This window comes from Salmo salar, chromosome 24 (genome assembly GCF_965601325.2).
Source record: "Salmo salar chromosome 24, fSalSal1, whole genome shotgun sequence".
NCBI lineage: Eukaryota > Metazoa > Chordata > Actinopteri > Salmoniformes > Salmonidae > Salmo > Salmo salar.
The window spans coordinates 8,243,611-8,363,937 of record NC_138314.1 but is presented as its reverse complement, the minus strand read 5'-3'; the positions used below and the strand labels follow the sequence as shown (position 1 = coordinate 8,363,937).

The window sequence follows — 120,327 nt, the reverse complement described above, 5'->3', positions numbered from 1 at the left end:
TGGAGACCCATTTTGTGAAGGTCAGACGAACAGTTCTTGTGCTGACATTGCTTCCAGAGGCAGTTTAGAACTCGGTAGTGAGTGTTGCAACCGAGGACAGATGATTTTTACGCGCTACGTGCCTCAGCACTCGGCGGTCCCATTCTGTGAGCTTGTGTGGTCTACCACTTCGCAGCTGAGCCGTTGTTGCTTCTAGACGTTTCCACTTCACAATAACAGCACTTGTTGACCGGGGCAGCTCTAGCAGGCAATTTAACGAGCTGACTTGTTGGAAAGGTGGCATACTATAACGGTGCCACATTGAAAGTCACTGAGCTCTTCAGATAGGCCATTCTACTGCCAGTGTTTGTGTATGGAGATTGCATGGCTGTGTGCTCGGTTCTATACACCTGTCAGCAACTGGTGTGGCTGAAAGGGGTGTCCACATACTTTTGTATATATAGTATACAACTTCAGTGTGATATAACAGTTAATGTTCTTTAATCAGCACGTCCTCTCAAGCGTTAGGAACCAGGGAGTACTGCAGAGCCTCTCCGGTGCTGGGAGACTAGAAGGAGAGGAATTATAATCATATCTCATCTCCCGATAGTCGAATAGCCATACAGATACTGGATTACCAGAAGGACTGGAGTGAAAAGAGAGCAGCAGCAGTTGTTTGACCACAGACAGGGCTAGTGTACAGTATGTGAATATGGGGAAGTGTTTTTAAGTTCAATCCCAACATATTTTGATTTCCTTTTTCCAAATGTCAAAATGTTCTTATTAACCAATCAAATGAGGATACCCTGTTTCTGTCCACAACTGTGTTTGGCTTTGACCTAAGGGTAGATGACCCTCCCCCCGTGGGACAGTTGAGCTAACGTAGGCTAATGTGATTAGCATGAGGTTGTAAGTAACAAGAACATTTCCCAGGACATAGACATATCTGATATGGGCAGCACATTTGGGCAGACTTGATACAATATTTTAAACATATATGCAATGGTTCATTGGATCAGTCTAAAACTTTGCACATACACTGCTGCCATCTAGTGGCCAAAATCTAAATTGCGCCTGGGCTGGAATAATATATTATGGTCTTTCTCTTGCATTTCAAAGATGATGGTACAAAAAATACTAAAAAACACGCTTTTTTCTTTGTATTATCTTTTACCAGATCTAATGTGTTATATTATCCTACATTCACTTCACATTTCCACAAACTTCAAAGTATTTCCTTTCAAATGGTATCAAGAATATGCATATCCTTGCTTCAGGTCCTGAGCTACAGGCAGTTAGATTTGGGTATGTAATTTTTGGCGAAAATTGAAAAAAAGGGTCCCATCCTTGATTTAGATGACCTCAGCAGAACTCTCCCACTCACTCCCCTCCCACCAGGGAGGCCCAGTTCCCGGAACTTCACGCTGATCCAGCTGAACAAGGAGTTATCTCGTCGGCGGGGCTTTGAGTTGGGCATGTGGGGCTGGAGGCGGAGCCACAATGTGCTGCTCTTCTTCTGTGACGTCGACATCCATTTTACCCTGGACTTCTTTACTTCCTGCAGACTCAATGCTGATCCCGGTGAGGAATGGTGCCTCCTACACTCTTTGAAGAAAGGGTTCTAAAACGGTTCTTCAGTTGTCCCCATTGGAGAACCCTTTTTGTTTCCAGGTAGATGCCTTTTTTGCTTCCAGGTAGAACCCTCTGTGGAAAGGGTTCTACATGAAACCCAAAAGGATTCTAGCTGGAACCAAAAAGGGTTATTCGAAGGGTTCTCCTATGGGGACAGCCCAAAAAACTGTTTAGGTTCTAGATAGCACCTTTTTTTCTAAAAGTGTAACGATCTATCAATCTGTCTGTCAGTATTTCTGTCAATGGAAGTTCTAATGGATTCCGATCTTGTCTCATTGCTGCAACTCCAACGGGCTCGGGAGAGGCGAAGGTCGACTCATGCGTACTCTGAAATATGACCTGCCAAACCGTGTTTCTTAACACCCGCTCACTTAACCTGGAAGCCAGCTGCACCAAGAAGGAAACACCATTCAACTGACGACCAAAGTCGAGCCTGCAGGCACCCGGCCAACCACAAGGAGTCGCTAGAGCACGATGAGCCAAGTAAAGCCCCCCCGGCCAAACCCTCCCCTGACCCGGACAACGCTGGGCCAATTGTGCGCCGCCCTATGGGACTCCCGGTCACGGCCGGTAATGACACAGCCTGTAGTAACACCACAACACTGTGATGCAGTCCCTAACTTTGTTTTTCTAACTTTAGGTGATAAAGTGTTCCACCCATTGTTCTTCAGCCAGTACAATCCATCTCTTATCTACAATAATCACAGCCCCTCTCTTCTATTCAACAACAACTGGTCAGTCTCCTTACGACATCTGGGTGTGGAAATCTCTTCAAAAGCTGTGTTCACACAGGATACCTGTGTAAATGCAGCCAAAAAGGCATAATACATTACATTGGGTTCTTTATATGATACTTATACATTGTGTCTTTCTGCAACAGGTGATAAGGAAGGATGCTGGATTCTGGAGAGATCTTGGGTTTGGAAAGTATAGGTCTGATTTCATCAACATAGGTAATATAACAATATGTTTTTTTCATTGACTGACTGACTGACTGACTGACTGACTTATTTATTTATTTTGTCAATTTGTATCTGTGATCTGCACAGGTGGGTTTGACCGGAACACCAAAGGCTGAGGTTTGGAGGATGTTCACCTGTACAGAAAGTACCTGCACAGCAAGCTGATGGTGATTCGCTCTCCCTCCCGAGGCCTCTTCCACTTGTGGTATGAGAAGCAGTGTGCAGACGAGCTGCCGCCAGACAAGTATAAGATGTGTATGCAGACCAAGGCAATGAGCGAGGTCTCTCACAGCCACCTGGGGAGCTGTTCTTCACACAGGAGATCCAGGGGCATCTGGAGAGGTAAAAACTAGAAACTGCCCCACAACCACATATCTAAGATCAGACTTCCCTACCGCTTATCCTAACCTTAACCATTAGGGGGTTACACAATATCTGACCCTGGACCAGTGGTTAGGGTAATGAAATCAAAACACCTGGAGAGGAGAGACATCGTCTGGGTTATGTTGAGAGAACAATGTCTTTCTCCTTCTACAGACTAATCACAGGGCCTGACGAGGGAGAGTATAGGGATGAGACATGAACTTTGTCATGACATGACAGAAACTTGATTGAAATTTTTCAAAATGGTGATGTTATGTAGCCATACTAACTCATTGTATGTCCGCTATTGCCATCTTCCTTCCTGTACTGAGTCTGAAAGCAGGGAGGTCCGAATAATATTTTACTGTCTTTGTTGTATTGAGACTGTCAGCTTCAGATTATGTCTGCTATGGACTCTCAACTCAATGAAAGTAATATTTTTGGCTTTATAACTGTGTCTGAATATGTAATACAAGGTCATAATGCTTTAAACGTTTTAGTTATATGAATTGAAATAGGAATTTAGAGAAACAGACTGTCTAAGCATATTCATATTTAGGCCTACGGTACTTCCCTCTTCTTAAAACTGGTGGACACTGAATAAAATATCCTGGAAAACAAATGATCACATTTGGATACTTAAGCACAGTGGGTTCCCAAACATTCTGTGTTACCCATCTAATAGAGAAAACCATGTTTGTAGCCACAACCCAAGCTTTACCCACAAACCAAGAGGAACTGGCTGGGACCCAACCAACCAACCGACCTGGAGCCCATAACTTGGATAGAAGGATCAAGTAGTTAAAAAAATGCTGATTGCATACAACATCCTATGCCTTGGGCATAGATGAGCAATTGCATGTCAGTATTTGTGGTGTTTCTGGTCTTGCATTAATAAATTGGGAGAGTCAATATTTCAAAACCATCTCTGTCTCTTCCTGTGTGTGTCAGTGTGTGAGTGTGTTTTGTTTCTTGTTGTGTTTTTTTTCTACAGGATGCACAGACATAACTGGTGTGTACTCACCACTGCCAGTAATCCATGGTCAGACATGTTTCGACACAGGATAGAAGAAACACCTTGGCTTGGTAGAACTTGTATAAAAATGTATACCACATAGGCTATAGATAGATTGTTTCATCTCTATTGTCACCTTTATTTTCATCATCCTTCTAAGGGTCAATATAATCATAGTAAATTTATTGATAATAGTTGGTTTTGTTCCATTGAACACTTTCCCCACAATTAAGCAGTGGAGTTTCCTGCAGTGACGTAACCTCAACTTTGCATAGCTAGAGGGAAGGGTGGAGCGAGTCGAACATCGGGCGACGGCTGTCGTATTTCCTAGCAAGCACGCGATAGGCTCTTCACCTGATCCCACCTCCCTATCATAATCACAGCCAGAGGCTGTGTTCTTACCGGTGTATTTTACTGGAAGGGCCAGAAGATTATGAGCGTCTTTTTTTTTGTTGCTTAAGAATCCGTTATATTATGAAGTTGGGTTGTGAAATGAAAACGTAGTGGTTTTAGAAATAGGGCTGGTTTGTTGATTAGACAGTAGCCCCCTTGATAAAAAACAACAACATTTTGTTTGACCTGTTTTTGGTTAGGTTTAGTAAGCCCTACAATATTGATTTTCTTTTGTATATTTGTTTTATTGTTTTGAACAAACAGCGAGGCATGTTCCACCGATAGGCTGTCTCATCTCGCTGAAAAAAGCAGACAGACGCCGGACGCTCCGGAGTCTACGGCTTTGTCAAAGACAGAAGTCCAGAGACTTAAGATGTTTGAGACTGGTAGAATCCCTCTCGTCCTTCTCGACGTAACCTGCTTTATCCTCGGTATGTAACCTACGTACTTACCATGTTGTTGGCAGTGTCAAGCCTTATAGAGTTCCTATTCTGTGAGAAGTTATTCTGCACTAGTCTACTGTAACCAGTTCTATTGGAGGTATCTCTTTATTACGACTATTGTAGTTAGGCTACATTATGCCTATAGGTGCATGGATTACTTTTATGTAACAGGAAGTGTCTTAAGTCTTTGAACGAATGGGTGTTATATTCCACTTCTGACCTATTCCACTGCTCACCCACTATTAGAGATGTTGTGGTCAATAACACTGTTATAATAACGCAATGGGGGAGGGGGGGGGGGGCAATATAGTACGGCTACGGGCTGTTCTTAAACACGACGCAGCGCTGAATGCCTGGATACAGCCCTTAGCCGTGGTATATTGGCAATATACCACAAACCCATCGAAGTGCCATGTTGCTATTATAAACTGGTTACCAACGTAAATAGAACAGACAGTAAAAATGACTTTTTTGGTTACCAAGGCTTTCAGCCAGTTAGCATTCAGGGCTCTAACCACCCGGTTTATAATAGCATACAACACACAGTATGGATGTATATTATAAGAACTAGGGCCACGAGTTTTTCCTGACCATGTCTTGACCAGGAAATAACTTTGTGTTCTAGTTTTAGCTATAACTTAGCTTATAACCTATAGCCTATATTGTATTCGTTCATTCAGGCCCATAAGGTGTATTTGTTGATTTGAATATAGCCTTCTGGTTGCATATTAAACAACAGCGTCGGAGGGGTAGATCTTGGGTTCAGTGCGGTTCGTTTATTACATATTGACCACAACATGATTATGGGATTTGGCGAAAGGGACATCACACCAAACCACCGGGTTTTTGAGTTTTGGGTCGTTTTTGCAACATATTTTAGTGTAACTAAAATTGGTGCAGGATTTTGTGATTTTGTGTGATGAAAGACAGTATAACACTACTATTATGAGAAACACAAGTTTGTTTATGCCACAAGCAGGTTATAGTCGAGCAGAGATGGAATCAAAACCGGAACTCTGTGGAAAAAAACAAGACCCAGACCAGACCCAAGCCAACCATCTTCAAACATCATAAAAATAATGTTGTCCCTCCGGTTTGCACTTTCGTGTTATCTCACCCCTACTAAGTCAGATAACTCCGACAAGTCTTGTCAAGATATGGTACTAACCACGTGAGTTGAGAGACTACAAAAATGATGGTCTTGTTCAGACCATGAGCCAGACCCTGGCCTCGATCAGGGTTTTAAGACTATGGCTAAACTGATCCTAAATCTGTGCCTGAGTGCAACTTGGAGTAAGTGTCTAGTGTAGCACTTTAAAAAAATATCTGAATTTCGCCCCACCTTTTGTGATCAATTAAAAGCAGTCAGAATGTTCAACGAAGGATGATGGCAGATTGTGTCCATACTTCCCAACAGGACAGGCTCTAATCAAAGACCTGTGACTGCTACACTCTTAGAAAAAAGGGTTCCACAAGGGTTCTTCGGATTTCACGATACGATTAACATTTTTGGTTCCAGGTAGAAACCTTTTTGGTTTTAGGAAGAACCCTTTTAGGTTCCATGTAGAACCCACTGTAGAAAATAGTTCTACATGGATGCCAAAAGGGTTCTAGTATGGGGACAGCCAAAGAACCCTTTAAGGTTCAAGAGAGCACCTTTTTTTCTAAGAGTGTAGTTAACTAATTTAGGCTGGAATCTGCCGACAGGGGTTGAATGTGCTTTACTGGCCAGAATCAAGATAGAGCAAGTCTGGTCATGTAACCTGCGTGATTGAAATAGCAAATTAAGTTACTTCAGCTGTGAAGAGAGGAAGTGGGTTGAATGGAAGGGTATTTTAAGAAACAACAAACCTAGTTCGAACTTACAACAAACTTAGTTGAACTTTGAAGCTGATTCACTGACACTGTGAATTGGGAATAGTGGGTCGTAGTATATGTATCCTTCTGCTAGGTACAAATAAATGATGCAAGAGAGATGGCTTACCTTGAGAGTCTGAACGAGATATCAGGACATGGATTTCTTCATTGGTATCCTATTGTATAGTTAGACCTGGATTTTCCATATTTCTCTTGGTGAAGGCCTAATTGTTGTGAACATGTTGTGGAGTGTGAGAAATCAGATGAGAGCAGTGTAGCGTAAGAGAGTAATCCACTCTGTTACAGGTGAATTGGACTGTGTGCCCGAGTGAGTCTGACTGAGTGTCAGAAGCATTTAGACATCCATGCCAGTGTAGCACATGGGGATGTGTGAAACTTACTCCTCAGCTTGAAGTGTCCCCCCGCTTTTCGCCAGCCACCGATTGGTAAGACGCTTCAGGAACGCGGTCACATGTGCAAGCAAGGTAGAGCGCCTGGGTTCGATCCTCGGTGTGAGCTGAATCAGGAGGTAGTGGTACTCACTAAGCAAGCAACGTGACATCTTTTACACCAGCATCTCCATCAAATCATGTTATCGTTAGTTAGGTCAGCTAACCTTAACTGAAACATCCTGCGCTGACTCATCGACTAGCTAGCCCTGGTTGCCAGTCTGTTTCAGAGTAGTAAGGCTCATTCATTTTAGAAACAGGTGTTCTCTGATTTTCCTATTGTTTTTGGCCACTTATGGGGGTTGATGTGCTTTCTGGACTCTATTATTTAAGAAAGTGTTGTGTCCCTCCTTTATTGAATTGTCTTTTACCTTTATTTGTTACCTTGGCAATGAGTGGGCTATTTGGTAAGGTGAGAGGGAGGTCAGAGCAGGAGAGAATGGTATAATCAAATCAAGTGAAAGCATGAACAAGCACGCCTTATTTGCATATTGATTTTCATCAGGTTTTGCCTACCAAGTTCCTTTCTCCTGTGAAGGTTTGGTCAACAGAGTGTTTTAAAGAATTACAGCAGAGCCTTAAAAGTATGTTTACAAAGGCTAGTTTGAGCCAAGTGACTATTTCTGAATATCCCTATCTTTATTTGTCTCTCTCTCTCCAGTTGGGCTTCCCTTTGTGATCCTCACCCCTCAGCACAATCCCTTCAACAGGGGTTTCTTCTGTAATGATGAGTCCATCAGATACCCCCTGAAAGAGGACACCATATCCTACCAGTTACTGGGGGGAGTCATGATCCCTTTCACACTGATTGTGGTAAGTCATTACCTTCGCTCTGTTCTCAGATGTTCTCTTCAAAATATCAAAAATATCAGGTATTTGTGTTTTAAATGTTTATGGTAAAAGTACAATAATTTGAGACAATATGTCAATATATTCGATTCACCTCAGTTAAAGATGACTTCTCTTGCTTTTACAGGTAGTCAGTGGTGAGTGCCTTGGCGTCTATATGACTCATATAAAGACCAAATCATCCTTGGGGACTAACTACGTGGCGCGCATCTACAAAGCAGTGGGCAGCTTCCTGTTCGGGGCTGCTGCTAGCCAATCACTGACGGACATTGCCAAGTACTCGATTGGTCGTCTGCGTCCCCACTTCCTGGCTGTGTGTAAGCCTATGTGGGACCGTATCAACTGCATTGCTGGAGGCTACGTCGAGAACTTCACCTGTACCGGGGACAAAAACATGGTGGATGAGGCCAGGTACAGTAGAGGTTTCCTAGGGTTACATCCCAAGAGAAGATATTGCTGGGAAATCGAGACCGAAAAACTTTGAACTCTACTGGCAAATGAAAGCTCGAAAGATGTTTGCGATGCTGTAAACCCAGTTTCCCCTAATCTTTTTGTTGTCTTCTGTTTTACAGACTTTCCTTTTTTTCTGGTCACTCATCCTTCTCTATGTACTGTATGCTGTTCCTAGCAGTAAGTATAGCAGTGGGCATACTGTGCTCATTGTTACATACAGTTATGCTACAACAGTTCAGTTCTTTCCCTGTCCCTAAGCAATAGCTCCCTTTCATGATGTTGATGGTGTCCTTCTTCCCGCTCTCCTTTAGCTGTACGTCCAGGCCAGACTGCAGACAGAGTGGGCCAGGCTCCTCAGACCCACCATCCAGTTCTTCCTGATCGCAACGTCCATCTACGTGGGGCTGTCACGCGTCTCAGACTACAAACACCACTGGAATGACGTACTTACTGGCCTCCTGCTGGGGGCGATAGTTGCAATACTCACGGTGGGTAGCTAGCTATAGGCCAACGGTTCCCAACCAGTTTGCCTTGAGGAACTCTCATATGTGCCGCAAAACTTTTTAACACTCACTTATAAACGTGACCTGTGGAATACACATGGAATCTTGATTTAGGAGCACTACTGCCTGTCAGACAATACATTAAATGGCACATGGTTACGTCTGTATTGTTGTTTCAAGTCCAGTGCGCTCTGGCTGGTGTTACATTTGTATAATTTTACTTTGTCTGTGAAAACTAGCACAGGCAAGTCTGATTAGACTTAGCCAGAATCATTTATTTCTTAATATATGGCTCTGGGCTTAGCTATACTGCCATAGAAACAAACAGAACGTGGCTGCACCTTTACCGTGCAAAGAAACGCTTGTCTGTAGCCCAAACCATTCAAATCTGAAGAACTATTTTACTATTCTCTAGCGCAGATTCGCTATTTAATCTATAAAAAATGTTTGTCATATAAAATAGATGATTTGCAGTATGGATCAGAGGAGATGGCAGTGATTACCACTAAATACATTAATAGGAACATTTTAGGTGTGCCGCCGAATTGTATATCCCATCAAGATGTTCCACGGTTCAAAAAATGTTGGGAACCACTGCTATAGGTTATAGACGCGGGTGGGCCTGGGCACTGGCCCAGCCAGATTGACAACAGACCCAGCCGATTAGGTTAAACACGTAAAGTAAGTTGATAGCCACTGTTGTAGTTCATTATTCACATTGACACAGGTAGCTAGTTAATTGCATAATAGTGGGCACCTTATGTTTCTGCATGGAATTATATATGAACAAACCATGTATTACCATTCCTTTAGAGACAACATCATTCATGTTTATACTGTATCACTGCAAGTAGTTTCCTCAGTTTCAGTCTCCATTGTATAAGAAATGCTCTCCTCTCCCGACACAGGTGTTCTGTGTGTCCGATTTCTTCAAGACGCCTGTTGATCCAGTAGAGATACAAGCGGAGACGTCCCACCCCAGTCTACAGGACAACCCTGTAAATGGGATCCACTACGGAAGCACAGAATGAAGCTCTGACTACAACATGGACAATGCATTGAGGACAAGTAGCATGTTAAGCTAGCTACAACTACTTGCCATCCGCTACAGAGGACTATGGTTATTTATTTCCATGCATTTCAGGTCATTGGCATTGACTGTCGTGGAAATATCATGTTGCCTGAGCCCTGTAGACAGATGTTAAGTCCTCTCAGAGCCAATGATCTTGCCTATGTTTGTTGAGCTAACGGTCCGTGTATTCAATTCCTGGTCTTTGTGTGCAATTGCGGTGCGATGTCTGCGCTTGTTGGAACGGTTGTGATTGCATTGGTTTGAGGATTGTGTTTGAAATGAATGAAATTGAAGTTTGTTACAGTGAGTAATGAGTGTCCATGTGTGTAGTCTGACCAATAATAAGTCTTACACCTGTGAATGAAATACCACGACTGTCCCAAAGCTTAAATGAAAGTCAGGAGACTTACTGAGCTCTGAAATGATGTACTATGTACTGTATATATTTTTTTAATACTGCCTTCGCCAGATTGTTGCTGACACTTGCTCAAAGCTCCCTGGAAACTCCTTACAAATGTGTCCAAGTGTAGAAATCATGGTGACAAATACACAAATTAACTTTTTGCCATTTGTATGCAGATGTACTATTGTAAAAACAGTGTTTTGAGCTTTTCGGAAAACAAAATGCTAGCTATGTGACAAATAAAGATGGAATTCCATTTTGGTACTTTGGTACAGTGAATAGTACTGTGTCTGAGACACATTTTGTGAATTGTATAAGTGTGTGCGTTGTTTAGTGAGATCGTGAGAAACTACCCATACAGAAAGTCCAAAACCATAACTGTCAAATAGCCTTTTTTTTTAACCAGGATGTCCCATTGACGTAAAGGATCTCTTTTTGAAGTAAGAGTTAGGTGGGGCCCAGATGCCCAGGAGGTAAGGCAGGGTGGGGTCTAAACACAAGGACCATGTTCCTTTCCTAATGTTCCTCAAGAGCCAAAGTACAGACTTCAAACGAAAATATAGAGGCGTACTCACCACAAGTCTGGAACTACATATTTGTGTTCTGTCTCACCCTCAGCTGTTGTGGGTGTGTCCTCAACTTTCAGCCACACCCATAGACATTATGGACATGCAAATGGTAAATAAATCATCTTCAAATTAAACACATTCTTATGTAACATGCACCATAGTCCTTTCACTAACAACTGCTGTCATTGCTTAGTTGCTGGCGAGCAACTGCTCAAACAGTGATGTACTACCTTTTATACTACAGTTGAAGTCGGAAGTTTACATACACCTTAGCCAAATACATTTAAACTCCGATTTCACAATTCCTGACATTTAATCCTAGTAAAAATTCCCTGTCTTAGGTCAGTTAGGATCAGCACTTTATTTTAAGAATGTGAAATGTCAGAATAATAGTAGAGAGTGATTTATTTCAGGTTTTATTTTTTTCATCACATTCCCAGTGGGTCAGGAGTTTACATGCACTCAATTAGTATTTGGTAGCATTGCCATTAAATTGTTTAACTTGGGTCAAAAGTTTCGGGTAGCCTTCCACAAGCTTCCCACAATAAGTTGGGTGAAGTTTGGCCCATTCCTCCTGACCTTGCTCGCACGCGCTTTTTCAGTTCTACCCACAAATTGTCCATAGGATTGAGGTCAGGGCTTTGTGATGGCCACTCCAATACCTTGACTTAAGCCATTTTGCCACAACTTTGGAAGTATGTCCATTTGGACATTGTCCATTTGGAAGACCCATTTGTGACCAAGCTTTAACTTCCTGACTGTCTTGAGATGTTGCTTCAATATATCCACATAATTGTCCTTCCTCATGATGCCGTCTATTTTGTGAAGTGCACCAGTCCCTCCTGCAGCAAAGCACCCCCACAACATGATGCTGCCACCCCTGTGCTTCACGGTTGGGATGGTGTTCTTTGGCTTGCAAGCCTCCCCTTTTTTCCTTCAACATAACGATGGTCATTATGGCCAAACAGTTCTATTTTTGTTTCATCAGACCAGAGGACATTTCTCCAAAAAGTACAATCTTTGTCCCCATGTGCAGTTGCAAACCGTAGTCTGGCTTTTTTTATGGCGGTTTTGGAGCAGTGGCTTCTTCCTTGCTGAGCGGCCTTTCAGGTTATGTCGATATAGGACTCGTTTTACTGTGGATATAGATACTTTTGTACCTGTTTCCTCCAGCATCTTCACAAGGTCCTTTGCTGTTGTTCTGGGATTGATTTGCACTTTTCGCACCAAAGTACGTTCATCTCTAGGAGACAGTCTCCTTCCTGAGCGGGATGACGGCTGCGTGGTCCCATGGTGTTTATACTTGCCTACTATTATTTGTACAGATGAACGTGGTACCTTCAGGCGATTGGAAATTGCTCCCAAGGATGAACCAGACTTGTGGAGGTCTACAATTTATTTTCTGGGGTCTTGGCTGATTTCTTTAGATTTTCCCATGATGTCAAGCAAAGAGGCACTGCGTTTGAAGGTAGGCCTTGAAATACATCCACAGGTACACCTCCAATTGACTCAAATTATGTCAATTAGCCTATCAGAAGCTTCTAAAGCCATGACACCATTTTCTGTAATTTTCCAAGCTGTTCAAATCAACTTAGTGTATGTAAACTTCTGACCCACTGGAATTGTGATACAGTGAATTATAAGTGAAATAATCAGTCTGTAAACAATTGTTGGAAAAAAGACTTGTGTCATGTACAAAGTAGATGTCCTAACCAACTTGCCAAAACTATAGTTTGTTAACAAGACATTTGTGCAGTGGTTGAGAAACGAGTTTTAATGACTCCAACATAAGTGTATGTAAACTTCCGACTTCAACTGTATCTGTGTAAGCTAAAGGCTTTCAATATGCCGGCCTGCTCTCTCCAACTATTACCTGTTGAGTGCTCATAGAAGAATGTTATAGCATGGATTGGATACCAGCCTGATCCCCTGCTGAGGATCTATTTCCACCAGAGAGAGTTAATCTCTCAATGTCATGTCTAATTACAGAGTTATAAGGTTAAGAGGGATTTCTCCTTTAGGGCTCTCCTCTACCCGGTACATGACTTTCAAGTCCCATTACTGGGGCCAGGAGTTTTTCCCGACCGTGTGATCTCACTAGGAAAAGTCTGGGCCCTAGTTGTGGGACATAATTGAGGCCCAGATTTTCTCCATTGTGATTCTCCATCACTTCTATTTTGTGAGAAGGAAGGGGCCATTTCGTTCCTTTCAATCATTTTCTATTCCTCTATGAATCAGTATCTGATGTTCTAGAGGACAGCATCTCTTACAAAGCTACAGGTCTATACTAAATACTAATGGGTGAACTATCGGAGAATGACAAAGAGATGATATTCTTCATATTCAAAGGAAAGGGGCAATCCGCAGTTGTTTCAATAATTTTTGTACTTATAAATGAATGATATATACCCATTTATTCTTGAAGAATATAACTTATAAAAGCCTCATGAGCTAGGTTTAACTGTCGTTCCCCATCAGAACCCCAAATATTAAGTTGTTTTACTCCAATGTTTGTAAGCACCATACATTTAAACAAACACTGAACAGCCTCAAAACATGGTTAAAACTATAATTTTAATATCATGGATGGTCAGTCCTTCCAGTATCCATAGCTCGTTCTATGAATTTGAGAGTGGTAACATTTCTCCAGCCCTCTTGATCAGCTTTTTACCAAAACAGTCATGGGATCGCCGCTCTGCAGATTGGTCCTTTAATTTCTGTTTCAAAGTTCTCATGAGACTACAAAGGGTAAGATACATAAAAAAATCTAGTGAATGGAAGGAAATGTAATGTTCACCATGATGTTCATGTGAAATAAATTTATGTTCATGTGACTTTTGAATTTGTAAACTAAGTGACTATACAAGCTGGTATTATTTATTGGATTTAATAAAAAGGGTCCAAACAGCTGATCACTGAGCTTGTTCTGATCCTAGCCCTTCTCACCAGGCTACGAAAGAGACTTTTGACCCAGACATGTCTTCATTGACAGAAGCCCCATTAATACTTTGACCCACTGCTCTCACGCTTGCCAAGCAATGCACTGTGTTTAAATGAATCAGCTGGGAAAATGCTGTTAAATACACCAATTATATCAGTTTAGTGAGAAGAAAAAAAATACTAGAAATATCTCATGTAATTCAGATGACATTGTCTGCTTGCATGTGGTGAACCAGATCAACTACCACCCTCTAGTGGAAAAACTAACATCACAGTGGGGAGGTAAATGGATGACCTTAAAGGATTTGACAAGTGTAAAACTAACTCCAAAATGTATAACCTATAATTTTCAGAGCTCGGTCTTACATGGAAACCAAGACCAAATTGTATTACTAAGAGTAATAACATTTTGACGATCATGTGCAGACTTACTGGGGTTGTCATTGTTTCAATACAAATTGATCCAGATTTATGGGTGAGAAGCTGTATTAGATAAAACTCTCATAATCATGTCTGTTTTACAATAAGTGTAGATAGCTTTATTTCCATCATATCAAATGAGTTACACCCACCATTCCAGCTTTACAGAAACTGGACACTCATGAGCGCTGCCAACGACAGGCATTTCCCAACAGACATTGCAACAGTTGCTAAACAATCAATGCCATACATTCCTTTCCAACAATGAAATGCTTTATGGTTGACTGAGTGTGCTACGTTTCCTGTGATGCAAAAGTGACGATTTTGATATCCTGTAATTTTGAGACCACCCAAAGTTGTTTATTTTAACTCATGAAATTCATGAACAAAGACAAGATATTTAGAGTAGTTTGAGTATATAAAGACCCAGTGGGAGAAACAGTTACTGCATTAGAACGGAGCGCAGGAATTATTTTTCACATGACATTTAATTTCCTTCAACTGGATAATCTGCTGGACCGGCACAGTCTACCACAAACAGTCAAATTTTACCACAGCTCTCTAGGGTTGTAAAATTTTATTTCTTCTTAGGAGAAATCTGTACATGGAGGTTCTGGCCTTCAGTGTTTCACATATAATATTAGGACAATGCGACAGACAGTAAAGCACACTGAAGGATCAAGAGCAGTTTCACTCATTACTCAAAGCTGGACAGGAAGGTCAACACAATCTCCTTCAGTTTGGCGTCAGCTGTCGGTGAGATCATACCATCAGTCCTGGAATAAAAACAAGAGTCTCATTACTTCAAATTAAATTCATATCAACGTTCATAATGATTATCATCAACCATCGATTTTTACTGATTACTCAAGACGGTCCTGTTACCTGATGGTGGTGAGCAGGTCCTGGTGCTGGCTGAGGATGTGTACAAGGAAGGCCTTCTCAAACCTGGTGATCTTGGAAGGGTCCATCTTGTCCAAGTGACCTCTGACACCGGCATAGATGACTGTCACCTGCTCCTCAATGGCCATTGGGCCTGGGGGAGGGAGAGAAAGTTAAATAAAAATTACATGTCATTACCCCAAACTAAGGAGTGGCCCTGGTTGACAACATACAAAATGTTCAACTTTATTAGCACGCTGGGTGGTGACACTCACAGTACTGTCCCTGTTTGAGCAACTCAGTGAGGCGGACACCCCTGTTGAGCAGCTGCTGGGTGGCAGCGTCCAGGTCAGAGCCGAACTGGGCAAAGGCAGCCACCTCACGGTATTGGGCCAACTCTAGCTTCATGGTACCAGCCACCTACACACAGTAAAGGACCACAATCGTATTATGGATTTAGGTGACTGATTCCAAGTGAGAAAATACTCTGGGGTAAACTGGTGAACTGCAAAGAAATAAGTTTATCTGCATTTATCTGATGTATAATATCAGTCCCCTATAGAGCCCCAGGTCAAACCTGCTTCATGGCCTTGGTCTGGGCAGCTGATCCAACTCTGGACACAGACAGACCCACGTTGATGGCTGGGCGGATACCTTTGTAGAACAACTCAGTCTCCAAGAAGATCTGCAGGGGAGAGAGCACACTTCTGTTTAGGGATTACATTAAACTTTGACAAGTCGACTGGAGGAAAAGGCAAGTGGGGCCAATAATGAAATTACATCTCTCCACACCGCACCCACCTGTCCATCAGTAATGGAGATGACGTTGGTAGGGATGTAGGCAGACACGTCTCCGGCCTGGGTCTCAATGACGGGCAGAGCGGTCAGGGAGCCGCCGCCGAAGTTGTCGTGCATCTTGGCAGCTCTTTCCAGCAGACGGGAGTGTAGGTAGAACACGTCACCGGGGTAGGCCTCGCGACCAGGGGGACGACGCAGCAGCAGGGACATCTGACGGTAGGCTACAGCCTGGAGGGATTTAGGAGGGATGCAAATACAGCTGTTAAACATGGGTAGATTAACAGAGCCTGGTTCCTTTATTTTTACTTCATGAAGCATCACACTCAAGACTCTACTCAACCCCAACTTCCCCCTTCTCACCTGCTTGGACAAATCATCATAGATGATGAGGCCGTGCTTGCCGTTGTCTCTGAAGAACTCTCCCATGGAGCAGCCAGAGTATGGGGCCAGGTACTGCAGGGGAGCAGCATCAGAGGCTGTAGCAGACACCACAATGGTGTATTTCATAGCATCAGCGTCAGTCAGCCTCTTCACCAGCTGGGCCACAGTGGATCTCTTCTGGCCAATGGCAACGTAGATACAGTACAGCTTCTTCTTCTCATCTTTGCCTTCGTTAAAACGCTTCTGGTTGATAATGGTGTCAATGGCAATAGCAGTTTTGCTGTTAGAATAGAAGAGGGAATTTGTATTAGATTACAGTTCTAGTGTCAGAGTAAGCAAATAATTACTACAAATATAACTGCATGACTTTAAAGTTGAATGAGAGGCAATAGAAAATGGTTGAAGCGTTGTCTACTACCCTCCAGGTAAAGGCAAATTAAGTTTGCATAGTAGAACATTAACACATTCACAATTGTTTATGTCACATTGAACATGCAGATTCGTAATCCCCAAATAGCCCGACTGAAGGATAGATGGCACCTGGCCATTTGTTTACCCAGTTTGCCGGTCACCGATGATCAGCTCACGCTGACCACGGCCAATGGGCACCAGGCTGTCCACGGCCTTGATACCCGTCTGCATGGGCTCCTTCACAGAGATACGGGGGATGATGCCAGGGGCCTTCAGGCCCACACGCCTACGGATGCTCGACCCAAGAGGACCCTGAGGGACAAAGAAGGGTTAACGCTATTCTGATCAGACCCGACATGCCCAGACCGTAGTCGCAACCCAAGGACCCTAGATCTGAAAGGATCAGGTGGGAGATCCTTTTTATTGTGTGGCATCCAAGAAGTTCGGGTATAAAAATACATCTCCATGAATTCTTAAGATGAACAATCGTTATGTTATTAACTATGAATGTTTTCAAGAGTGCGCTGACAGATATGGTCTTCCTGTTCCTACCTCATCCTATACAACTACTTCTGTACACCTTTCCTATTGATATACTGTCCATACACATAGTGCCTTCAGAATGTATTCATATCCCTCTATTGCACATTTTGTTGCATTACTGCCCGAATTCAAAATTGATTTTTCACCATCACTCATCCACACAAAAAGAGAGAAGGAGAGAAGGAGAAGAAGAGAGAAGGAGAGAAGGAGAAGAAGAGAGAAGGAGAGAAGGAGAAGAAGAGAGAAGGAGAGAAGAGAGAAGGAGAAGAAGAGAGAAGAAGAGAGAAGAAGAGAGAAGAAGAGAGAAGAAGAGAGAAGGAGAGAGAAGGAGAGAGAAGGAGAGAAGGAGAGAGAAGGAGAGAAAGAGAGAGAAAGAGAGAGAAAGAGAGAGAAAGAGAGAGAAAGAGAGAGAAAGAGAGAGAAAGAGAGAGAAAGAGAGAGAAATTGTTCAAAATAATAAAGGGAACACTTAAACACAATGTAACTCCAAGTCAATCACACTTCTGTGAAATGAAACTGTCCACTTAGGAAGCAACACTGATTGACAATACATTTCACATGCTGTTGTGCAAATGGAATAGACAACAGGTGGAAATTATAGGCAATTAGCAAGACACCCCCAATAAAGGAGTGGTTCTGCAGGTGGTGACCACTAACCACTTCTCAGTTCCTATGCTTCCTGGCTGATGTTTTGGTCACTTTTGAATGCTGGCGGTGCCTTCACTCTAGTGGTAGCATGAGACGGCGTGTACAACCCACACAAGTGGCTCAGGTAGTGCAGCTCATCCAGGATGGCACATCAATGCGAGCTGTGGCAAGGTTTGCTGTGTCTGTCAGCGTAGTGTCCAGAGCATGGAGGCGCTACCAGGAGACAGGCCAGTACATCAGGAGACGTGGAGGAGGCCAACAACCCAGCAGCAGGACCGCTACCTCCGCCTTTGTGCAAGGAGGAGCAGGATGAGCACTGCCAGAGCCCCGCAAAATGACCTCCAGCAGGCCACAAATGTGCATGTGTCTGCTCAAACGGTCAGAAACAGACTCCATGAAGGTGGTATGAGGGCCCGACGTCCACAGGTGGGGGTTGTGCTTACAGCCCTACACCGTGCAGGACGTTTGGCATTTGCCAGAGAACACCAAGATTGGCAAATTCGCCACTGGCGCCCTGTGCTCTTCACAGATGAAAGCAGGTTCACACTGAGCACGTGACAGACGTAACAGAGTATGGAGACGCCGTGGAAAATGTTCTGCTGCCTGCAACATCCTCCAGCATGACCGGTTTGGCGGTGGGTCAGTCATGGTGTGGAGTGGCATTTCTTTGGGGGGCCGCACAGCCCTCCATGTGCTCGCCAGAGGTAGCCTGACTGCCATTAGGTACCGAGTTGAGATCCTCAGACCCCTTGTGAGACCATATGCTGGTGCGGTAGGCCCTGGGTTCCTCCTAATGCAAGACAATGCTAGACCTCATGTGGCTGGAGTGTGTCAGCAGTTCCTGCAAGAGGAAGGCATTGATGCTATGGACTGGCCTGCCCGTTCCCCAGACCTGAATCCAATTGAGCACATCTGGGACATCATGTCTCGCTCCATCCACCAACGCCACGTTGCACCACAGACTGTCCAGGAGTTGGCAGATGCTTTAGTCCAGGTCTGGGAGTAGATCCCTCAGGAGACCATCCGCCACCTCATCAGGTGCATGCCCAGGCGTTGTAGGGAGGTCATACAGGCACGTGGAGGACACACACACACTACTGAGCCTCATTTTGACTTGTTTTAAGGACATTACATCAAAGTTGGATCAGCCTGTAGTGTGGTTTTCCACTAATTTTGAGTGTGACTCCAAATCCAGACCTCCATGGGTTGATAAATTGGATTTCCATTGATTATTTGTGTGATTTTGTTGTCAGCACATTCAACTATGTAAAGAAAAAAGTATTTAATAACATTATTTCATTCAGATCTAGGGTGTGTTATTTTAGTGTTCCCTTTATTTTTTTGAGCAGTGTATATAAATAAAACTCCCTAGACAAGCATACCCATAACATGATGCAACCACAACCATGCTTGAAAATATGAAGAGTGGTAATCAGTGCTGTGTTATATTTACCCCAAACATAACGCTTTGTTTTCAGGACAAAGTTAATTTAGTTGGGGCCTCCCAAGTGGTGCAGCAGTCTAAGGCACTGGTCAGTGTTAGAGCTGGCACTACAGATCTGGGTTCGATCCAGGGATGTGTAGCAGTCGGCCGAGACCAGGAGACATAAGGACAATTGGCCCAGCATCGTCCGAGTTAGGGTTTAGCCAGCTGGGATGTCCTTGTCCCATCACGCTCTAGTGACTCATTGTGGCGTCCGGGCGCATGAACGCTGGCTTTGGTTGCCAGCTGTACGGTGTTTCCTCAGACACATTGGTGGGGCTGGCTTTCATGGTAAACGAGCAGTGCGGCTTGGCGGGGTCATGTTTCAGAGGGCGCATAGTTCTCAACTGTCACCCCTCCCGAGTACGCACGGGAGTTGCAGTGATGGGACAAAACTAACTACCAATTAGACATAACAAAATTGGGGAGAATTAAAAAATATATATATATAAAGTTAATTTGCCACATTTGTCAGTTTTATTTAGCATGTTTTGTAATATTTTTATTCTGTACAGGTTTCCTTCTCACTGTCATTGAGGTTAGTATTGTGGAGTAACTACAATGTTGATCCATCCACAGTTCTATCACAGCTATTAAACTGTAACTGCTTTAAAAACTCACTATTGGCCTCATTGTGAAATCCCTGAGTGGTTTCCTTCCTCTCTGGCAACTGAGTTTGGAAGGACAGCTGTATATTTGTTGTGACTGGGTGTATTAATACACCATCCAAAGTAATTAATACATTCATCATGCTCAAAGGGATATTCAATGTCCACTTATTTTTTTACCAAATCGACCAAGAGGTGTCCTTTGCGAGGCATTGGAAAACCTCCCTGGTCTTTGTGGTTGAACCTGTGTTTGAAATTTACTGCTCGACTGAGTGAATGTACAGATATTTGTACGTGTTGGGTACAGAGAGAGTAAAAAATAATGTGAAACACTATTGCACACAGAGTGAGTCAATACAACTAAAGTTTTTTTTTTTTTTTTTACTACTGAACTTATTGCGGCTTGCCATAACGGGGTTGAATACTCATTTACTCAAGACATTACAGCTTTTCATTTTTAATTGATTTGTAAAACATATGACATTATGGGGCATTGTCTGTAGGCCAGTGACCATTTAAAAAAAAATAATAATAAAAAATTCAGGCTGTAACAAAATGTGGAAAAAGTAATGGGGTGTGAATACTTTCTGAAGGCACTAAATCCATCTATTCTATACTGACATTGTTCTTTCTGATCTTTTAATTTTAGGGATTTGTGTGTATTGTTAGGTATTACTGCACTGTTGGAGCTAGAAACATAAGCATGTCGTGGCACCTGCAATACGTGTACATGACCAACAATATTTGATGAATAAAAACTACATAAATCTGCCCTCACCTTTCCGTCGATGGCATTGCCCAGAGCGTCCACCACACGACCCAGCAGCTCCTCACCCACTGGCACGTCCACGATGGCGCCAGTCCTCTTCACAATGTCACCCTCTTTGATCAGCTTGTCATTACCGAACACCACAACACCAACATTGTCAGGCTCCAAGTTCAGAGACATACCCTATAAAAGAGGATAGATGTTTTGTTAAAATATACTGATTGACGACAGTAGTAGAATGGAAAAGCTTAATCTGTTAAGTTTAAAAATGGCTCAGTTAGGATTCATAAACTAAATTTCTCCTAGATCTGCACCTTGAGCCCAGAGGAGAACTCCACCATCTCCTCAGCCTGAACATTCCTGAGACCATACACTCTGGCGATACCGTCACCAATGGACAGCACACGACCAGTCTCTTCCAGATCAGCACTGGTGTCAGCACCCAAAATCTTCTCCTCCAAGATGGAAGACACTTCAGCAGTGCCTAAAATTAAAAAAGAAACACATAAAACATAAGTTTACATTAAAACTGGTCGAGCTGCCCTGTGACACAAGCCTACCAGACAAGCTAAATGATTACTATGTGCGCTTTGAGGCAAGCAACACTGAAGCATGCATGGGAGCAGCAGCTGTTCCGGACGCTGTGTGATCACGCTCGCCGTAGCCTATGTGAGAAAGACCTTTAACCTGTTAGGGCTAGGGGGCAGTATTTGCACGGCTGGATAAAAAAAATGTACCCGATTTAATCTGGTTACTAATCCTACCCAGTAACTAGAATATGCATATACTTATTATATATGGATAGAAAACACTCTAAAGTTTCTAAAACTGTTTGAATGGTGTCTGTGAGTATAACAGAACTCATTTGGCAGGCAAAACCCTGAGACATTTTCTGACAGGAAGTGGATACCTGATGTGTTGTATTACCTTTAAACCTATGCCATTGAAAAACAGGGGCTGAGGAATATTTTGGCACTTCCTATTGCTTCCACTAGATGTCACCAGCCTTTACAAAGTGTTTTGAGTCTTCTGGAGGGAGATCTGACCGAACAAGAGCCATGGAACGATGATGGCCCATTAGACACCTGGCGCGCGAGTTCATGTTGGGTACCCTCGTTCCAATACGTTATAAAAGAGAATGCATTCGTCCACCTTGAATATTATTCATGTTCTGGTTAAAAAAGGCCCTAATGATTTATGCTATACAACGTTTGACATGTTTGAACGAACGGAAATATATTTTTTCCCCTCGTTCATGAAGTGAAGTCTGGCGGGCTTAGATCATGTGCTAACAAGACGGAGATTTTTGGACATAAATTAGCTTTTTTGAACAAAACTACATTCGTTATGGACCTGTGATACCTGGAAGTGACATCTGATGAAGAGAATCAAAGGTAATGGATTATTTACATAGTATTTTCGATTTTAGATCTCCCCAACATGACGGCTTGTCTGTATCGCAACGCGTATTTTTCTGGGCGCAGTGCTCAGATTATTGCAAAGTGTGATTTCCCAGTAAGGTTATTTTTAAATCTGGCAAGTTGATTGCGTTCAAGAGATGTAAATCTATAATTCTTTAAATGACAATATAATATTTTACCAATGTTTTCTAATTTTAATTATTTAATTTGTGTTGCTGACTTGACTGCCGGTTATTGGAGGGAAACGATTTCCTCAACATCAATGCCATAGTAAAACGCTGTTTTTGGATATAAATATGAACTTGATAGAACTAAAAATGCATGCATTGTCTAACATAATGTCCTAGGAGTGTCATCTGATGGAGATTGTAAAAGGTTAGTGCATCATTTTAGCTGGTTTTATGGTTTTGGTGACCCTGTCTTTGAATTGACAAAACATTACACACAACTCTTGTAAATGTACTGTCCTAACATACTCTAAATTTATGCTTTCGCCGTAAAACCTTTTTGAAATCGTAAAACGTGGTTAGATTAAGGAGATGTTTATCTTTCAAAGGGTGTAAAATAGTTGTATGTTTGAAAAATTTTGACATTTATTTGGATTCAAATTTGCCGCTCTTGAAATGCACCTGCTGTTGATGGAGTGCACCACGGGTGGGACGCTTGCGTCCCACCTAGCCCATAGAGGTTAAACAGCACTAGACCCACTCCAATTTGCATACCGCCCAAACAGACCCACAGATGACGCAGTCTCTATTGCACTCAACACTGCCCTTTCTCACATTGAACGCTGAGCTTTAGTCAACACCATAGCACCCTCAAAGCTCATCATTAAGCTAAGTACCCTGGGACTAAACACCTCCCTCTGCAACAGGATCCTGGACTTTGACGGGTCACCCCCAGGTGGTAAGGATACGCAACACCACATCTGCCACGCTGATCCTCAACACGGAGGACCCTCAGGGGTGCATGCTTGGTCCCCTCCTGTACTCCGTTCACCCATGACTGCGAGGCCAAGCACTACTCCAACACCATCAAGTTTGCTGACGACACAGCAGTGGTAGGCCTGATCACCGACAACGATGAGACAGCCTATAGGGAGGAGGTCAGAGACCTGGAAGTGTGGTGCCAGGACAACAACCTCTCCCTCAATGTGATCAAGACAAAAGGAGATGATCATGGACTACAGGTAAATGAGGGCCAAGCACGCCCCCATTATCATCGATGAGGCTGTAGTGGAGCAGGTTGAGAGCATCAAGTTACTTGGCGTCCACAAACTCATGGTCCAAGCACACCAAAACAGTCGTAAAGAGGGCACGACAACACCTATTCCCTCTCAGGAGACTGAAAAGATTGGGCATGGGTCCTCAGATCCTCAAAAAGCCATACAGCTGCACCGTCGAGAGAGCATCCTGACCGGTTGCATCACCACCCGGTATGGCAACTGCTCAGCCACCGACCGCATGGTGCAACTGAGGGTAGTGCACACTACTCGCTGGTTTATCATCTATGCGTAGTCACTTACTCCACCTACATGTAGATATTATAGACTAACCTGTAGCGCCGCACATTTTTTTATTTCACCTTTATTAAACCAGGTAGGCAAGTTGAGAACAAGTTCTCATTTACAATTGTGACCTGGCCAAGATAAAGCAAAGCAGTTTGACACATACAATACAGAGTTACACATGGAGTAAAACAAACATACAGTCAATAACAGTAGAAAAATAAGTCTATATACAATGTGAGCAAATGAGGTGAGATAAGGGAGGTAAAGGCAAAAAAAAGGCCATGTCACAAAGTACATACAATATAGCAAGTAAAACACTGGAATGGTAGATTTGCAGTGGAAGAAAGTGCAAAGTAGAAATAATGGGGTGCAAAAAAGCAAAATAAATAAATACAGTAGGGGAAGAGGTAGTTGTTAGGGGTAAATTATAGATGGGCTATGTACAGGTGCAGTAATCTGCGAGATGCTCTGACAGCTGGTGCTTAAAGCTAGTGAGGGAGATAAGTGTTTCCAGCTTCAGAGATTTTTGTAGTTTGTTCCAGTCATTGGCAGCAGAGAACTGGAAGGAGAGGCGGCCGAAGGAGGAATTGGCTTTGGGGGTGACCAGAGAGATATACCTGCTGGAGCGGGTGCTACAGGTGGGTGCTGCTATGGTGACCAGCGAGCTGAGGTAAGGCGGGGCTTTACCTAGCAGGGTCTTGTAGATGACCTGGAGCCAGTGGGTTTGGCGACGAGTATGAAGCGAGGGCCAGCCAACTAGTGCGTACAGGTCGCAGTGGTGGGTAGTATATGGGGCTTTAGTGACAAAACAGATGGCACTGTGATAGACTGCATCCAGTTTATTGAGCAGGGTATTGGAGGCTATTTTGTAAATGACATCACCGAAGTCGAGGATCGGTCGGATGGTTAGTTTTACGAGGGTGTGTTTGGCAGCATGAGTGAAGGATGATTTGTGGCGAAATAGGAAGCCAATTCTAGATTTAACTTTGGAATGGAGATGTTTGATGTTAGTCTGGAAGGAGAGTTTCCAGTCTAACCGAACACCTAGGTATTTGTAGTTGTCCACATATTCTAAGTCAGAACCGTCCAGAGTAGTGATGCTGGATGGGCGGGCAGGTGCAGGCAGCGATCGGTTGAAGAGCATGCATTTAGTTTTACTTGTATTTAAAAGCAGTTGGAGGCCACGGAAGGAGAGCAGTATGGCATTGAAGCTCATCTGGAGGGTTGTTAAGTGTCCAAAGGGCCAGAAGTATACAGAACGGTGTCGTCTGCGTAGAGGTGAATCAGAGACTCACCAGCAGCAAGAGCAACATCATTGATGTATACAGAGAAGAGAGTCGGCCCAAGAATTTAACCCTGTGCCACCCCCATAGAGACTGCCAGAGGCCCAGACAACAGGCCCTCCAATTTCACACACTGAACTCTATCTGAGAAGTAGTTGGTGAACCAGGCGAGGCAATCATTTGAGAAACCAAGACTATTGAGTCTGCCGATGAGGATGTGGTGATTGACAGAGTCGAAAGCCTTGGCCAGGTCAATGAATACGGCTGCAAAGTATTGTTTCTTATCGATGGCAGTTAAGATATCATTTAGGACCTTGAGCGTGGCAGAGGTGCACCCATGCACCAGCTCTGAAACCAGATTGCATAGCAGAGAAGGTGCGGTGGGATTCAAAATGGTCGGTAATCTGTTTGACTTGGCTTTCGAAGACTTTAGAAAGGCAGGGTAGGATAGATATAGGTCTGTAGCAGTTTGGGTCAAGAGTGTTCCCCCCTTTGAAGAGGGGGATGACCGCAGCTGCTTTCCAATCTTTGGGAATCTCAGACGACATGAAAGAGAGGTTGAACAGGCTAGTATTAGGGGTTGCAACAATTTCGGCAGATAATTTTAGAAAGGGTCCAGATTGTCTAGCCCGGCTTATTTCTAGGGGTCCAGATTTTGCAGCTCTTTCAGAACATCAGCTCACTGGATTTGGGAGAAGGAGAAATGGGGAAGGCTTGGGCGAGTTGCTGTGGGGGGTGCAGTGATGTTTACCGGGGTAGGGGTAGCCAGGTGGAAAGCATGGCCAGCCCTAGAAAAATGCTTATTGAAATTCTCAATTATAGTGGATTTATCAGTGGTGTCAGAGTTTCCTATCACATTGAGTCAGTACTGGTACCCCCTGTATATAGCCTCGTTATTGTTGTTCTTTTACGCTTTACTTTATTTTGTAAATAGTTTTCTTCAAACTGCATTTTTGGTTAAGGGCTTGTAAGTAATAATTTCATGGTACGGTCTACACCTGCTGTACTCAGCACATGTGACAAATAAGAACGATTCTCATTTTTGTTCATATAATATCACCATAGAGTAATCTCAGTTTATACAGGGGCAAATTAAGAGAACATTATGTTATTGTTTTCAAATGTCATCTAAACCTAATGTGCCCTGCTCATAACAAGTGGAACTTGTGGCAAAACAGGATTTCTGATCCAAGAACAGAAGGTCATTCCTTGAGTCCCCATTCGCTCTCTACTTACCGGTCTTCGCAGCAAGACATGGTTTGTGTGTGTGGAGGTGATTCACTCCTACGCAGGCGGCGGCAACATTCTTGGACACCTACAATTAATGAAAGCATGATCGGTTATTGTTAAAAACATGGGTAATTTAACGGCAAAGAAGTCACACAATAAACTGGAATACGTTACAATCAAAACATGGCTTAAGCGCTAGGCGTCAGCCCAAGTAACGTTAGCTAAAAGCTAGCTAGGTTGTGCGCAAGTAGTCATCCTTTGACAGCTGGCCTATGAAAAAAATAAATCAACTAAGCAACCAATAAAAAATAAAATCGACCTTTTCAAAGCATAGGCTAGACACTACAGCTAAATAGACTTACAGAAGCTTGTAATGTGTGCGCGAAGGGAGTATTCTGCATGTAAAGCAATCCTGACCTTCAGAAATTAGCTAACTAGCTGATAGCATGCTAAACTAGTCAGCTTGCTAGCACAGCCATTTTATATGGGGCCGTAACGTTAGTTCAAGTGCGCATAAGCACATTGAACGTGCAAATCTAAAAGAAATGTGAAATTAACGAGTTATAAAAGCAGTAAAACTAGCGAATTAACGTTATCAAATAAATATCAAGACGGTACGTCGAGTGGCACGGGTGTCCTTTCTTGGACATGTCGTTCTTGGACGAGCGCGTGAAGGTGGCGGCCTGTATGTACCCTTCACATACCCACTGCATTCACATTGACATTTTAAATCGTGCAATACTAAATGTCTTCTATTCAACATCCAAATCAATGCAATACTCACAAATCCAGCCCGTCTGGGCAGGCTCCTGGCCAGAGCCGCTGCAACTCGCACAGATAACATTTCGAATGTGACTTGTCCTCCACCACCTGCAAAGACCAGCTAGCTGTACTTGGAGGGTGTGCGAATGGCCGAAAACGAACCCCTTCTTCTTCTTTTTATGTCATCCGTGATGACAGGCTGTCATTTCAAAGCATTACTGCCATCTACTGCAGGGGAGTCCACTTATCTATGAATTACTCTGGCTGAAAAAAACATTCTACAGGGGTTATGGCGCAACCTAGTGGCTATTTGTGGTACTTTACATTTCCTAAATGTTCCTTCAGAAAACACCGAGCCATCGACGCTTTGTCACCGAAGCAGCTGCCTGCCAGCACAGTGCTTGCTAGATCCGCTTGAATGTAGAAAGATTGAAACGGATCATCCGCATGGGCTATTTGTCTCTCAAAAACCCAGCGGCAAGAAAAGGATCCAAGGATGGTTTTAGTGCATGTCGGATATCTGGTTCTTCCTGTATTTGGCTCAGTGAGAAATAGAGGTATTTATATTTATTAATCTTTAACACTTACATGTCATGTGCTATGTTCATCTTAATACCACTGGAGCTGCTCGCAAATCTCTTTAGAATCCATTCCAACGTGTTGTTGACCAGCGTTACATTTTATTAACAATTTCAAGACCATACAATACATCTTGGTAGTATGGGTCTGTTCCTATTTGCCTATATATATTTTGTTTCTTCTCAAATTGAGATGTAGATAACGCTAGCTGTTGACAGCTAACTACTGTAGCTAGTTAGCGCATTGACCAATGCTATTTAGCTAATGCTAGCTAAACGTTTCGCTATTTTTGGACATTATATATTGTAGCTAGCTAGTCAGTTCCATTTTAAGAAATACTTGACCAATTAACATTAATGGCAGTGGTGTAATGTCAGACCACAGAGAGTAATGCGTGAAACATGTTTGAAGGTTAGCTAGCTAGCGCGTTCTCTGCAGGTTAGGTTACTGGATAACCTATTTAATCCCAGGATGATGTCATTTGGAGATCATCTTTACTGCTTGCCGAGAGGGTTTTGCGACAAATTCAATTAGCTACGGTAATCTATACAATTGTATATCACAACTATAGTAGTTTACAAACAGGCAAAATTGACATATTTCAAATTTAAGGAAGCTCTTTAAACACGTCGTAGCTAGGTAGGTTGTTTTTCCAATATTTAAAACAAGCTATCCACCAGGTGATTTTTGCATAAGTCATTTCCCGTTTATTCAATAACAAAACATACCGTTTCATAAACCATTTAGGCTACAGTGTAGCGTATAAACTAAATTCATACACTGGCATCAATGATTTCACATTGTGCTTTTATTTCTGTTCTTATTTCCTGTTTCATAGTATCGAGGCTGGCTCTACATTCTGCATTTATCAGATCTTTGTCGTCCCCCCCATTCTGTAGCTAATGATCATCTGCTGCTGTGTGGTGTGGCGTGGCCTGTTCTCTGTATTTAGCTGTATTGTGAATCCCCTCTTCATTTCCTATTTCCATCAGAAGACATTGCTATTATTTTTGTTTAAACGCCCCCAAGAATGTACCATTCACCCACAATTCATTGTTGTGAAAAAAAAAAAAATTGCTAACACCTGTTGTCTTTTTCTGTGAAGTAGCTGTATTGTTAACCCATTTTTAGCTCTTTTAGAGAATCAAATAAATGTAATTGTGTACCGCCCATCCAGTCTTGATATACAACATGCTGTAAATTCCTGTAAAGTGGATACATTTTGCAATTGTTTCGATTTCTGCACTGCTTTACTGAAGACCAGAATTTGGCAAATTTTCTCCATGGAAAGTGCATTGTACAAATGTGGCTAAGTAATGGTAGCAAATACTCCTTTTGGCATTCTTACATGACATGTGAAACCTATACTTTTTGATATTATGACACACACACAATTAGGATTATCCCTAGTGTGGTCATCTGAGTGATTGAAAAAAATGGACAACACATCAAAATTGATGAAATACTGGTACACTGTACCTGTTCCCAACAACCTGTCATATCCGTCTCGATTTGTGTAACACTTTGTTCTTCTTGAGAAGGAGCAAAAAACAAATTCTATAAGTAGTAGATACTCACTGGTGGTTAATCACTTCCTAATGATCCACAAAAAAAAAAAGTGCAAAATGCTATCCATTTCACAGGGATGCCTATCCTGCACTGCTACAATAAATCCTCTAGTAGAGTAATAACGTCTTTTATTGTTTGGTTGTGGTCGCTCTTTACCCTTTGTTCTGGTAATAGTACTTTCAATGCATGGTCATGTTATGATTCATATGATTTAGTTTTTTTTTACATTGAATAGTAAATTCCAATGTAATATTTCTGTGGTAAAGATGTACCTTGCTGTAGCCAACCACGTCTGCTCATTGGATGCTGCTTTTGTTCTTTTTAACCCTTTCATGGAGCATGGTGAGCCTTGCCTTCAGTCTGTTGTTTATTTTTGTTGCATGGTATTTATATTATTATTACAACAACCAAAACACAAATTCCACATATACTAATATTTTCCAATAAAGAATATAGTATTTTTCCTAACCTTCAGTGTGCTTCTTGCTGATTTCCATTTTGTTGTCTTTATCCCTCCCCTCGTCCCTACCTGCCCACCTCCACCCCACCCACCTCCTCTCCCGCTGTGACAAAGATAGACGATTTCCTTGCATTTCTCATCACAAGGCCTGAATGAGTCTATCCCCTGTCATTCATGGTGATTCTACTACTGAGACAATTGAAAGTGCAGTGCGCCTCTGATCCTTGGATCAAATGCTAATTTAATAGGCCTAACTCATTCTCATTAATTAGTGACTGGTTATGAACTGAATGTGATATTTTAAAAACACACCACCACAATCAGATGTTTCTGAAAGTTGCCAAGATTAGACTCATGACTATTTTCCTAGGCATTTTGTAGCACTGCACCTTCAAATCTACTCCAACTTAATGATCCAAATGCAATGTAGACATTTGCCTATTTCTCAATTGTAGGGGTTTCACCAGTTTTCATCTGAATGTGTTATCCACTCTTCCACAAACACTTTAGTATGTTCATATTAGAAAAGAGCCTAGCAACTAAAGGTGACACAAAGGACTAGATTTAGGTTAGCCCTAAAATGTTGGTGCTAGGCTGCATATATCTCAGTGGAAAGATTTAGTTTGATGGTCTTTCTCCATGACTTCTCTTGCTGCTCGAGTCCAAACTAAATTTTGCCGCCATGGAAAACATATCACAGACTATGAAGTCTTGTCCTATGAATTGTGGTCTCCCCTTTCAAATATAATAGTTTGTCATATTGGCATCAATGTCACAATATAGCCTAGGCCTACTTCACGTAAATTGAAAGCCATTCCTTTTCACAATCAATGTTATTTCCATTAGAATTGTCAGCTCTATCTATCTATCTATCTATCTATCTATCTATCTATCTATCTATCTATCTATCTATCTATCTATCTATCTATCTATCTATCTATCTATCTATCTATCTATCTATCTATCTATCTATCTATCTATCTATCTATCTATCTATCTATCTATCTATCTATCTATCTATCTATCTATCTATCTATCTATCTATCTATCTATCTATCTATCTATCTATCTATCTATCTATCTATCTATCTATCTATCTATCTATCTATCTATCTATCTATCTATCTATCTATCTATCTATCTATCTATCTATCTATCTATCTATCTATCTATCTATCTATCTATCTATCTATCTATCTATCTATCTATCTATCTATCTATCTATCTATCTATCTATCTATCTATCTATCTATCTATCTATCTATCTATCTATCTATCTATCTATCTATCTATCTATCTATCTATCTATCTATCTATCTATCTATCTATCTATCTATCTATCTATCTATCTATCTATCTATCTATCTATCTATCTATCTATCTATCTATCTATCTATCTATCTATCTATCTATCTATCTATCTATCTATCTATCTATCTATCTATCTCACAGTATTAAAACTGAGACAGTGCACTGTAGTTCAGGGGTAGCATCTGGTTCTCCCTCTCGAGCCTCAACAGCAGCCTGTTCTCTTCAGCTGCCAAATAGCTGTGGTTAAGAAGAGGGAAAAAGTACTGAGATGGCATGCAATGCATTCAAGCTATTTCCCCCGAACCAAGGAATCTAAATATGGGAAAGCTTTGGGTAGCACTGTGTGTCTCACTGATACAAAAAGATATACGCAATATGTAAATCAATACTGATTTCTGGTTGGAGATAGACAAATACGTTGTAGGCTTTATGTAGCCTAGGCCTATAAAGCCTTAACATTTTGCTGATAGAGACATGGGTAGTGATACACTTATTTTCATTTAACCTTTATTTAACTGGGCAAGTCAGTTAAGAACATATTCTTATTTACAATGACGGCCTACCCTGGCCAAACCCTAACGACGCTGGGCCAATTGTGCGCCGCCCTACGGGACTCCCAATCACAGCAGGTTGTGTTATAGCCTGGAATCAAACCAGGGTCTGTAGTGACGCCTCTAGCACTGAGATGAAGTGCTTTAGACCGCTGTGCCAGTCGGGAGCTCAACATAAACATTCACAGTGTTGTTGTACTATATAATATAGTCTTGTGTTACCCACAGTTCAACAGGTGAGAACGTTCTCAGAAAAAGGACTCACTCACAGCAATGTCATCACATTGGTAAAATCCTCAGTGATTTATAACGGAGAAACAGTTATATTACAATAAAAAAACTATTTGGAACAGATGTTCTGTTTTTTTTGTGGTTGATCAGCAGAATGTCACACAGTAGATCTAGAAACACTTCTGACAGCAGTTGTGCACTTCTATCAAATGGATTCAAGGTCGTTCTCATATATTACACACAGCCTAATTTGGAATCCACTTGAATACACAATTTAAATGCACAGTCCTGGCTGCGCCCATTGCCGAAGAGTCAGATGCCCAGAGGTGAGAATCCAAACAGAGGGTCAAATGTGACATGATGCCATAAAAGACCATTCATGTTTGGAAAAATTAACATTTTCCATGCAGACTGAATGTGTTGCTTCACCATATCTCCCTATCCCCACCTCTTCACCATAGGTAAGATTTAGGGCTTTTGTAAAGATCATCCTACAGAAACACAATTACATCACACAAACACACTCCATGTCTCATACACAATTAATTCTAACCTACCGTTTCTCTCTCAGGTGTCTAACTCCCTCTTGATGTTTCCACAGGATCCCTCTTTAACCGGCAGCAGCATAGCCATGCTACCTCTTGCCGGCACTTCCAGCTAGGCCCCCATGCCCCGCTGCCCATTGACTTCCCCATGCCCCACCCAGGTCAGCCCCAGTCGGGCATAAACCCCCACCTGGCTCCCTCTGGCCACCAGCATCCTCCCCAGCTCCACTCGCCCCTCAACCCCTTACCCCCCACACCCCAGTTCCAGGACCTCTTGGTCCCCCCTTTCCTACCTCAGGCCTTACACCAGCAATACCTCCTCCAACAGCAGATCCTAGAAGCCCAGAACCGCCGCATCATGCCACCTTCAAGGTATGGGGACTTGGTTTCTGGCTATGCACGCCACTCCCGTAATAACTAGGGTACCTCCACAAGCTTTAGAAATGTCATGTTTTGTACGAACAGCTATATTTTGATGCAACCCCCGAAATCTGTACAGTTTAATAATGTGCCCCTGGTAAAGGAGTAGTTAACCCCCAAGTTTGGCATGTGTTTTCATACTTCAAAAGTGCTTTTAAGTCGAGTCCACATTTCCATGGCATCTGTGGAACCACACAACAGATTACAGGGAATTTTAATGTGTACAGAAACTTTTGGTTGTCCTGTGTCAGCAGACGCACCCCAGAGAGAATGCCCCACCAGCCCCACAGACTGCGGCTGGGGTACGAGTTTGTTCCTGCCCTCCATGTCCCCCCACAGCCTGTTGGCCAGCAGCCTCGCTACCTGGCCGAAGGCACAGACTGGTAAATAACACACCAGCTTGCGCTCATACAATAGTGTGGCTTCATAGTTAAGTCTAATACATTACTCCTGAACTATGGATAATCTCCATTTCAAATTTGAGTCCCCTCCCACGGGCATGATGTAATCCAATGACAATCAATGTTGAATTGTTGATGGGTCTGTGAAATGGACCCAGTGTTTAATTGGTTCTTCTCTCTTCTTTCCTCCTGTCCTGTGTGGTTGGTCAGGGACCTGAGTGTGGACACGGGGCTGCCCCCCCACCAGTACCACGTCCGCCCACTGCCCCAGCACTTTCAACACTACCTGACCTCTCCCAGGATGCATCACTTCCCCAGGAACAGCACCACCACCCAAGTGGTGAGGACATCACAACTATATTTGTCATGGAATTTAAATGATCCGAATGGACAGTCCCATTTAAAGTGACATTTCATGATCTCCACTGCTGGTGTCCATATTGGCTGAACCACCTGGAGTGTTTGATTTGGTATTCACACCATAGATCATTGGATAGACAGGATTCAGGGATGGCAGGCAGGAAGCAGAATGAAATGCAAAGATGTTTTCTCAGAGATGAGTTGGAGGAGAATGTATCCAGATTACTCCTTTACTATCTCTCTGTATGTTCTCTCCAGGTTGTCCATGAGATCAGAAACTACCCGTATCCTCAGTTACACCTGCTGGCCCTGCAGGGCCTCAACCCCTCCCGCCATGCATCCGCTGTGAGAGAGAGCTACGAGGTACAGTCATCCCAGTCACACGGCCAAGTCCCATGTGACGTCACACTATCACCCCGTCACACATACACTCTCACCTCTCACGCATCCGTCCCTGCCTCTGTGTGACCAATGCTGTGAACAGCCTCATGTGGGACTGATCTTCTAATTTCCGCTAGTTCTGTGCTCCAGATGCTTCCAAAAAAAAACCAACATTGTTTTATTTTGTTTTGTTCTTTTTATCGTACTGAAAGAAGATAGTTAATGGTCTTTCCCCATATGTTGCTTGTAGGAGCTACTGCAGCTGGAGGACAGGTTGGGCAGTGTGAACCGAGGGGCTATCCAGACCACTATTGAAAGGTTCACCTTCCCTCACAAATACAAGAAGGTAAGACTATGCCCTCATAAGTTGTGCTGGTAACGGATGTACTGTGGTAGTAACTATAATAGAGTACCATAGAGTAGAAGGACACAGATGAACATTGCCATCTCATTTTAGGTTATTGTTAGCCACATTATCTCTCCAAAGAATACTGTCTGCTTCCACTCCAAACTGACTTATTCAGACTGTCTGGTCTGGAGTGTACCCAATTTAAGACCAAGGATGACTCATCTTGTAGGTGAAAGGACCAATTATTATAAAGCTGTGCAAGTCTCATGAGTATGATTTGAATCTACTGTACAGTATGTGAAAGAATCATAAGCATTATATTTTAATGATCCAATGAGACAGGAACCCGAAAGACACTTTTGAAATGGTGTCTTCTGCACCGTACTGTATGCTGTGTTAGGACCATGGTTCAAAACAGGGTTTTTCAGGACAGCCGTTAGTCATATATCAGAACTACATTATGAGGACTTCAACCATAAGTATTTTCTTGTGAACTATCAATACTTTGCGAATGAAAATGAGAGATACATTGCTAATGGTAATTGTTGCATATTCTTCTATTTTCCAGAGAATACCCCAGGACCTGAAGCTAGGGCTGGAGGACGAGGAACTGGATACAGATGAGAAGTGTACTATCTGTCTATCAATGCTGGAGGATGGAGAGGATGTCAGGTGGGTCTAGTCAAAATGCTAATGAACGTTTGGTGTCATGGAAGGTTTGGTGCCAACACATAGTACAGTTTTCAGATCTCTGTGTATCTATAGCCATTTATGTTAACACTCTTCGACATCTTCCTCCACCAACAGGAGATTACCCTGCATGCACCTCTTCCACCAGGCGTGTGTAGACCAATGGCTGGCCACCAGTAGGAAATGCCCCATATGCCGGGTGGACATTGAGACCCAGTTGACACCAGACAGCTGATGCCTCCTCTCCCTGCCCCTTCCTATAATACCCCATAGCATCCCTAGGAGGAGCGCTGCCAAACGTCCCCCTTCCCACCCGCATCACTTATGAGCCTGCCTTCTGAGCCAGTCAAAGAAGACAATGAATGGAAGGGGACGAGGGAGGGAGGGATTAAGAAACCACACTGATCAAACAATAGAGAAACAAAACAGGCCGATGGATGGAGAGAGGCAGAAGGGTGGCAGAATATATAGACAGGTGCTGGGGCTTGATGAGTCTCCATCGGGTTGTGCACAGTAGCATTCGCTTCTCCATACACCTACTCAAAGATGGTTCTCTATCAAACCCCCTAGCATGTGTGTGTATTGTGTTGCTAAGGGTTTATATATAGGTCTATGTTCGACCGCTGATGTGTATTGGTCTTCCTCCGTGTGATGAAACCCAAATGCTGAGCTCTAACTACAGCACATCTGTGCAAAACATGGCAAGATATGAAATCCATAAGGGGATGTTTCTTGAAATGAGCTTCTGTGGCCTAATGCTTATGGTGTAATGGAGTGTAGTAGTCTTGTAATTGATCGCCAGTATTTACAACAGAGTGACCGTGTTGTGTAGCAAGCAAAAATCCCACTTTGAGAAATAAAGTGGGGAAAATACCCCTATTTAACAAAGGGTAATAGGCGTACAGGCAATGAGGAAGTGCTAGCTATGTACAAAGGCCAAACATTCTGTGGGTTTCCAGTACAGTAGATCTCTGCCATCACAGTGGATGCTAGAGATGCTAACCAGGCATGGCTTCAGTGGTCTGTATTGTGCTGTAGTGGGGCCTCTATAGTCTAGAACAGAGGCCCCAGATATGCATGCTCTATGGCAGGCTTGGGCTGTCTTGTGATTGTGGAGCAGTAGAAAGTCTGCAGTCTCTCTGCATGTGAACCATAAACAGTATGACTCTCTTACTCATCCATGGAGCAGGATGAAGTTTCCCCTAGACGCTGATCTTTGGTCACTGCTGCTTCTCCCCTCCTAATGATTAAGATTAGGATTGGGGGAGGGGTAAACTGATTTCAAGAACTGCGCTTATGGGCAATTTCTACTCACAGCCTCATCCATAGCACGATCTTAAAGGCTGGGGATGCAGTGTCTGTGTCTTGTCTTTAGAGTGAATACAATGTAATCCTTTTCTAACATATACCAGTACCTTATTGCCTACAGAACAAGCACATGTGAGTTATACAGTGCATAGCAAACAACCTCTGTTTCGGTTCCGTTAATTTCAATCTCAGTTGCTCCCGTTGTTTGATACAGGAATACAGCTGGTGTTCCTGGGATATATCCAACTAGTAGGCCTTTGTTCTGTGTCCTAGAATGTGTAAGATGGTCCCCCATGATGGTAGTTGTGTATGGTATTGCTAGAACCACTGTAAACTGTTCAGTGATGGAAGCTGTTTTCTCTATATCGTGCATGAATCATGTTGGTGTAGTTCACTTGAACGAGGGTTAAAGGGAGAAAAAGCCATTCGTTTGAAAATACCAAACAATTATTCTTACTATTTACATTTCTTTGATTTGTTAGATTTTTTCTTTCTTCATTTTGGTTTTCTTACTATCAATTTGTTTTGAGCGCTCATGCCAATTTGGACATTGGACCAAGTAAAGCCAAGTCCTTGTCCATTTTTTTTACTATTTCGAAGACATGGCTCCAATGCTGCAAAAACAACAACATATATTTATTAATGTAGCTTGTGTTTTGTAAATGCACTAAAATATGGGGTTGCCTGAAGTAGATTTGGTGGTGTGGGGTCTCCTTGTTCTAGCTTACGCGTCTGTGTTCGGTTACACGTATCTTCATGCTTCCTTGTGTACTTTTGGAGGTTGACTTGACTGTGTTGCGTTTTTTTATTTACCTTTGTCCAAACCCTCCATCCAAAAAAACTAGACAGACAAACAAGGAGGGTTGCTACTTCACATAGGATGCTGTGAGTTGAAATGCCTTAAGTATTTAACAATCATAATTTATTACTAATCGTAGCTATTGTGGTGGCATATTTCATGTATTTTCTCTCTTGATTTTGCAATTGAATCAATCTATTTATTTAGAAATAACACAATGTACAAAAAATAAATAATACCTCATTATGCATTGGTCGGTGGGGATGCTTTGCATGCAAGTTGCGTTTTTCATAAGGAGAACATGTAATTCGGAAGGGTGTAATGTGAGCTCTGTCTAGCCAACGTGGTGCTGTTGATCTTGATTTACATTCCATTCAATGTCATATCGAAGATCCCCCCCGCTTTGATCGAGTGGACAGACTGTGACTAGGTGCAAATGTTTTAGCATGTAAACCTCCTAGCATGGCTATACCCCCTTGCTGGCATAGAGGAAATATGATACTATTTTATTTTTCATATTTATCCCTGATCATTACCAGTTTCTCAGTTTGTTTTCATTTTGTTTTACCTCGTTTGTATATTTCACCATATCTGAATGTTGGGTGTCTCCATTCAGACCATACGTTTCTCTGGCCCAGCTATATTAACTCCTCACATATGAATGAATAACTCCATTATTAGGTACTTTTGTATTGCTGGCAAATGCTGTGTTTGTGTAGTTAGGTTCGAGAGGTGGCTAACATGATCAACTTGAGCTATTGGGTCTTATTTCTTTCTGGTGTAATACTCTAGTGTGGTTTGTTCACCTGGGTATAATAAGCTAACCACCTGATTTCTGTGTGCATTTTCTTAATAATAACAATTTATTAATCCTACATATATCCGATTGGAAAGAAGCTGACTGGTCTTATTTTGATTTTTCCTGCTGTCACAGGCCTTACCCCATGTCTAGGGCCAAGAGTTTTTCCTGGTCAGGTCACCTGGTCAGGAAAAGCTCCTGACTTGCCCTCTGTCCTCCACAGACGGTAGACTGCGTTACTGGACAGTAGCCATAGTATTTTAACTCAAGCTGGTGAAGGGGAATGAACAGTAGAATCCTAAAGCACAAGCTTTCTAATGCATGTCCTTCTCAGGTTTTCATATGTGTACATGGGCGTAGCTGTAGACGTGTTTAATATAAGGCTGTACCTTCTTGAATATTACAGATGTTTCTTTGCTGCTGACAAACTGTTGATTAAACTAACCTGCCAGTGATTTAAAGGGAAGTGGCCATCTTTGTACAACACACTGCTGTTTTGCTGTAACCGCGCAATGTTTTATGAGCTGGAGTATTTTATAGACAAAGTATGTATCAATAATATGAAAAGCAATAGCTAAATGATAATGAAGAATAACATGGATCAGTGAATATTGTGGAAAATCTTTAGATTTACTTTTGGTGGATTTTGTACTGTATTTATTACTAATGATGATGCAAAAAGTTGCATAGCTTAACCCAAACTGTTCTGTCTCCTTTTTTTATTTATTGTCTTGTATATGATCTTTTTGTATGTGTTTTTCAAATAAACTGCCCAAAATGCTGAAAGTACCTGGTTAAGGATTATTCAATTTTTCTAGTAAATACTTAACTTCATGACACAAGAATCGGTACAAACGTTTATAAACACAAAGCAAGTATAAAATATCAGCAATAATCCCTGACAACTAGGCTAAATGGACACACAGAGCCTGTGCATGAAATACATGTCAACAGTGGTGTATCTAGTCCAGCATGAGTGAATACAATCACATGTTATGAATATGCTTCTGAGTATCATTTGTTTCTATATAGTTATCACCTATGTTCTCTGTTTATGTTTCACAAAGTAAAATATTAAGTCATACAAAAAAAATTCTGATTGAAAAGTACTCCAGAACCCCCACACCACCACCAATACATAAATAGCTGGTCCCAAGTCCCTTAAAACCTCTTAAGGATCGGACCATTTTTTCAACTTTTTGCCTAAAATGACATAACAAATCTAACTGCCTGTAGCTCAGGACCTAAAGCAAGGATATGCATGTTCTTGATACCATTTGAAAGGAAACACTGAAGTTTATGGAAATGGGAAATTAATGTAGGATAATATAACACATTAGATCTGGTAAAAGATAATACAAACAAAAAAACACGTTTATTTAAATTTTTTTCATTATCTTTGAAATGCAATAGAAAGGCCATAATAAAACAGAAACAGAAGGGGTTCAAACTTTAGAAGTTCCTACATTTGAATATAAAAATGGGTTTTATCAAATAAAACTATGCTACATTTTATCTCTGGGACCCCCAGGATGACAAATCAGAGCAAGATTACTGAATGTAAGTACATTATTTACCTTCAGAGGTGAATGTATCAAACCAGTTTCCGTGATAAAAGTTTTGTTTTTGTGCACTCCTCAAACAATAGCATGGTATTTTTTCACTGTAATCGCTACTGTAAATTGGACAGTGCAGTTAGATTAACAAAAATGTAAGCTTTCTGCCCATATAAGACATGTCTATGTCCTGGGACATTTTCTTGTTACTTACAAAGTCATGCTAATCACATTAGCGCACGTTAACTCAACCGTCCCGGTGGAGGGACAACGATTCTGTAGAGGTTTTCAAACCCTAGAGTCGATGTCCACGCCTCCATGGGAAATCGAATTAGCATAATAAACAAATCCCAATAAAAACCTGTCTGTTTAAACTAGAGATATGGTTATTGCATGGGCTGATAATCTACCGCCTCCTACAATGGTGACCTTCCGCATCTGCGGGGTGGCCGAGCTACAGCTGTGTTTGTCAGACCATGAGACATCTCGAAAATCGGTCTTCTCACGAAAACCTTTGTAGCGTCCGAACGGTTTGGCATCCAAACTAATATGACCACTCTATGGAAAGATGACTCTCACGAACACAACGGTCACGTGACTCGTCTGAAGTCGGTACCACCGATCTGCCAACTTCTGTCTGTATCGTCTGAACAGTTTGGCTAGGACACCCACAAGCACCACAAGACTTGTCTGAAGGTAGCCCAGTACCAGTTAAAACAATTAATGGAACAGTATATTTGGAAGTTGTTTAGTGTAAAAAAAAAGGGGGGTTAAATATGGGTACATTTTTATCCTGACCCCCCGGCTTAGAAGGTTAACATGGATACTTGTCAGTATTTGGGGTAGAGCACTCTTTGTATCTGCCCATCTGCCTTCTGAGGGTCCAACCACTTCCCACACAGGAAGATAGTGGTCACCGAGTTGGCTGTGTTGGTAACCTCTACACACTCCAGGTACCAACCAGAGTTGTGGCTTGAGCCATCATGCTCCACTTTGACCCTCAGCAGCTCCCCTAAATCCAACATCTCCAAAATAAAACGATCTGTTTGTCCCCGCTCAAAAAGGTTTCGGAACTTCTGCTTTAAGGCACGCTTTCCAGAATCCCCATTGGAGCCATATATGGTGATGTAAACGTTAGAGTCAGTTCCGGCCCTTTTGACGTCGCCGGTGATGACGATTATCTCGTATTTGACGGGCACGAGGCTGCGGACTTTGCTGGCAAAGCTCTCAATGGTCTTAAAGCATTCGAAGGTCAGAAACTTGTCCCGTTTGGCTGCTAGAGGGATCTGGGCATCACAGTGGAATAAATACCTGGACAGGAACAGAAAGAGAAGCATAATGACATGAGTTTAGACATGATGAGAAAAATACCTGTCTTTGTTCCCCAGAAGTTTTCACTCACTTGTTTCCAAGTCCCTTCTCTGTCACCACAACTTCCAGGACGTGCCAGAAGGCCTCACCCTTCACCTTCTTGCTGTCTTTAGTCGTGTGCCCCACACAGATGCCAGCTATCTCACCCACATGCTTGGAGGAAAACTCAAATGTGTCTGTGGCTCCACTGAAAAGAGACATCCACAGGATTTTACTCTCCCTTCTTTGATATCTGTAAAATAATTATTCTTCTAAGCACAGTATGAACGTCACTGTCCTGAAATTAATGGCCTGCTGAAAACAGTAAGATCAAGAGAAAAGGTAGAACACCAGAGCACTTGAAAGAGAAGAGAAGATTCTTTAGTGTTTCTTTGAGAACCTACCAAAGGAACCTCTTTTTCTTTGAACTATTCTCCAGCACAAACTCCTTTGAACGTCCCCTCTTTCCTTCCAGCACGATCCACACATTCTCCTTGGTGTCTGCGTCATCAGTGTTAGCTGTTGTAGTGGCAATTTCATATTCTGGAGAAAGAATTTTAAAAAATGCAACATAAATTCTAACTTAATTTATTCATAACATAAGTGCCTGCCATGTAAAATATAATAATAGATCTACAATCCCTAGCCTAGATGTTAGGTGTAGGGATTGAAAGGAAATGTAAACTGCTCTGGTAGACAACATTCATTTATATGGTGATATTCATTTATATGGATTATCAATTAACCGAACATTACAAATGGTAAATCTAATATAGCGGCCATTCACTTATCATGGAACAATCTATTTCTCTGGAGTTTTCTTGGCTCACTAGTCTACATCAGGGTCAGAGGTGAACTCACTGGTCTTGTCACTGAAGTCTAGGATGTCGTTGTTGGCACAGGCCAGCTCTGTCATGATCTGCCCGTCGTCCACATTCTTGGCCAGCCAGCGGCCACATGGGAAACGGAAATTCTGGTCCATGGTCTCATCTTTCACATCAATGTACTCCAGGTGCCAACCCGGAGCAGGACCTGAGAGAAACACAGGTTTATGGCTTATATTCTTGCCTCTACTCCAATCAGCCACTTCAAGACTTAGTTTAGTTTTCCTTTGCTGTAAATCCTGTGTACAGAACTGCAGTTGCCAAGAAATCTATCAATCAAAAGTGAGAAAGAAAGCTCTCCTGTGTCCTGTTTCAGTCCGTTTGGCCACCGCCATCACCGTCATTACCGTTTGTGATAAAACTATGTGGCATGGCACATGAAGACCTGTTCCTCACCCTTGTTGTCGTGCCATACGCGGATCTTGGAAAGCTCTCCCAGGCTGAGGATGTCTGGGAAGCGGAACACGTCTTTTGACTTCCGCTCAAACTTGTTTCTGCTACCGCCCTCCTTTAGTGCCAGCGTACCAGTGTCTCCGTTCTCCCCAAACACTATCAGGAACACGTTGGCATCAGTGCCCGCACCTGGAAGAGAGGGGGAAAAGGGATATTAAAGATGGTGGGGAAAAAAAGGTAGAACTAGGGGGTGCCTAGTGGGTGCAGGAGTTTTTCCCATGTGGATTTTTGTTCTCATGTGGAGCTGTTGTGACCCACCTCCGATGTCGCTGGTCTGGACCTGGATGATGTAGGTGGTCCTCTCCACCATCTCCTCCTCATCCACCACCGCTGCCAGCTCACAGATCTTAGTCCTTTTGGGCCCTTTGGTCTTCGACAGCCAGTTCTCATTGGTAAACACAGACACCTCCTCTGTAGTCAGGTTATGCATCACGATCTAGAGGACACGTACAGTATGCCATACATACCAGACATTTATATTAACATTTTAATCTATTAGCAGACTCTCAGGGCAATTTACAGAAACTGTTTTGAGATAAGAAGGCTGAAATAAACACAATACAGGATGGGGGGAACTCCGACCTGAGTTAAGCGCGTGTAAATGGAGCGTAATTCTTTTCTCTCTAAGCATTTTCTGACCTTGAACTTAAGCATGAGAATAGGATGCTATTCACCTGCTATTCATTTGGGGTGGAGATCAAATAAATGAAGGTATGGCGGAAGTGTGTCTACGGCAGCGTTTCCCAAACCCGGTCCTCGGGATCCCAATGGGACAAGCTTAGGTTTTTGCCCTAGCACTACACAGCTGATTCAAATAATAAACTAATCATCAAGCTTTGATTATTTGAATCAGCTGTGTAGTACTAGGGCAAAAAACAAAACGTGCACACCTTGGGGTCCCCAGGACCGAGTTTGGGAAACGCTGGTCTACGGATATGCCTTCTGACCTTGACTTAATTCCCTAATAATTCCACCACCTTTACGAGTGAGGAAACCATGAACAAGGTCTAGCGAACCTGCCTATTCCAAGTGGAAAAAGCCTTCTACTTTATTTTTCCAAATAGAAATCCAACCATTCAGAGGGCCTCCCAAGTGGCGCAGTGGTCTAAGGCACTGCATCACAGTGCTAGCTGTGCCCCTAGAGATCCTGGTTCGAGTCCAGCTGGCCGTGACGGGAGACCCGTGGGGCGGCATACAATTGGCCCAGCATCGTCCGGGTTAGGGGAGGGTTTGGCTGGCCAGGACTCCTGTGGTGGGCATTATCATTCAATTTAATTACATTGTTTTGTTTACCTTCATTTGCTGAGGATCACATGTAGGCTAATTATATCATTAAACCTAAATGATCTACAAGATCAGAGTATTTTTAAATCTACCAATTGGTGCTGAAACAGAGACGAATAGGCATATATTTAGATGGCTTTCTTTCATTGATCCCTAATATTCTGAACCCGTTCTCTCGATATATTCTAGTGAGTCTGTAGACGAAATTCAAACTAAAAGGTACACCGTATTTAAAGGGATGGCTTACGATAAATGTACTGAAAACCCTATTAGATGAAAACTCCACAAGAAAATCTGTTGACCAGCAAGTTTTCAGCAGTTGAATGTAATTTATTCAGAGCGCGCAAGGTAGTCACAGCTGCGGAGTGCGATACACGACTAAATAAGGTAAGTGTTAATCCGAAATACTGAGAAGTGCATAGGAAAGGCACGTATAGGAAAGATGTACATTTCCTAAGTCTGAATTGGCCCCTATGAGCACGGTAAGTTTGAGTGCCAACCCTGTCGAGGAACCAGTCAGGGCGACTCCCAGAGCCGTCGATGCGAACCCTGATCTTCTTCAGAGGAGCGATGTCATCTATCTCCAGGTTAAACGTGTCCTCTTGACCTCTCTCAAACCTGTGGCGGAAGACATGGCTAGATAAGGACAAGGGCTCCAATGGTTCGAATAATCGTGGCCAAGAAAAAACAGTCTCTTAAACTCTGACCCCCTCTGGTGGCATTTTTTAAACCACGCATAATACTGTATACTACCCTCACAAAGTACATTTCAGTTTCAAAACTATAAGTCCTACAAACAAATACTGTTAGAAAGGTAAGGACTGTGGGATTCTGATAAAAGTGTCAGAAACAATGTGACAAAAGAATTACTGAAATGTAAAAAAAAATTGTACAGTGCCCCCCAATTGTCCCCATTTTGGAGAATAAGAGATTTGAAAGTCTAGGTTTGAAATAAAACATGTCACCAATTACTGTTCCAGAAGTATTTTTTTTATATAAAGAAAATACATTTGTCAGTTCTTTTGGCCTTGAACATGCGCAAATTCCCATAGGAACACAGCCATTTTAAAAGTGCAGGGCTTGTGCAACGTGCCATGCCTTCATTTATCGTCTAATAGGAATGATATACATATGAGGAGAGAGCTGAAGTCTCTATCCATTCATTGCTGTAAATACATCCCCTGTCTGATTCCCAGTTCATCCACTAGATCGCAGTAGGAGATCACATGACATCTCTTGGCCACTTGAAACCAGTTGCGTCTAGTTTGGGTAGTGAGTCACTGTGCTAAAATGTCTGAATGGAATTTCAAGTCTGACATCTTAAAATGACCTTAGCAATCAAGGCTTTCAAGTTTGTGTTGGTGAATTAAGACAGACAGGTGAGGAACCTTAAAACGTATTTTCCCATTCACGTTTCCTATTGTAAACGATGAGCTAGATCAACGGCGCATGTGGAGGATGCATACAAGGAAATGTGGATGGAGAAGGAAATGCGTTGCTTTACAATGACTACCAGGGTGTACCCTTTCCATGCATACTAAATGTTTGCACTTTTGGTGACTTGACCTACATTGCATACTCCATGAATATGACCATAGCGTATTATTTATGGCCTTAATGTGAGCCGGTGAAAAAACTTGCCGGCCCAGTACATGGCCCAATTCAACTGTTCAGAGTTTAACAGGCTAGGGTAGGGTACCCAATAATATCATCACATGGACATCCCCCGATGGTGCCCCCCTAATGTTGGTACAGCCCAATACAAGTCAACCCAGTCAACACTAGAGTCACTCTATTGAATGACAGTGTGATGTCACCTGTCCTCATTCTTGGGCAGCAGCATCTCCTCTGTGCTCCCATTGGCTCCAAACACAGACAGGAAGATGTTGGTGTCCGTCCCTGCATCCTGGGTGTCGCCTGTGATGACCGTGGCCACATAGATGATCTGGAGGGGAAACATACATGTGTCCTGTATTTAAGCCCCATTGAGATAGCAGAATCTCTTTCAAGGAAGCCCTCACCACGAAGGAGCATCCCAAGCACAGGTATGTATATATGCATATAAACATCCATTCACATTCAAAACACCTCTCTGTCACATAGTGCTATTCAGTGTGTTATTGTCCCAACAAACTTACCTTCCGGACGATATTGATACTGTTGGCATCTAGTACGTTGAACAGTCTGCCGGTGAGACCGTCGCCTCTGTCCTTGGCCAACCAGCACTTACACTGGAAGATGTACTTGATGCCTTTGGTCGGCACAGCAACCGACAGCTCGTCCACCAACCAGCAGCTTTCTGGGGTTGCCCCATTATGACCCAGCTGGAGGGGGGAGAGAAAGAGCAAGAGGGAGAGAAAGAGATAAATATAGGAAGCGAGGAAGAGAGAGAGGTAGAGGCAACCACAAAAGCTGGTACCCTATTAAAATCAAATATCCAAATATCAACCTTATTCTTAGCTTAATCCTAACCCTACATGGGTAATGAACAGCTTCCATTCTAGCATGACAAGCCTAGTGAGTAGCGTCTTCATCCTTACCTCCACCCTCTTGATCTCTCTCACGTCAGTTCCGTAACACTGGAAGTTCTCCATGGTCCCAGCAGCGAAGCTCTTCTTCCCCTCAGGCAGGTCCAGCCACAGACGCTCCGTCTCAATGTCATTGGGTCCCATGACGATGACATAAACCCTGGCTGTGGTGCTGGCGTCAGGGTCCATAGCAGTAGACACAGTGAAGTGGTAGGGGATGACTGGCCAGCAGGAAGGAAAGAGAACACCCACACAGTGTTTACATGCTCCCAGAGTTTAATGAAGCAACGTTGCAAACAATGTGCTCGCTTACCTGGACCCTCCTCTACGACCGCCTTTTTCTTCTTCTTCTTGTTTGCATTCCTGTCCAGCCCTATCTTGGCCTGGGTGCTCTTCTTGTTTGGATCAACGTTCCTCTCACCCTCATAATCCTGGGAAGTGTCAAAACAATCCACTAAAGAACATCACAATGATGCCAACAGTTATGATGAGACTAGAATAATGCCAGAAGCTCTGGATATTGCTTTGGGGGGGCTTTACATTCCGCCTGTGAAAAAATCTAATATAAACCCTATTACTGTACCTTGATGTAGAACGTTCTCTCGATGCGCTTGTCCTCCTTCTTCTTGGAAAGCCAACGCTCACACAGGAACATGTATACCTCCTCTGTTTCCATGTCCACCACCTCTACCTGATCCAGGTACCAGTCTGCCCCCATAAATTCGGAGTTGTCGTGGCGGATACGGATCTTAAACACCTGGCCAAGATCCACCGCCTCGATGGAGAACTTATCCACCTGGGAGAGAGAAGAAGAAAGGACCCCATGTAGTGAAGTCAAATTAACCGGTCTGCTCTTAGTGACTACGATGGACTGAGAGAGGCTTGAGGGAATTAGGGACCAGTCCTCCATTACATTAATTAGTTACCCTTAATACACAGTGTTAGTATCCCATGGAACTACATGGTAAACTACACTGAACAAAAATATAAATCGAACATGCAACAATTTCTAAGATTTTACTGAGTTACAGTTCACATAATGAAATCAATCAATTTAAATACATGAATTAAGCCCTAATCTATGGATTTCACATGACTGGGAATAAAGATATGCATTTGTTGGTTACAGATACCTTCAAAAAAAGGTAGGGGCATGGACCAGAAAACCAGTCAGTATCTGGTGTGACCACTATTTGCTTTATGCAGCGCGACACATCTCCTTCGCATAGAGTTGATCAGGCTGTTGATAGTGGGCTTCGGAATGTTGTCCCCCTCCTCTTGAATGGCTGTGCGAAGTTTCTGGATATTGGTGGGAACTGGAACACACTGTAGTACACGTCAATCCAGAGCATCCCAAACATGCTCAATGGGTGAAATGTCTGGTGAGTATGCAGGCCATGGAAGAACTGGGACATTTTCAGCTCCCAGGAATTGTGTACACGTTGTTTGCCATCTACCTGGTACAGTTGAAACCGGGATTCATCCGTGAAGAGCATACTTCTCCAGCATGCCAGTGGCCATCAAAGGTGAGCATTTGCCCACTGAAATCGGTTATGATGATGAACTGCAGTCAGATCAAGCCTCTGGTGAGGACAACAAGCACACCGATGAGATGAGGCTAAGCAGCCTGCCATCCAGGACCTCTACACCAGGCGGTGTCCCTAAAAATTGTCAAAGACCCCAGCCATCCCAGTCATAGACTGTTCTCTCTACTACCACATGGCAAGAGGTACCGGAGTGCCAAGTCTAGGACAAAAGGGCTTCTCAACAGTTTTCACCCCCAAGCCATAAGACTCCTGAACAGGTAATCAAATAGCTACCCGGACTATTTGCATTGTGTGCCCCCCCAACCCCTGTTTTTTACGCTGCTGCTACTCTCTGTTTATCATATATGCATAGTCACTTTAACTATACATTCATGTACATACTACCTCAATTGGGCTGACCAACCAGTGATCCAGAACATTGGCTAACTGCATTGTTTCCCACCCACCACCCGCCAACCCCTTTTACGCTACTGCTACTCTCTGTTCATCATATATGCATAGTCACTTTAACCATATCTACATGTACATACTACCTCAATCAGCCTGACTAACCGGTGTCTGTATGTAGCCTCGCTACTTTTATAGCCTCGCTACTGTATATAGCCTGTCTTTTTACTGTTGTTTTATTTCTTTACCTACCTATTGTTCACCTAATACCTTTTCTTGCACTATTGGTTAGAGCCTGTAAGTAAGCATTTCACTGTAAGGTCTACACCTGTTGTATTTGGCGCACGTGACAAATAAACTTTGATTTGATTTGATTCCCTGAGACGGTTTCTGACAGTGTGTGAAGAAATTATTTGGTTGTGCAAACCCCCAGTTTCATCAGCTGTCCGGGTGACTGGTCTCAGACGATCATGCAGGTGAAGAAGCCGGATGTGGAGGTTCTGGGCTGACGTGGTTACACGTGGTCTGCGGTTGTGAGGCCAGTTGGTCGTACTACCAAATTCTCTAAAACGACATTGGAGGCTTATGGTAGAGAAATTAACATTAAATTATCTGGCAACAGCTCTGGTGGACGTTCCTGCAGTCAGCATGCCAGTTGCACACTCCTCCAAAACTTGACACATCGTGTTGTGTGACAAAACTGGACATTTCTGAGTAGCCTTTTATTGTCCCCATGCACAAGGTGCACCTGTGTAATGATCATGCTGTTTAATCAGCTCCTTGATATGCTACACTTGTCAGGTGGATGGATTATCTTGACCAAGGAGAAATGCTCACTAACAGGGATGTAAACTAATTTGTGCACAACATTTGAGAGAAATAAGCTTTTTGTGCATTTGGAAAACTTCTGGGATCTTTTATTTCTCATGAAAAATGGGACCAACAGTTCACATGTTGCGTTTATATTTTTGTTCAGTATATATGGTATCTTTGCAACTTAATGTAAAGTGTTACCAAATAATAACACACATACCGCCCCTCTTTCAAACTTGTTGCTGTTGCTCTCAGACTTGCTGAGTGTGCGTTCCCCCGTGTCTCCCAGGTCTCCGTAGATGGTGAGAAACACTTTGGCGTCGGTCCCTCCTCCGTACATGTCACCTGTTCTCACAGACACCTTATAGGTGTGAGCTGGAGAACATTAATGACAGTCATTAATGTCAATTAAATGTAACAGAACAGGAGGGAGGATATCTCTCATATGACCATGTATAGGCAGCTAGGGACCTACTTTCAAGGGCATCCTCCACCTCCATCTCTGTGTGTTTCAGTTTTCCTTCCTTCAGCAGTTTCTCTGTGATAATATCAGAGGGAACGAGCTCTCTCACCGTCTCCCCATCGTCCTCTGACTTGGCCAACCAGCGCTCACATGGTAAGATGGTCGTCTCCGAACCCTGAGGGGGCAGCCATGTTGGAAGGGTTTTTGATTAGTTTAATGAATTAAACTTTCATTATCTGATTGGACTGAATAGATGAACACAATGGGGTGAAGATTACTGTAGGTGACGCTATTGCTCAAACCTCACTCTCATGTCATCTCAGAGATGAGAAGCAGAGAGAGTGAACAGGGTGAAGGGGACAACTTTTTTAAATAAGACACAGCCCATTCATGAGTGAACGAGGACGTTGGAGAAGGAATGAGACACAGTTCTTCAGTACCTTTCCCTTCCTGAGTAGACGTCTGATCTCCACTCTGTCAAGGTGCCAGCCGGGGTTGGTGCCCCTGTTGTCGTGGCCAATACGGATCTTCTCAATGACATCACCCACATCCTCCAACTACAGGCACATACAGCACCAGTCAAAAGTTTGGACACACCTACTCATTCCAGGGTTTTTCTTTATTTTCACTATTTTCTACATTGTAGAATAATAGTGAAGACATCAAAACTATGAAATAACACATATGGAATCATGTAGTAACCAAAATATTTCATATCAAAGTAGCCACCCTTTGCCTCGACGACAGCTTTGCACACGATTGGCATTCTCTCAACCACCTTCAAGAGGTAGTCACCTGGAATGCATTTCAATTAACAGGTGGGCCTTATTAAAAGTTAATTAGTGGAATTTCTTTCCTTCTTAATGCGTTTGAGCCAATCAGTGTTGTTGTGACAAGGTAGGGGTGGTATACCCACACCTTGTCAAAAGACCAAGTCCATATTATGGCAAGAACAGCTAAAATAAGCAAAGAGAAACGACAGTTCATCATTACTTTAAGACTTTAAGGCCAGTCAATGTGGAAAATTTCAAGAACTTTGAAAGTTTCTTCAAGTCCAGCCGCAAAAAACCATCAAGCGCTAACTGGCTCTCATGAGGACCGCCACAGGAAGACCCAGAGTTACCTCTGCTGCAGAGGATAGTTCATTAGTTACCAGCCTCAGAAATTGCATCCCAAATAAATAATTCACAGACTTCAAGTAACAGACATCTCAACATCAACTGTTCAGAGAAAACTGAGTGAATCTGGCCTTCATAGTTTAATTGCTGCAAAGAAACCACTACTAAAGGACACCAATAATAAGAAGAGACTTTCTTGGGCCAAGAAACACGAGCAATGGCCATTAGACCGGTGGAAATCTGTCCTTTCGTCTGATGAGTCCAAATGTGAGATTTTTGGTTCCAACCGCCGTGTCTTTGTGAGATGCAGAGTAGGTGAACAGATGATCTCCGCATGTGTGGTTCCCACCGTGAAGCATGGAGGAGGAGGTGTGATGATGTAGGGGTGCTTTGCTGGTGACACTGTGTGTGATTTATTTAGAATTCAAGGCACACTTAACCAGCATGGCTACCACAGTATTCTGCAGCAATACGCCATCACATCTGGTTTGCGCTCAATGGGACTGTCACAGGATCCAACGAAAGTGGCGCCCCTCCTCGGTCGGGCAGCGCTCGGCGGTCGTCGTCGCCGGCCTATTAGCTGCCACCGATCGTTGTTTCTGTGTCTTTCAGTTTTGTCTGTCTGTTCCGCACCTGTTTTGTGTATGTCATTAGTGGGGGCTTATTTAATGTGTGTTTTCAGTTGGGATTTTGAGAGGGATTGTTTATTGTCCATGTTGTGTTTTCCGTCAGTTTTGTCTAAGGATTTACCGGGCTGCGCTCCTTGCCTTTTGTGCCGTGGAATATATATTTTTGTGTTTTATGGGAAAGTGTTTCTCCCAGGCAAACTTTGTGTAGCGCCCTGTGCTTTTCGGCGTTTGTGTGTGTCAGTTTATTAAAAGACACTCACCTCCAGCACCTCTGTCTCCTGCATCTGATTCCGCCTCTACGCCAGTCCAAATCAGTCGTGACAGGGACTATCATTTGTTTTTCAACAGGACAATGACCCAACACACCTCCAGGCTGTGTAAGGGCTATTTGACCAAGAAGGAGAGTGATGGAGTGCTGCATCAGATGACCTGGCCTCCACAATCACAAAACCTCAACCCAATTGAGATGGTTTGGAATGAGTTGGACTGCAGAGTGAAAAGCATTCCAGGTGAAGCTGATTGAGAGAATTCCAAGAGCGTGCAAAGCTGTCATCAAGGCAAAGGGTGGCTACTTTGAAGAATCTAAAATCTAAAATATAATTTGATTTGTTTAACACTTTTTTGGTTACTACATGATTCCATATGTGTTATTTCATAGTTTTGATGTCTTAACTATTATTCTACAATGTAGAGCATCGTAAAAATAAAGAAAACCCCTTGAATGAGTAGGTGTGTCCAAGCACAAGTATATCAGATAGCACATTAGATTAAATGCCATCAACTTTTACATTTCATTTTGTAGTCTTGGAATATACTGTATGTAAACATTTATTTTTTCAAATGGTAAAGTATATAATTTGCATGGTTTAAGACAGGAACAGTCATATACACTCGCACACACACCTCCACGATAAACATATCCTCAGCTCCTCTCTCGAAGAACAGCCTTCTCTCTCTCTTGTTGACACACAGGTGTTTCTGCTGGGTGCAGAGGCCCTTCCAGCCATAAAGAACTATAAACACGTCTGCATCTGTCCCAGCACCAAACACATCACTTGTGTATATCTTGATCTCATAGGGGACAACTGAAAAGCGAAATGAGATGGTTTGATGTCACTATGACAGATCAGTAGTCACCGACCCTAGTCCTAAAGTGTCACAGCTACAGAGCAAAGGGCTTATTCATCTCCTCCTGGTGAACAGTGGATTAGTTGAATACTGTAGGTTATTTAGTGCTTGGCACTGGAACAACAGGCTCCACACCCAAGCAAACAATTCTTGACAGCAAAGTACATTGTAAGGATCCTTGGAAAGTGTTGTAAAAACATAGTATCATACTCCATACCTGTTTAAATGTTAAAGAGCATGGCTTACATGGCACGTAGAGTTCAGTCTGGAGCTCGTTGGGGTACAGATCTCTCACTATGGCCCCATCATCCTCTCCGTTATCTAGCCAACGGCCACATGGGAAACGGAGTCTCTGGCCCTGAGAGGGGGCGTCGATCTCCACCCAGTCCAGAAACCAACCAGGAGAGCCACCTTGGCACCAGACACAGACACAGTGGTCATGAGGTCAGGGGTTTCATAGCATGGGGATGTTTGTATTCTTTTCAACTTTGTTAATTGGTGGATATGAGTGGAAGGATGAACCCGTGGTCTCACCTGAGTTGTCATGGCCGATGCGTAGCTTTTCCAGCTCTCCCAGGTCCACAGCCTCCACAGTGAATTCATCCACCATGCCCCGCTCAAACTTGTTCTTATGGGTCTTACACGCCTTCAGGTTGATTATCCCTGGAATAGACACAGTCATGAGTTTAGGGATAGGAATATTAGTAGTTCACAAACATTTTTACATTTTGACCCATGCAATGCCTTTTTGGAAATATGCATTTCAATTAGCTATAACCACCCCCCCAAAAGAAACAAAGATTTAAAAAAATGATAATAACACTGGCCCACATTATAATGCCACTATAATGGAACTTGTACTGTATTTCATAGCACCTGTATCATCTTTTTCTCCATAAAGGATAGCAAAAACATTGGCATCCGTTCCAGCATGTTTCTTCTCGCCTGTCTTTATTTTCAGGGTTAGAGTTGTGGACATAGCTGTAAGAAAACAAGCAAACATAACAAGAGAGCGATCTGTTATTGACTGTTCATAATACTGTTATTAAAGTTATTATAGACACTAATAATATGAATCATCAAAACAACTTTCATGTTAACCACTGAGGAGTTGTCAACAGTAAAAACACCCACACTGGTCGAGGCTCTTACCTTTCTGCTCAAGCCCCAGGGTGGCTGCACCTGTCCCCTCCTCATCATCGTCCCTCTTCATGAAGGCCTCATCCACGGGCACCAGCTCCCTGGCGATCTGTCCATCATCCTCATCCACCGCCAGCCAACGGTTACATGGGAAGTAGTACCTGTGTCAAAACAGATACTTAACATTACTTGGGTAACTCCAGTTCTATGATAATAGAGTGAGGTGTCTCTTATGGGAATTCGCTTGATAGCTAATTCACTACGGAAGAATCCAATCACACAACGTCTCTCACAGACAGAGGGCGAATGGCCAATGAGGGGAGCCCCCCTCTGATTATAAGTGGCCACGCGCCAGCCCTCTGGTCATTCTCACTCTCTTCCTTGCGAAGATCACTACACTCTCTAAGCTCTCCTCAGCACGACTTGATCCCTGTCTTGCTGTTTAACTGTTTGAATCTGCTCGGTTGTAGCTAGCGTCACATGGCTAGCTTGTTAGCTTTCCTCTCTGGTTTAGTTCAACCTACGTTTACTCTTAGCCTTGACTAGACCGACCGACCCAGCTTCACAGCTGGACGGTCAAGACAGGCTCTTTGTTCGCCAAAGAACTATGCTGCACACACTTTTCTTTGGCTAACATTGTGCTAACTAGCTAGGCTATTAACCACGAGGCGTACGCTAGCTAGCTTATGCTTTGCCCGAGCACACAACCTTTGTGTTCTTTCTCGTGGCAAGGAACCCGCAACCCCTTCACAGGGTGAACCGAGCAGGGCTCCTGCCTCAGCACCCGCACACCCGTGTCCATGTGGGGCCATGATAGCAAGCAAGGATACACACTCCTTGGGGGTGAACCTGAGTCCTGCGTGCATTGTAGGGAGTTGCTGAGAACCGGCCTCAAACGGAGACTGCACAGAGCAGGCCCTCCACGAAACCCCTCACAGCGAGGAGGCGACCCCACAACCCCAATTCCATCACTTCTGGGCCAAGGTAATGGACGATTTCCCCGCAGACCTTCAGCTGCTGTTTGACGACCTAGCAGCTCGTTTTCGATGAGGAAGATGGCTACAGCATTAGCCGTCTCTTCCCCGATAAGGAAGAAGGGGACAAGGAAGCCCAATCCCTAGGCTCAAGGCTCTCCAACGCCCTGAGCAGAGCATCTTCGCCAGATGAGAAATACAGGCATATCGATGTCTACAGGCGGGAAGTGGCCAAGCTCAATATTGTAGTGCCTGTGCCCATGGGGGCAGCGACGCTAAAAGGGACTGTTTTGATGGGAAGAGACGAAGGTTACGTATGTAACCACGGTTATGTGAGCTATATGGATCACTCCAATATATTGGTATCATTCCGCAGCGGAGGGATACATCCGAGGTGAGGATTTACAGATTTACTCCCGTGAAGACCTGTGTCACGGCTGGGGTCCACCCCTATATGTAGACCCCATGGCAGCGACACACGTTCTCTACATCATTTTTGAGGCGCCTCTAGCACCGTAGAGGATTTGAATGATCCATATAGCTCACATAACCGTGGTTACATACGTAACCTTTGTTATGTTTCACTATACTGGATGACTCCAATATATTGGTATATCTGTACCAGATTTAGTCGGTGCTAGAGGGACCTGGCCACCCAGCGCGGGACCGAGACACATGGGCCGTCAATGTGGAAGGGGGATCCCGGCACAGTCCCCGGAAGGGGAGGCGACGCCCAGGACAGCTGAACCAACCGCCGAGGGAGGTGCCACATTTACCCGAAAGCAAAGGTGCAAGAGGAAGCCCAGCTGGCCGCAGCACAGATATCAGCGAGGGGCACTCCTCTCAGTAGAACCCAGGACGCAGCCACACCTCGTGTTGAATGTGCCAGCACAGATCCCAGCACTGGCCTGTCAGCCAAGCAGTATGCTGTCGTAATTGATCCAGTGAGAGAGCCTCTGCTTTGATAGCCCAGCCCGCAGGGCTACCTTACTATAGTAGACAAAAAGCTGGTCTGTTGTTCTCACTGACCATGTCCGCTCCGCATAGGCAGCAAGTGCCGGCTTAGGGCACAGCATGCCGGAGGAAGGCCCAGACTCCCCCGCCACTGCCGAGGGGGTCGTAAGCAGACAGGATAAAAGGGATGCTCACATGCCTGTCCGACAGAACCTTCGGGAAGAATGAAGGGTTGGGCGGAGAGATATACTCCTCCCACTGGGGTCCACTCAGAACTTACCGAAAGAGCATGGAGCTCACCCACCCTCTTCATGGAAGTAATCGCTACCAAGAAAGCCACCTTCATAGAGAGGTGTTTCAGGGAGCGAACCCCCTTCATAAACCTGGAGACCAAGGGATGGCACCCCACTGGCCTGTCCATCCATCCCACATGGCAGGCAGGTATAGTGGCCAAATACCCTTCAGTGTAGAGGCTGCCAAGCCCTCATCCAAGCGAGACAGCAGGTATTGGAGGACATCCTGCACCCCGAACGACTCGGGCACAACCTCAATACCAGTGCACCAAGAGCAGAACAACCGCCAGCGCAACTGCTATGCCGCGGTTGTAGCCGGTGCCCTTGCTCTCTGCATGGTGTTCATTATGCCCTCCTGTAGTCCTAACATGGACCATTGGTGCCGTTCAGCGGCCAAGTACACAGACTGAGGTGGTGCGGTCTCGGATGCCATAGAGTTCCCCCGGACTGAAACAGCAGGTCGGGTCTCAGGGGCAGTTGCCAAGGTGTCCCAGAAAACAGGGACAGAAGAAGGCTAAACCAGGGCCTCTGGGCAAGTGCCATCCTGGTCCTGTCCAGCACAGCCTGGATCAGGGAAAAAGGAGGAATGCCTAAAGCTCCAGCCCTGGCCAATCGTGAGCCAGAACATCCAAGCCCAGAGGCCCTGGTGGCTCCAACATGGCGTGTCCATTGTCCAGGGAGGCAAACGGGTCCACCTGCACCCTCCCAAACTTATCCCACAGGTGCTGCACCACCTGGGAATGTTGGCTCCAGTCCCAAGGTGGCGGGCCCTCCCTCAAGAGCATATCTGCTGACACATTCAGGATGCCAGGTACGTGCGAGACACTAGACGTCCCTGAGCCCAGAGAAGGAGTTCAGGTGCCATAAGATGGAGGTAGTGGGACCTCAGTCCACCCTGATGGTTGATGTAAGCCACCACTGTGATGTTGTCCGATCTCACCAGGACATGTCTTCCCTTCAGATGTGGAAGGAAAGACGGCAGGGCTGGCAGTACAGCTCGGAGCTCTAGTGTATTGATGTGCCTTCCACTCCAAGGGGGTAGCCAACAGCCGCTGGCCGACCTGCCCTTGATCACACCCCCCCAGCCGATCTGGGAGACATGTGTGCTGACGGCACATCCTCAACATCTCCACCCCACCTGAGAGAAAGGAGCAACAGAGCCACCTCAACAATGCCCTCGGCTGTGACGGTGGCGCTTCGGGTGCAGCCGGTGGGAGTTGAACCACTGTTAAAGAGGACAGAGATTGAGCAAGCCCAACATGTGTTGTCAGGTCAGGGCGGATACCACCCGCCCCTGCCGAAAGTGGTTGAGCCAAGATAAGATCGCCTGAATCCTTCTGGTGGGCAGGCGCGAGTCCAGTTCCATGCCAATGAAGGCTACATTCTGGGTGGGCGTCAGACGACTCTTCTTGTCGTTTACAGTAATGCCTAGCCCGACCGATGTGGGTCAGGAGCATGTCTCTGTCTGACAGGACCTGGGTCCTGGTCGGAGCAAAAATCAGCCAATCGTCCAGGTAATTGAGGATCATCAAATCCTCGGGACATGAGAGGTGCCAGGACAGCATCCATGCACTTTGTGAAAGTGCGGGGTGTCAAGGAGAGGCCGAAGGGAAGAACCAGGAATTTGTAAGCCGTCCCTTCGAAAGCGAATCGGAGGTACTGCCAATGAGCTGGGTGAACAGGAACATGGAAGTACGCAACCCTCAGGGGCAGCATCACAAACCACTGGTCCCTGGACATGGCCTGCAACACACGGGCTGGGGACAGCATGTAGAACCTCAGTACCTTCAAGTACCCATTGAGGTTGCGGAAGTCCAGAATCGCTCGCAACCCTCCGTCTCTTTTTGGGGCTGCAAAATAAGTGGAGTAGAACCCACCTAGCCATTCTGATGTCTTGGTCATGCGGATGGCACCCTTGTCCAAGAGTGAGGAGATTTCCAGCCGCAGGGTTTTCTTCTTCAGGGGGTAGGCCACCATGGTGACACGAAGGCCCCTGAAGGACGGGAGCCAGCACCGGAATTGGAGTCGGTACCCCTCGGGCATTGTGGACAACACCCAAGGGGGAACTCCACACCCTCCTCCCACTTTGCCCTTTGAGACTGGGCAAAGCAGCTGAGGCCGGGGAAGGGTGTGTCCTCTGGCGCCCCGAGCGCCTGGGTCCCTATGGTGGTGACGGTTGACAGGTTGTTGCTCCACCGCACGCTGTGCCCCTCCCCGCTGTCGTCCCTCAGCGCGAGGCGATGGGGCAGGAGAAGGACCCCACCGTTGTTTCGGGAGCAGGTGGGTGGCGACGGTCCGTCTGAATTGGACCTGGGGCCTGAGGAGGCGGCATGAACCATCTCAGGGTCTCCCGGTCCCTACGAACCTTATCAGTCTGCTCCAGAATGTCATCAACCCCTGGGCCAAACGTCAGCCCTAGGGTGATGGGGAGAGTGGTAAATGTGCTCTGGATAGCAGCTGGCAGACAGGACTGGGCCATCCAGAGATGGCGCCAGGAGGTAACCACCTGCGCCATGGCCCGTCCGTTGGCGCAGGCCACATCCCTCTGGAGCAGGGAAAACAGGCGAGACATTCCATCCCTTCCCGGAGGAGCTCCTCTGTGTCCTCCTGCAGCCAGGGCAACAGAGTCTGCAGGTAGGCCTGCAGCAGCATGGCCGGGTTGGTAAGACGACCAAGAGAGCAGAGGGACCCATATGTGGCTTTCAAGTCCGCATTAAAGACTCTGGGGGGTTGCGGCTTCAGTAGCGGGTTTCACCCTATAATCTCTCCTGGCAGCTATCATGGTGTCCATGGTCGGGTACTCCCGGAGGCTGAGTGACTCTGCGCCCGCAACAAACTCCATGGTCCATTCTCAGCTGTGAGTCGGAAGCACCCCCTGGTAGAGGCCCAGCTCTCCTGCAAGGCCTCGGGGAACTCAGCAGAGATGGGGACAGATGGAGAGTCATCACTGTCCACCAGTTTGATGTCCAGTGCAGTGGCACTGGACAGTTCCGACAGTATCACCCATCAGAGGCCCCGACACTGAGGGCCGTACAGTGGGTATCATAAGTATTCACCCTCCTTGGATTTATTCACATTTTGTTGCATTACAAAGTAGGACTGAAATAGATTTAATTGTGATTTTTTTGTGAAAAGAAAGTATTCACCCCCTTAGTTTTGGCAAGCCTAAATTAGGTCAGGAGTAAAATGTGGCTTAACAAATCACATAATAAGTTACATGGAATCACTCTGTGAAATAATAGTGGTTGACATGATTTTTAAATGACAATCCCTTCCTCTGTCCCCCATATAACATCTGTAAGGTCCCTCAGTCAAGTACTCAAGCACAGATCCGACTACAAAGACCAGAGAGATTTTCGAAAGCCTCATAAAGAAGGGCAGTGATTTTCTGAAACCCAGCTCCTCTATGCTCTGCATCTCCATAGTAGCGAAGACCCTAGTCAGGACCTTGCTGGACATGGGCTTGGCACAGTTGTGTTTGGCTTCCTCCCAAACAAGCTGGGACCGCCGGGAGGAGCTGCTTCCCTGGGACGTTGCGAAAGGGGAGTCTCTTCCCATCAAACCAGTCCCGTTTGGCATTGTCACCCCCACAGGCGCAGGCCACTCGATATTGAGCTTGGCCACTCCCCGTCCGGGATTGGGGTTGTGGGGTCGCCTCCCCGTGTCTGTTGAGGCAGGTCCTTGGCAACTCGCTACAATGCACGAAGGACTCAGGGTCAGTTAGCGCTGCCTGAGCATGTTTCACCCCAAAGCAGGCGATACACAAGGAGTGTGTATCCTGGCCTGCTATCATGGCCCCACATGGACATGGGTGTGCCGGTGCAGGAGCCTTGCTCGGTCCTCCCTGTGAAGGAGTAGCAGGTTCTATGGCTACGAGAAAAAGAACACAAAGACTGTGTACTCGGGCAGAGTGTAAGCTAGTTAGTGTTCGCGTCGTGGGCTAATAGCAGAATGGCTAATAGCGCAAAGCTAGCCAAAGAAAACCGTGTGCAGTTTAGTCCTTCTGCAAACAAAAAGCCTCTCTTGATCGTCGAGCTGTTAAGCTGGGTCGGTCAGTCTAGTCAACACAAAACAAGTAAACGTAGGTTGAACTAAAGCAGAGAGGAGAGCAAGCAATTCTACCGTCTGGGCAGGTAGGAAGAGCTAATGGTGGTTAGCTTGCCTTGCGGCGTGAGCTAGCCTCAGTAGCTAGCCGTGTGACACTAGCTACAACCAGAGACTAATTCTACTCGAAGCAAAAACTTTCCTTCCGGTCATTACTCAACACAAAGACTAGAGCTGACGTCCTACGTTCGGTAGCGTTTATCTTTGTGGCTCACCTGAGAACATTAAGCAGGAAGACAGGGATCAAGTGGCGCTCAGGAGAGCATAGAGAGCGTGGTGATCTTCGCAAGTAAGAGAGTGAGAATGACCAGAGGGCAGGCACGTGGCCACTTATGAGGGAGGGGCTCCCCTCATTGTCCACTCGACCTGTCTGTCGGCGACAGACGTTGTGTGATTGGATTCTTCTGTAGTGAATTAGCTATCGAGCAAATTCCCATAGTGAGACACCAAACTATTATTTGAAAGAGAACCATATTCAGTCACACACTTTGTTGTTGCACACAGATACACTTTATGTTCAACCATGAGAGTGAGTATTCTGTCATATCTAGGATAGTGATAAGATCATTTGTGAGTGTAGCTACAATATGGAATTAACGAGAGGAAGTGACTCCTGTCTGGGTGAATCTTAATAGTTTAAAGTAGTCTCCTCTCCTCAGACTATTAGGATGCACCCAAAAGTGACTTACGTGGTTTCATCCTTGGTGTCCACTATCTCCACGCGATCCAGGTACCAAGAGGAGTAAGACGCTGCGTTGTCCTGACGAATGCGTAGCTTCCTCAGGGGGCCCAGCTCAATGGCTGTTATGGTGAACACATCCTCCTGTATGACAACAGCAACATTGACAGAGAGACTTTTGGGGATACTTTACTCTTACAACAGATTTTGTTTTGCTACCTAGAACCATAAAGGGTTCTTCAGCTGTCCTTGTACTGTTTTAGTAAGAAGGGGTTTGTAACATGTATACACCAGATGATTACAGGTGCCAAAACAGCTTGAATAAAAGTCTGTCATCTTCCATAGAAAGAGTCTCAAAACGGTCTCATATTTCCCGCATAGCACACTATCTACTCATTCGGTAAATAAGGTCTTATAAAAGTGTGTCACTGATTCATGACAAGAGGTCCCTCTTTAGGCTGATGCAATAAATAAAACTCATTGTTTGTGGACGTGTACTTCTCCTTGCTCCAAAGAGCCAAAACTTAAGCTCAATAATTCACTGGTTCACATTTAGTGATTAGTAAACATATACCTACGCTACTTTGAATAAGAGGATGCACGCTATCAGGTTTGTCAATGTAGCGACAGACAGGGTGACAGGTTCAGTGACTTTGGCGACTGCTTCCAGCTCCTCTTAGTCACAGATGGCCTAATGGACCTAATGTAATCCTAGAGATACACTCAGAGCAACAGTCTGCATGGAAGCTCATATTGCTGAATATGTGTTTTGTGTCTAGTGAGGGTCTGATTATTGATTTCCCAAGGGATATGTAAAGCTAATGAGGGCATTGTGGGCATTCCACGTACAAGATCACTTGCCTGGGTGACAGTTTATTAAAGCAACATTGTAGCATTGCATGACGCACACAAATTCAGGTACCCAAGCTACAAGAATACCTGGAATCATGCAGAAGTAGGCCAAAGTCCGGTCTCCCCATACTAACTACAGTATATACTTTGTAGACCAGTGTTTGCTAAGTAAAGCACCGCTTAACTTCAATGGACACATTGTTTTCCTGTAAGACCCATTGTTTTCCTGTAAGACCCATTGTTTTCCTGTAAGACCAATTGGTTTCCTGTAAGTGTTTATTTTCTCCCCATGTAGTGTGACTCCTCTCTCACCTGCCCTGCCTCAAATTTGTTGAGGTTGCCTGACTTCCTGAGGAGGCGCTCCCCTGTGTCCCCGTTCTCCCCATAAATATTGATGTAGACATTGGCGTCAGTCCCAGCCCCCAGCATGTCCCCGGTGAAGACACACACTTCATAGGTGTTCTCTGTCAGACAATACATAGGATAGGTAAGTCAGACTTAGTTTGATCCATAAGTTAGTGTGTTTGTTTGTGACTGTATTATCTGTCTACTTGCTGCAAAACAACAACAAAAAGATATCCTCTTCTCTCCTCTCCCCTCTCCAGTACCTTCCAGCTCGTCTGTATCCTCAGGAAGCAGTTCCACCACCAGCTCCCCGTCCTCCTCCCCCCGGCTCAGCCAGCGGGAGCAGGGGAACACATACGTCTGCACTATCTCCTGCATCACCTCCTCTGTCTCCTCCTCCTCCGCCTCCTGAGAATAGAATAGAGCGTTATGGAGAAAGTCTGATATTACAAAGTACAGGAAACTGAAAAAAGATTTGATGGACCTTCTTTTTCTTCTTCTTCTTCTTGTCATCCTTTTTCTTCGCCTTGGTCACCATGCCCATGATTAGGTGTTTGACGTATACCTTCTCCAGGAACCAGCCGGAGCCGATCCCCGCCTCGTCATGGCCGATACGCACCTTGAAGATCTTTCCTACGTCGCTGGCTTCTATCTACAGTACAGTTGTCAGGACAGAAGCCAGATTTCGTTACACTGTGGCGTCTCAGAATGTAACCTCCCGGTATCCACCCTCCACCAATATGGCTAGACCTTTATAGCAAAACAAACTTGCCATGTAACTGCAGGGTATCCCACAAACTCTCAGAAAAAAAAGGTTAAGATTTGTTCTTAAAGGGGAACAAACTCTTGTCACTGCGGTGGTACCCTGTAAGGTACCTCCTTTGTACCTTTAGTTATAAACTCAGCAAAAAAAGAAACGTCATCTCACTGTCAACTGCATTTATTTTCAGCAAACTTAACATGTGTAAATATTTGTATGAATATAACAAGACTCAACAACTGAGACATAAACTGAACAAGTTCCACAGACATGTGACTAACAGAAATTGAATAATGTGTCCCTGAACAAAAGGGGGGGGGGTCAAAATCAAAAGTAACAGTCAGTATCTGGTGTGGCCACCAGCTGCATTAAGTACTGCAGTGCATCTCCTCCTCATGGACTGCACCAGATTTGCCAGTTCTTGCTGTGAGATGTTACTCCACTCTTCCACCAAGGCACCTGCAAGTTCCCGGACATTTCTGGGGGGAATGGCCCTAACCCTCACCCTCCGATCCAATAGGTCCCAGACGTGCTCAATGGGATTGAGATCCAGGCTCTTCGCTGGCCATGGCAGAACACTGACATTCCTGTCTTGCTGGAAATCACGCACAGAACGAGAAGCATGGCTGGTGGCATTGTCATGCTGGAGGGTCATGTCAGGATGAGCCTGCAGGAAGGGTACCACTGGAGGGAGGAGGATGTCTTCCCTGTAATGCACAGCATTGAGATTGCCTGCAATTACAACAAGCTCAGTCCGATGATGCTGTGACACACCGCCCCAGACCATGACGGACCCTCCACCTCCCAAATCGATCCCGCTCCAGAGTACAGGCCTCGGTGTAACGCTCATTCCTTCGACGATAAACGCGAATCCGTCCATCACCCCTGGTGAGACAAAACCGCGACTCGTTGGTGAATGGCACTTTTTGCCAGTCCTGTCTGGTCCAGCGATGGTGGGTTTGTGTCCATAAGCGACGTTGTTGCCGGTGATGTCTGGTGAGGACCTGCCTTACAACAGGCCTACAAGCCCTCAGTCCAGCCTCTCTCAGCCTATTGCGGACAGTCTATGCACTGATGGAGGGATTGTGCGTTCCTGGTGTAACTCGGGCAGTTGTTGTTGCCATGTACTGCAGGTGTGATGTTCGGATGTACCGATCCTGTGCAGGTGTTGTTACACGTGGTCTGCCACTGCGAGGATGATCAGCTGTCCATCCTGTCTCCCTGTAGCGCTGTCTTAGTCATCTCACAGTACAGACATTGCAATTTATTGCCCTGGCCACATCTGCAATCCTCATGCCTTCTTGCAGCATGCCTAAGGCAAGTTCACACAGATGAGCAGGGAACCTGGGCATCTTTCTTTTGTTTTTTTTCAGAGTCAGTAGAAAGGCCTCTTTAGTGTCCTAAGTTTTCATAACTGTGACCTTAATTGCCTACCGTCTGTAAGCTGTTAGTGTCTTAACCTGTTAGGGCTAGGGGGCAGTATTGACACGGCTGGATAAAAAACGTACCCGATTTAATCTGGTTACTACTCCTGCCCAGTAACTAGAATATGCATATAATTATTGGCTTTGGATAGAAAACACCCTAAAGTTTCTAAAACTGTTTGAATGGTGTCTGTGAGTATAACAGAACTCCTATGGCAGGCCAAAACCTGAGAAGATTTCAAGCAGGAAGTGGCCTGTCTGAGAAGTAGTGTTTCATCTTGGCTCTTTTTATTGAAGACTCAGGATCTGTGCAATAACGTGACACTTCCTACGTCTTCCATAGGGTCTCAGAGCCCGGGAAAACATTGAACGATATCGAGGCAGGCTCTGGCTGAAACACTTTATCGCTTTTGGCAAGTGGCCACTCAGAGTACAATGGGCTTAGGCGCGTGCCCGCTTCGACCGAATGCTTTCTTTTCCTTTCTCTGTTTATCTAAACGCAGATTTCCGGTCGGAATATTATCGCTTTTTTATGAGAAAAATGGCATAAAAATTGATTTTAAACAGCGGTTGACATGCTTCGAAGTACGGTAATGGAATATTTAGAATTCTTTTGTCACGAATTGCGCCATGCTCGTCACCCTTATTTAGCCTTTAGGATAGTGTCTAGAACGCACGAACAAAATGCCGCTGTTTGGATATAACGATGGATTATTTTGGACCAAACCAACATTTGTTATTGAAGTAGAAGTCCTGGGAGTGCATTCTGACGAAGACAACAAAGGTAAGAACATTTTTCTTATAGTAAATCTGACTTTGATGAGTGCTAAACCTGCTGGGTGTCTAAATAGCTAGCCCTGTGATGCCGGGCTATCTACTGAGAATATTGCAAAATGTGCTTTCACCGAAAAGCTATTTTAAAATCGGACATATCGAGTGCATAGAGGAGTTCTGTATCTATAATTCTTAAAATAATTGTTATGCTTTTTGTGAACGTTTATCGTGAGTAATTTAGTAAATTCACCGGCAGTGTTCGGTGGGAATGCTAGTCACATGCTAGTCACATGCTAATGTAAAAAGCTGTTTTTTGATATAAATATGAACTTGATTGAACAAAACATGCATGTATTGTATAACATAATGTCCTAGGGTTGTCATCTGATGAAGATCATCAAAGGTTAGTGCTACATTTAGCTGTGGTTTGGGTTTATGTGACATTATATGCTAGCTTGAAAAATGGGTGTCTGATTATTTCTGGCTGGGTATTCTGCTGACATAATCTAATGTTTTGCTTTCGTTGTAAAGCCTTTTTGAAATCGGACAGTGTGGTTAGATTAACGAGAGTCTTATCTTTAAAATGGTGTAAAATAGTCATATTTTTTAAAAATTGAAGTAATAGCATATCTAAGGATTTCAATAACGCGCCACAGGATTCAACTGGCTGTTGACTAGGTCAAGCGTCCCACCTAGCCCATAGAGGTTAACGACCGTTCCACAGGTGCATGTTCATTAATTGTTTATGGTTCATTGAACAAGCATGGGAAGCAGTGTTTAAACCCTTTACATTGAAGATCTGTGAAGTTATTTGTTTTTTTATGAATTATCTTTGAAAGACAGGGTCCTGAAAAATGGATGTTTCTTTTTTTGCTGAGTTTAGGTACATAATTGTACCCCAGTTCATACCTCAGATACCTTACAGTACCTTTCTTTCATATAGTCCACAGATACAAAAGGGTGCTTTAAGAAAAGGTTAATTTATAGGGAAGCCATTTCTTCCTTGAAAATGGCAAAAATGTACCTCTACCATAGACCATTTAAACTGGTACAACACTTCCACTCACGGGTGGCCAAAAATAACTAACTGAAAACCACGTCCCCACCAGTGGCGGTTCTAGACCATTTCAACTGGGGGGGCCAAGCTGGGGCCAGTTGTACTGTTAGAGGGGCCAGTTACATTAGACGTTATTGTTGTCATATCGTTTTGCATGTGGTACGATACTGTTGTGTTCCGCCTAAAGCCGTCCCTCTAGAAAATGTGTGGGTTCAATTAGTGTTCCGCGTTGCCACTGTCTAATAACGGATGTAAAAAAAGAACGATAGCAAAAAATAGTAATGTAAAAATTATTTCATACTCCACATACTCCACTCCCCCCCCCCCCCCCCCACTAAGCCACACAAATATTATTTCCCAGTGTGCCTTGCCTTTGAGTAAAAGTTACCACCTATGACTGTATTTGTAACTGACAGATACATGGTTGTTAAATTCTTTCATTTTCAGTCCTGTGACCTTCTCCAAGTGAGTCCCTAGGTGACAATTAAACTCTTTATGACAATACACTACATATCTCATAAGGCCTTATTTTGAGGCCTAATTTTACCTTAATATAGTGGCTGAACCTCATGGTTTACATGCCACATCAGGCCTACAAGTAGGGTTGCAGATTTCTGGTAACTTTCCCAAAATTGGCAGATTTTCCAGAGATTCTGGTTCAAGGATCCCGGATTTTCTGCTCATTCCCTCCCGTTTCCACGAATCTGCATGGCCTTTGTTAGGGAGTACAAAAATCGTTGACAAAGGCCATGCAGCAGAAACGTGTCAGAGTAATTAAATATTTGTTCCATTGAACATGACTTACAAATAAAGTCATTATAATTAATTACATGAAGAGTGCCTTGGTCCCCCTTTCTTTTTGATGACCAATTTACCCATTTTACCAAAGAGCACCTTCTATCTACAAAGACCTACTATTATGTACCCTAGCAGCGCTTCCCTTCCTTCTTTTTTCTGCAGTAGAGTATGCAGGGAAATATGATTATGGTACAAATTTGCCTTTTTAGGATACCACCCCAGTGACAAAACCGTTAGTTCTTCTTAGGTGGCATCATTGTAACTTATGGTGGGTACAAATATGTACCTTTCTTCAATACATTGCTTTTCTGCTAAGCAAAGGTACAGATCAATACCATCAAGAGTTGAAGGTACACAAAATATGTTTGTAACCTGGGAAACAGAAATGTACCTTCACAGTACGTTGCGAGTGTGATGATTGTAGCTTTTATATTCAAATTATTGGATACACAAATGTACCATTATACTATTTTTTTGCCGAACAGTACCATGTGAGATCATACTAGTAATGTGGGAAAAAATCGAAACAGTTACATATCAGGATATTATTTTTGACGTTATATTGGATCAGATCGTTTTGACAATATCACAATATCATTTTTGCGCTAGTTGGCTGTACCTGCACCAAAACTCCAAGATTTTTCCTACATAGCTTGTTCTCCATCTTCTTTTTAAATAGAGAGCCAATTTGTTTTCAGCGCTTTTATTTCCATGACCGATCAAAACTAGTTTTCTCATGGCTCTCTCTTGTCCCTCTGCAGCAGACACATGGTGAGCAATATGTTTGGACCATGGAATCGCAATAAAAATCACAGTATTGAATCGCAATACATATCGTATCGTGATAATATTGTATCGTGAGGTCCCTGGCAATTCCCAGCCCTAGATCATATGTTTACCTCTGAAGGTACAATGTATGTATTTTTACCTTTTGTATCCCAGGGAACAATACCGTACCCTTATTTCTAAGAGTGTACCCTGATCCCTATCAGACTGTAATATTTAATATTATCTCCAGTGAAGACACACACTTCATAGGTGTTATCTTTTCATATTTTCAAACCATTTACTTACCCGTTTCTAATATTACTGTGTCTATAACGATATTGTATGCTATTGAATAATGTCAATACGTCTCAAATAGATTCAAATAGATTCTCAGAAAAAAAGGCTTGACATGAAATATGACAATAATGACCTTGAATATCTCAGTAGTTGCTCTCTCATAGTTGTTGGACCTGCTGGCCAGATTGACGACCTCGGTCTTGCCCTTATCACCGTAGATCTGGATGAAAACGTTAGCGTTGGTTCCAGCAAAGCTCACATCACCTGTCACCACTGTTATCTCATAGTTCATCACTGCAAAACAAGATTAAACAAAAATAATGATATTACAGAAGAACACAACTAATATATATAGCCTCTATGTGCCCCAATCAAAATCTTTGGATTCAAGTTAGTTCAATTTTCCATATCTGTGTGGATAGACTGAGAGATTGATTGGATTCCCTGTACAGTATATTAAAAAATAAAGCAGGAAACATCTATAGGTGTGTGTCTGTTTATAATTAAATGGGTGTGTATAAGGGTGTATTGTAATGGGTGTGTTTACATTGTTTAATGTCCAGGATCTCGCTAGGGTAGATCACCACCTCGGTCTTGCCGTCCGCCTCGTCCTTACAGAGCCAGCGGTGGCTGGGGAACATGTACTGACTCCCACTGGCCGGCACCATGATCTGGACACTGTCCAGGAACCAACCAGCATTCATCCCCTCGTTGTTGTGGCCAATCAACAGACGGTTGATCTGGTGTACAAAAAAAAGCATTTATTTTTCTACTCAATTAAATTTTGTATGTATCTCGGGTTAACATGAATACATCATTTTAATGAAAGTCTGACTTATGTGCATGTATCTTAAGGATTCAGCCTTGTATGAATAAGGTATACAATGCTTGTGTATATACATCTTTCATTTTTGAGAGATTACACTTTGGCAGAAATAAAGGCATCGCCTCTAGGCTTGGGCGACATACCGTTTATACCGTATACCGAGGGTATGATTTTCAATACCTTAATTTTTTTTTAAATCTAAATAAATGATATCCTTCTCAGGGCTCTAGCTATGCATTTGGTTTGCTAACTTGCTAGCTAAGTGGCTAGATGTCAAGATCAAGCTTCTTGGTTACAGCAGAGATATTCAATCCCCTTCTGGATCAAGATCCCTGTTTCTTTAAATTTTTGTTTTTAGGAGGGGGGAGGGGTAGCGACTCTTGTGTGCACATTCGTTAATACCGTATACCCCGGTATGGTACAGAAACAGTGTATCTGGATACCGTCCAACTCTAGTAGCCTCTAACCCCAACACTAAAACCAAGAATTCTACTGTTACTGTACCTGTCCAATGTCAAACGTCTCCACAGTGAACACATCCACCCGGCCCACCTCAAAGTAGTTGCGCAGGTTGTTGTCAGAGACCACCAGCATCATCTTACTGGTGTCTCCCTTCTCCCCATACAGCTTCACAAAAACCGTGGAGTTCGAGCTGCCTCCACTGACGCTGCCTGTCTTCACCGACACGTGATAGCTCACATCTGAAAGGCAGAAATACAAGTTGTAGTTCAGGTGTGTTTATTCACTCACGTGGCAGTGAAGAAATATATAGTATATACAGTAGTGTGGTCTCCGTACAACAACTTCAACAAACTTCTCAGTGAGTTGACAGCTCTCGTGTGGCTCAGTTGGTAGAGCATGGCGCTTGTAACACCAGGATTGTGGGTTCAATTCCCACAGGGGGGAAAAATACAAAAGTGTATGCACCACTGTAAGTCGCTCTGGATAAAAGTGCCTGCTAAATGACAGAAATATGAATATATTTTCCCACAAACACTTACTGTAGAGACGCTGTCCATCTGAAAATGGCACCAACTCCCGAACAATCTGTCCGTCATCCTCATTCCGATCTAGCCACCTGAGATGGTCAGGGAAAACATGGCCGTCTTAACTCTTACCCAAATGACCTGCTGTTATCTCAACCTGACCCTATTCTCTGATCACCTGGCACCTATTCAATCATCTTCCCCAAAGTCATAGATGTTACACACATTCCATACCTGTCCTAGGAGATACCTGGCTGTCCCTAAGTCATCTGTTCCACAAACTTCCTGTCCCATGTCTCACCTGCCGCAGGGGAACTCTACAACCTGAGACTCAGCCTGTCCCTCTTCCCTGACCATCACTTTCTCCAAGTACCAGCCACAACCTCCGCCCCGCCCGTTGTGCCCGATACGCACTCGCCGCACCTGCACGATTGACACCGCCTCAATAATGAACTCATCCATCTGAATCAGAGAGAGAGAGAGAGAGAGAGATAGAGAGAGATCTATGAGGAAGACAATGTAAACTGTCTTGGTGAATGGATTACAGCTAAGGTATGTGGAAAATCCTGTTCATTTATCATTTCAGTAAACAGCCTTTAGTGCAGTCCTTAGATATGTTCCAAGAGGCCTAGCGTGGGTCTCCTGGACTCACGTTGCCTTTCTCAAACTTGTTGACGTTGTTTTTGCAGTTGACCAGCGTACGTTCGCCTGTGTCTCCCAGGTCACCAATCAGATTGAGGAAGACAGTGGCGTCCGTCCCGCTGCCGCCAAACTTCCCCGTGCACACGGTCACACGGTACTTTATCACTACAACAACACAACAGCATTCCCTTAACAACGCTAGTATGTTTGAATAGGGTGAAACAATGCAGTAGGTGATCCTTTATGAACTTACAGGGCAGGGGTTCAGCAATCAGTTCTCCAGTGGCAGGCAGCTCTCTAACTAATTCGTTGTCATCCTCGTTAGTATCCAGCCAGCGCTCACAGGGGAACTTAAACTTCTCCTTCGTCAACGTTTTCATCAGAGATGCCTGCGGGAACACCAAGACAGTCAAGAGGGCAAATCTCTTATCACATGTGCTCTTGCCTAATGTAGTGCATTATATAGGGAATAGGGTGCCATTTGTGGCACAGATAGAGAGAATCTGAACCTCAAGCTTATTTGTGGATTTTTTCTTAATGTTTTCATTTGCTCACCTTGCTCAAATGCCACCCTGCAAAAGGGCTTCTCTTTTCATGCCAGATGCGACATTTTGTAAGCTTCCCCAAGTCAGGTAGCTCAACCTGTGTGTTGAATAACAAGAACAGTACACATCCATCGTTACTCAGTAATTAATCTGTCTGTCTGTCTGTCTGTCTGTCTGTCTGTCTGTCTGTCTGTCTGTCTGTCTGTCTGTCTGTCTGTCTGTCTGTCTGTCTGTCTGTCTGTCTGTCTGTCTGTCTGTCTGTCTGTCTGTCTGTCTGTCTGTCTGTCTGTCTGTCCTTCTGCCTGCCTGCCATTCTGTCTGTCTGTCTGTCTGTCTTTTTAGTCCACCCATCTGTCAGTCCATCCATCTATCCTAAATACATCACACACACCATGAACTTATCCAGCTGGCCCTGTTCAAAGTTGTCTGCTTTGTTGTCCAGTCTCATCTCGTCTGACTTGCCCTTCTCCCCATAGATCTGGAAGTAAATGGATGCGTCTGTTCCTGCGCCAGGCAAATCTGACGTCCAGATCCACAGAGACCAGGGGTGCTCTGAAGGGGACCAGACGAACTGAGAATTATTCTCCAAACTCAACAGACACACACTCTGGAAAAACACCTCAAACCACAGATACAGATGATATAGAATTTGTTTAGCAAGCTCAGTTTGAGAGTCAGGATTTTAACGGTTTCCATGTTAGAAACAAAAGTTAGAAGATGTTTACATTCCACTGATTTGAGAATGGAAATTGGAACTCTGTATATTCGCGGCCCTGGAGCACACCCTACTCAGATTCTCCGAGACATACAATACCATAAGCAGCTTTTTTTCTATCTATTACACATGGAATGGGATAAAATGTTTAAGAATAGCTAGGTGAGAGTATTAAAGATATCACATCCGAGATGTAATGAGAATTCAAGTAATGTCGCTTACTCTTCTGTTTCCTCTGCCTTAGTGAGACCATCTCGTAGAGCTCTCTCTCTATCAGTCCATCACCTTCGTCCTCATCCAGCCATTTACTGCAAGGGAAGGTCTGCTCGATCCCTGTGAACGGGCAGAACACCACTATCTGGAACATAAACACATACAAGAGACTCACTGTCATATGTTTACTGGAAATAGATTGGGATGTTAAACATGTAAGGAAGTCATTTATTCATATTAGTGTGTGTGTGTGTGTGTGTGTGTGTGTGTGTGTGTGTGTGTGTGTGTGTGTGTGTGTGTGTGTGTGTGTGTGTGTGTGTGTGTACTCGCACCTTCTCGCAGTACCAGCCAGCATTGACTCCTCCATTGTCGTGTCCGATGGTGACTCGGCTGAGGGGGCTGAGGAGGGCAGATATCTCCACGTTAAAGATGTCTGTCAGACCACGCTCAAACTTACCCCCCTGCAGGAAGATCTGTGGAAGAGACCGTGTACAATCACTATACAGACAAACACCACGTTGCTTTCACCTATGACTTCTAATGAATATGAATGACGAAAAGGAGGGAAGTAGCCACGTTGGACTAGGGAAATGCAATTCATTATAAAATGACATGTTACTTGATGCATGACTATACCTTGCCGCTGTTCTTCAGGCCCTTGGTGCCGTGCATCAGTATGTGGATGTTGGAGTTGGTGCCAGCTCCTCGGACCTTCCCTGTCACCACCTGGACGTGGTACACAATACCTGGCGGGTACAGTTACGTGTCAGCTAATCAGACACTCTGCCAACTCACGTCTCCGCTTCAGAACACCCACTCAGAGAGGAGTGAACAGGAAAATGAACCAAATCAAAACATTGATAGTGTGGAAAATAGAATGAATGTCAGGAGGGTCTGAGATATTGTACATTTACTGTTCATTTCCTTTTTGAAATGATCATTACACTAAATGTGGAGACAACTGCACTGTGAATGTCTACACGCACCTCCTATAGACAGAGGAATTTGCATATGATACTTTATTTTATGTTGTTGCTGCTCAGCCCCCTTTTACTTGTTACTTAAAGTAAATCTATATATAAGAATATCTGCTTAATGAACCAAATACTGAATATACTCTAATGTAATAGTGTAATGTGTCTTTTTGCTGTTTCGGGGGTCATATACAGTGTTGTCTGGTCTTTCCCCACCTGTGGGCTCACTGCCTCCAACTAGGATGTCCCTCTGAATCTTCCCATCATCCTCATCGACGGCGAACCAGCGGTTGATGGGGAACTCATACAGAGACTTGTTTCCCATGTCATCCAGGAGCACCTGCAGGGACAGGACCAGGTGCAATATACAGTTTGTGTTCAAGCCCCTTTCCTGGCCTCCCTCGCGTCTGCCAAGGGGTCTAACCCTATTGGCACAGTGTCTGTAACTGCATGATTCTTGGTTGAAAGCCCATCCTGGTTACCCCTGGTCAAAACCTTTACACTTGACAAATGTCCATCTGGCAAAGAGTAGGATAAACAAGCACCTGCATCAACCCTCCATTTCAGCAGTCAACAGTGTGACACATTCATGGGTCTGAATACAGGATATAAACAGGACCATAAATTAAAATAACACATTTTCAAGGTGTAAGTTATCGTTTATTGAATAAGTCCTGAAAAAATCATGTCTATCTTGGTGATCTTTGGTGTCAGTGTGTGTGGCAATCACCATCACATCTACAGACTGTCCCTCTACTGGAAATATAATCCCTTAATGAGGCCTGGTGTCCCTTTACTACAGGTTGGGTAGGATGTCCCTCTGGCCTATGTGTGTGTGTTTGTGTGTGTGTGAACTCATCTCATGGTTCCACACTGTAACTGGAATGTGTTGGAGGTGATGGGACACCAGTCTCAGATGAGAGGACAGGGAGGGGAGGAGAGGAGAGGAGGAGATGAGGATCACATGTCTTAAATACCTCTCCAGAGGCAACAGGGGCTCACGTACAGTAAAACATAGAATAGGGCAGGATATGGAATGATATGGATGGATCGTTCCTTCATCTTGCATTTCAGCAGCCTCCATCTAAAGCAAACATTGTCTTAACAGTTCAGGCAACCAGAAATGGGTTCAAATACATGTGTATTTGATTATTTGTTATTTAAAATAATTGTTCTGTGTATTTTTACAGTGGGATGTATTCATAAAATAATTTATCTTAATTTATCTTTCGTCTCTGTGTTTTCATAATTTATCTTCAATTCGCAAGAGGCTGAATGTACTGTATCTCACCGGAGAAAGCATCCAAGTGAGCGAAACAGCTCCCCTCTGTCTCTCTGTGTGGGCCATCTATTTGATGCTGTCTGGTCCAAAAGAGTAGGACATTGTTGCTTCCCATAGCATTGAATGCAAGGGAAGCCAATGAGCATTTGGCCTCCCTTAATAAAAACAAATATAATATAATAGCCAATCAGCGTTGAGCTAAACTGAGTGAGCTCAACTGTGTATGGTCCCAGCGCACCAAAAGAAAGTGTCAAGGGAAGCCAGTTTGGATTTGGCTTCACTCCTATCAAAGAGAAATACGTCAACAACATAAACAATTTGAATTGTTGCATCTTGTTGTGTTGTTGTCGTCCGGTGGCTAGCCAGCTATCTAGCTAAAATTGCCCCTCTCATAAATTAGCCATGGATGGAGATAGGGATTTGAACTCATGGTTGTAATCAATTATCCATATTTGTGAATGATTATAACAGTGATTCTGATACAAACATAAAATAAATTGTGCCCCTGAACTGAGAGGATGGAAGTTCACTATGTAGCTAGATGTAGAAGGTTAATGTTAACTAGCTAATGTTGCCCATGGAAGGAAGTTAGGCTAGCGAGCAAGCATTTTAGCCAGGTAGTAAATAAAAGCATGTACTATATGACAGTCATAGACTGTTTCTTCAACATGAACGAGAGGAGGATGGCATTGGCGTTTCTCTACAAGCAGGGTGAGTCAACATGTTTTTTCTACTTGCAGGAACGCACACACACACATACACAAATCAGAACCATGGACAGCCAAATCATATTTAGCTTACGTTGATTGGACTAAATTGTTTTTTGGTAGCTTTTAGTATTAGACTTAGTATAGGTGATTTGATGATGTTGAAATGTTGAAGTTGAAATGGTGCTGGAATAGTGGAGGCAGCTCCTGTTTAACTTTGCGACTTACAATAACTCTCCGTGGTTCTAAATCAATAGTTGTTTAGTAGTCCGAAAATGTCGGAAACATTAACTTTCTTGACCATGCTGTAGGTCATGTGACTGTTTGTTACGCGCAATATGCTTTGTGGACTTCACCGGACAGTGGTTGCTCTCCGGTTTTGTGATAAAACAAAGGTATGGTTGAATTTATTCTGCCACTGTGTCTTATTGTCTTGGCCTTAGGCATATATCATGGTCGCAAGACATAGCAACTAATAGGTTATAGAGCAAAAAACACAATTATCACAACACATAGGTTGCAATATGGCTTTTTTTCCTGGCTTGGCTTCCACGGTGATGCTGGTATTTGAGTATTTTCAAATACACAGCCCAAAACAAGTATTTTAGTTGAGTATTTGAATGGCTATTTTTAAAAAACAAGTAGTTGACCAAATTGTATTAAAAACTACCTGTGTTAAATGCATGGGAGTGTACTTGAGTTAGTGTATTTTTTCCATGTGTATTTCCAAATACATTCCAATATTCAACTACTTGTTTTTTTTAAATAAAGGTTATCTGAATACTTGTTTTGAAATGTAGTGAAAAGTTGTTAAAATACCTGAAATAGTATTTGAACCCAGGTCTGCTGGCAACATTGGTTCCTTCATTTTATGAGCTTATATCCTAATGAGCCTCCAGATTAAAACTCTTCATATAGCCATAGCATAGTCTTGCTTTAACTGTACTGTACCTTGTCCACAAACCATCCAGCGGAAGAGCCTTTGTTGTTGTGACCCAGGGTAATCTTCCTAATTTTGCCGAGGTGGGGAGCTTCTAAAGTGAACTTGTCCTCCGTGCCTTTCTCAAAGTTATCCTTCTTATTGTCCAACCGCCTCTCACCTATGAAAAGGGTCAGACATAACACGCAGAGCAGGTTTGAGTACTATGGTCCCGAATCCTAAACTGTAAATCAGTAACCTACAAGATATCACATTTTAGTTTCTCAATCACTCATAACTAACCATTCAAATTACCTATTGTCTGGAATGAAACTCACCGGTGTCACCAAACTCTCCAAAGATGTTGATGAAGACATCCGCATCTGTTCCACTGCCTTTTACATCTGCTGTGAACACGCTCACTACATACTTATTATCTACCAGAGAAAAACACACGTTTGATTAACCATAATACAACTAAATCAGATTGTAACTGGTTTTACATATATTATGCAAAAATCTCAGCCAAGGACCTTCCACAGGCTGCATCCAACACAATCAAATCCAAGATGGCGGACATGGTACCTACATTTGGGCAAGTCCATGGGGTCGAGGCTGCCCAGCAGGTCCCTGACAAACAGGTTGTCGCCCTCCACCTTACTGAGCCAGTTATTACAGGTGAAGTAGAACCTCATGTGAGGTCTGGTAATATCTGTCACCACCACTCTGTCCAAGAACCAGCTGGCATTCAGACCTGTGTTATCATGCTCTATCCTACAGGAGACATATCAATCAATCAATCAATGAAACATATACACTGAGTGTACAAAACATTAAGAACACCTGCTCTTTCCATGACAGAGACTGACCAGGTGAATCCAGGTGAAAGCTATGATTCCTTATTGATGTCACTTGTTAAATCCACTTCAATCCGTGTAGATGAAGGGGAGGAGACAGGTTAAAGAAAGATTTTTAAGCCTTGAGACAATTGAGACATGGATTGTGTATGTGTGCCATTCAGAGGGAGAATGGCCAGGACAAAAGATTGAAGTGCCTTTGAATGGGGTATGGCATTAGGTGCCAGGTGCACCGGTTTGAGTGTGTCAAGAATTGCAACGCTGCTGGGTTTTTCACGCTCAACAGTTTCCCGTGTGTATCATGAATGGTCCACCACCCAAAGGACATCCAGCCAACTTGACCCAACTGTGGGAAGCATTGGCGTAAACATGTGGAACGCTTTCAACACCTTGTAAAGTCCATGTCCCAACGAACTGAGGCTGTTCTGAGTGCAAAAAGGGGTGCAAGTCAATATTTGGAAGGTGTTCCTAATGTTTTGTTCACTATATATACTGTACCAAATCATACTAAATCCTGAAGGAAAGGTAAAAGTACTACAGGTCTCTAGTGCAGAGTTTCCCAAATGGTGGGTGATAGCTAGTCTCTATTAAGTTGCAACCTAAGTCAGGGTTTTGGCTAGAAACATTGTCTTTGTCTACTTGGTGGGTCACAAAAAATGTTACATTTCGAACCACTGCTCTACAATAGTGTGGAAAATGTACATCTACACACATGTCCAGTCTTCTGTAAAGGCAGAGGATCTGTCATACCGTATCTTCTTCAAAGGCCCAACGTTATGAGTTTTGATCCTAAAGACGTCTGTTTTGTTCTTCTCAAAGGCTGTTCTACTCCTGAAATGGGAATACAAGTAGGATATAAGGTATGAGAATACACAGATATGCATAAAGAACATCCCAACTCATCGCTGTATTTTAAGGTCTTATGCATAATGCTTCAACTGAAATCCATTTATATTCCAAAATATTGAATTTTCACACCCAACAAAAACACATAAGCAGGAGAAACACATGACTAATCATATTACCAAACACACTTGTCTTACTATGTTTTCCTTGCATTTACCTTATAGAAATTATTTGCTGTTTAAACCAAATCACTTCAATAAGTATGAGCCATAGAGTACCACAGTATGATTCATAATACCCATAAAACCTAGCAGTCAAATAAGGAAATGGTTCCAATAGTTTTTCCACCATTATCTTTATAAACACTTAAAATAATTGTATTATGTTTATTAATAATACAATTATTTTATTTTATAAACACTTAAACACTTAAAATAAGGGTTGTGTTTCATGTAGGCTTACACTGGCATTGCATTTTGAAAACCGTGTAAATCTCTCTAGGACAAGGTGACCTTTATCAATATACACTACCGGTCAAAAGTTTTAGAACACCTACCCTACTATGAAATGACACATATGGAATCATGTGGAAACCAAAAAAGTGTTAAACAAATTAAAATATATTTTATATTTGAGATTCTTCAAATAGCCACCCTTTGCCTTGATGACAGCATTGTACACTCTTGGCATTCTCCCAACCAGATTCATGAGGTAGTCACCTGGAATGTATTTCAATTAACAGGTGTGCCTTCTTAAAAGTCAATTTGTGGAATTGATTTCCTTCTTAATGCATTTGAACCAATCAGTTGTGTTGTGACAAGGTAGGGGGGTATACAGAAGATAGTCCTATCTGGCAAAAGACCAAGTCCATATTACAAGAGCAGCTCAAATAAGCAAAGAGAAACGACAGTCCATCATTACTTTAAGACATGAAGTCAATACGGAAAATGTCAAGAACTTTGAACGTTTCTTCAAGTGCAGTCGCAAACACCATCAAGCTCTATGATGAAACTGGCTCTCATGAGGACCACCACAGGAATGGAAGACCCAGAGTTACCTCTGCTGCAGAGGATAAGTTCATTAGAGTTACCAGCCTAAGAAATTGCAGCCCAAATAAATGCTTCACAGAGTTAAAGTAACAGACACATCTCAACATCAACTGTTCAGAGGAGACTGTGTGAATCAGGCCTTCATGGTCGAATTGCTGAAAAGAAACCACTCCTAAAGGACGCCAATAAGAAAAAGAGACTTGCTTGGGCCAAGAAACACAAGCAATGGACATTGGACTGGTGGAAATCTGTCGTTTGGTCTGGAGTCCAAATTGGAGATTTTTGGTTCAAACCGCAGTGTCTGTGAGACACGCGGTATGGGTGAATGGATGATCTCTGCATGTGTAGTTCCCACCGTAAAGCATGGAGGAGGAGGTGTTATGGTGCTATTCTGGTGACACTGTCTGTGATTTATTTGAAATTCAAGGCACACTTAACCAGCACGGCTACCACAGCATTCTGCAGCAATACGCCATCCCATCTGGTTTGGGCTTAGTGGGACTATCATTTGTTTTTCAACAAGACAATGACCCAACACACCTCCAGGCTGTGTAAGTGCTATTTGACCAAGAAGGAGAGAAATGGAGTGCTGCATCAGATGACCTCCACAATCCCCCGACCTCAACCAAATTGAGATGGTTTGGGATGAGTCTAACCGCAGAGTGAAGGAAAAGCAGCCAACAAGTGATCAGCATATGTCCATCAGGACTGTTGGAAAAGCATTCCAGGTGAAGCTGGTTGAGAGAATGCCAAGAGTGTGCAAAGCTGGGTGACTATTTGAAGAATCTCAAATATAAAATACATTTTGATTTGTTAAAAAATAAATAATTCCTTTATTTAACTAGGCAAGTCAGTTACGAACAAATTCTTAATTTCAATGACGGCCTAGGAACAGTGGGTTAACTGCCTTGTTCAGGGGCAGAACGACAGATTTTTACCTTGCCAGCTCGGGGATTTGATCTTGCAACCTTTCGGTTACAAGTCCAACACTAACCACTAGGCTACTGTAACGGTCGTCGTAGTGGATGGACTAAGGCGCAGCGGGTTGAGTGCTCATATTAACTTTATTAGAACACTTATAAACAAAACAAGAAAAACGAACGGACGACAAACAGTCTTGCAGGCAACACACAGCTATGCAAAGAACAACCTCTCACAAATCCCATGACAAACACATTCCTATTTATAGGACCTTCAATCAGAGGCAACGATAGACCGCTGCCTCCAATTGAAGGCCCCAAATCCAATTACCTAAACATAGAAATGACTAGACAGAACATAGAAACACTAACATAGAACAATGACAAAAACCCCGGAATACATAAACCAAACACCCCTCTACATACACACCCCGAACCATATAAAACAAATACCCCCTGCCACGTCCTGACCAAACTATAATAACAAATAACCCCTTTACTGGTCAGGACATGACAGTAACCCCCCCCACCCCCCCAAAAAGGTGCAGACCCCGGATGCACCTAACAAAAAAAATCGTACAAAAATAAACCCCTTAAACTAAACGGAGGGAAGGGAGGGTGGCTGCCGTCACCGACGGCTCCCATGCTACACCCCCCCCTCCTCAAACCTCCTACAGTGGAGGTGGCTCAGGCTCAGGTCTTAGTCCCCTACCTGACCAGTCCACCCCCAATGAATACCTCGGCCTGAAGCCTGTCACTGTAGACCCTGGACTGTACTCTGGGAGCTCCGGACTGTAGGCCGACTCTGGGAGCTCCGGACTGTAGGCCGACTCACTCGGTTCCGGACTGTAGGCCAACTCACTCGGTTCCGGACAGTGGGCCGTCTCCCTTGGTTCCGGACAGTGGGCCGTCTCCCTTGGTTCCGGACAGTGGGCCGTCTCCCTTGGTTCCGGACAGTGGGCCGTCTCCCTTGGTTCCGGACAGTGGGCCGTCTCCCTTGGTTCCGGACAGTGGGCCGTCTCCCTTGGTTCCGGACAGTGGGCCGTCTCTCTACGGGGCACTGTCGCCGGAGGCTCTGGACGAGGGAGGCACTGTCGCCGGAGGCTCTGGACGAGGGAGGCACTGTCGCCGGACGCTCTGGACGAGGGAGGCACTGTCGCCGGACGCTCTGGACGAGGGAGGCACTGTCGCCGGACGCTCTGGACGAGGGAGGCACTGTCGCCGGACGCTCTGGACGAGGGAGGCACTGTCGCCGGACGCTCTGGACGAGGGAGGCACTGTCGCCGGACGCTCTGGACGAGGGAGGCACTGTCGCCGGACGCTCTGGACGAGGGAGGCACTGTCGCCGGACACTCTGGACGAGGGAGGCACTGTCGCCGGACACTCTGGACGAGGGAGGCACTGTCGCCGGACACTCTGGACGAGGGAGGCACTGTCGCCGGACACTCTGGACGAGGGAGGCACTGTCGCCGGACACTCTGGACGAGGCACTGTCGCCGGACACTCTGGACGAGGCACTGTCGCCGGACACTCTGGACGAGGCACTGTCGCCGGACACTCTGGACGAGGCACTGTCGCCGGACACTCTGGACGAGGCACTGTCGCCGGACACTCTGGACGAGGCACTGTCGCCGGACACTCTGGACGAGGCACTGTCGCCGGACTCTCTGGACGAGGCACTGTCGCAGGACACTCTGGACGAGGCACTGTCGCCGGACACTCTGGACGAGGCACTGTCGCCGGAAGTTCTGGACTGAGCTGACGCACTGGAAGCCCGGTGCGTGGTGCTGGCTTCGGATGTGCCAGACTGGAGACACGCACCTCACGGCTAGTGCGAGGAGCGGGAACAGGATACACTGGACCGTGAAGGCGCACTGGCGGTCTCGAGCGCAGTACTGGCTCCACCCTTACTGGCTGGATGCCCGCTTCCCCCTGGCAAATGCGGGGCGCTGGCACCGCGCACACAGGCCTGTAAATGCTTGGCCTCGACACCGTGCGCATCACTCCAACGCACGGGACTTGACCAGTAATAGGCTGCCTCCAATAAGCACGGGGAGTTGGCTTGCGGCTTAATCCTGGCCCCGCCAAACTACCCGTGTGCCCCCCCCCAAAAAAATCTTGGGGCTGCCTCTCAGGCTTAAATGCCAACCGTGTACCCCTGTAACAGTCCCGGTCTTCGTTCCATCTTTGCCGTTCCTCTCTTGCTGTCTCCACCTGTCTCCATGGCAGGGTCTTGTCCCCTGCCATTATCTCCTCCCATGTCCACGATGTCCTCCACTCCCTTTTCTCCCTGGCCCAGGATCTGCTTGGTCCGTGTTTGGTGGGAGGTTCTGTAACGGTCATCATAGTGGATGGACCAAGGCGCAGCGGGTTGAGTGCTCATATTAACTTTATTAGAACACTTATAAACAAAACAAGAAAAACAAACGGCCGACAAAGTCTTGCAGGCAACACACAGCTATGCAAAGAACAACCTCCCACAAATCCCATGACAAACACATTGCTATTTATAGGACCTTCAATCAGAGGCAACGATAGACAGCTGCCTCCAATTGAAGGCCCCAACCCCAATTACCTAAACATAGAAATAGAAATGACTAGACAGAACATAGAATACACTAACATAGAACAATGACAAAAACCCCGGAATACATAAACCAAACACCCCTCTACATACACACCCCGAACCATATAAAACAAATACCCCCTGCCACGTCCTGACCAAACTATAATAACAAATAACCCCTTTACTGGTCAGGACGTGACAGCAACACTGCCGCCCTGATTCCATATGTGTTATTTCATAGTTTTGATGCCTTCACTATTATTCTACAATGTAGAAAATAGTTCAAATAAAGAAAAACCCTTGAATGAGTAGGTGTTCTAAAACTTTTGACCAGTAGTGTATTTACCCGCTGAAAATGAAATGCGAATTAGCTGCTAATGTGGCTATCATTAAGAACTACAAATACAATGGTGATCTAGACGAGACTGACAAATTGAGGCAAAAGGTAAGAATCTCTGAATTAACTATCTAATGTTAGCTAAATGTAGTAATGAATAAATTGGCTACATTTCTTTAAATTGACAATTCTTTGAACTGACTGATGCAAGTTTTAAATTGACACAATACCTGTTTAGCAAGGGTTTAAACTAGAGATGACGTGCAGGGATTTGTAGTCTTTCATGATGTCTACTTTGATGCTAATTAGCATTTTCAAATATGAGAATAAATAGAGCCGAATATATTGATAAAAGTCACCTTGCCCGAGAAAGATTTTTTTTTTATTCTTATGTTCCCCAGATGACAGTTCTGCTCAAAATACTAATTATGTATTTTCAACAATCAAAAATACAGGATAAAATGTGACCCAACAGTAAAAAATTACCACTGAAATACCTCTTTTCCGTGCTGTGTAATTGGAGATAAAAGGATAAAGAACAGGTGTTAAACCTCAAACTAGCAGAAACAATCAATATATGTTTTGCAATTTACATTACATTTTACATTTACGTCATTTAGCAGACGCTCTTACCTAGAGCGACTTACAAATTGGTGCATTCACCTTATGATAATGTATGTCAGTGTAATGAGAGGATTGGCTCTAATTAGATTACAGTTCAGATTTCTGTAGAGCTTTTCATGTTGTCTCAGTTAGGCTAACAACATCAATGTCAATTAGATTAAAATACAAACTGATAATTGAATACTTTTATTTATTCAAAAATTCAATTTTATATAATATCTAAGACAGCCCACAAAGGGGACTCACTTGCTAGCCAGGTGCACCTTCGGAGTGATGCCATATTCCCCGAAGAGAGTGATAAACACGTTGGCATCGGTGCCCGCCCCCCTCTCATCTCCAGTGATGGTCACCACCTCATACACTGCAGGGGTGTATGACATGGCAAAGAGAGAGTTAGAGGCACAGACAGACAGACAAAAAACACGGACAGATCAAGAATGAGATATAGTGTGTGTAAGTGTGAGTGAGTGACTAAAACAGTACTGTAGAGTGAAAAAGAAAGAAAGTCTACAACTAGTTGTAAGTATTCTAGGTAGACACCCCAAAAAATGTAATAACAATGTCAGGTCCTTTTCATTAAGTTAAACAAGCTATTGTTATTGATAGGTGTCATGTTACATTTGAGATGCAGACATAGGCCTACCTCATACCTGTGAATACTTTAAGTGTTGTATTACCCAGAAAATTGAGGTCAACAATGAAGCTATTACACCAGGAACCAGCAACGATACAGCCATTGTATTAATCAAATGCAGTCAACCTATTAAGAGGGGAGCTCATGCATTGAGAAATAGTTAAGGACTCAAATATTTTTTGTGTAGTAGACCTATTATATTTCTGGCAAACATGCTTGAAGCTAGCCAGCCAATAATACTATGAGGTCTGAATTTTGTATGTTCTTCCATTTATTGTTTGTGCCCATTAATTACCGTTATGTTTGATGCTGTGACCTGCTTCTGTTCCTGATCTGTGTGTCACATTCTAGTTACACAGTACAATGTACAATATAATGTGTCATACCTTTCTTCTTGTGGTACTCATCCTCATAGTTCTCCATGGTATCTGGCTCATAGTTCCGTAGTTCATTCTCATAGATCTCCACGTAGTTCTCAACCAGCTTCTTTTTTTTGCCTTTCCCCTTTTTGGTGTCCTCATCACTGTCCCCCCCTGAGCCTTTCTTGGCCTTTTTCTTCTTCTTTTTGCCGTCCCCTTCTTCATCTCCCTGTTCGCGAGGTTGTTCGCCCTCTTTCTTGTCCTTTTTGGATTTTTTGTCGTCGTCTTTAGATTTTTTGTCCTTTGACCCCATGACGTTCTCCTGGTTGTCTTTCTTCTTCTTTGTTCCCTTACTGGTGGCCTCAATCATACCAGGGAGCCTCTCTGCTCTCTTTTTCTTGTTATCGATGGTATCACTGTGATCTTCATCATCTGTACTCTTAGACTCACTGCTTCTCACCTCATACTCCTCCTCGCTGTCCTTCTTAGCTTTCTTCTTATTTTTCTTTACTTTTCCTTTGTTCTCCCCCTTTTTCTTGCTGCTTTTTACATCAGGCTCAGAGGTGTCAGAGTGGTACCCTTCTTCTGGAGCTTTTGATTTCTTTCTCTTCCCCCTGCCAGCTCCAGCATCCTCTGTGCCAGTGACCCTATTATGCTTCTTCTTGGGCTCTGGCTCCTGATCCTCTGAGCTCTCGTCATCCACCTCTTCGGTTCCACCACTGCCCTTGGCATTGTTTTTTTTTTCTTTTTCGGGGACATCTTTAATTTATTTACTACCTTGTAACTGTAACTGATTCCAGTGTGTACCGGTGAAACACGATTAAACTGACCTGTAGTGCCACCGTAGTGACCAGCCGGTGCAAGCAGGATGGGGCCAGAACCGAACAGACTCTTGGGTAGAGCAGACTGCAGGGTGGCTTGAGGTGGCTGGGGCAGCCCTCTCCTGCTGTAGTTCCCCACCTGAAACAGTAACAGCCACTGAGCTCATAAAAAATTACTACCACTGCTGGGTTGTCACCTGATCAGTCGAGAAAGCCCCTGTAAAAATTGAGAACAGACAGAAAATTCTAACCTACATTAGAAGCTGATGAGGGTTCTACAACTCAAGAAAGGAGATATGTGGTTCAAACAATAAAAATTCAGACAACCTGCCACTGTTTTGGTAAACCGCTGAGGGATGGAGCTGGAGAAATGTAACCACTCAAATTCATTGACAGAGCTATGCATGCAAGTTCTTTACATACATGATATACAAATTGTAGTTTTAATGTTTTGAGGCAATAAAGTATTTACAATTACTTTGTTTACAAACAATGGAATTAAACATGTTTATATTTTGTGCTGTGATGGGATACGACAGCAGAACTAAAGGCATTTACGTTATATTCTTTCAGTCAATGGATATCATTTATGATGACTCCCTGGTGACTATATAGGATAACATTTTTTTTCAAGTACCTCCTAAATCGCTCCATCAACTTCATGTAGTCATGATGAAAGTCCAGAGAAATATGCATAAAGAGAAATAAGTAGTAAGCACGTGAGCAAGGGAGATGAAAATTATAATGTCGGATTTTCTGGATTCAAAATTGGCAGTAGCCTCAACAGACCGCTAGTACTCGCTGTTGATCCTGTCTCTCGAGGCAAAATTGGCATCTGGCATGATGGGATAACATTATCTCAAAATAAAAATTATAATTATAATACAATACATGTTGTATTACAGTATTTTGTATTTAAATTTCAACGACCAATATCAATTTGTTACGTTCCGTGCTAGTGAAAGGAACACATTATTGGCAGCTCTTGTATTGCTACAGCATACCGGAACGGACTGAATTTAGTGCAACACAAAACCTTTTTCCGGTCTCTGTCGTGTGAACTTCGGCAAGAAGATGGTAAGAGTGGACCAAGATTACACAGAAAATCTCAAATCATCTGCTTTAATGCATTTTCTCCCATATCATCTGCATTATTGTTGTGGAGATGAGAGCAATGAAGTGTCACAGACCCCAGTATTTCACGGGTTCAGTTTCATAATCAGTTATCAACCCGATTAATGAACTGTAACGTTAACTAGTTTCCCAATCATTCTCAAAATGAAAGCAAACCATTATTTTTGGCCCCCATAAAATAAACAATTTTAAAGACGGCATTCATTAGTATGTCCTTATTTTCATTGTGTAAAAAAAGCGAAAGCCGTGCCTAGGTTCTACTGATTTTCACTAGCATCACGTTAGCCAGCCAACTGACATAGCTATGTGACATTATTCAGTTGTATGTAATGTTGTGTTTGGAATGAACTATACTGTCCAATTGTTATTGCTTATCATACATGTTTTATGTTTCCCAGACGAAGGGAACGTCGTCATTTGGTAAACGTCGCAACAAGACGCACGCCCTGTGTCGTCGGTGCGGCTCCAAGGCATACCACCTCCAGAAGTCCTCCTGCGGAAAGTGTGGCTACCCCGAAAAGCGCAAGAGAAAGTGTGAGTGGCTCATGCTGTTCTTGAATGTCTGGCAGGTGGTTAGCTAGTTGTTATTGATCAATCAGCGCATCCATCGGTGTGACCATTGGGGACTCATCAGAGAGTCTACATGGATGGATGGATGTATGCTGCAGGTCATGTCAAGAGTTTTCGGTGATGCATAACGTTATGTCAAAAAGAAAAGACAGCTGAAATTAAAGGTGTCCGCACACGCAGCAGTGACATTTTGCGCGTACAAATTTGTTTTTGGAAGGGTTTAGTCAAGCTGCAGTTTTGCTCTTCATTGATTCTAACACGCTCATCATTTTACCCGTGCAGATAACTGGAGTGCCAAGGCCAAGCGACGCAACACTACCGGAACTGGCCGTATCAGACACCTGAGGGTCGTCTACCGCAGATTCAGGTGAGTCCAACATCCTTCTTGCAATGAATTTCAAGGGTGGTTTGCATTTGTACATCAAATGCAGACAGAAGGCAATGTTTCCCACGGAATTCAAAGAAGAACTGTTCTTTAGGCATGATTATGTACCTCAATCTTTCCATTGTTTGCATGCATTTTTGTCTGTTGAATGTGAGACTGGATTAAACGTTTTGTCTGTGTAGATAGAGAAGCACCTGATTTGCCCCCCTTTTCTGACCTGCAGAGTCACTTGAGTCCGTGTATGTCCTTACAGTAGGCCCTATGTAATGTAACAGGTGTGATTTCACTAGCTAGGTTTGCCTTGATGGATTTGGTTGTGGTCTACACAGATACATTTCAGTGCCGGGTTGAACCCTCAGTTTTGTTGATGTTGAGATAATATTAAGGGTTATTTGATATACCATGAGGTAGGTGGTGTTAGTTTTATTAGTTTTTATTAGTTTAGTTAGTGACTATTAGGTAAACTACTCGTCAAATGTGTTTTTCTGCAATAAAATTGTGACTAGGCTGGCATGATTTGACAAGGCCATGGCAGTGAGAGACTTGAATGCTTGTTGACATCACATGATCACTGGAGACTTTTGATATCGCCAAGTTGGAAGGCTTATTTCACTGTTCTTTCTTGAATGTTACCTGGCGCGAACAGATATTGTTGCTATGTAAGTTGCTAGCGAAAGGCCAGTCTCGTATCACATACTCAGCTCTAAGACGTGATGGTAGATTCATTTCTAGTAGACTTATAGACAACACTGAAACGGGCTATTTATACCCAGTTAAGGGCAGAAAAGCTAAAAGAAACCAGAAAGATAAAGACAAGTGGGAGGCCATGTAACAATGGAGAGCCGTCGTACCACACATCACATTGGTCGTAGTGTTAACCCATACAGAAGTTATTTTGATCCGGATGACACTGAAGTTGGACACTGCTTTATAACACATCCAGAAGATTTTTAAGATGCAGAGTAGGCTTATATCAATTGAAAAGAAAGGAAAATACCCCAATTACTCTTCTGCCGTGCCACCTTCTAAGCGGGTGGTACATGTTGGGGGATGGATGGGGTTACGTTCCTCACAATGTAAAACATTTGAGACCTACTGATATAAATGTAGTTTACAATTCATTGTCCTCCTTCCTCATTAACACATTTAATTTTCTCTTGTCTTTTCCAGGAATGGATTCCGTGAGGGAACTGTCCCTAAGCCTAAGAGGGCAGCAGTGGCTGCCTCTAGCTCTTCCTAGGCTGAGTTTGAAATAAATTCATCATAAAACAACTTGATGGCCTCTCGTCCTCTTCATTGGTCAGTTTTAGGTTATACAATGAAAATCAAAATGTTGAACGGTTAACTCTGACAAGAACCCTAGCAGCAACCATTAAATGTTGGGATCAATGGAAGCTGCTGAGGGGAGAACGGCTCATAATAATGTCCGGAACAAAGCAAATGGAATGGCATCAAAACACCTGGAAACCATGTGTTTGATGTATTTGAAACCGTTCCACTGATTCTGCTCCAGCCATTACCACGAGTCCGTTCTCCCCAATTAACGTGCCACCCCAATTAACGTGCCACCAACCTCCTGTGGTTGGGATTCAGTTTTATCACTAAAACTTGTTTGAAGGAAGGTTTTTCCTGCAACCAGTAGAGGGACACATTTCTTCATGGTTGTTTCTTGAGGATCTGAAAAATAATCTGAAATAATAGGGCTCTATTTTGCTGTGCGTCTAGGAATATTAATTCAGGACCACCAGTGTGCTGAGAAAAATGTATAATTCTAAAATATTCTTCATTATGCTCTTAAATTTCTTCATGTGCGCCTACATTTTTCAATTTAGGTGCACCTTGTAAAAAATGGTCAGCGTAGAGCCCTGAATGATTCACTTGTTTATTCTTCAAAGTGCATAAGGCAGAAAAGGTTTAGGATTCTTCAGTCACAGTATTGTGATTTGACAAAAGAGGCATGAGGGAGGGGGAAAAAGCTTGTTTGAATAGATATTTAGCAGTTCTACAAATAAATATATTTCCCACAATTCAAACTACTGGATAAAATGTGAAAATTACATGGGACTAACTGTTATAGTAACCAGTAATTGGCTTCAATACAGTAACTGCAAATCACTGATATGTTTGAATATACGTTCAAAGGGTTTCCCTAGGGCTGGTATACAGACAGTGATACTTGTGGTTAACCAAACATCATTACAGTGTTCTTACTTTCAAAGAGCCCAATCCCACAGATCCTCTATAGCTGTCAGGTGACACTGTCAGTTTGCCAGACCAGATGTCCATGAGGTTTTCCTGCACGGCCACTTGGAGAGCATCTCAAAGCCACAATGTGTATGGCCTCTTCCATTCACTGAACATAATAACGTTTAGAAGTCCATGTGATAGGAAATGTATCTAGCTTTGGTTTTATAATAGATGAAGCCAAACTCAGTGGCTCTTCTCATATCTACATGTCAACAGTGTTTTAGTGTAAAGGTATGTGGTAGAGTTGTTACATGTGCATGACACTGTTTTGGAGATGTTTGACATAACATGTAGAATTGGAATATAAGTAGCTGGCACACCATAGATGGGTTTGAGTGGTGTTTTGCATTGCAGAGAAAGTTCTGTCTTCTCCAGTTTTCCATTAGTCCATAATCTCCCAATTTAATTGGATTCCCATGGCTGTATATGCTTATTTTCTATCAGAATCCAGAAGGAGCTTTATCATAACAAAGCCGCTAGTCGCTAAAAAGACACACAAAAATAAACACCATGGCAACTCCCACAGTCCATACAGGATGAAGTGGCGGGAATTAAGAGGAGATATTTTGTCACAGCAGGAAAGGAGAAGAACCTATCCACAGACGGTGTGTGTCAAAACTCAGGCTGAACTTTACCTGTGTTTGTTTTCCTTACTGAAAGTGTTGCAAGAGGACAAAGCTCTTTGAAAAACTTGATACTAAGTCCACAAATGTGAGGAATTTTACTCCCAGTATAGTCCGAGTTGGCATGTCAGCATCAATAAGGTAAAAAAAGGTACTGGACCTTTGAAGTACCTTTGTAGCAGGGTTATATAACCTACCAATGGATCCATTTCAAACAGCCAGATGTGTCCAAACTGAGAACCAACTGCTTGTTCCTTTATTTAGACTAATCCTTCAGTTTCTAACAACCAGATACTGAATATGTACTATATCATGGAAGATATCATCTTGGTCAACTCTGAGTCAAGTGTTCTGTGAGTGTCCATAGAACCTAATGGATTAAACCCCAGTGTTTTACCCCAGCACAATTCCAGTAGAAACTTTGCTTGCGGTGCAATGAATTATATTTTAAATCTTCAAAAGATGGCTTGTGTGTGTGTGTGTGTGTGTGTGTGTGTGTGTGTGTGTGTGTGTGTGTGTGTGTGTGTGTGTGTGTGTGTGTGTGTGTGTGTGTGTGTGTGTAAAAGAAAAAGGGAGATGATGAGCCAACCACTTGGATGCCTAACAGCCAGACTGTTATTTTGGGACAGGTTCGTTGCAAATTGGAAAAGGAATTGTTCTGAAAGGAAATATACAGTGCATTTGGAAAGTATTCAGACCCCTTGACTTTTTCCACATTTTGTTATGTTACAGCCTTATTCTAAAATAAAAAATAAAAATCCTGTCTACACACGGTAGTAACCCATAATGACGAAGCAAAAACAGGGTTTTAGAAAATGTTGCTAATTTATTGAAATAACCTGAAGTATGACCTTTACATAAGTATTCAGACCGTTTAGTCAGTACTTTGTTGAAGCACCTTTGGCAGCGATTACAGCCTAGAGTCTTCTTGGGTATGACGCTACAAGCTTGGCACACCTGTATTTGGGGAGTTTGTCCCATTCTTCTCTGCAGATCCTTTCAAGCTCTGTCAGGTTGGATGGGGAGCGTTGCTGCACAGCTATTTTCAGGTCTCTTCAGAGATGTTCGATCGGGTTAAAGACTGGGCTCTGGCTGGGCCACTCAAGGACATTCAGAGACTTGTCCCGAAGCCACTCCTGCATTGTCTTGGCTGTGTGCTGAGTGTCGTCGTCCTGTTGGAAGGTGAACCTTCGCCCCAGTCTGAGGTCCTGAGCGCTCTGGAGCAGGTTTTCATCAAGGATCTCTGTCCACTTTGCTCTGTTCATCTTTGCCTTGATCCTGACTCGTGTCCCAGTCCCTGCCGCTGAAAAACATCCCCACAGCATGATGGTGCCACTACCATGCTTCACCGTAGGGATGGTACCAGGTTTTCTCCAGACGTGAGGCTTGGCATTCAGGCCAAAAAGTTAAATCTTGGTTTCATCAGACCAGAGAATCTTGTTTCTCATGGTCTGAGAGTCCTTAGGTGCCTTTTGGTAAACTGCAAGCGGGCTGTCATGTGCCTTTTACTGAGAAGTGGCTTCCGTCTGGCCACTCTACCTAAAGGCCTGATTGGTGCAGTGCTCCAATGGAAAGTTCTCCCATCTCCACAGAGGAACTCTGGAGCTCTGTCAGAGTGACCATTGGGTTCTTGGTCACCTCCCTGACCAAGGCCCTTCTCCCCGATTGCTCAGTTTGGCCGGGCGGCCAGCTATAGGAAGAGTCTTGGTGGTTCCAAACTTCTTCCATTTAAGATTGATGGAGGCCACTGTGTTCTTGGGGACCTTCAATGCTGCATAAATTTTTTGGTACCCCCCAGATCTGAGCCTCGACACAATTCTGTATCGACCTCATGGCTTGGATTTTGCTCTGACATGCACTGTCATCTGTGGGACCTTATATAGACAGTTATGTGCCTTTCCAAATCATGTCCAATCAATTTAATTTACCACAAGTAGACTCAATGAAGTTGAAGAAACATCTCAAGGATGATCAATGGAAACAGGATGCACCTGAACTCTATTTCGAGTCTCATAGCAAAGGGTCTGAATACTTACAGTGGCAAGAAAAGTATGTGAACCCTTTGGAATTACCTGAGTTTCTGCATAAATTAGTCATAAAATTTGAGTGTGCTATTCACAAGAAGCATTGCCTGATGTGAACCATGCCTCGAACAAAAGAGATCTCAGAAGACCTAAGATTAAGAATTGTTGACTTGCATAAAGCTGGAAAGGGTTACAAAAGTATTTCTAAAAGCCTTGATGTTCATCAGTCCACGGTAAGACAAATTGTCTATAAATGGAGAAAGTTCAGCACTGTTGCTACTCTCCCTAAGAGTGGCTGTCCTGCAAAGATGACTGCAAGAGCGCAGTTCAGAATGCTCATTGAGGTTAAGAAGAATCCTAGAGTGTCAGCTAAAGACTTACAGAAATCTCTGGAAGATGCTAACATCTCTGTTGACGAGTCTACGATATGTAAAACACTAAACAAGAATGATGTTCATGGGAGGACACCACGGAAGAAGCCACTGCTGTCCAAAAAAAACATTGCTGCATGTCTGAAGTTTGCAAAAGAGCACCTGAATGTTCCACAGCGCTTCTGGCAAAATATTCTGTGGACAGATTAAACTAAAGTTGAGTTGTTTGGAAGTAACACACAACACTGTGTGGAGAGAAAAAAAGGCACAGTACACCAACATCAAAACCTCATCCCAACTGTAAAGTATGGTGGAGGGAGCATCATGGTTTGGGGCTGCCTCAGGGCCTGGACAGCTTGCTATCATCAATGGAAAAATGCATTTTTATCAAGACATATTGCAGGGGAATGTAAGGCTCTCTGTCTGCCAATTGAAGCTCAACAGAAGTTGAGTGATGCAACAGGACAACAACTCAGAACACAGAAGTAAATCAACAACAGAATGGCTTCAACAGAATAAAATACGCCTTCTGGAGTGGCCCAGTCAGAGTCCTGACCTCAACCCGATTGAGATGCTGTGGCATGACATCAAGAGAGCAGTTCACACCCGACATCCCAATAACATTGCTGAACTGAAACAATTTTATAAAGATGAATGGTCCAAAATTCCTCCTGACTGTTTTGCAGGTCTGATCCGTAACTACAGAAAAATGTTTGGTTGAGTTTATTGCTGCCAAAGGAGGGTCAACCAGTTATTCAATCCAAGGGTTCACATACTTTTCCCAGCCTACACTGTGAATGTTTACACGGTGTGTTCAATAAAGACATGAAAATGTATAATTGTTTGTGTGTTATTTGTTTAAGCAGACTGTGTTTGTCTATTGTTGTGATTTACATGAACATCTGATCTGATTTTATGACCAATTTATGCAGAAATCCAGGGAATTCCAAAGGGTTCACATACTTTTTCTTGCCACTGTATGTGAATAAGGTATTTCTGTTTTTATTTCGCTTTGTCTTTATGGGGTATTGTGTGTGGCTTGATGAGGAAAAACATTTATTTAATCCATTTTAGAATACGGCTGTAATGCAATTTTTTGTTGTTGAAAAAGTCAAGGGGTCTGTATACTTTCAGAAGGCACTAAGTGAATGTACCAAGTGTAGATGTTTGCACTTTGAAATGGTTGAATAAGGAAACAGCTGACACAAAGTGCGTTTGTTATTAGTGCAAAGTCCATAATGACTAAACCTTATTTTGTTTACATCATTATTGATGATCAAACCCTGGTTTGTTATAAATCAGCGAGGTGTTCTTTTTTTCATGTTCTTCACGTCGGCTCAAAGTGAGTCAACCTGATTGTCTAGTCCTATTGCATAATTTGCTCGTCACATTCAGGTTGACTTATTTGTGGATTTGTTTATTTTCATTTCACATCATAATGATAAATGCCTGGATAGCACAACTGAGCCCAGAGGATCTAAATGTTGTTTTTTAAAATAGTGTGTGTAGCACAAGTCTCAGCCTGTCTTAAATGAGACAGCAATTTGTCAGACTCCTAAACCTGATCCTTAACCAGTGAATACTGAACAGGAAATATATTGAGGGTTCCGGGTGAACTGAAGTGAACTGTAACAGATATTCAACTGACAAATCTCAAAGTCCATTGCTGAGAAAGTACCTCTTTATGCATAATAATGACCGTGATAATACAATGAAAAAGGTCAAGCAGAGCATTCATTATATTTTTTCTCACATAAGTTACAATTGAACTATTCTATTATTTCTTTATTTTACAATTAAATGTATATTCTTATCATGTATTTCTCACTATCTGAGTGAAGGGTGAGGTTTCACTCACTAAGGAGGATAGATGGATGCAATCTAAGAGGCAACCACCACACTGGAGGAGAAAACAGTTCCTGTAAAACTCATTGTGACCAGAATCCTGGAAGAGAAGGAGAGAGAGGACCCTAATAGGGCTCCTTTTAAAGGCTCTCCCTCGCCAATAACCTTTTTGGCAAGGCCCACATTGGAGGACTTCACTTCACATCTGCAGTCCCTTAGATCTTGAGGTATTTGCAAGGCCCTGCTCCTCGCAAATACACTTAGAGGCGACATTGGATATAGTGTGTGCGTGAGTAAGTGCACTTGTCAACCATTCCCAACCTCTGGTAAAGCACTTACATTTGTTTTGATCCATGCCACTAACAATTAGAACCGTTGGCCCAAACAGTGGAAAGGCATCACAGCTGGCTTCAGGCTAAGACATAGATGCCAGAGCTGTATCCAAATGATGACATTTTAATTAATTAATTAATTAATTCACAATAATACAGTACATTTGTATTTTGCTAATTTACTGTACCAAGTTCACAAACAGCATATAGTGCATACAGTAAATAAACACATACTAGATCTTTACATATTAAATTCAAATTCCCTGTTTTCATATTTGTAGAAAAAAAAATCTGAAATGTGCTCTTTTGTCTTTTGGTTTCGTGTTTGAGTTCATGTTAACTCTTAAATCAGGGTTCCCCAACTGGTGGGCCGAATTTGGCCCGTGGGTGGTTTTATTTGGCCCCCAAGTTTTCTGAGACAAAAAACATTTTTTTTTAAAGAGTGTTGGACATGAAAGACTAAAAACACCAGGAAAAAAGCTCCAATTGATTTTACTTTAGGTAATCTGTACCCAAGTATTCCCACGCATAATAGAAAGAAGTGATCGTATTCAAGCCAGGTTTAAAATGATTATGTTTTAGTCAAATATGATATCTGTTTAGGCATCTTGCGGTCAATTTGCAGTCTACAAATTATTTTTTATTATGCTTTAGCCCCCCGACCATCCACTCAAGAAAACAATCAGCCTGCGGCTGAATCTAGTTGATCCCTGTCTTAAACCATTTCAGGTATCTGGAAGCTGCTGAATTTATGGCTATAGTTGTTGTTGTTTTATCCTGTCTATCAGGGGGAACCTTCTACCAGACCCAGTTCCCCATATCCACTTTTTTTTGTAAGGTTCCTATGCTTCCCATTTATCTCACTCACTCAATTACAGACCTGATGGGAGGGAAGCGATTTTGAATATGATTCCCCCCAAAATACAGTTTCACATCAGTAGAACAGTTATTGGTCTTCTGGGGCACCACAATTAAAAAGAGAGCAAACACACAGTTACGATTTGGGAAGACTGGGGTCAGTGTTGGTTTGCCCTCGGCATGGCCAGGGTTTGGTATGGGATGCCGGGCACTCCCATATACAAGATCAGGACACGCCCATAGGCACTAAGATATCGGTGGCGTTCCTGCCTGACTACATTACAGACTTTGCAATGCAAAGTCTGCAATATAGCTGTGTGCCACATCATCGACTGGCAGCAGTCAGGCAGGTTGCTAAATCATATAATGTGGTTAGTTGATATGTTAAACACCTATCCAGGCGTTGTGAGATCTGGCAGGTGTCTGCAATGTAGTCAGGAACGCCACCATCAACATGGGTACTATATGTTAAATATGGTCCAGTCCACTGCCCCAAGTTAATATGACATTTGAACACTGAGTAGAGCAGCATCCCAGAATATCTAGCCTCTTATAAAAGTCTGAGAGCGTCTCCAAAAATCGCTGGAGACCGGAGTTGGCAGGTACACCAGCTTGAAGCTGGGAAATGCTTGTGTGTTTCCAGTATTTCAGTCACAGGACTCTATTGATTTACTTTTCTGGAGGTCTAATACAGCCTTACTCACTCCTCTTCACTCGCTGTGGTGCTTAAGTATGTGTGCAATACATTTTCTTTTACACTTTGTCTTGAACTACAGGCCAACTGACAAACTTAAAAAAAGAAAAGAAAAGTATACTCTGTAATTATGACACCAGTAGGAAACCACTGTACTTCCCTAATTTTGGGACGGGGAAGTGGATGTCAGTAATTAGTTATTAGTTATATAGTAATAAGTGCTGTCTAGTCTATTAACTGTAATATTAACATTGTTCATTGCTTTATGATATTTCGGTTGAAGAGGTCTGACACCTAAGCCGTAAAAGTGTCAATTATAATGGATTTGTATGAACTTAACCGATTCACCTTTCAACTCCATTGACCTTGGGGAATGATGTCATTGGGAGGAACATGGATGTCATTTCGAAAGCCAACACACACAGATCAATTATGCATGGCTTTCATCAGCAGGTTCTATCATGTCTGTCTTACTCTCTTCGGCTTATATTACCATTCCTTTGTTTTCTTGAATTCTTAACTTACATCTAGACGTTCCGCTAGCGGAACACCTGCTCCAATATCCAATGATAGGCGTGGCGCGAATGACAAATTCCTCAAAAATACAAAAACTTCCATTTTTCAAACATATGACTATTTTACAGCATTTTAAAGACAAGACTCTCCTTTATCTAACCACACTGTCCGATTTCAAAAAGGCTTTACAGCGAAAGCAAAACATTAGATTATGTCAGCAGAGTACCCAGCCAGAAATAATCAGACACCCATTTTTCAAACTAGCATATAATGTCACAAAAAACAAAACCACAGCTAAATGCAGCACTAACCTTTGATGATCTTAATCAGATGACACACCTAGGACATTATGTTATACAATACATGCATGTTTTGTTCAATCAAGTTCATATTTATATCAAAAACCAGCTTTTTACATTAGCATGTGACGTTCAGAACTAGCATACCCCCCGCAAACCTCCGGTGAATTTACTAAATTACTCACGATAAACGTTCACAAAAAACATAACAATTATTTTAAGAATTATAGATACAGAACTCCTTTGTGCAATCGAGGTGTCCGATTTTAAAATAGCTTTTCGGTGAAAGCACATTTTGCAATATTCTGAGTAGATAGCCCAGCCATCACGGCTAGCTATTTAGACACCCACCAAGTTTAGCCCTGACCAAACTCCGATTTACTATTAGAAAAGTTTGATTACCTTTGGTGTTCTTCGTCAGAATGCACTCCCAGGACTGCTACTTCAATAACAAATGTTGGTTTGGTTCAAAATAATCCATTGTTATATCCAAATAGCGGCGTTTTGTTCGTGCGTTCAAGACACTATCCGAAGTGTAAATAAGGGTCACGAGCATGGCGCATTTCGTGACAAAAGATTTCTAAATATTCCATTACCGTACTTCGAAGCATGTCAACCGCTGTTTAAAATCAATTTTTATGCCATTTTTCTCGTAAAAAAAGCGATAATATTCCGACCGGGAATCTGCGTTTAGGTAAAAAGACGAAAGAAAATAAAGCATGGGGTCGACTCGGGCACGAGCCTGAGTCTCACAGTACTGTGACCAGCCACTATCCAAACGCGCTACTTTTTTTCAGCCAGAGCCTGCAAAGCCACGATTCAGCTTTTTGCTGCCTTCTGAGAGCCCATGGGAGCCGTAGGAAGTGTCACGTAACAGCAGAGATCCCCTGTATTGGATAGAGATAATCAAGAAGGGCAAGAAATTGTCAGACAGGGCACTTCCTGCATGGAATCTTCTCAGGTTTTGGCCTGCCAAATGAGTTCTGTTATACTCACAGACACCATTCAAACAGTTTTAGAAACTTTGGAGTGTTTTCTATCCAAAGCTAATAATTATATGCATATTCTAGTTTCTGGGCAGGAGTAATAATCAGATTAAATCGGGTACGTTTTTTATCCGGCCGTGAAAATACTGCCCCCTAGCCATAACAGGTTAACAGACGACGTCCATTTTGGGCCTTTTGGTTTCTTGGGTTAACAATGTGATGTGTTTACCATAATGTAAGGTGAAGCCAAAACAAATGACATTGAAGAGTAAGTGCCATGTCTAATTTGTTTATTCTCACTGTTGGCCTCAATGTGTGTATTCCATTCAATGGGTACTACTGTACGTTCACTCTCTTCCCTTGGGTGCATCTCTACTGCTGAATATTGTTCTTGTATGGAGCTAAGTGCATTCCCATCTTGCTAAGGCCAAATATTTAGCATGTTTTTTATTTTACTAGGCAAGTCAGTTAAGAACAAATTCTTATTTTCAATGATGGCCTAGGAACACTGCCTTGTTCAGGGCAAGTCTAACACTCTAACCACTAGGCTACCCGCCCCTTTTGTTTTAATCATATCTGATCTGCTTAATTTTCAGATTCTATGCAGATCATCTTGAGCGGCTACGACTTTTCTATTTACTTTGGTTTCTTTTACATAAGAATGAGGATCAGTGTTTCATGGGAAGGTGCTGCTTTTAATACTGTTCTGAACCCCATTAATTAAGCTTGTATTCTGAATCTGTCATAAGTTTCGTCTTCTGAGGAGTAAGAAATATCGGACCAATACGCAGCGTGGTAAGTGTCCATACTTATACTTATATTTAAATGTGAACACTGAACCCAAACAAGAAAACGAACGACAGTCCTGTAAGGTAGCCTAACTATACATGGAGACAACCACCCACAAAACACAAGACAAAAACCCCTACTTAAATATGGCCTCTAATCAGAGGCAACGAGTTTACAGCTGCCTCCAATTAGAGACCAATCCAAAACAATACCACATAGAAATAGAAATACTAGAAAATCAAATATAGAAATACATAACATAGAACTAACCCAAAAAACCCAACCACACAAAACAAACAAAACAAACACACCCCTGCCACGTCCTGACCAACTACAATAACAAAATGACCCCTTTACTGGTCAGGACGTGACAGAATCCGATGTTTTGTGAGGCTTAACAGAGTCTGAAGGTTGACTAATTCCTAGACTGCAGCTGCTCAAATCTTCTTCTCCTTCCCTGGTCTGCGAACACTTTATAGCTGTGGCTGCAGTCATTGAACGAGGGCCTCAATTAGTGAAATACTCAATATTTACAGAATTCATATGCCTACAATCAATAATACCGTTGTAGCCTACCCTCAGACAAATGTGTAATATTGACAAGGTTTCAACCATTGTCTGGTCTTCATCTCTCGACATTAGATTTGTCTTTGTTTTTTCTACCTACCACCTGCAAAAGAGGCCTTCTGCACGTCACTAAAGGCTTATATTCTCTACCATCCCATGGTTTCTGATCTCTGCCATGTATATTGCTATAATAATCATGACGTGGTCTGTTGTCCTGTTCATCTGTAGGTGACAGCAGATGTGCCCTAATATTGAACAGCCAGTGTCATCCCCCAGGAGACACAGGACAGACAATCCATGTTGACATGAGTTGTGTTGACTTAAAGCAGTTTCACATTTCTATGTGTTACTGTAATGTGATGTACAGCACAGAACTGCATCGAATGGGACGTTACTGGCCATGATACAGTAGAATGAAGGGAAGTGTAGAATGGATGGAAGTGGGGCCACTAGCTCAAACCTAACCCTGAAACCTAATAGTTTATGAACTTGCTCGTCAACTATATGCCTATTTTTGTCCATTAAGCATCTAGTGGCTCTTTATCTTATGAAAGGAAGATGCTTAAACATGTTTGGTAAAAGTGCAATCAGACATGGGTCAAATACAAGACAATTAGTACAGTGAACAAGGCCATAATCTTTTTGGAAGTACTCCATGCAACGTGTTTTGATAAATTACAGTTTCACAGATTATCTTCTTTCTCCACCCCGCTGTTGAGGTTTCTCATGTTGAGGTTGGTAGCTCTCACACTCTCTGTGTTGATTTCCTATTCTCTGTATATTTGCTTTAGCTACTGAATTGCTTGTTCAATCTTAATAGCGTCAAATAGGAGCCATGTATGTTTGTCGTTTTATGATTGAAGCTGGCTCAGCTAGATTATATCCTGGGAAGTCTACTTTATGCTCATCACAATATATGTGTGTATGCGTGCGCATGTGCAGTTACGTGTGTGTGTGTGTCTGTGCGCACACACACATCCTGTTACAAAAAAGAAGATCTGGGATTATTTTGCGTGTTTCAACCTGAACTCTGTCACGGTTGTCGAAAGGAGGAGCGGACCAAAGTGCAGCGTGTGTGTCGTTCCACATTTTATTTACACTGTGAAACTATGCAGTACATATAAAATAACTGAATAACAAAAACAACAAACCGTGACGCAGAGGTGAAACATACACTAACTCAAAGACAATCTCCCACAAACCCAGGTGGGAAAAAAAACTACTTAAGTATGATCTCCAATTAGAGACAACGAGGACCAGCTGCCTCTAATTGGACAAAACCCCAAAATAGAAATACAAAACTAGAACCTGACAACATAGAAATAGAAAACATAGAGAGAAAAAACCCTGTCACGCCCTGACCTACTCTACCATAGAAATTAACATCTTTCTATGGTCAGGATGTGACAAACTCATCGTTAACAGCCTTGGACCCATGTTCGTTAGGGTTTGTTTACCAAATTATGCTTGTGTAAACTTGGAAAGTAGTGGCCTGTACCTTTCAGTAGCATCTGTATGCTTATAGGTGTCATAATATGACCTCTGTGTGAAAACCCTCCTGTGCTTACATAAATGATTTCCGCTTGTTCTTAGATGACATGTAGTTTAATAACACACACACACACACACACACACACACACACACACACACACACACACACACACACACACACACACACACACACACACACACACACACACACACACACACACACACACACACACACACTACCTGAGACACTGACCTAAGTGCGTGTTGTTTTGCACATACACACATTCACGGTTTCATTGGTGGTCCAAAGGAAATGGAGTCATGCACTTATCTTTGAAGCCAAAATGTGGGTCTCAATAACTGTTAATCCATTTTATTCCTTTTCAGAATGTATTGCTTACATGAATATTCTATAGGGTGGATATAACGCAAGCCCAGTGAATTTATAATGAAAAACCTCTGTAATTTTAAGCCTTTTACAGATATACCGGAACATAATATTTTAGAACTGATATGCCATATTTATGTTATACTGATGTAACATTTCATGACATGATTAAATAACTTGCATCTTCTCACAGAGAAGGAATTGCATAGGTCACAAAATTATGACAATGACAATATTGCAGTGGGTCACTGAGAATCTGTGTTTGGCTAACTATCCTGCATGTTGGCACAACTCATTCCATGACAAAGGCATTCTAAAAAGCATTCTAATTGGATAATTTGTCATACTTCTCACCTGAAGGACAAACACATGGATAATGTTTATTACACACATATTACTGCCCTATTAACTCTCTAAATCTATTCTGTGATGCAAAACAGTCTAAATGTATCTCTCTAAACAGCAAAGCTTCTAAAGACAAAGGTGTTTGTGAGAACGGACTTTTCCTTGGTCCTGGCAATCATAGCACGTTATTTCAGGCCCCATGCTACATTCCCTTCAATTAATCTTAATAACGCTTCTGTACATCGGAATAATTTTTGTTTACTGGCAACCTGGGCTCTAAATACAGAGTTTACTCAATGATTGAAAGAAGCTAGTGGTTAAACTGTTGAGCTACAGTGTACAGTCATGGGCCTTTAGGCCATGGAGACAACCTGACCAGTGCAAGAAGACTGGAAAAGAAACAAACATTGATGTTTCTGGTCAAGTTAGCTTGACATCAAAGCAGAGCAGACATCCTCTCTCTCTCCCAGTTGTGTCTCTGTTGTTTTTACTTCTTCCTCCCTCTACCTAGCTTCCCAAAATCTTCTTAACGTTGTTTAAATGTGCCATTCCTCATCTTGAGAGAATGTCAAATGAGTCAGCCTGGGTGCCAGTTTATTTCTGCTTTTACTAACACTTCCACCAACCAAATAAGTCCCTTAGGAGAGCAGAAGCTGTCTACCTCAGAGAAGGCATCTTGGACAGTCTGAAGACAGAGCCTTCAATGTAAGTGTGGCATCCCTCTGACTCACAGAAACCTCACAATAATACGAGGACTGAGGAATACTAGAGTAGCTGTTGAGAAAGTAACTGCTTCTGGGAATCCAAATGAACAAGACCTATATGCATTTCTCCTGTACTGTCTCATTGCTTAGCGACACATGAAGAGCCTGGTCTTTCACACATGACTGAGTGGTCTTTCCTGGCACACCAGAGAGGTCCCTGGTTAGATGTGTCGCTTCTCTGCTCCCGTCATCTGTATTGCTCTGCCCTGATGAATAAAAACTTTGGGGGTCTTGGACAGAGGAAGTGCGGAACCCAAACTGCTCTCCTGTGTGATGACAGCTTACTGTGTACGTCTCACTTCCTTCGGGCAGGTAGAGAACGGTCTGAGAGGTGCTGGACACCTCCCTCAGCTCGCGGGACACCAGTGAGGGTGATTCTCGAGAGGAGAGGATGGAGGGGCGCTGGTGGCAGTTCTGTCTCTGCTGCCGCCGTGCTCCTATCTGACAGAACAGACACTTGATCTGCTCAATGAGCTTGAGGAGCATGGACTTGCGGAGGAGTATGTAGATCCAGGGGTCCAGGATGGGGTTGAAGGAAGCGAAGCGGATCGCCCGCAGATCTGGGTTCTTTTCCAGTCTCAGCTCCACTGGAGTCTTATACAGCTGGTTCAGAAACACCTGCACCTGCAAGGAAGAGGTAATTAATTAAATTGAATCACTTTATTTTGCCCAGCTGAATTGAATTGACATTGATATTTATGTTTTATACAGCTTCCTGACACCTGCAAGATAAATGTACAGTGAGGGAAAAATGTATTTGATCCCCTGCTGGTTTTGTACGTTTGCCCACTGACAAAGATATGATCAGTCTATATGTCACGACTTCTACCGAAGTCGATGCCCCTCCTTGCTCGGGTGGTGCTCGGCGGTCGACGTCACCGGTCTTCTAGCCATCATTGATCAGTTTTTCATTTTCCATTGGTTTTGTCTTGTCTTCCTACACACCTGTTTCCAATCCAATTAATCATGTTGTGTATTTAACCCTCTGTTTCCCCTCATGACCTTGTCGGTGATTGTTTGTAATGTTATGTTACGTGGGTTTGTGTATCGGTGTGCGACGGGTATACTTTACCCATTTTATTTTGTACTTTGGTTTTGGAGTTTGTTTTCATTAAATACTCCATATTAACCAACTTGGTTTCTCCTGTGCCTGACTTCCCTGCCACCTACATACACGAATATGACAGAATCACCAACCAACATATTGAAGTCAGCAGGAGAAGATACCCCGGTCAGAGAGGTGGAGGAGCGCATCCAGGAGAATGCGGAGAAGCTACACCATCTATGCGCCGCCATGGATCGCGTTGTCCAGAATCTGGACCGCTGGGAGAGACAGGGAATTCATCCAGCGCCTCCACCAGCCCAACCGGGGTCTATCCGAAGCGCCCCGTGCAACCCGGAACCCGGTGGCATCAGTCTAACCTTGCCCCAGGGTCACGACGGGAGTGCTGCCAACTGCCGGGGTTTCCTGCCCCAATTAGAACTTTATCTGGCCACGGTCCACCCAGTTCCAACTGACCGTGAGAAGAGTTTCGCCCTCATCTCGTGCCTCACCGGGAGAGCCCTGGAATGGGCCAGTGCTGTGTGTGGAGAAGGAGATGCGGCGTTGGACCATTATGAGGAGTTCACCCGCCGTTTTCAGGGCAGTTCTCGACCACCCACCTGAGGGCAGAGCAGCTGGTGAGCGCCTCTACCATCTGAGGCAGGAGACGAGGAGCGTCCAGGATTTCGCCCTGGAGTTCAGGACCCTGGCAGCCGGTACAGGATGGAATCACAGGGCCCTGATCGACCATTACCGCTGCAGTCTGCGTGAGGACGTCCGTCGGGAGCTGGTCTTCAGAGACACCACCCTCACCTTCGACCAGCTGGTGGATCTGTCCATCCGGCTGGACAACCTGCTGGCTGCTTGCAGACGTCCAGATCGGGGTCTGGTGGTTCCATCCTTCCGCACCCCCTCTCCTCTTCACATGGAATTAGGAGGGAGGATGCACAGGGAGACTGGAGTGGGTTCCCGCTCATGCACCATGGGTGGCTGCAGAGGTCACACTGCTGGTCGGTGCCGGGTAGGTTCCTCTGGGAATCGAGGTAACAGGCAGGGAGCTCTGGCGTCACCCCAGGTGAGTAGGCACCATTCTCATCCAGAGCCCTCTGTTGCACATATATTTGTGTCTGTTACTTTTCCTGATTTTTCCCCGCGTTCCCAGCATAAGGCGCTAGTAGATTCAGGTGCGGCAGGGAATTTCATTGATCAAACTCTTGCTCGTAGTTTAGGGATCCCCATTGTACCCGTGGATGTGCCTTTCCCCGTTCACACCTTAGATAGTCGGCCATTAGGGTCAGGGTTGATCAAGGAGGCCACAGAAAATTAGTATTTTCCTTATTGACACTCCTGCGTATCCCGTGGTGTTGGGTCTACCTTGGTTAACTAGTCATAACCCCCCTTTTTCTTGGCCACAGAGGGCTCTCACGGGGTGGTCGCGAGAGTGCTCAGGTAGGTGTGTAGGGGTTTCCGTTGGTGCTACTACGGTTGAAAGTCCAGACCAGGTCTCCACCGTGCGCATTCCCCCCGACTATGCCGATTTGGCTCTCGCCTTCTGTAAAAGGAAGGCGACTCAATTACCACCCTATCGACAGGGGGATTGTGCGATAAATCTCATGGTAGACGCTGCACTTCTCAAGAGTCACGTGTATCCCCTGTCGCAAGCGGAGACGGTGGCTATGGAGACATATATCTCCGAATCCCTGCGTCAGGGGTACATTAGGTCCTCTATTTCACCCGTCTCCTCGAGTTTCTTTTTTGTGAAGAAGAAGGATGGAGGTCTGCGCCCGTGCATTGATTATCGAGGTTTAAATAAAATCACAGTGGGATACAGTTACCCACTACCTCTGATTGCCACGGCGATTGAATTAATGCACGGGGCGCGCTTCTTCACTAAATTGGATCTCAGGAGTGCATACAATCTGGTGCGTATCCGAGAGGGGGACGAGTGGAAGACAGCATTTAGTACTACCTCAGGGCATTATGAGTACCTCGTCATGCCGTACGGGTTGAAGAATGCTCCTTCAGTCTTCCAATCTTTTGTAGACGAGATTTTCAGGGACCTGCACGGGCAGGGTGTCGTGGTGTATATCGATGACATTCTGATATACTCCGCTACACGCGCTGAGCATGTGTCCCTGGTGCGCAGAGTACTTGGTCGCCTGTTGGAGCATGACCTGTATGTCAAGGCTGAGAAATGCCTGTTCTTTCAACAGGCCGTCTCCTTCTTAGGGTATCGCTTATCTATGTCAGGAGTGGAGATGGAGAGTGACCGCATTGCAGCCGTGCGTAATTGGCCGACTCCAACCACGGTGAAGGAGGTGCAGCGATTTTTAGGGTTTGCCAATTACTACCGGAGGTTTATCCGGGGTTTTGGTCAGGTAGCTGCTTCCATTACCTCACTATTGAAGGGGGGTCCGGTGCGTTTGCAGTGGTCGGCTGGGGCGGACAGGGCTTTTAGGAAACTGAAGGCTCTGTTTACCTCGGTTCCTGTGTTGGCTCATCCGGATCCGTCTTTGCAATTCATAGTGGAGGTGGACGCATCTGAGGCTGGGATAGGAGCTGTGCTCTCTCAGTGCTCGTGTACGCCATCTAAGCTCCGCCCCTGTGCCTTCTTTTCCAAGAAGCTCAGCCCGGCGGAGTGAAACTATGATGTGGGGGACCAGGAGCTGTTGGCTGTCGTCAAGGCTTTGAAGGTGTGGAGACATTGGCTTTAGGGGGCTAAACACCCTTTTCTCATCTGGACTGACCACCGCAATCTGGAGTACATCCGGGAAGCGAGGAGACTAAATCCTCGCCAGGCAAGGTGGGCCATGTTTTTCACCCGTTTTGTGTTTACCCTCTCTTACAGACCAGGTTCCCAGAACGTTAAGGCAGACGCATTGTCCCGGCTGTATGACACAGAGGAGCGGTCCATGGATCCCACTCCCATAATTCCAGCGTCTTGCTTGGTGGCGCCGGTAGTGTGGGAGCTGGATGCAGACATTGAACGGGCGTCACTTGCAGAGCCCATTTCCCCTGAGTGTCCAGCTGGGCGTCGGTACGTTCTGTCTGCTGTCCGCGATCGATTGATCTACTGGGCTCACACGTCACCCTCCTCTGGTCATCCTGGGATTGATCGGACGATGCGCTGTCTTAGTGGGAGGTACTGGTGGCCCACTTTAGCTAAAGACGTGAGGGTTTATGTTTCCTCCTGCTCAGTGTGCGCTCAGTGCAAGGCTCCTAGACACCTACCCAGGGGTAAGTTACAAACTTTACCCGTTCCACAACGGCCGTGGTCGCACTTGTCGGTGGATTTTATAACCGATCTTCCACCTACACAAGGTAACACCACGATCCTGGTCGTTGTGGATCGTTTTTCTAAGTCCTGTTGGCTCCTCCCTTTGCCCGGTCTCAATATGGCCCTACAAACGGCGGAGGCTCTGTTTACACACGTCTTTCGGCACTACGGGGTGCCTAAGGATATAGTGTCTGATCGGGGTCCCCAGTTCACTTCTAGGGTCTGGAGGGCATTCATGGAATGTCTGCGGGTCTCCGTCAGCCTTACCTCGGGTTTTCACCCTGAGAGTAACGGGCAGGTGGAGAGAGTTAACCAGGATGTGGTTAGGTTTCTGAGGTCTTATTGCCAGGACCGGCCGGGGAAGTGGGCGGAGTTTGTGCCCTGGGCAGAGATGGCTCAGAACTCACTCCGCCACTCCTCCACTAACCTCTCTCCCTTTCAGTGTGTGTTGGGGTATCCGCCGGTTCTGGCCCCTTGGCATCAGAGTCAGATCGAGGCTCCTGCGGTGGACGACTGGTTCCGGCGCGTGGAGGAAACCTGGGACGCTGCTCATGTCCGCCTTCAGCGCGCCGTGCGGTGGCAAAAAGTGGGCGCAGACCGTCGCTGCAGTGAGGCCCTGGTGTTCGCACCAGGGGACAGGGTCTGGCTCTCGACCAGAAACCTGCCCCTCTGCCTGCCCTGCCAGAAGCTGGGTCCGTGGTTTGTGGGCCCATTTAAAGTCCTGAGGAGAGTGAACGAGGTATGTTATAGGTTAAAGCTCCCTTCCTATTACCGCATTAACCCCTCGTTCCATGCGTCTCTCCTCAGGCCGGTGGTGGCTGGCCCACTCCAAGAGGCTGAGGTGGGGGAGGTTCCTCCGCCCCCTCTGGACATTGAGGGGGCCCCGGCATACTCTGTTCGATCCATCCTGGATTCGAGACGTCGGGCGAGGGGTCTTCAGTACCTCGTGGACTGGGAGGGGTACGGTCCGGAGGAGAGATGCTGGGTTCCGGTGGAGGATGTGTTAGATCCTTCCCTGCTTCGAGAGTTCCATCGTCTCCATCCGGGTCGTTCTCGAGGCCGGTGTCGACGCGCTGCTGGAGCCGCGTGTCGGGGGGGGGGGGGGGGTACTGTCATGACTTCTGCCGAAGTCGATGCCCCTCCTTGCTCGGGTGGTGCTCGGCGGTCGCCGTCACCGGTCTTCTAGTCATCATTGATCAGTTTTTTATTTTCCATTGGTTTTGTCTTCCTACACAGCTGTTTCCAATTCAATTAATCATGTTGTGTATTTAACCCTCTGTTTCCCCTCATGTCCTTGTCGGTGATTGTTTGTAATGTTATGTTACGTGGGTTTGTGTATTGGTGTGCGACGGGTTTACTTTACCGATTTTATTTTGTACTTTGGTTTTGGAGTTTGTTTTTCATTAAATACTCCATATTAACCAACTTGGTTTCTCCTGCGCCTGACTTCCCTGCCACCTACATACACGAATATGACACTATAATTTTAATGGTAGGTTTATTTGAACAGTGAGAGACAGAATAACAACAAAAAAATCGAGAAAAAACGCATGTCAAAAATGTTATAAAATGATTCGCATTTTGCAGTAAACTGCCTAATACTCGGGCCCAGAGTCAAATATTTGCATATTATTAGTAGATTTGGATAGAAAACACTGAAGTTTCTAAAACTGTTTGAATGATGTCTGTGAGTATAACAGAATTCATATGGCAGGCAAAAACCTGACAAAAATCCAACCAGAAAGTGGGAAATCTGAGAATTGTAGTTCTTCTTTTGAATCCCTATCGAAACTACAGTGTCTGTGGGGTCACGTTGCACTTCCTAAGGCTTCCATTGGCTGTCAACAGCCTTTAGAAACGTGTTTCATCCTTCTCCTGTTACTGGGCAGAAAATAGTAGCTCAGTCAATGAGTGGACTGCCTATGGACAAAGGGCTTGGGTATGCGCGAGCCTGCGATCGCGCCTTTCCTTGTTTTTCTCCTGGAATGAATATGCTATTGTCCGCTTGAAATATTATCGGTGATGTATGTTAAAAATACCCTAAGGATTGATTGTAAACAACGTTTGACATGTTTCTACGACTGGTAATGGAACATTTTTACTTTTCATGTCCTGATTTACGCTCGCGCCTTATGCCTTTGGATAGTGATGTGAACGCACGAACAAAATGGAGGTATTTGTACATAAATATGGAGTATTTCAAACAAAACGAACATTTCTTGTGGAAGTAGGAGTCCTCGGAGTGCATTCTGACGAAGATTAGGAAAGGTAAGAGAATATTTATAATACTAATTCAGAGTTTTGTTGATGCCAGAACTTGGCGGGTAGCTGTATAGCTTGCTTCGATGGCTGAGCTATGTACTCAGAATATTGAACAATGTGCTTTCTCCGTAAAGTTATTTTGAAATCTGACAAAGCGGTTGCGTCAAGGAGTAGTGTCTCTATAATTCTTTCAATAACTGTTGTAAATTCTATCAGCGTTTATGATGAGTATTTTTGTAAATTGATGTGCACATTCACCGGAGGTTTTGGTGGGAATACATTTTCTGAACATCACGCGCCAATGTAAAATGCTGTTTTTGGATATAAATATGAACTTTATCGAGCAAAACATACATGTATTGTATAACATGAAGTCCCATGAGTGCCATCTGATGAAAATCATCAAAAGTTAGTGAATATTTTAGCTGTACTTTATGTTTTTGTGATGCATGTCCTTGCTTGGAAAATAGCTGTGTGGTTTTTCTTGTGAAGTTTATGTCCTAACATAATCAAATTTTATGCTTTTGCCGTAAAGTCTTTTTGAAATCGGACAATGTGGTTAGATTAAGGAGAGTCTTATCTTTAAAATGGTGTAAAATAGTTGATTGTTTGAGAAAATGAAATGATGAGATTTTCCTGTTTTGTATTTCGCGCCATGCTATTTCACTGGCTGTTGAATAGTGTGTCCCGCAGGTGGGACGGTCACGTCCCACCTAGCCCATAGAGGTTAATGAGGGAAATAAATATTTGACCCCCTCTCAATCAGAAAGATTTCTGGCTCCCAGGTGTCTTTTATACAGGTAACGAGCTGAGATTAGGAGCACACTCTTAAAGGGAGTGCTCCTAATCTCAGTTTGTTACCTGTATAAAAGACACCTTTCCACAGAAGCAATCAATCAATCAGATTCCAAACTCTCCACCATGGCCAAGACCAAAGAGCTCTCCAAGGATGTCAGGGACAAGATTGTAGACCTACACAAGGCTGAAATGGGCTACAAGACCATCGCCAAGCAGCTTGGTGAGAAGGTGACAACAGTTGGTGCGATTATTTGCGAATGGAAGAAACACAAAAGAACTGTCAATCTCCCTCGGCCTGGGGCTCCATGCAAGATCTCACCTCGTGGAGTTGCAATGATCATGAGAACGGTGAGGAATCAGCCCAGAACTACACGGGAGGATCTTGTCAATGATCTCAAGGCAGCTGGGACCATAGTCACCAAGAAAACAATTGGTAACACATTACGCCGTGAAGGACTGAAATCCTGCAGCGCCCGCAAGGTCCCCCTGCTCAAGAAAGCACATATACATGCCCGTCTGAAGTTTGCCAATGAACATCTGAATGATTCAGAGGACAACTGGGTGAGTTGTCAAGTGTTGTGGTCAGATGAAACCAAAATGGAGCTCTTTGGCATCAACTCAACTCCCCGTGTTTGGAGGAGGAGGAATGCTGCCTATGACCCCAAGAACACCATCCCCACCGTCAAACATGGAGGTGGAAACATTATGCTTTGGGGGTGTTTTTCTGCTAAGGGGACAGGACAACTTCACCGCATCAAAGGGACGATGGACGGGGCCATGTATCGTCAAATCTTGGGTGAGAACCTCCTTCCCTCAGCCAGGGCATTGAAAATGGGTCATGGATGGGTGTTCCAGCATGACAATGACCCAAAACACACAGCCAAGGCAACAAAGGAGTGGCTCAAGAAGAAGCACATTAAGATCCTGGAGTGGCCTAGCCAGTGTCCAGACCTTAATCCGATAGAAAATCTGTGGAGGGAGCTGAAGGTTCGAGTTGCCAAACGTCAGCCTCGAAACCTTAATGACTTGGAGAAGATCTGCAAAGAGGAGTAGGACAAAATCCCTCCTGAGATGTGTGCAAACCTGGTGGCCAACTACAAGAAACATCTGACCTCTGTGATTGCCAACAAGGGTTTTGCCACCAAGTACTAGGTCATGTTTTGCAGAGGGGGTCAAATCCTTATTTCCCTCATTAAAATGCAAATCAATTTATAACATTTTTGACATGTGTTTTTCTGGATTTTGTTTTTGTTATTCTGTCTCTCACTGTTCAAATAAACCTACCATTAAAATTATAGACTGATCATTTCTTTGTCAGTGGGCAAACATACAAAATCAGCAGGGGATCAAATACTTTTTTCCTTTACTGTAGTTGAATCTAATTGAAGTGTGTGTGTGTGTGTGTGTGTGTGTGTGTGTGTGTGTGTGTGTGTGTGTGTGTGTGTGTGTGTGTGTGTGTGTGTGTGTGTCTGTGTGTGTGTGTGTGTGTGTGTGTGTGTGTGTGTGTGTGTGTGTGTGTGTGTGTGTGTGTGTGTGTGTGTGCGTGTGTGTGCGTGCGCGTTCGTAGGTGCGTGCGCGTGATGTATTGCCAAATTGCTCAACAAATCATGGCTAACCATTTTATGGATCTGGCTGTCTGAAGGCACACCTGTCCTTATGGAGACTGATGTGAGCAGTATACAAAGCAGAATATGCAATATAGTAGTATGCAATATAACTACTATGCGAATCAGCTATGAGTAAACTATTCTAATGTCAGGTTGGGATTATTAACAACTCATGAAGTCACAATGACTTACAGGCATTGTGCGTAAAATATCAAATCGTGTGTACATGTGTATCTTGTGCGTAAATAATTAAAACAGTCTTTGTGCGATTAGGAAAATGTGTAAAATGGTTCACAAAGTGAGAAGAGAAACTTACAACTAGTGGAATGGAGCATATGAGCACCACCGCTGAGGTGCATATGAGTACAATCACCATCTGGATCTCCGCGCCGGCCAGATTCCCGAAGTTGCGTCTCCTTCTTGGGTCTGTGTTTCGCCCTGGGTCTGTCCCCAACGACATCCTCCGAACGAACTGCCGGTGCATCCGGATCAAAGCCCCGCACACCAGAACGTTACAGATCACCGTGGCCAGAATTAGAATCGAACTGGATCCCGCGTACATGTAAGAAAAGGTGGCATCAGTACTCACGTTGCTCCGCCACTCTATGAAGCACCAGGTTTGTGGGTACTGCTTTTTAACTTGTCCCAGACCCATACTAGGCAGAGCGCAGAAAAGCGCATTGGAGATGTAGATAGCCAGAAGAGTCAACCCCGCCAGTCTCTGATCCACATAGTCGTTGTAGAAATACGCATGGTTTATCGCCAAGTATCTCTCTACGGACATTGCGCATATGATGCTGAGCCCCGCTAAAGAGAAGAAGAGGAGGATGAATCCGAAATACTGGCAGAGTGGGTCCCCGCCTGGCCAAGATCCTTTCACATAAGTGGCGATGGTGACTGGACTGGCAAGGAGGGTCCCCAAAAGGTCCGTAACCGCCAGACCGCAAACCAGCGTGTAGAACGTGGTCTCCTTCTGCTCTTTCCTGGACTTGCAGAGCACCACGATGGCGATGACATTTCCCACCACTCCGAAAATAAACATGATGGAAGGTATAGTCGGGACCATGGTCCTCCCGGTCACAGTATTGTTACTCATTCTAGTATGTCCAGATTATATATATATATTTTTTATTTTTTATTATTCATTCACATTATAAGCTATCCTTCATTTTTTTTACAAGTAAAGACTACTGGAGATGCTTTAGGCATATTATCTACATAAATTAAACTTATCAAACATGATTGAAATATTCATGCTGAATGTGAGCTGAACCGATCTACTCACAACAGAAGTTAGAACGCCTTTAAAACGGTTGTTTAAGTGTTCAGTTGATTTTGCTGAAGTATCTGTAAGGGACAGTTCGAAAATTACTGGGGGGGGGGTGGGGGGCGTCCAAACTAGAGGAGGGTTGTCTTAACTTTTGTTTTGCTTTGGGGAGGGCTGTGTAGTTTTTTGGGGGGCACAGGGGAGGGTAGTACGTTTTTTTCCTGGTTTACATTCACTATTTTTCAGGTTTAACTATATAATTTCTTCCATCCGAGCCAAATTTCCTCATCTGCTTGCATGCATCTCCCCTATCAAGGTGTTTTGGAACTTCCCTTATGCACTATGCTTTTCCACTTGCTAACTATACCACAGGTCAATATAGTCTACCAGTCTAACCGTCTATCCTGCCCTCTAGCCACCATTCATATTGACAATAGTGGTAGGAGGATCGTTTGTCCAGATCTGCAATAGGGTTACTAGAAATCATACCACACATAAAATCATTCAAAGCTGCACCAATTTTCTATATAAATCCACAATAACAAGGAGTAATAGCTGATAGGCAGTGAAGAGGCCAGGTGAGTGCAAAAAGCTCCCCTATTGATCTCGCTTAGGGACAATACAATTATCTAGACTAGCCTAGATAATAATTGCATTTTTGTTTTTAAGTGAGTACAAAATTACATGTTAGGCTGTAAACTGCAGTGAACATTGTATTTTAATAACTGTGCAAAAAAATTGCAGAATGTAAAGTACAACATTGAACAAATGGCAGTGAACGTTTAAAGAGATTAGAAAGCGCAGTGCAATGGTGTGGTGAACTTTGACGGATGATAAGGAATCAATATGTTCTTGCACTGATGTATTGCGAACACAGGACAGGCAGAGTCATGACCACATTGAAAAATACCATCCTAACATTAAGAGTCCTGCCCACCTGCCCGGCCCCCTTCTTTTGCGCTCGGTCGGGACCACCGATTGGTCTAAATTGCTAGTTAGGGCATGGGGTGGGGACATTCCAATTAGCTGGTTCTGGGGCTTTTGGAAACAAATATGATGGTTGTCTATTGTATTTAATTTGAGCTTTAGAATTAGTTAGTACCTCTTAAAAGTAGTTTGCTGCTTAAAGTAAAATCCACAATTTTTTTCTCCGCTTAGTCCATTGTTGATACAGTCCAAAATGTTTTGCATGTCAGCAGTCAAGTTTTCAAGATATTGGACTTTCAAGAAGCAAAGTGTCACCTGCCACATCATCATGATGATGTGAAATGTATCATTTGATGCAAAACAGCAAGTCAGAATTAAATGCCTCATTCACGTGCTAGTCGGAACTAGGAAACTCGGAAATGTCCGACTCGCTAATAAGTTGGAGTTATACACGTGCCGCGTTTAACCAATTAGCAAGTTAAACATTTCAGAGTTCCGACTAGCACATGAATGCGGCAAAATAAATGTACATAGTGGATTGCCACAAGTTGTAAAATGAAAACTCATAAATTAGCAATAATAGATTTATTTTCAGCCTAAGTCTAGCATGTCGCGTACCTACATTTAAAGCTTTAGCTTACAGAACAAGAAACAACTTCACAGTTGTCAGGATGGCAGAGCGGTCTAATGCGCCAGCCTGAAAGAGTGAATTCTTCCTGGAGACAGGGGATTTCTGATCTATGAATGTAGATGTTCAAACCTCACTTCTGACAATGCTTTTTCCCTAAGAAAGCCAGAGTTAAACAATCTACACAGTGGATTGCCTTAATTAAAACCTCTACTGGATCGGTGTCCCCCCCAAGGGACGGTTGAGCTAACAGTGCGCTAATGGGATTAGCATGTCATTTTAAGTAACAAGAACATTTCCCAGGACGTAGACATATCTGATATGGGCAGAAAGCTTAAATTCTTGTTAATTTCACATTTCCACAAACTTCAAAGTGTTTCCTTTCAAATGGTACCAAAAATGACTTGTGATTAGATTTGTTTAATTATATTTTATATTTATTTAAATGTTTATTTTATTTATCATTAATAGCAGTGCTTGACTTAGACTGCGATAGGTTCCGGCCTACTATTTATATTTAGGTGCAGGAACTCCACAATACTTTTGAGGTAATATTGTATAAGAGGAACAGGAGCTCAAGCAGTAGAACATTTGAGGTGCTGGTAGTCAGCTCCGGTAAGCTCCTGCCCACGTCAAGCACTGATTAATAGCCTTAATCCAGCATGTAGTTTACCTACATTTCAGACTTTAGGTTACAGAATAGTCAGAAACAAATAAGAAGCTTGGGAGTTTGCAGTTACAGAAGAGTCAGAAACAAATAAGAAGCTTGGTAGTTTGCAGTTGTCAAGATTTCAAGTGTTCTAAGCCGCCAGACTCTAGGAGTGAATCATTCCTGTAGAAAGGGGTATAATGGTCTCTGAATGGAGGTGAGCCAGACATCTGACAATGCTTTTCCCTAAGAAAGTCGGAGATAAACAATCTACACATTGGAGACCTCCGGGGTACATACTGTATCAGAATTACCTGTATAAATTGCTTTAAAAAAGGAAACCCTGATACTTTGTAATCTTTGTTTGACAAGTGGTTCTGAAAGGTCATGAAATTACCTTTCAAATGCTATGTCATTTAACCAACTTGTTTGACATTAGAATGCTGGAAGCTTGTGGTGAGGCACCTGCGTTTTTGCATTGTAATTTTGGTGATAGTGGTACCACATTTCACACATACAACTAGAACTGGCTTTTAAAAAGATTTGTAGATACAGGGCCATCCCAGGATTCAGGTATGAACTGCACAGAAGCCTTTTCCCAATATGGCCGCCAAACAACTCAATGGGGTCTTATTGGATCAATTTCGCATGACCATATCTTATATGAAGTATAATTGTAGTATGCCTAATAATATCTTTATAAATGTTGATAGTGATGTAGAATACACAACCAAATGAGCAAGGTGTGCCAGATATGTAACGATAAATTATTCACAGAATTGTGGTAAGAATGTGCACAAAAAGCTAAATATACAGTGCATTTGGAAAGTTTTCAGACCCCTTGACCTTTTCCACATTTTGTTACATTACAGCCTTATTCTTAAATTAATGAAATTGTTTTTTCCCCTCAACAATCTACACACAATACCCAATAATGACAAAGCAAAAACAGGTTGTAATGTTTGTGTGAAAATTGATTACAAATAAAAAACTGAAATATAACATTTAACATAAGTATTCAGACCCTTTACTCAGCACTTTGTTGAAGCACCTTTGGCAGCGTTGCCTAGATCCTTTAGATGCCTTATGACAAACTCCAAGCGGGCTGTCATGTGCCTTTTACTAAGGAGTGGCTTGCATATGGCCACTACCATAAAGGCCTGATTGGTGGTGTGCTGCAGAGATGGTTGTCCTTCTGGGAGGTCCCCCCTTCTCCACATAGGAACTCTGGGGCACTGTCAGAGTGACCATCAGGTTGTTTGTCACCTCCCTGACCAAGGCCCTTCTCCCCCGATTGCTCAGTTTGGCCGGGCTACCAGCTCTAGGAAGAGTCTTGTTGGTTCCAAACTTCTTCCATTTAAGAATGATGGAGGCCACTGTGTTCTTAGGGACCTTCAATGCTGCAGACATTTTTTGGTACCCTTCCCCAGATCTGTTCCTCGACACAATTCTGTCTTGGAATTCTACAGCTAATTACTTTGACCTCATGGCTTGGTTTTTGTTCTGACATGCACTGTCAACCATGCTTTGCCATTATGGGGTATTGTGTGTAGATTGATGAGGAACATTTTTTATTTAGCGAAATGTCGAAAAAGTCAAGTGGTCTGAATACTTTCCGAATGCACTGGATACAGACAGACAGACAGACAGACAGACAGACAGACAGACAGACAGACAGACAGACAGACAGACAGACAGACAGACAGACAGACAGACAGACAGACAGACAGACAGACAGACAGACAGACAGACAGACAGACAGACAGACAGACAGACAGACAGACAACCAGTTACATTACAACTATAAGTTACATTATGATATAGTCAAGTTTTTTTAATGAAGATTAAAAAAGATGAGAAAAAATGTAGAACTTGACAGTGTATTATAGTTCAACAGTATAACCATGAAAAATGTGAAAGGCCCAGCAATTTTGTAAGTTACTGTAAGTAGACTTGAAAAGGGTTCATCTTCACCAGGATTTGTTTGTCGAAAGTCAGATAACCTCCAGTATGGAAATGTCTAACACTATTAAGACTCCTGCAGTGTTTGATTGATGACAGTTAAAAGCAGGGCTAACAAATGACAGAGTAATACCTCCAAATGTATTCTCAGATAACTATTCCCCAAGGAGTTTACATTGACTTGACCTTGACTTTAAGGACGAGTAGGATAATTAGAGTGGGAAAAAAAACATTTGGCATACACTGTGCACACCACCAGGGCTTCAGCTTAGCTCAGGGTGACGTACATCCTTCACAACACCGTGCCTGTCTTTACCTTTAGTCTTAGGGCCCTTCCATATAAAAACACAACAGCTACCTACAGTAGAGAACCAGAATACAATGATTCCTTTCTCTGCATGAGTAGGTACATGCACATTTGTTTGGGAGAGAAGCGCGCGAGAGAGAGAGACACCATTTGTTATCGCCATTCTAGACTAAATACGGTTGGATGCTCTCTAGGACTATGGAGTACACAAACGTTTTAAGTGAGCATAAAATCCATGTCTAAGGGTTAAACTCCAGACAGACAGACACAGAGATTAGGTGGAGGGTGTTGCCCTGAGTTCTACTCTCTACAACAGCTTTGTTTTCAATCCTAGTTTAGGAAGGCTTTGTGTATGTCTGTTCTACAGTTTGGTAAACTTGTCGATAACATCCGTAGAAGGTTTTGTGCGATGGCTCACATAACATAACAAAGCTGGACACAGGGAGAATGAGAAGTAAACTGTTTGGGTTGGCACCAATTGGGAGCTTGATAGATTATGCCAATGAGAAAGCAAAGGCCTCTGTTATCCCACCCACCAGACTGTTTACCTTTGTGAAACTATAGGTTACATCCACACGTCTGTCACATGCAATCTCATTCCATGATAGTGGCATAATAATGCCTCGTTCGGAGCTCTGCACGTCAAGTTCCTTTTATTGAGGGGATGTTGCAGCCATTTCACTATTCACCTGGGTCTAAATTCTACCTTGAGACATTCACAGGCAACAGGTAAATCATGCACTGACGTCAATGGGAGATTTACATAATCATTGAGTTTCACATGGGGATCACAACCTCTCCCTCAATGTGAGCAAGACAAATGAGCCGATCGTGGACTACAGGAAAAGGAGGGGCGAGCACGACCCCATTGAAATCGATGGGGCTGTAGTGGAGCGTGTCGAGAACTTCAAGTTCCTTGGTGTCCACATCAAAAAGGACCTAGTGGTCCAAACACACCAAGACAGTCATGAAGAGGGCACGACAACGCCTATTCCCCTCAGGAGGCTGAAAAAGAGTTCTACAGCTGCACCATCGAGAACATCCTAACTGGTTGCATCAAATCAAATCAAACTTTATTTGTCACATGCACCGAATACAACAAGTGTAGACCTTACCTTGAAAGGCTTACTTACAAGCCCTTAACCAACAGTGCAGTTCAAGAAGAGTTAAGAAAATATTTACCAAATAAACTAAAGTAAAAAATAAAGAAAGTAACACAATAACAAAACAATAACGAGACTATATACAGGGGGTACGGAGTCAGTGTGCGGTGGTACAGGTTAGTTGCGGTAATTTGTACATGTTGGTAGGGGTGAAGTGACTATACATAGATAATAAACAGCGAGTTGCAGCAGTGTACAAAGCAAATGGAGTGGGGGTCAATGTAATAGTCCGGTGGCCATTTGATTAATTGTTCAGCAGTCTTATGGCTTGGGGGTAGAAGCTGTTAGGGAGCCTTTTGGTCCTAGACTTGGCGCTCCGGTACCGCTTGCAGTGCGGTAGCAGAGAAAACAGTCGATGACTTGGGTGACTGGAGTCTCTGACAATTTTATGGGTTTTCCTCTGACACCGCCTATTATGTAGGTCCTGGATGTCAGGAAGCTTGGCTCCAGTGATGTACTGGGCCGTACGCACTACCCTCTGTAGCGCCTTACAGTCAGATGCCGAGCAGTTGCCATCACCACTTGGTATGGTAACTGCTCGGGCATCTGACCGCAAGGCGCTACAGAAGGTAGTGCCATCCAGGACCTCTATTCCATCACACTCTTCACATATGCTGCTGCTATTCTCTGTTTATTATCTATGCACAGTCACTAACCCTACCTACATGTACATAGTACCTCAACTACCTCGACTAACCCATACCCCCGCATGTTGACTTGGTACCGGTACCCCTTGTATATAGCCTCATTATTGTTATTTTATTGTGTTACTAGTTTTCCTTTGCAAATTTTTCTTACTTTTTAATATTCTGCATTGTTGGTTAAGGGCTCGTAAGTAAGCATTTCACGGTAAGGTCTACACCTGTGATGTATCTGGCGTATGTGACAAATACCATTTGATTTGAAGCTAGGATTCGGCCCCCAAGTTTATATTGTGCGGACTAAGTGCTCCTTCGGAGGATCATTAAACATGTAAACAATTGCATGTAGCGTTAGCAATTATTAACATGGATAGTGCCTCAGGACAGACTTCTGGAACATTTAGGTCTCACTTTAACATGTTGAGATGTTCCAGAACACTCACTGGAACAGGGTGGAAATAGGTGCTTATGGTATCAACCTGAGGATGACCATTAAGTTTGTGGTTGGGTGTTTTAGGAAACAATGTACAAAATCCTGAATTTTGTCTGTAAAGTGCTTTGTTCAATATGTTTCAGTTTAAAATGGACAATACTGTGAGATGGGCTAATTTGTGGGGTTTCATATTGTGAATAAACATTTTTGTACTCGGTACAGTGTATATAACATGGTCCTCCAAGTGATACTGCTGAGTAATCCAGGCAGGCCATTGCCTGTACCATGAGTCATAATGTGATTGTTAGGTTGAAAAGACGCAGAATGCATGTATGTTGTCAAACATACAGTACCAGTCAAAAGTCTGGACACACCTACTCATTCCAGGGTTTTTCTTTATTTGTACTATTTTCTACATTGTAGAATAACAGTGAAGACATCAACACTATTAAATAACACATATAGAATCATGTAGTAACCAAAAAACAAATCAAAATATATTTTATATTTGAGATTCTTCAAAGCACCCAGCCTTTGCCTTGATGACAGCTTTGTACACTCTTGGCATTCTCTCCACCAGCTTCATGAGGTAGTCACCTGGAATCCATTTCAATTAACAGGTGAGCCTTGTTAAAAGTTAATTTGTGGAATTTCTTTCCTTCTTAATGCATTTGAGCCAATCAGTTGTGTTATGCCAAGGTAGGGGTGGTATAGATAAGATAGCCCTATTTGGTAAAAGACCAAGTCCATATTGGTCTGATGAGTTCAAATTTTAGGTTTTTGGTTCCAACCGCCATGTCTTTGTGAGACACAGAGTAGGTGAACGGACGCTTAATGGGTCTATCATTTGTTTTCCAACATCACAATGACCCAAAACACACCTCCAAGCTGTGTAAGGGCTATTTGACCAAGGAGAGTGATGGCGTGCTGCATCAGATGACCTGGCCTCCAAAATCACCCAACCTCAACTCAGTTGAGATGGTTCGGGATGAGTTGGACCGCAGGTGAAGGAAAAGCACCTCTTTCAAGACTGCTGGAAAAGCATTACTTATGAAGCTGGTTGAGAGAATACCAAGAGTGTGCAAAGCAGTCATCAAGGCAAAGGGTGGCTACTTTTGAAGAATCTAAAACATAAATATATTTTGATTTGTTTAACACTTTTTTGGTTACTACGTGATTCCATATGTGTTATTTCATAGTTTTGATGTCTTCACTATAATTCTACAATGTAGAAAATAGTAAAAGAAAAAAAAAAGAAAACCCCTTGAATTAGTAGGTGCGTCCAAACTTTTAACTGGTACTGTCACATGAAACCCTTTCCTCTCTAGTTTAATAGACCCATTAATCAAGTTATGTATGCCTTTTCAGTATGGTCTCTTCACTACACCCAGCTCCTATTGCCTTCCCTTTCAAGACCATATCTCACTGCTCATATGTCCAATTTGTCTATAATACATTTTTATTATTTTATGATTTTAATTCATCTTAACTATATTTGTTCGTTCCTCTCCTTGTCAGGTTGAGTGCTTTGATTGCACTGTACTTCCTCAATTGAAAAAAAGGTTCATTTGTTCACATACTGCTACTGTATGCCTACCTCACTCCAAATGTTGCACAGTGGGATCTGTTGACAGCTATTTCACTCCTACTGGCTTGCCAAGACCAGAAGTACGTCATCACCACATCAGGAGGGCAGTAGGATCGCTGTGTCATGTTAAGTCTCATTCCCCAGAGAGTCTGAGGGCAGTGGAGGCTACCTAGTAACCCATACTTACTGTAGGGTCACTCAGACAGTATCTGCAGCAAAGCTCTCTCTTCACAGCATTGTTTGTGTATCCAGTTGTTAAAGCTGTAACTACACAGGTTTAGCAGCAGTAGGCTATTCCGTTTGAGTTTAATGGACTTCACAGGTGTGTGTTACGTTCAAGTCATGTCTGGAGGCTAAAGGTTACTTCTGTCAGGTCCTACTTAACCCACACAGGACAAGTCAGAAGATACTGTAGGTCTTCCATCATCATCTGAACATTGCCTCAGTGTTCTCCCCATGTCAGCGTTTTGTTCAGAGATGGTGTTTCAGGAGGCTGGGCTCTCAGGAAGAGAACTCCTCACAGGCAGATGGGAGATTCTTGTCCTGGACAGTGCTTCTCTCTAAAAATGACCTCAATTGTGA

General features: G+C 43.6%; 6 protein-coding genes across 8 annotated transcripts; 3 read left to right on the top strand and 3 right to left on the bottom strand.

Moving 5' to 3' along the window:
* Nucleotides 1-4,354: 4,354 nt before the first annotated feature.
* On the top strand, nt 4,355-10,629 carry LOC106585174 (phospholipid phosphatase 1). Its single transcript, XM_014171090.3, has 6 exons — nt 4,355-4,775; nt 7,755-7,906; nt 8,070-8,353; nt 8,515-8,572; nt 8,707-8,883; nt 9,807-10,629. Exons 1-6 carry the CDS (start codon nt 4,718-4,720, stop codon nt 9,927-9,929), a joined length of 852 nt encoding a protein of 283 aa, XP_014026565.1. The 5' UTR covers nt 4,355-4,717; the 3' UTR covers nt 9,930-10,629.
* Nucleotides 10,630-14,864: 4,235 nt separating this feature from the next.
* atp5a1 (ATP synthase, H+ transporting, mitochondrial F1 complex, alpha subunit 1, cardiac muscle) lies at nt 14,865-27,300 on the bottom strand. Of its 2 annotated transcripts, NM_001139660.1 has the most exon segments (12): nt 14,886-15,078; nt 15,188-15,239; nt 15,242-15,338; nt 15,460-15,604; nt 15,762-15,869; nt 15,986-16,210; nt 16,343-16,643; nt 16,920-17,086; nt 20,835-21,008; nt 21,140-21,309; nt 26,276-26,354; nt 27,054-27,162. In NM_001139660.1, coding segments are annotated over 12 exon segments (1,584 nt in total). In that variant the 5' UTR covers nt 27,114-27,162; the 3' UTR covers nt 14,886-15,072.
* Nucleotides 27,301-27,399: 99 nt separating this feature from the next.
* Nucleotides 27,400-38,570, top strand: LOC106585175 (E3 ubiquitin-protein ligase ARK2C). Of its 2 annotated transcripts, none has more exons than XM_014171092.2 (8): nt 27,400-27,588; nt 32,334-32,649; nt 32,952-33,080; nt 33,309-33,438; nt 33,717-33,821; nt 34,090-34,185; nt 34,757-34,860; nt 34,996-38,570. In XM_014171092.2, exons 1-8 carry the CDS (start codon nt 27,528-27,530, stop codon nt 35,111-35,113), a joined length of 1,059 nt encoding a protein of 352 aa, XP_014026567.1. In that variant the 5' UTR covers nt 27,400-27,527; the 3' UTR covers nt 35,114-38,570. The 2 variants fall into 2 exon arrangements, with proteins under 2 accessions (XP_014026567.1, XP_014026566.1); XM_014171091.2 differs by having other exon boundaries at nt 32,949-33,080.
* Nucleotides 37,988-84,762, bottom strand: LOC106585177 (lipoxygenase homology domain-containing protein 1). The gene is made up of 44 exons (XM_082968459.1): nt 84,603-84,762; nt 83,172-84,104; nt 82,398-82,512; nt 76,560-76,640; nt 75,542-75,726; nt 75,291-75,389; nt 74,985-75,133; nt 72,261-72,384; nt 71,707-71,816; nt 71,403-71,543; nt 71,080-71,215; nt 70,534-70,694; nt 70,153-70,239; nt 69,851-69,986; nt 69,608-69,762; nt 69,257-69,417; nt 68,971-69,047; nt 68,474-68,670; nt 67,691-67,883; nt 67,277-67,437; nt 61,750-61,917; nt 61,529-61,673; nt 61,233-61,384; nt 60,079-60,212; nt 53,077-53,225; nt 52,801-52,905; nt 52,459-52,587; nt 52,171-52,335; nt 51,700-51,881; nt 49,490-49,606; nt 49,062-49,224; nt 48,807-48,961; nt 46,423-46,635; nt 46,153-46,270; nt 45,852-46,060; nt 45,450-45,635; nt 45,129-45,256; nt 43,812-43,929; nt 42,286-42,463; nt 41,971-42,156; nt 41,552-41,722; nt 41,095-41,233; nt 40,743-40,898; nt 37,988-40,651 (listed from the first exon to the last, which is right to left on the bottom strand). The coding sequence occupies exons 2-44, from the start codon at nt 83,512-83,514 to the stop codon at nt 40,171-40,173; spliced, it is 6,858 nt and encodes a 2,285-aa protein (XP_082824585.1). The 5' UTR covers nt 83,515-84,104; nt 84,603-84,762; the 3' UTR covers nt 37,988-40,170.
* A 145-nt stretch (nt 84,763-84,907) lies between these two features.
* Nucleotides 84,908-87,326, top strand: LOC106585178 (large ribosomal subunit protein eL37). The gene is made up of 4 exons (XM_014171100.3): nt 84,908-85,042; nt 85,498-85,633; nt 85,952-86,036; nt 87,225-87,326. Exons 1-4 carry the CDS (start codon nt 85,040-85,042, stop codon nt 87,292-87,294), a joined length of 294 nt encoding a protein of 97 aa, XP_014026575.1. The 5' UTR covers nt 84,908-85,039; the 3' UTR covers nt 87,295-87,326.
* An 11,946-nt stretch (nt 87,327-99,272) lies between these two features.
* LOC106584960 (prostaglandin E2 receptor EP4 subtype) lies at nt 99,273-111,485 on the bottom strand. The gene is made up of 2 exons (XM_014170644.3): nt 110,497-111,485; nt 99,273-101,818 (listed from the first exon to the last, which is right to left on the bottom strand). Exons 1-2 carry the CDS (start codon nt 111,274-111,276, stop codon nt 101,249-101,251), a joined length of 1,350 nt encoding a protein of 449 aa, XP_014026119.1. The 5' UTR covers nt 111,277-111,485; the 3' UTR covers nt 99,273-101,248.
* Between the last annotated feature and the right edge of the window lie 8,842 nt (nt 111,486-120,327).

What these genes read in the sequence shown, in the direction of transcription:
- LOC106585177 (XM_082968459.1), bottom strand. Translation starts at nt 83,514, where the DNA reads ATGATTGAGGCCACCAGTAAGGGAACAAAGAAGAAGAAAGACAACCAG. An exon ending in CTGACTGGTTCCTCGACAGG is followed by an intron (nt 42,464 to 43,811) that starts GTTGGCACTCAA and finishes CGTGTCCTCTAG; the next exon opens with ATCGTGATGCATAACCTGAC. An exon ending in GAGAAGGGACTTGGAAACAA is followed by an intron (nt 40,652 to 40,742) that starts GTGAGTGAAAAC and finishes GTTCCTGTCCAG; the next exon opens with GTATTTATTCCACTGTGATG.
- LOC106585178 (XM_014171100.3), top strand. An exon ending in CGAAAAGCGCAAGAGAAAGT is followed by an intron (nt 85,634 to 85,951) that starts GTGAGTGGCTCA and finishes TTACCCGTGCAG; the next exon opens with ATAACTGGAGTGCCAAGGCC. An exon ending in GTCGTCTACCGCAGATTCAG is followed by an intron (nt 86,037 to 87,224) that starts GTGAGTCCAACA and finishes TGTCTTTTCCAG; the next exon opens with GAATGGATTCCGTGAGGGAA.
- atp5a1 (XM_014170582.3), bottom strand. Translation starts at nt 27,113, where the DNA reads ATGTTATCTGTGCGAGTTGCAGCGGCTCTGGCCAGGAGCCTGCCCAGA. An exon ending in TCTCCATTACTGATGGACAG is followed by an intron (nt 15,870 to 15,985) that starts GTGGGTGCGGTG and finishes TCTCCCCTGCAG; the next exon opens with ATCTTCTTGGAGACTGAGTT. An exon ending in GACCTGCTCACCACCATCAG is followed by an intron (nt 15,079 to 15,187) that starts GTAACAGGACCG and finishes TTTTTATTCCAG; the next exon opens with GACTGATGGTATGATCTCAC.
- LOC106585175 (XM_014171091.2), top strand. Translation starts at nt 27,528, where the DNA reads ATGGTTTTAGTGCATGTCGGATATCTGGTTCTTCCTGTATTTGGCTCA. An exon ending in TGGCTCAGTGAGAAATAGAG is followed by an intron (nt 27,589 to 32,333) that starts GTATTTATATTT and finishes ATGTTTCCACAG; the next exon opens with GATCCCTCTTTAACCGGCAG. An exon ending in TCCCTCACAAATACAAGAAG is followed by an intron (nt 34,186 to 34,756) that starts GTAAGACTATGC and finishes TCTATTTTCCAG; the next exon opens with AGAATACCCCAGGACCTGAA.
- LOC106584960 (XM_014170644.3), bottom strand. Translation starts at nt 111,276, where the DNA reads ATGAGTAACAATACTGTGACCGGGAGGACCATGGTCCCGACTATACCT. An exon ending in TATGCTCCATTCCACTAGTT is followed by an intron (nt 101,819 to 110,496) that starts GTAAGTTTCTCT and finishes TCTTCCTTGCAG; the next exon opens with GTGCAGGTGTTTCTGAACCA.
- LOC106585174 (XM_014171090.3), top strand. Translation starts at nt 4,718, where the DNA reads ATGTTTGAGACTGGTAGAATCCCTCTCGTCCTTCTCGACGTAACCTGC. An exon ending in CGTAACCTGCTTTATCCTCG is followed by an intron (nt 4,776 to 7,754) that starts GTATGTAACCTA and finishes CTCTCTCTCCAG; the next exon opens with TTGGGCTTCCCTTTGTGATC. An exon ending in TCCCTTTCACACTGATTGTG is followed by an intron (nt 7,907 to 8,069) that starts GTAAGTCATTAC and finishes TTGCTTTTACAG; the next exon opens with GTAGTCAGTGGTGAGTGCCT.